Source organism: Condylostylus longicornis, unplaced genomic scaffold (assembly GCF_029603195.1).
Source record: "Condylostylus longicornis isolate FDR11 unplaced genomic scaffold, ASM2960319v2 ptg000018l, whole genome shotgun sequence".
Taxonomy (NCBI): domain Eukaryota; kingdom Metazoa; phylum Arthropoda; class Insecta; order Diptera; family Dolichopodidae; genus Condylostylus; species Condylostylus longicornis.
Window position 1 is genome coordinate 2,248,468 of NW_026577987.1, and position 137,621 is coordinate 2,386,088.

Genomic DNA, 137,621 nt, shown 5'->3' on the forward strand with positions numbered 1-137,621 from the left:
CTACAGTACATTTTTAAAAAATTGTGTCCAATAGTGTAACTTGATGAAATTTTAAAAAAGATCCAAAAATATTCAAAAAAAAAATGGAAAACTAAAATGAATTGATCCATAAATTACAAAGATCAAACACTCCGTGACTTCAATAATGCGCTTACGACGTAAACTTTACGAAGTACCACGTTCCAAAAAGTTTAGTAAAAGCTCTTAACATTGTGCGCTTCTCCAAAATGAGTTCTATACAAAGTAGATACATAAAATAAAAGTAAATCAGGTATCGAAAAAATTGAGCACGCTTTTCCTATACATTCACATAAATGTTGCCAGAAATAACCAATTAAATAAACTAGTATATATTTTCAGCAATAAAATGCTAGTCATTAAGACTTTTTCTAAAATGCAGCATAAAAATGCAATGTTTTTAATGACTTGATAAGGTTTGTTAAAAATTAACATTTGCACAGAGCTTTTAATTGAACTTTTCAAACAAACACCAAAATACTTATGTATTAATATTGTAAAAGTTGTTTTCTAAAATGCTTTAAGCACTTTTTTTTTACAATGAAAAGGTATTGAAAGCTGTGAGAAGGTAGTACAATCGTGTTAATACCATATACTTAAACTCATTGTTGAAGTCACGGTTTTTTTCGAGTTTATAATTTTAAAAACCGTTTTCAATTTAATAACAACTTAAAATCTGTTTACACTAATTTTTAACAAAAATAGCATAATTATAATTAATATTCTAAAGGAAAATAAAATTTATTTTTATTTTCGTATATAACATATATGTATTTATAACATAACACTTTTATAACGTTAACATATATGACAGAAATACATATATGATAAGTGCACGTAGATAACGATCAGATAACGAAAATAAGTGATATTTTTTTTCAAAAATTGAAATTTCATGAAATTCGAAAGATTAGAACTATACGTTTCAAGATATATACATCAAATTATCGAAAAATACACCGTTTTAAAACTATAGACAAAATAAAATTTGGCATACTCGCAAAAACGATCCGCATCAAATTATTGTAGGAAAAAACAATCAATTTCAATAGGTAGAATATGAAAAAAAATGCTTCACCATGTTTAGTTTCGTTTATTTTATTATAACGGGACTATATTTAGTTAATAAATTAAAGCAAAAGTTATAAGATATCCCACATAGGAATATTTAAAAAATGCATAACAGGATACATTTAAAAAATGGCGAAAATATATAGTAGATATAAAATACAAAAAGAAATCTCCATTTTTCGCAAGACCAATTTCGGAAACTCACATAAGTACAGCAGAACCCTGGAAATACGAGAACAATGTATAGTTGATGGCATGAATTTTATGTAGGACTGGTTAGATAATAACATTGGTTGTGAACTTCTCTCATGTGTTTTGATCTGTTTTGAAAAACGATTTAAATTTAGTCGTTCAATTTTTAAAAAAATTGAACAACACGGTTATCTTTACAGATCTCATAAAACTCTTTTTCATAATACATACATATATAAATACATACTCAAAAAGTAAAGATGTTGAGAGATAAAATAAACTGTTACATTTTTTAAAATTTTAAGAAAGAAGCATCTAACATGTATGTATGCATCTATGTAGTAGTGTTGCAATTAAAGAGTTCTCAATAATGACTAAAAATTAAAACTGGTTTGTTTCGTTATATATAGCACACATATGTGATTCCGTTATTACAATCATATAATTTGCTATGATATATCTGAAACTTATTGTGAAAATTACTTAACTTTCTTCGAATTCGATCGGTAGCATGAATCACAAAAATCAAAGTATTTACCATAATTAAAGAATCTGTGAGCTAAAGGTTTTGAAAAAACACTGAATTGTAAAAATAAATTAAAAAATTTTTAATAAAAAATTTAATTGTATATCAAAGGTCTGATTGCAAGAAAAAAAAATTAATAAATTCTTTGTTTAGTAGTTGTTACAATTATACTTTTAAAATTTAAAAGTTTTGTATATAAATTGTCTAAATATTTGAAACCCTTTTTTTAAGCTAACCCTTTCTTTCTTAACTTAAATATGTTATCAAAAAAAAAATATAATAATAAAACAAAGCATATATTTTTAAGTAAATACATATAAAAATATTTATATCAAAAGTCCAAAATATAATGAAATTATATTAAATATTTAACATATATAGAAAATATTATATTATATAATGAAATAATATTATATATGATGCGAAAAAAATATTATAATGAAATATTAATATGAAATTAGTTTGATTTTCATAAACCTTATATATGTATGTATAATGTAGGCTACTTAAATATTTATAAACCATTACTTTTGTTGTATGAACAATCAAAAAACCTTCAATAAAATAAATATTAGAATTATATAATAACAATAATAATATCTAATATAATTTAATTGATCCTCTTTTGGTAGACACTTTATGAATTAAGAATATTTTCAACTACGAAATTTAATAACAAAAAAACTAATTCAGCTTTAAATTAAAATATAAAAACGTAAGTATGTACATGATTATGGTAAAATACACAGTGTTTAGGTTATTAATTTTAATATTAAGAAAATATAATTAAATATATTTTTTTTAATTCAGATTTTAAAAAATATACTAAAAAACAACTATAATTTATATTTTAAATAAGCAACTTGTAGATGATTAAAAGAAGTAGTAATTGCTATTTTGTTAAAAAAGAGAATCACAAAATCAAAAGAAAAAAAACATAACAATAAAGAAAGCCTACCGTTATAATGAAAAAATATAGTATTTTTAATAAATTTATTTAATAAAATTTATAAAACAGATATAATTTATAATTTTTCTTAAATCTTATAACAATATTAATCACATTATATCTTGAGGAGTTCAGAAGCAGAGTGACGTAGCCCGATATGGGTTATTTTTAAATAAATAAAATTAAAATAAAACATTTTAAATATATTATTTATTTTATTACATTAATGAAGAATATACATATACAATTTAACTTAAATAGATTGCTGCTAAATATTTTTATTCAAACGAATATTTCTTCTATTATTTAATAAAGATAGGTTATTTAATTATTAAGCTAACAATTAAATAACTTCTAATATATATATACCCGTAACTTAAAAATGATTGATAGTAACAACAAAAAGTTTCATTGATTTAGCAAAATCATTTCAATTTCAACGCATTAGTTTTGCCTTCAATAAGTAAACCACTTGCCGGGGTTTACTTATTGAAGGCAAAAAAGAATTTTTACGCGCCATCTAATGTGAAAATAGAATGAGGTCGATTTTTCGCGAAGAAATGTCAAAATGCATATATATATAGAATACACATACATATTTAAATGGGACTGCCAATTTTATTTATACAATCGACACCACTAAAATAGCCTAAAAACCCTAAATTGCCGCTAGCGTTTTTCTTTGTGTGTGGCATTTTATGTAAAATACAGAACGATTGATTTTATCGTTCGTCTATTGTTTTGGGTTTCGCTACAGAAACCGTCAGCTATTATACTTTTTGACAAATTTAATTTTAGTTTAAACCGTGAACATACCCTGATGTAATATAATATACGGTATCATTACACAATGCAGTGTTTAACAGGTCATGAGCTAAATTTTTTAATCATATTCGTACCGTATCATGGCATTTTGCAAGTGGAGACAGTATGACTGCTGTTTTTGTCACAGTATTTCTTCCAGCTACGGTAAAAAAATATATAAATGATATCTTAAATAAAATTATATTTTATTTAAAAATGAATCCTCAAATAATTTCACTTTATTACTTGAAATATAAAGAAAAGTGTTCATTTTAGCTTATTTAATTAGCTCAAAAAATTTTTTAAGATTAAGATTTTTTGTAAAAAAATCCTATACCATCAAAAGAATCCTACATGTAAATAATCCAGGATAACCCATTTTGCTGTAGCGCTAATTTATAATTTTTAAAAAATTTTAAGAAAAAAATAATTTACATAAATATTTAAATTACAACTTAATTCAAAAAATAAATGATTGATGAAAGAAATGCAGTTTGTTCATCAATTTTCAATAAAATGTTGAAGTACGTACCTACTTCTCTCAGACAAATTAATTTTACTTCAAAATTTCAGTACGATATTAATACACAATTCAGCTATGACTTTTAATTGTAGAATTATTTAGTAATAGGCTATTATGAAAATTTCGAACTCATGGATATTGTACATTTTTGACTAAACATCTATTCAAAAATATTTCCAAAACAAAAAATTTAACAACTTTCTGACAGGCTTAAAATTTTTTTTTTTCGAAATCATAAGGACGTATAAAATACCTCCATATTTTTAACCTCTGCAGCTGATAAAATAAGTTTTTTAAATTGAAATTAACATTAAAAAAAAGAAAACCACTTGTGCTTATTAATAATTTAATAGTATATAGTAAAAATAAACGAATTTTTCAAATAAAAAATTGGATTAATTTTAAAATTAGGAAATAAGCAATACTCTGAATTAATAAAAAATGTATGAAAAAAAATAATACTCTTCATAAATTAATCAAAAATTAATCAAAAAAATAAAATAACAATTAATTAAGTATATGAAAGAAAATCTCGTTCAATTATTTAAAATTAAAACTTTTAAGGATTTAATTAATAATTATAAATTATAAAAATTGTAATTAAAATAATGTAGAAATAAAAAAATTAATGCATACATACATATATGTATATAGATTAATTAAAGTGATAAAAATTTGTGTAAATATATACATACATATATATCGATAATAAACTATTGTAAAAAAATTGAAAAGAATTTATTATAAAAATTATAAAATAAATTAAAAAAATAAAAATAACATAAAGAACAATTGTTAAATATGTTTCAATAATATTATATAATTATTATATATACAAAATTTGTGTATGTACGTACACATAAAATTATAGATGTATACCTACATATGTACATACATATATCCAACAAAATTTGTTTATGAAAAACCGAAAATAAAAATCTATTATATACAGAAATAAATTGTAATTTTGAATTGATTTTATAAAAAAAATCTATTTCAGTTCGTTAATTTAAATCTCTATAATCTATACCATTTAACATATCAAATTATGGTAGCGATATGAAGGTACATCTGGAAAAATTATAAGAAAATAACCAAGAAAAAATTTGAATGGTTTCAGTCAAAAAATTTAAATTATTATAACCTCATGTATAAATTTTACATTTATAAATTTTACAATTTTCTCAAGTTGAATTGACTACTTCCAGAAATTTTCTTTGCAAAATTAAGAAAAAAAATGTTAACTAGTGAAAAAACTCATAAATATACGTACAAATTTACTTTTATACAAATAGCTTTTTTGTATATTTACAATTTTTTTTAGCTTTAAAATTTATACAGTTCACTTACATTTAGTGTTACTTTTTTTTAGTATTACATTTTTATACATTCAGTATTACCATTTATGTAGCTTCAAATGGTTTTTTTTTATGCTTCATTTTATTCTTTATTTTTGTAACAATATTATTATCATGTAAAGCCATGAAATGCACATTTTTTTTTCAATTTTGATTTGAAAAAAGTGTTTATTAGTTTCAAGCTGTCCGTTCGTCCGTCAGTGGACACTTTTTTTGTTTAAAACTTGTACACCTTGATACTTGAAGATAGAAAGCTGAAATTTAATACGTACATAGATCTTTACTAGAAACTCATTTCTGTAGAACAAAACTTTTACCTATCTCTCCCCCTCTAGAAATTACTCAAAAACCTAAAAATGGCCTTTTTTAAATATTTGTTGCAATGAAACCATAAGCATTTTTGAAATTTTGCAAACGCAGAAAGGCAGTGGCTTGCTTTCCCCTAGCGCGGCATACTATAGTTAAACTTTAAGAAAACAAAATGGCCGTTCAAATTTACCGTTATCTAAAGTCCTTTTTTTCGAAATTTTTGATGTCGTTTTTCTTCTAGACCACAGCCTGTAGAAGCTTGAAATTTAAGGGGCTTTTGGACATTATTAAATAGTTCATTTCGTTAGAAGAATTTTTTATCTCCACCCCCTCTCCTCTCCTCTTAAAATTTGCAAAATTTGAAATTTTGGCACCTTACCATGACGCCTAAAACGCCTAACCTAATCTAACAAACAAAACCTAATGTAACCTAAAATTCAACTAATTTATTTCTGCTTTTTTTTAAGGAATTTATAACGAAGAAAAAAACATAAAATATCTAATCTCCCCACCAACTAATTAAAAATAATTTTTCAAAAAACATTGTATCGAAATTTGTAATATTTCTATTGTACTTTAAAATAGCATTTTCTATACTATTAGAGTCATATAATATTCGCTATGATTTATAACTCACCTGTTTACGTGATAGGTTATTGATTGTCCCTCGTTATTTTGGATATAATAATTTTCGTCTAAATTAATGATTCCCAAAGTGATCTATATAGAGGCCTAGGGTTCTTGAAGACCTGCTAGGAGTCTACGAAGGTAAAAAAAAGTGGGGGGTCTATCAAATGAAACTGGGGATCTACGAAGTGAAGATGGGGGCTCTATTTAATGAAAAATTCCCTTTTAGAAAGACAATATGCTATTTCGTCTATAAACTTAAAATTCAAATTAAACGAAAAACAATTTTTGTCGAAAAATTCAAATCAAACGGAAATATAGATTTCATTTGTTCTACTTTTTTCATTTCGTTTTTCAATCATTTAAATCAGAGGTCCCCAAACTTTTTTCTCTTGTAGACCCCTTGTCGTATTTTTCAATTTTTGATAGACCCCGTGCTACTTTCTTTGATAGATGTAAATTTCCAACAGTAGCAGGGTACACCTTTGATGTGAGAAAGTTAAATATAAAACTAATTTAATTAAATTCATATTTTTTTATAGACCCATAGCAGATCCTCATGGACCTCCGTAAGTCTATATAGACCACTTTGGGAATCACTGATTCAAATGTAATAATTAAATTATTTAAATTTAATAAATAGAGTAATTACACTAAGTAAATTTAATAAAAAAATGTAAATTTAAGTACATAAGTTTTATATTTAACTTTCTCACATCTTAGGTTCACCTTGCTACTTTTAGAAATGTAAGTATATGAAAGTAGTAATTGGTCTATCAAAAATTGAAAAACTCGACAAGGGGTCTACGAGAGAAAAAAAATTTGAGAACCTCTGGTCTAGATATATTAATACTTCTGGTGTTATCCTACCCTTTTTTATTGAAAAGCGTGTTGAAAATATTGTATATTTGGGTAATATATACGACAGATTTGCAAATTATCCTCTATGTTTCTTGTTTTTGTAGAGTGTTTTTTAATTACTTTTATAATAAAAAGGTCAATTCGTTATATTTTTAATGTTTCGTATATAAATTTCGTTCTATAATAGCGTTTATAATCAGTTTTTGAATCGCGAATTTTATCAAGACAAAACGTTATAATATTATCTTTCTAATTTTCTTATATTTTCCACATTTTTATTATCTTTTCTTATATTTTACCAAATTTGTAATAATGATTTATAAGCTATTATTTTTACTTTTGAGCTTGTTTTCTTATTATAAAACATATTGCAAATGCACCTTTCACTTTTTTCACCTGTTTTTGAATGTGATATGTGAAACTTAATCTATTCGTTATATGTACACCTAAATATCGGATTGTGTTTTTGTGTTGAATTACAGTATAATTTTCAGTATAAATTTCTCCAGTATCTTTTAATATATCTTTCAATTCAATTCTCCAGCCCCAGTCTGAACAGGATTGTTTCGCTCCTTGTCTCATTTATGGTTTGATTCCAATCAAAAAGAAACTCTTCGACGTTATTGTATAAATTATGCAAGTTTGTTTGTGCATCAGTACATTTCTCAGCACCTGTGTAGATTACTATGTCGTCTTCGAAATCTATTTTTATACCCTGCACTTCGTGACTTTGGTATGGAGTTTGTAACTACTTGAAGGAGTCATCTGCGGTATGGACATATATATATATTCTTGCTCAGCGCAAAATTCTGCGTCGATTTAGACATGTCCGTCTGTCCGTCCGTCCGTCTGTCTGTCCGTCCGTCCGTCCGTCTGTCCGTCCGTCTGTCTGTCCGTCGTTCCGTCAGATCGCACGATAACTCAAAAACGAATAATGCAATCGACACCAAACTTTCACAAGTTTTTTCTTTTGTGCCAAGGACGAGCCCTATTGTTATTGGACTAATTCGGGCAATGGGTTCGGGTAGCTGCCATACAACTCAAAGAGTTTATTTTAAATATTTCAAAAACTAATAAAGCTATAAATATAAAATTTTGTATACATGTGACCAATTATACTCTACACATGCTCTAAAAATTATAATGGGATAGCTGCACCGGTTCGGGTGGCTACGATACAACTCCAATAGCAAATTTTTTATATTCGAAAAAATAATAAAGTCAGATTCATGAAACATGGCAGTCATGTGTCCAATTATAGGTCAAATATATTTCTGAAGTTTTAGAGGAATTACTTGACAGGTTCGGGTACCTGCCATACAACTCCCGAAGCTAATTTTAAATATGTGGAAAAATAATATAGTCAGATACATGAAACTTGGCAGTTGTGTGTCGAGTTATAGGCCAGATATATTTCTGAAGTTTTGGTGGAATTGCTTGACAGGTTCGAGTAGCTCCCATACAAATCTAAAAGTTAAAATATTTGGAAAAATAAAGTCAGATTCATGAAACTTGGCAGTTGTGTGTCCAGTTATAAATCAGACATATCCTTGAAATTTCTATAGAATGGTTTCACAGGTTTGAGTAATTGCTATGCAACAACGAAAGGTGCAGGGTATAATTCAATCGGTTTATACCGACTGAAACGTTTTTACTTGTTGTGTTTACGTTTATTTCAAATTCTTTATGTCAGAATATATCCGAAATAAAGACATTAAATAAAATAGGAGCTGGTACTGTACCTTGATGTAAACAGAGGTAACGTCAATTCTTTTTTTGAAGTCGCTTGTTATTACTAATTTCTTTAAACTAAAGTGACTAGCTGATAAACTATGAGTATTATTATTTCCAGAATTTTATACTTTGCCATTTTATAAATTAAACCATCTATACATGATGTATTAAAAACAGTTTTAAGATCAACCAAACATGCTCCTACACATTTTGCATTTAGATTCCAGCAAATATCTGTTGTAATTTTGTTTATTGTATGTGTTGTACTGCGTTTTGTTTTAAATCCAAATAATTATCTGGTATTATATTTTCATTTTCTAAAATTAAATTAGTTATTTAGTTTAAATAACTCTTTTCAAAACTTTACTGATATTTGGCGGCGTACTTGTAGGTCTGTAACTTTGGAAATCATATGCATCTTTTCTTGGATTCTTAATTTCCACAATTTTGGATATTTTCCATTTTTATATTAAATAACTATGTATATTGTTCATCATATTATTAAATAGTATACAATACTTTGTTACTATTTCTTTTGAGAATTTTTTTAAAATAAAATTTGAAGCTTCATCTATGCCGTAAGATTTTTTATTATTTATATTTTTCAAATTTTTTTTTTATTTCATTATAAGTGGTAAATATTTTATTATCTAGCTCATCACTATCACCCTTTCTGTTATTGTTAAATTCTACGTATTTGCTATTTGAATTGATTTTAGTTTATAGTTTTTGTCTGGTTTTCTTTTCGGTTATTTTTACTTAACGATAAAGACCTATATTTCTATTATCTCTAGTTCCATTATATACTTTTTAATATCATTTTTGTATTGTCTTTATTTTATCTTCATTATTAGTTACAATAAAATTTCCGCTTTCCTGGCACAAAGAGTTTTTATCAATCCGCGCTTTTTTTAATAGTTTTTCTTGATCTTGTGTGACTCTCAAGTTGTTTATATTTTGAAAATTGTCTTTTTTCCTTAATATAGTCTTATCGATAGTCATTTTTATACTACTTATTTCTAGCATTAACAATACTAAGTAATATGTCAGTTTATTTATTCTGTTCGCATTCCTTTTTGAAGTTTTTGCTTAGGTGATAAATTTTTTATATTTATCGCACTCCCTGTAGGATGCTGGCTGTCCATCTTTTTTGCATAATACACATTTTAATTTATGTTTAGTATTTTCGGTTTCAATTTAATTTGCTGATCTTTTTGGGATATCGCATTTCTGAGGTCCGTGGTTTGCTCCGCATTTTACACATCTAATTTTAAAATTACAATTTACTGCTGCATGCCCAAATTGTTGGCACTTTGTACATTGAGACAATTTAGATTTCTTTAGTAATGTTTCCCAGTTAATTATTCTGTTTTCTATGTGTTTTACTTACTTTATATCATTTATTTTAGCACCTGGTGAAATTTGTTGAAATTACAAATAATGATGTATTATATTGATTTATTGATTTTCTTTGAATGTTTTAACAAAGCGTTTAACACTTTAAAACTTAATTTCGGGTATATTCATTCCGTTGAAAGTTTTTTAAAATTTTGGATATCTTCTGCATCTAATCCTCTTATTATTAATGTTTTATTTTTCATTTTTGCAAGTGTAAATATGAAATAATCTTTTTTGAGTTCTATTAGCTCCGTTTTAATTTTATTATATTGTTCTAATTTTTCAGTGTAAATAACAAATTTATTTTTATTAATTTTTTACCGACCGCATTGTGTATACAATAGGTAGGTTTTATGATGACAATAAATTTTGCATATCGAGTTTTCGGTGGGAATGCACTTCTCCATGGTAGGGAAGTGTAAATTAACTATTTTTAGCAACCTGTCGGTCTGTCGGTCTGTGTGTACACGCGTGTATCTCAAGTTTGGCTAAACCGATTTTGATGAAATTTTATATGTAAGTTTATTTCGACTATGGCGCGGATTGATCAAACTTTTGGAATATATCAGGCCTCGGGAACTGCGCTTTTTAGTGAGTCTGTTTTACATTTTTGATCATTATAAAGAAAATGTTCAGCAGACTTACTTGACATTTCATATACAAGCTTCGCTCAACCATCCGCAAAACCTTCTAACTTTTGAAGGAAATCAGGTGTCAGCAACTGGACGTTATATTTGGACGCTCGGGCCAAATATACATCATTTTGCGTATATAACGAAAAATAATCAACCGATTTCATTGAAATTTAAAACTTGAATTCTTCGTATTAAAGCAATGAGCGTATAAATTTTTTGGAAAGATCAGGGCTGATCTGAGAGCCGATTTTAGATTTTTTATCACATCTACGGAATGGATTTCAAGAAATTTGATATTTGATCGATCTGGTTGTAATAGAAACTATCTGGTGAGCATTTTAGGGGATTCAGGTAGCACAAAGCGAAACTCTATGAAGAGCCAAATTTACATTTCTCTAGATAACTATAAGCTTACTAATGCCCTAAAAGTTGGAAAGAAGTATTTAACAGGCATTTTTAAAATATTCTATAACACTTTCACTTAACTGGACAATACACATTCCGGTCAGTTATATGCTATGATCACATCAGATTCAGATGTCGATCGTAACTCTAGCTTCAAATGGTGCTTCTTACTTCATCTATCTTTTCTTGTCATTTTGCCACGACTAGTGTTCCACACAGATCAGATTTAGCTCCGGTCCTTTCCGTTGTTTCTGTCGATGATTCACTATTTTCGATTGCTTTGTAAACTTAGTGGTGACATTGCCTTTCGGCAATTCCAATTGCCTATCCCTTTAGTATGACATTTACTTTGCTCTTTGGTGTGGGAAAATGCTTTCAAGCTTAATTTTATTCCAGTTGTAACTTGCTCATAAGTAGTTTATTTCAAATTTAGTGTTCACAGTACATCCTGAAGATTGTTTAGATTTCATAATTTTTTTATTGTTTACACACGTGGTTACGCACCTACATTTTTTTTGAAAATATAACTAAGTTAGAAAATATGTTAGGTGAGAAACAAAGAAGTAGAAAAAGATTTACAAGTAATAAAAAAATTAAAACTTGGTTACTAAAATTGAAATAAGCCTACACAAATTACATTAGTATTTTACTTGCAAAACTAAGCATTTTATTATATTTTATCCTTTTTTTATATCCTTTTTTATGTATTTTTTCATGAGTGGAAAATGAATGAGTTCCGTTTGGTGGTACTGGATCATTTGGATCTGTATTGTGGCTGAAGTAATTTTTCTGCATCAGGTAATGGCCAACAGGTTGATCGCGGTACAGGTCTGTGAAGGTGTGCCTTTTAATAATAACAAAGTTATATAATAGGACATATAAAGAATGATAACAGATCGCCGGACATTTTAGACGTTCTTCTTGGAGTACGAACTATGGCAGGTTTGCACTAATTTCTAGCATGGTTCGCATTGCAAACATGAACGCAAATTTATTTGACCTTCTAAAAATTCTAGCTGCAACCTCGAAAAAGGTATTTCACTTCTGTATAAAATCTTCTGTATAATAAAAAAAATCATTACAAACTTTGAATATATTTGTCGCAGATAAAATTTCTATATATTTTTAATTATTTTTTATGTAAAGTTCGTCAAAATAGTAAAAATGACATTTTTTTATAATTAAATAATTATTTTATTGTATCCAAATCTCGTATACTATAATTGTATACATAAGTGTAAATAATTTATAAAAAATATTTACACTTACAAATTATTTTATATACATAAATGCATACCTAATTCTTTTGGTATCAAAAGTCCACATATCTTTAAATATACATAAATATATTATGGACTTTTAAGAAATGCATCTGATTTTAATTTAGAGATTTTCATAAAACGCAATACTGTAAAAACATAATTTGGTGAATGGGCAATATATTTTTAGCTATCCTATAAAATCAAAACAATTCATATAATGTAACTGCACGACTCATACGAATTTCGCTATACATATTATGAAAAAAGGCCATGTTAACGGACAAATAGGGTTAAGAACATTTGCTAAGCGTCCGGTAGCCTTTGTTCAATGGACGCTTATGGCGTGCAGGGCCATCTCACGTAGAATGCGGACATGCTTTCGGTCTAATATGAGGTTGATGTTTACCATGACGATCGTGTCGCTCCTTGGGGCAGAATATTGACATTTAAAATGACAAGAAGGGAAGTGGAACGTTTGTAAAAACTTGTATGCGTCTACATTACTGCTGCTATGAGAAACCAGCCATGCATGTGTTTTTTGATAAGATGTAACCAATAAAATTAAAAAAATAAAAGAAAATGTGAAAAACATAATGGTGTCTCTACCGCTGTTTATGTTAACATCCTCAAATGACGAGGAGATGAAAAAAAATTTGTGAAATCGATCACATAAACAGGATGAAAGTTAGGATAGAAGCACTTCGAAAGGATAGGACCATTCCGCAGTGTAAAAGGTGTCAAGATAAAAAGAGCGAAGAGAAAAAGTCGAGTACCAAAAGACCTGGTAAATGATGGCACGAGGTAATTTTAAAATAGCAACATGGAATTGCAATGGTATTGCAAATAAAAAAGACATGCTTGAAATTTTTCTACATACACAGAATATAGACATATGCCTCGTAACTCAAGCACATTATGACCTTAAGAAGAAAGATTCGATTTCCACCCTGGAAATATAGCGAACGGCGGAACGGCGATAATAATAAAAACTTTAACGCCAAGCACACTGATTGGGTTCAAGCCATACTTCAACTAGAGGAAGAGAACTTAGGACTGTAATTCGCGACACGGCGTGCCTTTTTCACTCTACTGCGAAGCCAACGTATTGGCCAACCGATGTTAATAAGTGTCCAAATTTAATAGATTTCTTCATGACAAAACGGATTGCGAAAAATTTCATTAAGGAAAATATAGTTATGAAAAGACCGAAACCTGTGCTGACAAAAGGAACTACAGATTGGTCAAGATTTCGCTTAGAAATTGAACGACAAATAGATCTAAGGAAAAGAATATGAACGACCCAGCAAATAGATGAGGAGGCCGAAAACTTTACTAAAATTATTCAAAATGCGGCTTGAAGTAGTTCGAAAATTAATGCTATTAGAAGGAGAGGCATTAACGATGCCCCGCATATACTAGCAAAAGGAAGACGAAGCAGGCGGGCGAGAAAGAGGTGGCAGCAAACGCGTGATCCTACTGATAAAACCAATTATGTTCTAAATTTGACGTCGTGTGAGAAAACCAATACTATACTTACTGCGGAGGGCAACAAAGAAAATGAAGCAACCTATCAAACATCTCGCTCCTATTAAAAACAAAGATGGAACGTGGGCAAAAACTGACAAGAACAAGGCAAATGCGTTTGCGAATCATTTGGCCGATATATTTTGCCCGCATGACAGCCAGGGCGTGTATGAAAATGAGAAATCTGCTGAATAGAGTGACTATTCCAATTGTCAAGGAAAGAGATGTTATAGAAGAAATCTTAAACCTAAAAAGGCCCCAGGATTTGAAATAATAACGGTCGATATTTTGAAAAAATTACCCAAAAGGAGTATAACGATGCTTACGCGCCTAATAAATGCGTGTATAAAGTTTAATTACGTGCCTGAAATTTGGAAAATTGCAGAGATAATCATGCTGCACAAACCTGGCAAACCTATAGATAGGGTGACTTCTTATGGACCAATCTCATTGTTGCCGATGATTTCAAAACTGCTAGAGAAACTTTTATTGAGAAGACTTCAGCCTATAATTGAAAGTAAAAGGTTAATCCCGAATTATCAATTTGGTTTTCGCCGGAACCACTCAACCATAGATCAGATTCATAGAATAACTGACCTAAAAGAAAATTCACTGGAAGAAAAAGCAATATGTTCTATCATATTTTTGGAGGCCTCCGAAAAAACTTAGGCGATTACTCGGTAAAAAAAAAAAATTGATTATAATCCAAGCTATTTTGTCAATATTACAAAAATGCTATTTATGACCTTAAACTATAGCTAATATAGAAAATTTTGTTTTATTTCCAACAGTGTTTTTTTACAATGAGAAAAAAATAAAAGTAATTAAAGCAACATTAATCAAAAATAATTATAATCCTATTCACACAAACTTTTCTATTTCATGTTCTTAATAGTACTCTTAAAAGTTCGAATTAGAAAATGGAATTAGTAAGTATTTCAGTATTTTTAATAAAAAAATAAAGTTGGATCAAACCAATGGTTTGTATTGTAACCCCTTTTCCTTCAACAAGCGAAAATGCTTTTTTTAAAAACAATCTATGTGTACCTACTGCACTATTAAAATTATTTTCATACATATATGAAACTATTTATAGGATTGCATATATTTAGGATGAACAATTTATGCTGTCTTTGAAATAAAGCAAAAATTAACTCAAAGAGGGGTTAACATAATGCTCGATTTTAAAGGTAAATTTTCTGAGTTAAGAAAAATAATTATATTTTTTAATGGCGTGGAATTTACCGTTAGCTTTTTGCGTTTATAGGAATTTAGAAAAGCTTGCGGTTTCACAAATATAAGGTGCCAAATATTCAAAGTTTACAAATTTAGGGTGTGACAACTTGAGAGTGGGTGGAGATGGAAAAAAGAGCTGATAAATTTTCAGACTCCTGTAACGTATGGTGTAAAAGAAAAACGGGCTCAAAAATTTGGTAAAAACAGGTTTTAGATAACTGTAAATTTTAACGGCCATTTTGTTTTTTTTTAAGTTTAACTATAGTATGCCGCGATGGAAGAAGCCAGTCACTATTTTCTGCTTTAGCAAAATTAGAAAAATGCATATGGTTTCTTAAGATTTTAGGGGGCTATAACTTGTAGAGGGAGGGAGATAGGTAAAAATTTTCTTCCACTTCTATCTTCAAGGGTGTAGAAGTTTTGCAAACAGACACACGATAGACGGACGCACGGACAGAGTGAAACTATTAAACACTTTTTTCAAAAATTTCTTGAAAATCGAAGTAATTCAGCCAGTAATTTCTGAACGATCTATATTTTCAGTGTACGTAGCGTGAATGCTACTACAAGCTAGAACTATTCTAGAACTGAATAAACGAAAACCCAAACATAGTTTTTTTTGTAGTTGAATGTGATTAAATACAAATAAATTCGTATACAGGGTGTTTCACATAAGTGTTTTTCAACGGACAACGATTATATCTGCATCAACACCCCCTCCCCCACTCCCAACATACATATGTGTAAAATTTTCTTTCATAAATTATTTTCGAAAATTCAGATATGCACTTAAAATTCTAACTTAAATCTTAAAAATCTTTTTTTCATCATCATAACAACTTACATTTTTCTGTGGGATTTTTTCAAACCTAAAGTAATGTCTTTACATCTAACAAGTCCCAACAATACTCAAGTTTTTTTGCGAAATATTACGAATTTTTGGTTTCGCTCCTGTTTTTTTATTTAAATGCCACTGATCGTGTCATATTTCTTATTATTTTTTTCTTTTTTTTTACGTAAAAAAGAGTTTCATATTTTAAAAAATCTCGGGATATTTATATACGTTTTTTAAAAAGCTTCCCATTTAAATTCTATTGCACGAAAAAGAAAGAAAGATAAGAGGTAAGAAAAAATGATAAAAAATTTCAAATTCATATTTCAGTATGGTTTCAAATGTTAATGAGGAAATACGTATGATTTTTTATGCACATTTTATATTTCGCAATAAGGTAAGTTGAGTAGTGTCGGCTAAGAAAAATGTTCAACATTTCAACAATTTGAATTATCTCATTTCGGTTATTTGTACGTTACTTATAAAATTGTTTCAAATAATTTCAGTTAGTTTTTAAGTTATTAAAAATAAATATGCATGTACCTACTTCCAATCAATTTTTGTTTTAAATAATTATTTCAAAACTATTTCAAACATGTTATATTGAGTGCTTTAAAAATTTTCTTGTGCTCTTCTTTCATATTTTATTAGCAGGTAAACAAGAGCAATCTATTTATAATGGCCCTGCCTGTGTATGAATCTTAATAGTAAACGCAAACAGATAGAAGTTGACGGATATCAGTATTTATTCGGAAAATTTGTATTTCGGAAAATTTGTATTTAAAAAATTTAAAGAATATTGTATTTTAGATATTATTTTCTAATTCCCTCTTCAACTTTTTTCTTTACTATGTATTCATATCAATATTTAATAATTATCTTTCATTAATTATATTTTCAACTTGACACCACAGTTACTTCTCATATCTTGAGTTAACTTACCCTATGAAAAAAAAACTGTTCACTTAAAAATAATGAAATGCTTTCAGTAACATACATATAAGACGTTGAAGGCAAAGGTTGTGCTTGTTGTTTTTCCGCTGTTTTATATGTATTTGAAGAATTTTAAAATAATTATGAATGAAAATATTAATATTTTCTTGATTTTTCAAATAGATTTCCGAAATTTTACCTGCTTTATAATAAGTGTGAATTTATTTTAATATTTCTTCTCAAAAAATAGCCACTTCGGTTTAAAAAAAACCCATATGAAATAAGGTCGTGCTTTTAAGTTTCTTTCTTAGCATTAGGACCTGTTAGATATAAAAAAATTACTTAAAGTATCTAAAAAAAGTAGAATGCATACTATGTTTATTGAAATGATTCTTTTTTAATTGGGATTTATCGAACTTGCTACTTTTGGTAGGATCTTTTCATCTAGAAATGGTATCTTAAAGGCCAATATCTTTTCTTAAAGGTTAAGGGTATATGTTACTTTCAAATAGATGAATACATGTATGTTAAAAAATATATGTTAAAAAATCTACAAAACATCCCACTATGTATTAAGTATAATTAAATATTAGAATATTATAATTAGTACAAAATAGTAGAATAAAATATGATAAAAATATTTTACTGTTGATCTCCCTTTCTAAGTTGAAAAGTTGAATAGATTTATCTGTAAAGCGAAATTAAGGAAAATAACTAATTTTTTGTCAATTTTTTATTTATTTTCATTATTTTTTTCCCTATTTTATTATTCTTAAAAATAATAATTAAAAATATTTTTCCTTATTTTTTAAATAACCTTTTCGTGTTTCTTTTTGTTTATTGTATGTATTTATTTTTTTTAAGTTCAATTTTTCTTTTTGCCAGTCGAAGCGTAAATTTATATGTAATCGTTTTTTATATTATTATAATATTGTTTTATCTATAAATTGATCCTTATACAAATTTTGTTTCTGTTTCATTTCAATTATTTTCTAATTGTTAAGAATTTAGTTTTAAATTTAATTAGTTGCAATAATTGTATTCAAAAGTTACTATTATTTCTTTTTTGAAGTGTAATTTATAATTAAAAGGGTGATTTTCACCGTATTCGTCAATTAAAAAAACTAGAATTATGTACATATGTATGGTATATACGTGTCAACAATATTTGCATGTAGCAGGCTAATAAAGAAGTCCACAGACGTAAAATTATGTAAAAAAACTAGTACAATAATAGCCTTATAAAAATTATGCAAAATTAAGCGAATTTCCGATTTGTTTTTAATTACAACTATGTGCACGCAAAATTTACAATAAGTACCCGATAGCAAAAAAATAAATTTAAGAATTGATGATAAATGCGCCAAGATTTATTAGATAAATGATAAATACAATATCAATAAACCAATACATAATTTATTTTATAAAAAAAAGTAAACTAATAAAAAACAATAGTGCAAAAATTTTTAGATTTTACATAAACACCCATTTATTTTTTTTAATTAAATCTTGCAACTATATTAGTGAGCTTCTCTTTATCGACACCAAAAAATTTAGTATTATAATTTATTTTGGAAAAATTAAATGACTATAAATTAATTAAAATTTGCCTTCCACTAAAATAAATTTAAAAAGCTTATATCCTCACAAATGTGCTCTAACTCAACATTACGCGAAAATTATAATCAATTACTTTTATTATTTTAGATAACAATCTAAAATAAGATTTCAACTGTAGAAACCTTCCTACGAATTTGCTAAAGAAATTTAGTGTTAATCGATTGATTAAAATGCCTCACTCGAAGTAGTTGTTAAAATTATTTTAATTTTCAAGCTATTTTACAATAATTATTTCTCAGAAACTTCTTAAAATTATTAGAAATCATTAGTCAATAATATGCGCACAAAGAAAACCAAAAAATTAAATATTATATGAAATAGAGAAATGTACTCTCAATTATCACTATTAAATATGGCGTATGATTTTTGTTTTTATTCATAGTTCCTCAATAATTTCAAATATGAAATCTTGTTTTAGTCATCCATGAAGCTAACAGATATAAAAAAACTAATGCCATATATATCTATCAAGCCATCAAGCTCAGAGAACAAATCAAAAATAAATTCCAAATTTATATGGAGTTTAAATGGAAGGGGTGTCGGAATTTATTTGTGTGAAGGAAATTAATCAATATTTTAAGCTCTACTGATTCTACATACTTTTTTAAATTTAAAATTTAAATTTAAAAAAAATTGGTTGGTAAGTTCCATCTGAAAAACGCCTTTAAAAACAAAAAAAATGCAATTTTTGGCGCAGACAACCTTTCTTGTCTTAAAAATGGAAAGGTACTGAATTACAGAGTAAAATTCTTGAATAAAATGAATTTAAAAAGAAATTGAAAAAAGAACAAAAAAAATAAATATAATAACCTAGATGACTTTTAAAACTATACTTAATAAAGTGAGAGTTAAAGAATTGCTTTTTTAGTTTTTTTCGATTTCGGAAAATAGTTTCAGCTTGATGGCCTTATAGATATATATATATATATATATATAAAATATATGATATATATATATATATATATAAAATATATGATATATATATATATATATATATAAAATATATGATATATATATATATATATATATAAAAGGTAAAATATGTATATACACTCCCACATTGACAAGAAGACATAACTAATGTTATTTTATACGTTAAATCTTATTATTCTACTGCAATAGAGTACATACATACATATGTTTCTATGATTAACAAGAAAAAAAAATGTACAAAATTTTAGCAAAATACTTAATTTTTACTTCAATTTTCGATATATGTACATATAAATGTAGATTTAAAATTTGAGCGAAAATTAAAGCAAATATGTAGTTATTGTTTTTATTTTACATTTTAGTTGTCAATTTTAAGGTACTACATAATTTTATATCCTTAAAGTTAAATGACATTACTATTTTTATATTTTCAAATTTTTGTTCGTTTTGGTTTTAAATCTTTAATTATTTTAATGAAAGTAAAACATAAACAGGCGGAATAGAAATATTTCTAATTTGCGTTTTTTTATAGGCTTTTTAACATGATTCATGTTTTTATTTCATTATTAAAATGGCCGCTGTTACACCTTACTCAATTTGACAAAGCCAACATAAAATATGTATGTACATATTGTTTTAAATAAACATTAATCTTATAACTTTATTATCAATTCAATTATTTTACTCTGTAGCTATTTCAGTTAAAAAATCTAAAAAAAAGGAAACAAATCGTGCTAAAGGGAAGTTAAGCATCATTTTTGAACCAAAATGCAAGTGACAGTTCTAAATATCTAATGAATTGTTAAATTGTGTTAAAATTTTTTTAAATTCAAATTCAAATGAAAAATTCCATTCCTCAAGCAAAAATAAAAAATTTTTCAAATTTTACAAATACATATTACGATTATTCTACAACCTTTTAAATTCAAAACTTTTTTTTATCTCATGATTACAAGATTTTTGAAAAAAAAAATATTTTTTGTGAATTAAAAAAAAAGATTAAAATTTATCTGTACGATTTATTCTGACACTACTGCCTTAACGAAAAGAAATACACAAACCCTATACATACATAAATACTTCAAGTATACAAGTAAAACATTATTCAACTATTGATATTTAAACAAAATATTTTTAATAGTTTTAAAATTTAAAACACTAATTTACAATCGAAACCAAATGAATATTAGAACAAAAAATCAAATATATATTACATTTTTGGTATACAATTTTTTATAATTTTCTCTCAATAATTATTATTATCGAGAATGTTTTTGGCAAAATTTTGATCCCAAAAAAAAAAATTAAAGAAAATCAGTAACGAAGGTACTCAATACTTCTGTTGCTTCTCTAATACATATGTATATGTATGTCTATTCAGTATAAAAACATTTATTCATAATACAAAATAATATATAACATGTAATGTAAAGCAGTTAGTTTATTATAGAAAATAATTTTATCTTTTACATTACGATTTTTATATATGTAGTTTTTATACAATAAAAAATATCAAAGATAAATCATAAAAAAAAAAAAAAACAGAATACATGTTAGCAAGTGAGATACATACATAGGTACATAAGTGTTGTTTCAAAAACAAAATTTAAAATTTGAATTATAAAATTAAGAAAAAGGATTAACACGTTATGTATGTAAATCCTTTTCTTACCTAAACTTAATTGTTGAGATACTCAATAAGGTGCAGACAACATTATAATCATTGGTCTACATCATTTAAAACGATGTTACAACAAATCTTAGTTCTTCTTAATTAACTCATTGCGTCGTATGTACGCAATGGAATTAGTAGGTTTAAATTTTAAAATAACAAAGCCATTATTTGTTTTCAGAAAACTTATAGCAAAAACTAAATCCATTTTTTCAGTTTTCAGAAAACTTATACCAAAAACTGGTTTATAACAAATTTTTTTTTAATTTTACTTTTAAAGTAGCATTCAAGCATTTAAACTCAAATTGAGAACTAAACCGTAATCTAATTTATTTTAGTGTTATATAAAAATCTCTATGATATAAATGCCATTAACATAAAATGTGAAATGTACTTTAGTTCAAAGAAATAAATTTAGAAATTGAACATAGGACTTCGAAAATATTCTTTTAAGTTTTTTAGAAACTGAAGAAAATTAGGATATGACATGCATTCCACGGTCTAACGTAATTAAATGTTATTAAAATAAACCTGTATCGAAAATCAAGTTAAATAATTTACTTATTTTGTTTTAATAAAAATCTATTCGGTACTTATATAATTTTAATATACATAACTCTCGAAGATGTTCTCCAATAAAATAATGTTGAAAAATATGTATAAAAATAATATGTGTTTTCTATGAGTTTGCAATTTTTTATTGCCGATATTGTTGAAAGCGCTTTGATTTTAAATTCATTGTCTAAATTAAGTTTGTAACTATTTATAATTTTAAAAAAGACAAAAGCTTCTTATGAAAGAATTAAATGTTCAACATAAATAGTAAAGTATGTATATTATTTTTTCATTTATATTTAATATACCTGTATTGTTATTCATATTATTTTGTATAGATCTAGAAAAGTACAATAAACACTTGCTTATTAAAAAATTAAATAGTGGTGTTAAATAGTTTTTGATATTTATATCAACTTGCAAGTTTAATTTTTATTGATGTTGTAATTCAATTGAGTAAGATTTTCGAACTTCTAAATTAACAAAGAACTAGTACTAAAAAAAAATCATTTCTTTTTTTAATCTAAAAAAAGTACAAATTAATAATTTTGTGGATAAAATTATAAAAGTTTATTCAATTTCACTAGACTCTGAGATCAAATCCTCATCATATTCACCTTGTTCTGAAGACTGATCTATTGTCCGTGTTGACAAAGCTTGTTGAGAATTTTCTTCCATATAGGAACAGTCTTCCGCAATTAGATCAACATCTCGACCGCAACCATAAGCTGAAAATTAGTTTTATGAAAAAAAAAGGTTTCAATTTTCTTTTGATTGATTTATTATGTTATTTCTATTTACCTTCGATATATTGTTCAAATTTTTTCGGTACCATGCTTTTAGCTTTTTCAACATCTTCATATGTGCACTCACCCTTATCGAGACCTAAAAGCAATAAATTTTTGAAATAATCTGAGCGGCTAAAAAAAAAGGTCATAAATAAAGTGTTATATTAAGTACCTAACCCTAAGCCCATATGCTTCAGCACTTCTACATCATCGTGAATTTCAAATTTATCGTTAAACTCAAAATGATATTCAGATCTTAAATGAAAATTAAAATGAAATCAAAGCTTTCATTTATATGATAACTTACTTATCATGTGAAATACTACAATTTATTTTAGTATTTTTGTGCGTATTTACAATAATAAATGGCAACTGAATTGATGAATTTGAAGCCGGTATGAAGCCTTGTCTTTCAGCCTCTTTGTTTCTTTCAACTAAACTTTGAAATTGCACTTTTTGCAGTAAGAGTTCCCTAAGCTGTTGATGTTTTCTTTCTATTCGTTCTCTACGTTTTTGATTTTCCTTTTCCAAATTTCTGCATTGTTGGACAGAATTTGTAGGCAAACCAATCCAGCGTATTTCTTTTTTATCCTTTGAAATAATGTTCATAGCCATTAAAACATTCAAGGCATCATATACACGTCGTCTTATATTCTTCTGATCACAATTGACTGCATCATAAGTCACTTGATTTTGGACTTCTTCATTGACTAATTCATCGGCCACTTCATTGTATGTTGTTGTACCTTTTGCGCGAACTTTTTCACAAACTTTATTTGAAAAATGCCTTAGGCCTCTTCCAACTTTATCAGGTTTACGGCGTCTTGAAACTGAACTTTGTACTGTACTACTTTTCAAATTAAAATGAATTAAAACATGTAACTTTATGTAATAAAAGACTTACGGTTTTGATTTACTGGTTTGTGTATGACTACTATTATTTGCTACATATTTATTCACTTTCGCCTCATTTGATTTCATTGCCTAAAATAAAAATACATTTTAGTAAAATTGGCAGTATTTTTTATTAAAACTTGAATTTGAAAATTTGTTTTTGGAAAAACAGTTCTTTGAATTTCTTTTCTTCCAACTTACCATACTTGCACTAGTTTGCTTAATAGTACGTCCTGAGCTTGTTGTCTGTGGCACAACCGAATATCCTGAATCTGAAAAAACACAATTACATTTAGTTTTTTGTATTAAATTTTCTTGGTAATGTTGGAAAGTAGCTTTTACTCACTTGTTGCTTGTTGAAAGTTATAATTTTGTACTCTTACATAATTTGATTCACCTAATAAATCCTAAGGTACACCGAAATAAAAAAAACCGAAATCAACATAAAAAACAAAGTTTTAAGCAATATATGTACCGTATGTTCATTGTAAACTCCTGAATCGGAATACTGGCTATACATATCTGTGGAACCTATTGAATTTTGTTCTTGTTTTATATTTGTATGATGTATGACTTTGATAAGTTTTCCTTAAAATAAAAAATATTTCAAATTCTTTATTTTTGAAATAAAATTGTGTTTGTGTAATAAAATTTTTTAACATGCCTACATATATACGTATATACATATACATAGTGTTAACAATATAATAAATTGTAATTATTAATCATTTATTAGCAATTAAAATGATGTTGCTAATTAAAACTTAGTTTGTATCTATTTTTTAGATGCCCTATTATTTGTTTTCAGCTATCTCTACACTAAATTCAACTTTTTTTATTTTAAAATACTATGGAAATCAAACAATTTATTTACCAACTTTAAAATATCACCTAAACCAATCTAAATTATTTTTTACTTTAACGACTTTGAAAAACAGATTTTTAAGGTGACGTCATGGGATAGACTACTTTATCGTGTCTAACAGGTGATTATGGTATATTGTAAACAAGCAAAACATTTATTTCTTATGCAAACAAAAATTTTTTTCTCAGTTTTTTTCATCATTTGCACTGTAAGTCACTTAAATATATTCAAAAATAAATGTGCAAGCTGCAACTCTAAAATTTCTGAAATTTTTTTGCACACATATTTAAAAATCTTATTGTTTGAACTTGGTAATAAAAAAGGAGAAGTATCCAAAAGGCCAATGGAAAAATAGATAAAATGTCATGTAAAGTACCCCATCTGAAACCTATTTTAAATAAATTTGTTCATTTTTCAAGATTTTTAATTTTCCTTAAAATATTACCTACTTGTAAAAATAAAAAATGAAGTATGCAATATGAAAATATGTTCACCTGAAAATGACATTGGAGTAAAAAGAGAGAAACACCATCAGATCCTACATTTGCCGCTCAAACTAAATCTTTATATTTATCTACACTTTAATCGGATAAATATTTTTAAATAAATTTAGTTAAAATATTTATAATCAAAAGTTTGATACATCTTATTACTTCCACTTATAAATTGAATTGAATTGAATTGAAATATTTATGTACATACGCCAAAAAGTAGTTTTAAATTTCAATTGATAATTGTTTATTCTTTACTGCTCATTAATATAAAATTATCAATAATTTAAATTTTTTATGAAATATTCTCATCAAAAAATTGAAATAAATCATTAATTTTGTGAATTTTTTTGTGAAAGATTTCCTTAAAGTATAAATTTTACACTTTATACATAGAGCTAATTTATAAATTTCCCTAACATTTTCTTTATTAACATTTCTTGCTGCTTAAATTTTTTATGTTTGAAGTTTTAATGTTAAAGTTTCAAAAATTCATTTTTCTACAAATTAAAGGGAGTCATGAAAAACATGTTTATAAACTCCCCTTAAGGTAATAGAATCCTACTTCAGAAAAACTATTACATTGACTCAAAGAAAAGAAAAACGTTTTTTAAAAACAAACTTTCATAAAATATGATTTCTCGTAACATGTTTTCCTATTAAAAAATGTAATTTAAAAGTTTGTTTCTGTACATTTAAAGAATAATTTAAAAAAATTAAATTAATGAGAAAAAAAATAAAACTGAATGAAATACATATAATAGTTATTTACCCAATTAAACACAATAAGTAAATAACTGCTGTTCTTTTTATTCAGCAAGGATAGGAAATCGCTTATTAATACATACATATTTATGATACAATAATTTGCTTCTAAAAATTTGTTAGTTATTATAACTAACCCATGTAAAATCAAAAAAAAAATGAGCTCTATTCTATTGTTTTTGTTCAAATAGATCCCTGCATGTAAGATAAAATCTCACATATCATGGATTTACATATTTTCAATAAAAATGCAAGCGAGGAACTCTTACTCTTAGGGAACCGCGTTGAGGTGTAAAGCCCCACAGTAATTACATATTTAATTATATTTTAGGTTTTTATTAAAAGTTTTATAAAGATTTTTAATAAAATAAATTGATCAACTATTTTAATGAAAATATCAGTTACATAGGTATGTAAACAACGACAACACACGAGTCTTTTGATAAAATTCAGAACATTCATAAAAACAATATTGATATAGAAGACTACGACAAATATGGTTAGTACTACTTAATAGCAATAATTAAAAATTTGAAAATTTAAAATTTAAATAATTTTTTAAATTTAAAATTTGATTATTTAAATAAAACTTTAAAATTTGCAATACTAGAAACTTAATAATTTCCAAATTAAAATACTTAAAATTTCGGAAGAAATTCTAAAAAAAATCATTGGACAATGCTAAGGAGTTACACATCCTTTTTCAATCAAGGATTTAGGTATAAGAGCTATGTCACAAAAATATTTTTACCATTTTTTTTTAGTCCTTAAACATAATGAGAAAGGATTTATAATCGAGGAAAAATTATATTAAAAAAAATTATGGCACAATACTGACGGTAATAAACACAGTTATTCTTCCCTAAAAATATTATAAATGAATAAATGAAAAAACGTCAGTGTAAGATTTTCTGAAGCTGTGTACTCACTTGGCAAATTCAATTTTCTTTGAAAATTTCTATGTTGATATTTTAGTGAACGTGATCAATGGTATGTTTTATGAAACTTTATAATTTTATGCAAATGTGGGAATATTAAGAATATCTCTGACACATTATTTGTTAATATTGTAATCAATTTGACAATTTGTAGAAGTTTTTGTGTCTATATAAACAACTGATTAATGTGTACACATATGCATGCAGGTAAATATTAATATAGGTATGAATAAATTTTTGAAAATTATTAGGAACCTTTATTTTAATACTAATATTTTTACAGTGAGTAGGTATGTAAGTAATGGTATTTCGTTAAAAAGCACTTATAATATAAAGAAGTAAACCTTTACCTTATATTAGTGCAATTATTTTAATATAGCATAACATTGCCAATATTGTAGAGTATGCACACGTAGGTAGGTACACATTTGGAAATCAATCAAGTACGAATTGCCCAAAAAAATGCATAATTCTTAAGTAAACAAATATTTAAGTAAAAATTGTATCGATATTACTCTAACTAAATTTTTTTAATGATCATAATTATAAATTTAAATTTAATAAAAATATTTCTGGTATCAATATTATCACTTATCAGTGAAGATGTTCATTATAACAAGTATAGGTAAATACTAAGAGTAATCTGGAAAAAAAAAAAACAGCTCTTGCGAAATCTTGCAAGCAATTCAGTATGAACATATAGTTCATTTATTTTTGCGTCCTTGGCATGAGGTCTTCATTGTACGATTGAAATACACATATGCAATAAAAAAAAAAAAACAAAAAATCCTCAAAATGTTTTCAGAGGCCAACGCTGCTCTCTTAAGTATTACTATCGGTGCTTTTAAAACGCAATTAAAATTGTTTTTCTTTTACACACATACTTAATTTTTTATGAAGCTGTATATATGTGTGTACATATTTTAATTAATATATTTAATTAAAATTAATATATTCTTACCATGCTCATTTCGAACTAAATAATCAATTTCTGTTCCTGAATGCGCCATTTCTTCATTCACCTACTACCACCAGTTTTTTTCACGATTTTAAAGACGAAACTCGACCCAATTTGTCCATATATCTTTACATCAATTTCCAATACAAGAAATTTAAAACAGTACAATTAAATTATAAACAATACTTAATATATTATTTTTTAAAAGTTTTGTTTATCTTTCAAAATGAAAAAAATTAAAATTATAAAATTATTTTCAATTTAATATTTGGCCGTCTTTTTGAGGTACGCGCGATCCCAAAATGTAAAATGGCGATTTTTTTCCAATTTAGTTATTGAAATAACCACATTTCTTTTGTCTAAATACCTTTAGAAAAACTCCTTAAAATTTCATATTAATTATTCAAAATAATATATAAGGTAATAAATTTACACTATATTATAATTTTATAATTATAATGTTATTTCTATTATATTTTTTTTTAAATCAAATCAATGGAATTTCTGTTCATTTACTATTGAATTATAAGAAAACTTTTAGTTCTTGTGTTGTCGCGATTTGACAGCTGATATGGCGCCAGAATCGAGTTTTTGCGTTGCGGTCAAATGTCAAAGTATAGTCAATCATATAAAGAGGGAGCTGAAATAACAGGAAACAGTAATATATGAAACACTTTTAAATAACGGTATAATTTACTTTTGAAACAAGAAACTAAAATTTCATTTATAAAAAATTTATATCTAGTTGTTTTTATTAGATTATGTTGGTATTAAATTGCAAAAAACAGCCCCTTCCAATTTGACTAAAAAATTGCATCTGAAGTCGCTAACATTATTTATTATTTTTTATTTATTTTTTTTTTATCATAGTTAGTTGGCACAGGGTTTTATATGTCGGAAAATGTAATAAATCTTACAAAACTGTTTATTTTGTACTATAATTATACATATGAACAGTTAAAAATACATTAATTATACATATGAACAGTTATTTTGTACTATAATCGTGAATATGAATAGTTAAAAAAATTATAGGAACTCATAAATATCCTCAAAAACTAAAACTAAAAACAAATATTTAGCCTTGTTCAGAAATAGAATTAGGTTTAATATCTTAAGTATTATAAAAAAACGTTTAGTAAACTAATTTAATTTTCTTGATTTTTGACAATGCAAGTTGAGCAATTCTTTTATATGCAATTGCAGCTACAAGAAAGAGAGAAAATTAAAGAAATAGATAATATTTCGTCTGTTTAAAAAATGATAATACATGTAAGTATGTACATATATTTATGTGGATAAATTTATTTATAATATTTGTAGGTATTTAATTTTCCATGATTAATATTTATATTTATATCTAAGAACAAAGATTACAAAAGTTATTAATTTTAAGACAAGGTTACAAAAGATTATTAATTTAAAAATAAAAATATTTTTCTTTAAAAACTTTGAACTCCTATGAGATTTTAAGAAATGATCTACCTTTTTGATAATCAATAAAATTTACCGAAACTATTTCACTCTATCTTACCAATTTTTAATTGTTTACACATGTCAATTGACTGTTTGAAAAAAACTTTGTAACTTTTATAACTATGTACATACGTAGTTTAATAATTTCATGTTCATTTTTTTAATTAAATTTTTTGTATGCAGATTACTTATATATTTATTTTTATTTTTTAGTAAATTTAATCTTAATTTTATACACAGTACGGCTTGAATGTAATAACAGTAGTTTCAGCATAATACATATTTCAAATTTTTTCAGTGCATAATTTCACAAAACTCATAATAACTCAACCATACATAATATAATAACTCACAAAGATTCATCGATATTTTCTAAATTCTGTTAGCGTTTTAGATGTATTCTATCTGGTTTAATTTCAAAATGAACACCAAAGAAACTTTCTAATAGGTATTAAAATTCTATCACAAATTGATATAATAACATGTTACTCGTATTCTTGAATAACATGCTTTGGACAAGGTATAAAAATATTAATTTCAATTTTCATGAAAATTTTATTTGACATCGCAAATTTATTTTTTTCTATTTGAGAATTTAAATTACATAAGACCTTTTGCGGTTCGCGGCGCCCGCGTATCAGGAACTGGCGTATTCATCTTTGTCAAAATTCACTTTTTTGGCGAAATGCCTGATCTTAAAATTCACGTCGCTAAGACAAAACTAAAAATAACTCATTATTCAAATATCTGTCTTGTGCATGTACAATGCGCTGTTAACATTTCTGCGACACTGCAACGGCGAAATGTAGAGAAAATGCCACAAGATAGCTTACGTAGATAGCGACATTATTTTAATCGAAAACAATCTAAAAACTGTTTTTACTTATATTGTTAGCGACAGTAACTTAACCAAGAACATAAATATAAAATGTTTGTTTTTGTTTTTAATTTTGCTTTTGAATTTATAACATAGTGACCGTTTTCCTTGCCATTTTTATTTCAAAATTAAAAATGACGTTTCTTATTCAATTACCAGCACATGTTGCAGCGACAAATATTCAATTTACTGAAAATCTGCGACTGTCGATGTCGAATGTAGCCGTTGCCGTATACGCCCATTAAAATAAGAGCTCTTCTTTTACGAAACAAAAATTAAAATATAATTCAGTAAAATTTTAATTTCTATGTATTTTTAAAAGTAAGATTCGAGAAAAGTTTTTAAATAATTTAATTAAATTTTGACAACATTAAAGTATGTGTCAAAGTTCATGCAACATTAAAAATTAAATACATAACAATTTTTGGTGAAAAAAAAACAAAACTTATTATTTCTTAATAAGTTAACTGAGTTAAAAGTTAATTCTGTCTCCATACTACTTTTTTCTACCTTTTGCAAAAAATATATTTTTGACCAATTTTTAATTTGGTTCATATTTTTACAGGGTGGAATTTTTAAAACTACGTCAATAGGGAAAGAAACAATAAAATTTGTGTGACAATTACCAAAAACTTAAGAAAAGTGTTAATACCTGAAGTTTGGAATTTGTGATTTATACGTATTTTCTTAATGCTTTTGCAAATGACATTTCCAATAAGAAGCTATGAATAAAAAATTTAAGGTTGCATAGTTGTTTATAAGTAAGTATAGACTTATATTTTATAAGACTTAGGAATATTTTATATAGACTTTATAACATTAAAATGGTTGACGAAGACTACAGTAAATCAAACTGGAACAGGTGTCATTTTATCATAGTGGACGTAACAAATTCCAACATTTTTCCCATTCACATTTCATTTTGGTGTAGATTTATTTTACAAGAGCAATATTGAACGAGCAATATTGGTCTTATATGAATTGCTCACATTTCGTTTTGTGGTAAATTTATTCCACAGAAGCAATATTGAATTTATACGTACTCGATACAAAAGTAATTTGCGAAAGACATTAGATGCATGTACATAAATTTCAAAAGTGTACTAAGGAATTTACATATAACGGTTTATTATTATAAATCAGTTTCTTGCACTAGTGCTGCCTTCTCTTAATTTTTTTTTGTTTACATACAGCTGATACCCATACTGTCATTTTAAAAATAAACAAAAAATCAGCTGATTAACATTACCCGTTCACCACAAGATAGCGCACCATTTGCTGAATAATACTGTCAAAATTAATACACAACAATAAAAAGAAAAACAAACTATAAAAACAGCAAACGAGCCAATTTTTTTCTTGTATTTTGTTGTCTGCTTTCAAAACAAATCTAAATCAAAATTGAATTGTGAAACTTTGTGTTAATTTCAAAATTTAAGCAACTTTCTACTGTATGTGTATTGTTATGCAGGACTTTTTAAATAAATCTTTAAAATGGTTTTCTACTTCAATTAAAAATTTTATATAGAAAGAAACATCAAAGTACTTAAAATATCGATTTTCAGCAAAAAAAGGCTCATCGATTTGGTATCAATACTTAATGTTATAAGTAGTTCAGTCTTGAAATGAATGAAAGAACTTTTGCGTCTTTTTTACCAGATAATATTCTTGAGAATATATTTTCATATCTAGATTTAGCAGATTTGGGTAATTGTTCACTGGTCTGTAAAAGGTGGTATAATTTTTTAAATGATGAAAATAATGATGTTTGGCGAATGCACTGCTTAAAAAAATTATCAGAAGACGCTTTTAAATCCGATTTGTTATCATCGGTGCCAACATACAAAGCAAAACTTAGGGCATTTTATTATGCGTGGAATCCTATTGATTGTTCTCGCAATGTTTTTATTAGACCAAATGGTTTTACATTACATAGAAATCCAGTTGCCCAAAGTACAGATGCTGCAAGGGGAAAAATGGGATTCACGCAGGGCAGACATGCTTGGGAAGTAATTTGGGAAGGTCCATTAGGTACGGTAGCTGTAATTGGCATATCGACACGAGAAGCTTCATTACAATGCCATGGATATGTTGCTTTATTAGGATCCGATGATCAAAGTTGGGGTTGGAATTTAGTTGATAATCACTTATTGCATAATGGAGATGCACAAGGCAACTATCCGTTACTAAACAATGCGCCCAAATATCAAGTAATTCTTTCTACTCACTTGTAAAGTTTTAATAATGTATATTATTATTTTTAGGTGGGTGAAAGAATAAGAGTAGTATTAGACTGTGATGACAACACGTTGTCATTTGAAAAGAATTCAGAATTTTTAGGCGTTGCATTTAGAGGTAAAAATTTTCATAAATATTTTAAAATCAAAGTTTTTAAATTTTATTTTAGGTTTACCACCTAAAACATTTTATCCAACTGTGTCGGCAGTCTATGGTAATACAGAAGTATCAATGATATATCTAGGTCCTCCACTGGATGGTTAATTTTTAATTTAATACAAATTCAACGCATATTAATCGTTATTAAATCTAGTCATAAAATAAAGTTTTATAACAGTAAAATGTAAGATTTCTATAAACTTGATTTAAAATATCTAAAATCAATTTTTAGGAGAATAGATATATTATTTAATAATTATATTAAGTAAAATTAAGTAATTTAAGTAATTAGATAACAAAAGTTCTATATTCATATATACATACATTTGAAACTGTATTCTGTGCAATACTATTTGTTTTATTGCAAATTTTATTCATTACTATTTTAGTTTAAAAGGATTATTTTTTAAATTATTTTCTTCAAAATGATAAAAATAGTGTTCTATACTTTAATTAAAAAACTAGTCAAAATTATAACTTATTTATAATATTACTGAGATGGTGAAATTATTTACAGAAATAATGAAATAATTATTTATGATGTTAAACTTTAAAGAAGCTAGCACGGAACCTTTTAACATAAATATATAGCATTCTTATATAAGTTATATTCCAGTACCTCTACTTAACCAATAAATTAATATTAGTAATAAGCATAGGAACCTGTAGTAGAAATTTTTTTTTTTTTTGTATTATTTTTTTTTTGTACAATTTTTGTTTTGTATGCAATTTGTTAAATACCTACTTTTGTTGTTATATGAATTTTCCTTTTGTTAAAGTATACTTACGTAAGTGTAATTCATGGCTTAGCTTAAATTTTTCTATTTTAGTTTCATTCAAATACATATAATTTAAAAAAATTTGTCTGAAATTTTAAATAAATAAATAGAAATCAATTTTCATTCACATTGAATTTTAATTTTTATTAAATTTTAGTTTTCGGAATTTTAAAATGCTAATACCAAATTAGCTCACTTTTTCATAAATAAACTCAAAACGACTTATTAAAATATTATTTAATTAAAACAAATTTTCAAAAAAAATATGAGCTTACTTATTTTCAGTTCCTTTTAAAAATTTATTTTTCAAAATATTACCTACTTTAAGTATGTATAAATTTTTTTAAAATCTTACATATCGTTCCTTTCATATTTAATTTAAACAAAAGAAAATTTGTGTGAAGTTGTTGAGAAAAGTTCAATAAATATTTTCATCACTAAATAAAACTACATAAAATATTAAAATGTTGAATATCAATAAACTCTTACTAAATATGTATATGAATAATGTAACTTCAGCAAATGAAATCATTATTAATAAATTAAATTTGTATTTCATGTACTTACATACTACTGCATGAATCTATGCACTTGTAACAAAAGATGGAAAAAATGAGTAAAGAAATATGTAATTATGTTTTTAATAATATTTTTCACTGTTATAATTTTTCAAATACAAAAAAATTATTTTAAATACGTATTCTTATTGATCATATTTTAGAATTCTTTAATTCTTTTTATCTTTAAAATCTTATTTTTATGGCTACATACATGATATGTACTTAAATATGTATATACATACTTAAGTACATATGTGGGTGATTAATTTTAGTTTAATATAAACGGAAAAGTTATTTACATATTTTGTTTGATTTGACCTCACCAATAAATAAAGAGTCGCTACAGTTCGTCTAGATGCAGCACAACAAAAATGTACAATTTGCGTTGAAATGCCTCTCAGGGCACTAATGTGCACATTCCAAGAGTAACGACCTCTTTTAAAAATAATCATATTAAAATATAATATGTAACAAAATTTATAATACGGGAGCAATATTATGAATATCTCACTTTGCTATATTATTAATTCATCAACAAATTTGATTTTTATAAAGTTAGAGTCATTATTTTCTCTTTTTTCGGTCAATACCAAACAATCAAATAAAGAGTAAATTCGACTTATCAAAGCTAGGCTTTAATCCTTAAACGAATAAATTAAAATGCACAAACATGCAAATAAAATTTTTTGACATTGCTTATTGCACATTAAGGAGTTACCTTTTGCAAAACAAAAAGGGAATGTATCCTCGACCTATTGCTCATTTGCAAATTTCAGATAGTTTTTCATCCAGCACTCGAAAGAATCCCAAACAAAATACAAATTAATATTCCCAATTATATGACACATATTCATTAAGTTATGTAAAATATTTATTCATTTTTTTTATCAATTACATACATATGTACGCACATACACATTTGTGTTTTTATTCACTAACAAGTTTTAATAATTGAAAATAATTATAAACAAAATTTTTGAACTGCTCTTTTTATTGTGGATTATTTGATCCAACACCTGAATTATTGCTATTGTTACCTTGTTCTACTTCTTCATCTTCATCGAATATGTCTTCAAAATCATTATAAAAATCTGCATGAACATGTTTCTCATTTGCTGCTAAATCTAATAGTCCTGATGAACCACCAGCCTAAAAAGTTTCTAATACAATCACAATTTATTAAATTTACTATAAATTTACCTCGTCCAAATCCATAAAACCTGCTCCCTCGGGGAACATTTCATCTACGACTTGCGGTTTCATGTCGATTCCTAATTGGTTATCCGTTTTGATATACTTTGATGAAAAAATTGTTACAAATAAAATGTTTCTTCTACTGTTAAATTTGATCCTGTTAATTTTTGTGGTCTAAATCTAACAATCAAAATTGTCAAATCTGACAATCAGTTGTTCCAGCTGATAAAATTTTTTCCTTTGCCAAATGAACTTTTCTACTTGTAGGTTGCCAAGTGCAAACACGTAATAAGTGAAATTCGTTAAAAATCTTTCCGTCAATTAGTTTAGCTGTATGACGCGTTTTTAATGGTGAAATTAAGAATATATAAAGAGGAATTAAGAGCTTTCATATGGAAAAGAACATGGTAAAATTTTCCAGCACACTATAAAAACAAAATGGCAAGGAATTTTTTTTCTCAAAAATAACATTTCTATTCAAGTTTGTCATAAATTAGTTTCAAGAGTTTCAATATTTTTATAAAATTTTTCGATTTTAAGGTAAATTTTTTATGGGTTATACAAGAATGAGTAATTATAAAAAATTAAAAAATGAGATCAGTTTTCATAGCTAAATTTTGTTTTTCATATAAATAATTTATATTTTATGGGAGATCATATGAGCAAAAAGCAGCCGGAGATTATACTTCTAATTTATAGAAACCAATAAAGATATTGGTGTGGGAGCTTTTTGCTCCTTTGATCTTGACATAACAAAAATATCATCATAAACAAAGCCGATATACGAAAATTTTAGGGACTTTAACCTAAATTTATACTTTTAACTTTAACAAAATTTCATTTTAGCTAATTCTTTGACATATGAATATGTAATTTCGAAAACTTCGAAATCGAGTGAAAAGCAGTGCACCAAAACTGAAATCGAGTGAAATGCAGTGCACTAAACCTGAAATCAAATAAATTTTGTTTTCCGATTATTTTATATTTTCATGTTTTACAATCTGGTAGAAAATGTCATTTGTGAATATGTACATATTATATGGAATTTTCGAAAAGAAAATTTGATGTTATGCACATATTAATTAAATAGGAAGCCGAATAGGTTTTTTAGATTTAAAGTTTAAAAATTTATTAAAATCTAAATACAAGTTGAAAGAGTCGAGATCATTCGATCTTTTACAATGAAATATTAAATTGTTTTTAAAAAACAGAATATTAATATTAACAATCGCTTAAGTACTCAGTATTGATTGTTTTGCTATTAAAATTCCAGAGTTACAGATATATATGTATGTATTTACCTAACATATAACAAAGCTAAAAATGTGAATTTAACTCATGTTTTTTTCCACATTACTTGGTTACTTTCTTGGTTATTTTTGTGGTAATTTTTCTGCAAAATTTTTTTGCATAATTTCCATAAAAAATAATTAACAGATTTGATAAAGTAATCATTTTTAATAATTTAAAACTTTCAGGGTAGCGCATTAGCATTTAGAACCGTCGCAAATAAAATGAGATATCAAAAAATTTTAGTTGAGTAATTTGAAGTTAATTTTTAATCCTCGTTTCGTAATTCCTCAATAAAAATTAGAACAAACATATGCACATATATTTATAAGCGTTTTGCTCTGTTGAATTAAAAAATATAAAACTAATAGAAACGGTTTAAAATAAGTACAATTTATACAATAATTAATATGGTAAGGTAACCATTTATATTTTCAATATATTAATTTCTGAACGTTTCCATTTATGGATTTTATGTTGATTATTTAATCAAGCAGCTATTACTTTGGACTTCATGTTTATAGGGTAAAAGTAGTTATTTCGTTCTTCTTGCGTTTGGAGGAATCCAAGCAATTCACTCGAAAAAAAAATTGATAAATTTACTAAATTAGTGTAAAATAAATTTACAAAATATTATAGAAATTAAATTGAAGATAATGTTTTATAAAACCTAAAAGTGAACTTTATTTATTTTGGAAAAAAGACTATGTTTTTTTCAACTTTATATAAGTTTTATTCTAATACGAAGTGACGTAAAAGGAATAAAATGTGAAATAAAAAACTAAACAAGTCAACTTGTTCCAATATTAAAACATTGTGTAAAACATTTTTATAATAAAATTCTAATATTGGAAAAGTCTGTCATATTTTACGATTAAAGTGCAATGTGTATTTAAAGCAATTTAACATCTTAAACATCAGTTAATTAAAAAGGGAAAGGGTAGTAAATTTAGAAAGAAAAAGAGTTCGCACAAAGCTTGAGAAATAAGTAAATTAAAAAAATTGAAAATAATTAACATCACTATTTTAGCATACAGTTCAACACATTTACAGGCAATCAAACATGGCGGAATATTTTACGTGGTGTAGAACAAATTCAGTTTTTTTCTATAACAAAACACGGCTTTATGTGACATAATGACGTTTACTTACACATAGAAAACAAGTTAAAGAAAAAAAATTAAAAGTAAAAAAAAAAGTAACTATATAAACAAACTATTCATCTTTTAAAAGTGTTTGTGGAAACAAGAGTGCGAAAGTAAAGTTCTCTAAAAATAAAAGAGGAATTTTCAAACTAAAATGACAAAGGATTTTACACTCTAATAAATGGTAATACAACAAAAACAAAAGGTCCAAGTAGTGTGTTAGTGTTGTCAGCTTAAAGGTTTTTATTCCAAAATTACTAAAGGCTGCGTAATTATTAAATATTCATAGTAATGTTTGGTGGATTGCGTGTTCAAACATTTTCCCGGATTTTTTTTTGTTCTGGTTATTTTAAACATTTTAAAATCTTTACGGTTGATAACTTCTACATACAATTTTATTCCTTATTACATATGTTGATTGTGGAATTCCCCGGTGTAGGATAACGTACTTCGAATTTATAATTTCGAAAGCTTAAAACAATTTATTTCTAAACTAAATCACATAAGAAACAAGCTACTAATGAAAATTAAAAAATTTCAGAAAATAATATATTCTTGTTTTTGTTATATCAAAAGAAAATACATACTTACATATAATTTTTGACTCTAAACTGAATCGTTAAAAACTTAGTTACTTCATTTTCTACTTAGATTTCTCAACATTAACTAGGTTAATTAAAACACTATATTTTATTTTGTACTCAATATATAAAAAAATTAATTCATTCTTTTTTTATCAATTGTTTTATTGAATTTTTCGAAAGATTAAAATTAAATACCGTTTTGATTTCTCTTTCGATTTTGTCAATCAGGTGACAAGCTATTGGTAATGTCGGTTTTATTTTATTTTCCCTCAATAATGTGCTTTCAGTTATACATTAAAATTATTTAATAATAATGAGTAAAATTCAAAATTATTAATTTCTATCTGCTTTTAAATATTATTTGAAAACAATTTTTTTTGCGTTAGAAGCTAATATTTACTGTATGAATCTAATTTTTTCTACAATTCATTTTCTATTTACAATAATTTTTTTTGTTTTTTGCATAACAATATTTCTGAAAAAATTATGCTTATTTAAAAAATTATAGCCTTTCACGAAGTTTAAAATAGAAAAGGACCTCATTATAAAATGGCGTTACAGTAGATTATGTTAGAAAAACATATATGGAAAACAAAATAACTATCATCGTATACAAACACGATTTTTATAAGCAATTGTAGTATCCTATCTAATTACCAAATAATTTTCTTTAATATTTGTTTGATTTTTTAATATCAAACAATTTGAGTTTTATGTTTTAATGATTTGTTATGTCAATAAAAAGAAAAAAATAACATATGATTAAACTATAACCTGGCAATGCTTAAGGAATTTTTTTAACCAGAAAAAAAATCACCCACACACATGAAAACATATTTATTTACATGCAAATGCAAATGTATTGCAAGATAGTTGAAAGAAAGAATTGAAAAATTGTGTTGTAGGATTGTAGAAATTCTATGATTTTTCATTGCATGTGTTTGTGTTGTGATTTTGAATAGATTTGAACATACACATATACGTGTGTATTTCTGTATAAAAATACATACATGAATACTTATAGTTAGTTTTCTTTTCTTTTTTTTTTGAATAAATTACTTCTTTCAGCTTGAATAAAGTAAATTATAAAATTTTAAAAGTTAATTTTCTTATACAGAAATCAAATAAGAATTTTTGAAAAAACTCTTGCTACAAATGATATAAAAAAAATATACATAAAGTTCTATAAGTATAATATAATGAAACTAAATTAGTAAATTTTCTTAATTCTTAAAAAACAAAATGAGTGAAAACACTACTATGAAAGATTTAAATATGTAATTACTTGTAAAAAATAGTGTAATAAAGCTCTTTTTGAAATATTTTTAAATAAAATGAGAAAGAAAATCAAATGCACTAATGGGCAGAAAATTTAAAAGAAAAAAAAGTGAAAATATTTGTTTGAAAGGTTTAATAATTTTTTTTCATATATTTTCCTCTTCCCGTTTTTTTGGATTTATAAAAGGAAAAAAATTCTTGTGTAATTCATAAAAATATTTATGAAATTTTTAAAGTCAAAATAAAATGTGATAAAATAAAGTTTAGATGAAATAAATAAAAAAATCAACAAATTAGTGAAAAATTTATAAATTACATATAAAACTGAGTGATTCAATTGCCCGCGCCCGATATATCAAAATTTTTAGTTAAATTTTTGTTTTTTTTTATGTTATTTTAAAACGTCCTTTTTTATACAATTTTGCACTATAAATCATCTAGTTGAATTTGAAACATTTATTAAAGTACCTACATAAAGTGAATGTATCCATTAAAAATTTATCTCCTACCTACCTACCTACCTAGGTACCTATCTAAGAAAAAAAAAAAACGGGGAACAAAAAACAAAAAAAACTAGAGGTTTTCTCAGATACACAATTAAAAGCGCAAAGGAAATGTACGAAAAGAAACTACAAGGAAAAAATTATATAAATTTTATAATTATTTTCTAAAATTGAAAAAGAAGGGAAAACAAAACTTGCATATTTGCTAAATAAAAAAAAACGCTGAAAAAACAAAACGAAAAAAATTATTACATATTTGTTTTAAAAACCAAAATGGGCAAGAGAATTCATCTGAATAAAATTTCATGAATTCTCATTTGTTGCGTAAGTATATCTGTGTTTTTAAAAAAAAAATAGGAATATGTAAATACAGTTTATCTATTTATTGGCTATTTTATACAAGTTAATTTTATTATTTAATAATTAATTTTAAAAATGTATAAAGAAGAATGATAGATGTTTACGAGATTAGTATATCAGTAGATACACATCCATATATACATACATACATACGTAGGTAACATATACTTGTTCAAATTGCGATTAGGTAGGTAGGTAAGTACTTATCTATCTACTTAGCTACTTTTTTCTATAATGCATGGTGTATTGAAAATGTTTACACCTACTTATTTACTACTTAACTATTGGAAATGTATAAAATATTTTTGATATTTACAAAAAATTAAATGATATTTTATAAAATCTACTTAGAAAACAGATATTCCCTAAAATAATTTACATGCTTAGATGTTATATAGATGTACTATATTTATTTGCATATAAAAATACCTTTGAATGAACCGAAATGCATACTCATAGGTATCTTACTCACATATAATTTCTTATATGTCAAATAAATCAGTTTCTAATATGTTTGTAAAAAGAAGAACCAATAGTACTTACTTACTTAATATGAAATAAGAGCAGTACTGAATAGAAAGATACCTATATTATAAAGACTAAAGGTATAATAAATAAGTTGTTAAGGTTGTTAATTCAAAACGAACCACAAATAAAATAAAATGTTAGTTTTAAATAGTCTTAAAAAATAGTAAATTTTAATTATAATTATTAATTAATTTCTTATACGTATTTTTGTAAAGATATCTGAAATTAATAAAGTTTTTATTGAAAAAAAGTATATTTGCTCTGCAAACTAAATAATTTTGCTTTTCATAATTCTAATTAATAAAATATAGATTAAATAATTTCAAAATTTTAGTTATTTCAAATTAGAACGATGTCAAATTCGTTATATAACTGGTGGGCGATCTACGAAATAGTCAATTAAAACAGAAGAAAACGCTTGACTTTTTGTTAAACTAAGTTTTTTTTTTATTGGGAGACCTTTTATTTTCAATTTAAAAATTGATAAAATATTTATGATTTTGGAATTATTATAAGGATTACTTACTTATTTTGCTGTATTTTTTATTGAATATTGTTATAAGTATGTTTGTATTTGTCATATTTTCTAAAAAAATTTTTAAAAATACTTGACTATAAATTTTGAAATACTTAACTATATTAAAACGGCAGTACAAATCAATTGAATCAATTGAATATCATAAGTCTAGATTGGTTGTATTATTTGATTACTTAAAAACTTTACTGTATTAGCCAAGGCTCACTTTCAAAAAGTTATTAGAATTTCGTGCATGCTTTCTTCGTCTGAATGAGATATTTCCTTGTTGTCCTTTTTTAAATTAACGTCTTATCGAAAGCATGTTTCTGTGGCTCTTTGTGAGATTTTAATACTGATCGCATGAGTATTAAAACTATGTGAGGTTTTAATACTGATGTAGTGCATGAAGACTTGCGGCTTAGGCGGAAAAATACATCTAATTTCAATGTTAGTTTAACTTCAGAATAGTAAAGAAATAAATGAATTATTTTAAATTGAGAAATTACAATTGTTTCAAAATTCTACGAAAATATCAAAAAGATTTAGCAGAGATTAGGGCTTGTGAATATGAAATGCATAAGGTTATTGAATTAATTATTATTGTTAAAAAAAGTAAACAAGCGAGAAATGAGCTATTTTAGCGAAGCTATAAGTGAAGTTTATATGGTTTATACATAGTAGAAATTACCAGAAATTACCAGAAAATCTCAGTAAAAATTGGCCTTATCAGCACGGATATCAAAATAATCCAAAGCCAATGGGTTTCAAATTATTCCAACTACAATCTAATTTAAAATTCAATAAAGAGAGACCTGTTCTAATAAGAATGTCGAAACAACATTTCTGAAAACAATTTCATCAATAAAATATATATCTGCAATCACGCTGCGAGAGCGTAAAATCTCCAAGTGTATCAAAACAAAATAAGGTATGTCCATAAGGTAACAACTGAACAAGATCTTATTAACTTAACTACGAAATCCAAAACTCAGACATCTGCTTAGAGTACACTCGATTGTAGATAAATCTATAGTACGTTAAGGCATGCAAATCTGGCAAGTATACTGCAACATAGTCTTAACTCTGTCTACGTGAAAAGCTTAAAACCTGAAACTTATCAACGTTCAACTTTAAACCATTATTATCAAAACAAAAGCTAAAACAACCCGAAATGATCACTCTCTGAAAAAACTGTTCCACTATGTTTAGTGTTATGTGAAAAGCTATTATTTTTAGAGCTGTTTCATCGTTTGTAGATATGATGAAAAGATCCCAATGGCAGGGAAAATGCAAGCAGACACGAACGAATTAAGACAATTGATATTCCCTATCTTCCAAATATGTTCCTAAACTCTAGATTCCAAAATAAATTGCAGTTATTCAATTCATGATGAAATTCGATTCAATTTAAATGTAATTATTCGCAGTTAGTGAATATAACGTGTACTTAATCCGCTTGATGATTAGACAGTACAAATTGGCAATACAAGTAGAAAAAAATAAGCAAATTTTTTAGTCAACTTAAAAGTGGTGCACATCTTAGCTGTAGGATTATATGTTTTATTAAAATATAATTTAATTTCAAGGTGTTTTATTAAAAAATGCAGTTTATCAAAATCATGGTTATTAAAACAATACAATTATTTTTACAATTCAAGTCAAGACCTTATAAGTGTTTATATATATGTATATGTAGCTCAAAGTTCATATAATAAAAACGATATAAAGAAATAACATTATCTTATGAATGTAAATCCATTAGTATATTAAATTTTTCATAAGTTTAGGAAAATATTAAATTGATAATTTACGAAAAATTTACGGTATTTTATACGAGTATCATAAAGATTGAATTGTATTGTTTTAGCTGTAGGCACAATGAATTATTTTTATATAGGAAGACGAATTTGTAATGCTCTTGCTTTTATAGGAGTTCGACGTATCTTATGTGTAAGGCTCTTTCAAAACTATTTGTTTGAGACTTCTATCTTTTTTGAAATGGAAGTTATAAGCAAAAAAATTTAAATATGTTAAAATTTCGAAAAATTTTCTAAAAATCCCTGTAGCTCAGAAAGTGTTCCGATTTATATTCCGAACAAAAATTTTACTCATTTTCGACCCTATACTCTGTGGTATATGGTTCCTAGCTTGTCGGTGAATCGTCCTGTATATTTGTGTACAAAATTGGATTCTTTTGTCTTGATTAAGGCAAAAGTTTTGAAAATGGATAGTTAGATAGACGTTATTAGATTAAATTATAGGCATTTTTTCACAAATTTTTTGAAAAGTTTGAATTTCAATTTAAAAATGAATTTAAAAAATCAAAGCTCGAGCTAGTAGAAATTTCCAAATCAGCACTACCATAATTCGTAAATTAGATTTTGAGAATTAAAAGAGTGGGAAAACCTAATTTAGTCTTATTTGGTAAGGTAAGAGTAAAAATCGTGTTTTTAGTTTTCAAGTGTGTTGAATACTTACCATTTTCGACATGTTTTGTTAAACCTCCAGGCTTCTTTAAAATTATTTTACATAAACCAGAAAAAAATTATTTTGCAAAATATAAGTTTTTATCGCATAACAATTTTTTTCCCGAAATAACAGTGTTAACGAGTTATTATGTGAAGTAATTGATGTTCTCAATCTACAAATAAATTGTTGCAGATGTTAAATCTGTTAAGTAACATGCAACCACTTCATTCCTCATGAACACAATGCTGAAATTTCAAAATAGCAAAAATTTTTATACAACTGCAAAAATATATTGCGTATGTAAATTATATTGCGTGCGTACATTATTGTGTTTATGAAAATTTCTAATAAACTAAAGATTTGAAAATTGAAGCAGATGCATATTTTTACTACACGCGGATCTGTACAGAACACGCATCGGTTTTAAGCATTTACTGCATGCAGATCAGAAATTGAGACAAATTGACTCACGGCGACTGGAACCTTTCTTACTAGTGACATTGTACGGCTATAAAAATATTCACCAAATTAGCTCACGTGCAATTTTTTCAAGCCCCTGAGAAAGGTCTGTGATTCTAATGTATAAAAAATATTCTCATTCATACTACAGTGGAGTCCGCTTATAGTCACACAAAAAATTTCATAAAAATGTGTGACTATAAGCATCATATACCTATAAGCGTCAGTAGAAAAAAAAAATTTATAAATAAAACTCAAAACTTTATTTTTTTTTTAAATTTAATTTTAAATTAAGTACTTATATGATTATGTATGTACATAAATAAAAAACCCATTTGCTTTACGCAAAGAAAAACAAAAACAAAAAATTCATATACATACTTACATATGTAGTACGTATGTTAAAACAAAACAATATTCAAAAAATTCTTTAAGGAATCAAATCTAACGTCTACATGTATGTAATGACAAATTTTTGTTGTGGAAATAATGTACCGATGTATGTACATACGCAAAAGTGACAGAAAAAAATATTTAAGTTACAACATTTGCCGCTACAAATTCGACAACAAATATTGTAATTAAACTATTTGTCGTAAAGTAGGTAGTAAAACTACTTACCGTTTTAAAAAAAAGCGTTCAGAGTATGTGACTATAAGCGACGTCAAATATATGAATTAAGCAATATGGTTTACAAAAAATACGATCCAATAACCGTATGTGACTATAAACGTTTGTGACTATAAACAAATGAAAATACATGAAAATATAATAAAAAAGATGTTGACAACGAAATTGTTGACTGTAACCGAATTATGACTATAAACAGTAGTGACTATAAGCAGATTTCACTGTAATTTTAAATAATTTCCTTTATCACCCTAACACCCAGTGCAAACATTTTACAATTTTGAAATAAGATAAAGTAAACTTAAAATAAACGGGTATTCAATTTTTGCAAAAACCAAAATTAACTTTTTTTCACAAATAAATTACTACACATGACTTTATGTGTTTATTGTGTTCTCAAATTAAGACATTTTTGGTTTTATTTAAATATAATTTACATAAAATGCTATTAAGATCAAGCCTAAATTTATAAATTATATTTCTACACTTCTTTGTCGTGTCTGCTTATGCATTATTACTGTTATAAAAGGTTAGTTCTTTGAATTTTTTGAATTTAGAATTTATAAACTAAAAATTCAAAATAAATTTTTTTATTTATTTATTTATTTAGTATGAATCTATAAAAATTTCGAAATAGTTTTTATTCATAAATTATCTGTGAATTTTAAGTTAGATTGCATGAAGAAGAAAGTAGATTGGATATGTACTTAAAATAAGTTTTTTTTGCAAATTTTTAATTTTTTTTCACACTTCAATGCATAAAACTTTTTGTTGATTCCGTATACGTTTTCAAATATTTTTGTTTTAAATAATGATTACTGAAATAACTAAAACGCGAAAAACAACAAAAATATTAAATTCCATTTTTGCTATAAACTTCAAAATAAATGAAGTAACTAGCAATTTGTACATGAATCAAAAAGTTCATAATGTCTTCAAGTTAAAAAATCAGATGATCAGCACATAACAGACCGCAATGTAGAAAAGTGTTAATTTGGCTGTTAGTAGTGTTTCATTTTGTGCCGTCCGAATTATACGAAAAGTTCGTCGGTAACTTCTAGTAACAACCAGAGCTTAAATATTAAATTTTAAGAAATTCTATCAATTTGTTTCGTTCATATGGCAAAAAATGTAAAATCGAGCCCTGATCATTCCAAAAAATTTATAGATTCATTGTTTTAACATCTCGAATTTAAATATAATATTTAAATGAAATTGGTTGATTATTTTTCGTTATATACATATAAATAAACTTACATATAAAATTTCACGAAATCGGTTCCGCCGAACTTGCGATACACGAGTGCACACACACCGACAGACTGACAGACCGACAAAAAATAGTTTATTTACACTTCTCTACCATGGAGAGTGCGTACCATAATGCGATCGGTAAAAATAATAGTAATTTCATGTGTAAATAACTGAATTCAGATTGATAAAAAATTATCAGAATTTTTCTTTTTTAAAATAAGTATGAAATTAAAGTAAAATTCAAAAAGTTTATGTCTCTTATGTTGTTAAATTATCGCGTTAATCAGCTTTACTATTAAGAATGATTGATTTAAGGCTAAAATGTTCCGGGCGGGGCTCTGTTACCTCTCACGACTCCTAGTTGACGGAACACAGATTTGCCAGAGGCCTAGAAATAGTAGCCATGTAACTGTATCGCGAATCACAATGAAAAGATCCTATGGATCAAGTTAGAAAGATCTGTGATCCTCCGCTGCCAATAAAAAAAACAATCCAGTTTTGGTAATTAATAAGTAAAATTGTTGTTATTGATAATATTTAACCAAAGCAGTGGGTCTAGATATCAGTTGACATTTTTAAAAAACGTTATTTTGATAAAAAAAAACTGAATTTTATTAAAATCCAATGCATTTTGAAAAAAAATTCCTGTTGTTTTATTTCAAATAAAATTATTGAAGTGGATAAGATAGGTTCTCTGATAATCACTGAAATTTTAATAAAAACCAAACCGTTCTCAACAACCTTTTCTGTTCGGGACCAAGCTTCTAGTCAGCAAGATCACTATTTATAAAACCGTCAAACTTACTATGGTGGTTATTCATGAGAAAGCTATGATTTTGTGCTTTCTACAACAGCGTATAGATATGGAGGTATACATAAAATTCCAGCAAGTACAAAAAACGTTCGAACCTGTTAAACTGTGAATATTGCACAGAGCTATACAATGGTATATAGCAGTGGACAAAGAAACGACATACACAGTCTGTTACAAATTAATTCATAGTACATTAGCCCTTATAGTATATTTAAAGAACGAAGGAAATTAATTTACTGAATTACTTAAATCAATTTAATTGATTTTGTTTCGAATCAAATAAGCTTCAGTAATAGAATTTTTTGTCAGAGCTGTATGGGCTTAATAAATAAATTCGAATGAATCCACGAAAAACAATTTTGAATTAACAATAAAATTTTAGAAAATAATGTGTTTTTTATAATTTTTTTTTAATTTAGGGCCTTTTTATTTTTAATTAAGATTAAGAGTCAAGTGTACCGCAATAAAAACTTGGTCAAGTGGGAATCGATTTGGAATGTCGGGATACGCTATTAGTGGGAATTTCACTTGTTTTGTAGTTTATTATCTTTCTGATATATTCTATTTTAATTATTATTTTATTGATTTTGCGTCAAGCAACTTTATTATACAAAAAGTGACATTGTTTATGACAAGGTTTATGAAATTGTATCCCAATACTTTTGCCTTCTAGTTCACTGCAAAACAAGGATATTTTAACAAGATTTAAAGACGTAAAGGAAAGTTATTTTAATAACCTTTCAATTTTTAAATTTAAAAAAAAAATAAGAAATTTCTTGAGGCAGTGACAAAATTTAAACTAGAGGAAATTTCTGAGACATTTCTTTATTATAGATTGAATTTCCATTTGTTTGTGGGCTCCACTTTATTACAGCCAGTAATTCCCGGACGATCTATATTTTCAGTGTATGCAGCGTGAATTTTTGAATGAACAAGTTAGAACACTACAAGCTATTCTAGAACTGAATAGACGAAAACCCCTAATGTTTGATGATATTCACCTCACTACAACGTACAACAAGTGGTTCATACTTTTTCGATATATATCACTTTGACAAGGTTTTATGATGAACTGAACTCTGATGAAGATCTTGGATATAAATTTTGAACATCACAAAAAAAATACCTTAATTTAAAAAAAGAAAATTTTCCAAAATGCATTTTTTTGAATGGTTGCAGCATCTGAACTAAAAGTTCTATAAAGTTGGTTGTGTGCTGATTAACATCCTCACTGCCAAGTCAGTCAAAAAGGCCTAACACATTACTGTAAACCACGGCCACAAAAAAAAACTTATTAAAGGGGTTTACACTACCGTGAGGATTTTTTGTAGTTGCCAACATCGTTTTTGCATTTTTCCAAAGTTGACGTATAATGACCATCTCCATATAAGACAGGAATGGCTGCCGAGGCAATTTTTGAATAGCTCTTTGTCAGGTTGAAATGTCTGCTAAAATAATTTTGCCGTTTATTTTTATCAAACATTTTTGACTTACAAAAATCTATTCAAAAAAGTTTTTAATATAATCTATTGCATCGCCTTTCTAGCGCATGCCTAAAAATATTGTTAAGTATATCTAACGCATCCAAAATTATATTTTACTTTTTGTAAGTGCGATTTATAGCCATTATAGTATAATAATAATATACGCAATTTATAGTCGGCACACTTTTTGCCGAAATTAAAAAATTTTTAAATGGGATTTTGGAGGTTAAATATTCATTTTTAGGGCCCCTCATCCCCAACGTTGCAGGTTTGCTCTGTATGTGAAAACTGCGGTTGTATCTGTTGACACATAATAAATGTATGTTGAGAAATTTATCGGTTGTAAGACATGTCGCGGCCTTGCCGTTGTACATTAGATATAAGGTAAGTGTTTCTAATAGTGGCATATTTCGCAACAAATTCAACTTTTAGATATTTTATTAATACGTAAGATATTTTATATGTGGGACACAATAAGTGATCGTGTTCTCGATTTTTTGAATAATTTAAATAATTGGGAATAATGTTTTTTAAAAAATTATTTAATCAAAATATTTTTTAATTCATGATTTTTCGATTAAAGATGAAAAGAAAAAATGTTCTTAATATTGAATTATCCGCAAATCTTTGTGTCCATTACTGACAATTTGTGTTCCTAATACTGGCAATGTAATTTCATATGCTGTAATCCATATTCTATATTTGAATAAAGGTTTAAATTGGAATAAAATTTCAATAAAAATGGAATAATAATTTAGATTTCTACGGATATTCCATCTTATTTAAAAAAATATTAAAAATGAATCAAATTATAATTCAAACAAAAATAAAAAGCATATTTTATATTGAATTAAAGAGAGAAATAGGTGAAATTGAATTTAATTTGAATTTTATTATTACTGTAATATGTAATTTTACTAGTCGACTTAATATGCAACAATGAATAAATAAAAATTTTTAAGAGATATTTATGAAAATTCTAAATTACATAATTTTTTATATAGTATTATAAGTAATATTTGCTACAAATGTATTCTTATAAATAATACCTAAAATATGATGTACCATATCACAAGAAATTATAAGAGATCATATCAATTGCTTTAATTCTGCCTATTCTAAAGCTGTTTTAACAAAGACTATTTATGTATTAGCTACGTAACGAGAGCAACCCATTCTTAATTTTTGGAACAACATTTTGGCATATCAAAAAGGACTACTTTTTTCTTACTTAAAGGGAACCATTTCCGTTGTGATATCTGTTATGACGTTTTTTAGAAAGCGAATTTTACTGTTTTATTGACAGTATTGTATACAATATTGGCACACAATTTATTAGACGAATATCACTATTAAAAAGGTAAAAAGCTCGGGGTCAGATATAGGTTTTCACAAATATAATCGATTTTCTTTCGACAGAAATAGTTTAAACAATTTTAAAGTAAAAAGAAAGTATTTTAATTAATTAAAATTAATATCAAAATCAAAACTTTATACTCCCATTATTTCTTATATAATATTGACCCTCTTTAGATTCTATTACTGACCCCAGTTTTTAAAACTAAAATACTCCGAACCTGTAATGAATTTTTAGTGTCAGAATTCGGACATTAGAAAGAAAATTCAAATTCGATTTTAATTAAATAAATACGAAAATAAAAATTTAAATATTTTAAATATGACGACATTTATAAAAGTACGGATTTTTGACGTATTACTGACATATATGTCAGTACATATATGTCAGTAATAGAAGCAGGGTCGAATTTTAGATGTTTCTAATACTGACAGAAATGTTCTAAAATTCTTATAGACCAATTCTATTGGCTAAATATATAACTTAAATTAAGCAAAAAATATAAGAAATTCTCCAATGCAACCCACTTTTGCTATGCCTATGAAAAGAAAACTCATTTATGCCCAATATTTTGCAGTTATTTCAAAACTAAATAAAAGGAAATATTGCGATAGTTTGAATTAATCTAGAAATAAAAAAATATATATAACATGTTGTATAGAGAAAATCTCTTAATAATTAAAAAAACCTCGCATATATCAGTATTACCGCCACTGTCAGTATTAGCGACACTTACCTTGTAGTCTATTAGTAGAAACTGCTGTAATGAAAAAAATGTTGGAAAAATATAAGTACTTATTGAAAATTAATGTACCATTGCTAAAATACAAAATTTACGTTGTTGAGTTTCACATTTTCTCTCTACCATACTTACTTACGGTAGACAAAAAGAGAAACTACACAATCACATGATTCACGACGCTGCAATTTATTTCAAATAAAAAAAAGGGTTTCAAGAATAAATTGTTGTAAATCTGCATTTAAAACAAAGTATATCAATTCTGTAATACTTATTTAGAGTCCGCTTATATCTTCTTGACTTAACATAAATAAAATAAACGAGAAATATTTAAAATCCGAACCGATTGTTACATTATAATTGCATTCTTATAAGACATTCTTTCCCTATATAAAGTTTTAAAAAATTATAAAGTTTTTTAGTTTCTTTTATTTTTTATTTTGGATTTAATGTAGGTTGCCTGATTTTTGAATTCTAGAATATTCAGTTTCATTTTATTATCTGATATTATTATTTTATCTCTTTAACTTCTATTTATTTTAATATTTCCATCATATAATTTAATTTCATTTTACCTATTACACAAGTTTTTTAATTGAAAATTCAAAGTGTCAATACATTAATACACATTGTCACAACCTACACATAATAAAGCATCACCCACAAATAAGGTTAACTTTTTTTTTTTTTGTTTTTTTTTTTTCCTTCTTCACTCCTAGAAGGAGCATAGGGGTAGTGCATGATTTCTCATGCACTAGTTTCATAGCGTCATAGAGTTTAACTAGGTAGGTGACTAGCCTGCCGGTAACTTACATCTTTTGAAAATTTTTGCATGTCATCAGGATTCAGGAGTAAAAACATACTGAAAATACAGCCTTGCATCACACCCAGTGCTACTTCGATAGCCAGATAAGCCACTCCTAACTTTTGTTCAATTCTATTGGTTAAATAACTTATCCCTAAAAGTCTAAAAGCAAGACAAATTCTTATTACTAAATTATTGTAGCTAGCACAATTAGATAAAACAGTTCAGATGCATCTATCAACATTTGTAAATTCGTCTGATAATAACTTTTTTACATACTTATATTGTTTTATAGAATTCGTCATTATCTGTGGATGTATTTATATAAGGTAAGTGTCCCTATTACTGACATACTTCGCAACAAATTCAACTTTGGCGTGAGATATTTTATATGTGGGATACAATAAATGATCGTGTTTCCGATTTTTTGAATAATTTGGATAATTGAGAATAATGTTTTTTATAAAATTATTTAATCAAAATATTTTTTAATTCATAATTTTTCGATTAAAAATGAAAAGCAAAAATGTTCCTAATATTGACATAACCGCAAATGTTTGTGTCTATTACTGACAGTTTGTGTTCCTAATACTGACAATGTAATTTCATATGCTGTAATTTATATTCTATATATGAATAATGGTTAAAATGGTTAAAATGATAATATTAAATAAAAATGGAATAATAATTTAGATTTCTACGGATATTTCATCTTATTTCAAAAAAAATTAAAAATAAATAAAAATATAATTCAAACAAAAATAAAAAACATATTTTTTATTGAATTAAAGGTAAAAATATGTGAAATTCAGCTGATTTGAATTTTTTATTACTGTAGAATGTACTTTTGCTAGTAGTCTTAATATGCAACAATGAATAAATAAAATTTTTAAAAGATATTTATGAAAATCTAATTCGAAATTACATAATGTTTTATAAAGTATTATAAGTAATATTTGCTACAAATGTATTCTTATAAATAATACCTAAAATATGATGTACCATATCACACGAAATTATAAGAAATCAGATCAATATATTCTAAAGCTGCTAATAAGCCTATTCTAAAGCTGCTTTTTGCTTTAACAAAGACTATTTATGTATTAAGTACGTAACGAAAGCAACCCATTCTCAATTTTTAGAACAACATTTTGGGTTATTAAAAAGGACTACTTTTCTTATTTAAAGAGAACCATTTCCGTTCTGATATTTGTTATGACGTTAACGTTTACAGTAATTTTAAAGCATTTTTTTAGAAACCGAATTGTACTGTTTTATTGACAGTATTGTATACAATATTGATACACAATTTATTAGACGAATATCACTATTAAAAAGGTAAAAAGGTCGTAGTCAGATATAGGTTTTCACAAATGTAATCGATTTTCATTTGACTGAAATAGTTTAAATAATTTTAAAGTATAAAGAAATTATTTTAATTAATTAAAATGAATATCAAAATTAAAACTTTATACTGACATAATTTTGTACATAATATTAACCCTCTTTAGATCGTATTACTGACACCAGTTTTTAAAGGTAAAATACTCCGAACCTATAGTAAATTCTTAGCGTCAGAATTCGCACATTAGAAAGAAAATTCAAATTCGATTTTGATTAAATAAATACGAAAATAAAAATTTAAATATTTTAAAAATGACGTAATTTATAAAAATACGGATTTTTGACGTATTACTGACACATATGTCAGTAATAGAAGCATGGTCGAATTTTAGATGTTTCTAATACTGACAGAAATTATTTGTTAAAATTCTTATTTATTTAATGTTTTTACTCCGAATTACTTATAAAATAAGATAAAAAATAATCAAAATATTTAATTTAATATAAATACATATATTTTTAACCCTCAAATAAGTCAAAAAACAATAAAAACAAAATCGGAAAAATTAAGCAAAAAGTATAAGAAATTCTCCAATTCAACCCACCATTGCTATGTCTATGGAAACAAAACTGATTTATGTTCAATATTTTGGAGTTATTTCAAAACTAAATAAAAGGAAGTATTGCGATAATTTGAATTAATCTAGAAATAAAAATATATATATGTTGTATAGAGAAAATCTCTTAATAATTATAAAAAACCTCATATATGTCAGTATTACCGCCACTGTCAGTATTAGTTACACTTACCTTAAATGCATACATACGAATATGTATATTATTCTGTTACACTTTATTTGACAATATTTCTGCTGATCTAGAACTGCTAGATACTTGAAGCAAAAAAAAATTGATAGGGTTGTGTTGATGGAGTGCCATCTGAAGTAAACTATAAATCGAATGGTCGGTCGAATTGATCCTGATTGTATTCGAAAACTGTCATAAATAATAATGTAATACACCATTGACATTTTAGCGTGTTTGGGCAATGTTTCGTCGAGCACTTTTTTGGGAGTTAAATTTGCGGAATTTTAGTTCCACAAAGAGGTTCTAAGAGGGCTGTGGCTTCCATGTGAAAGATATAGCGAAGATTTCAGTACATTTGAAAGAACCTATAGTAACTTTCACAAAATTGTTATCTGGAACATAATTCAAACATGGCGATATAGGATGAACAACTTTTACTTGAATACATTTTTAGAAGTTCAGTTTGGCGAGTTTCAGATTGCGAAACCCTTTTTTGAAAAGAAACTGAGGTCGATAGAACTTGTCGCACGGTATGACTTTTGTGGTAAATTTTAGTGTGAAGGTAAATTTTAGTGCATTTGGTTTGATGGCCATATTGAATTAATAAATAATTTGATATACCTTCGAAAAATTTGGCGAGCTTCTAAATTGTTGTTTATGAACACTTTTTTCCCCAGAAAGTGGAGTCTAAAGTTAAGATTGACAGCTATCAGTTTTGCACTGTATGATTTCGGAGCACATCTATTACAGGTAAAGTTGGCAAATTAGCAAATTTTGAAACAAATTTTGCATTTAAGGGTTCGAAAACATTTGACACAAAAAACTTAAAAATTGGAAAAAGGCCCCTAATAAATACAAAAAAAAAATCAGATTGTACATAAATTCAAGATCCTTATTTTATTATGCAAAAACGAATTTAACATAAAAGTAAAACGTATTTGTAAGTGTGCATGTGTATATATATTTTCCGGTCAAATATGTAAAAACATTTGAAAATTTTTTAATTAATCGAAATAATTTTATTATTATTATACATATAATTTTGTATAAATTTAGGAAAAAATAAATATAATTTATTAAAAGCGCGGCAATAATTCTTGAAAAATTTACATGGATGTACTAATGTAAAGATTGATGAGGAAGATTACAAATGTTACAAAAGTTTTTCGTAGTTTTAAGAAATTTTGTGTGTCATGAAAATAGTAAGTAGAAAACAAAAATTTCTTTAACAAAAAGGGCCGTATATTACTGTAGTATTTTGTGTTTAACAGAAGTTCGATAGAACTAATTCCCTCGAAGAAATAGGGAACTGGAAATCGACTTTTTCTAAAATTTTGAAGGGGTTTTCGGAAGTAGAAGAAGTTAGTCTTATAAAAAATAATTCTAAATAAAATCCAACTTGTAGTGAAAAAATGATTTGCATCACATTATTATTTTCCCGTTGAGAACCAAAAATACAAAATTGGTTCCACGGTTGGCAAAATAAAAGTTTCACCCTGTTAAATAAATAAAATTGTTAGTACTTAAATTAAAATAATAATTTAGATTTTTTTGTATAAAAATATTTTTTAGACATTATATGATATAATGTATGTATATAAAAATGCTAATTTGGTTTCTCGATTTCTTTAAAAAGCTGAATGAAGTTTTGTTCAAACGTAAATTAACAATTAAATTTAAAAAAACTTTGTTAATTAATTCTTTAGAAAGGATTAAGATTTGAAATCGGCCCTTAATGACAATGAGTTTCCCAAACTTTCATATTCTCAGAAATATTTACCGGTTCATTATTTTACCAACGATAATTAAAATGCTAAATGAGCAAGTCAGCTAATTTGAGATAAATAGATTTAAAGACAGACTCTCTTTAAAAATAGTTTATTTACACTTTCCTAGCATAGAGCCTTATTATCGCATTCAATGAGATCGGTAAAAATGTGTTACAACTATCTTTTTAAAGCAAACAAAACATTTGTTTTCTATCATCTTAATGGTTTTCAAGAAGCTGGAACATTACTTAAGACCCTTTAATGACATGGTTTGAAAAATACCTTATATGTTAGTAACTATAAAAAGTGTATAGACTAAGGGTAATTTAACGGTATATTGTTAGATTTCTGTTTTAAAATAAATACGTGTTTCTACAACAAATTGAATGTGTGTATTTATTTTTTTATATTACTAGGATATTCGACATGGATAATAACAAAATTTTGTTCACAAGTTTCTCATTTGATTTCTTTAAATCTTGCTTAAAGTACAGAACATGACAAGTTAAAATAAGTGGCAAATTAAGTTAAATTGTTGTTATAGAATTTGTTTTGCAAAGATCCACTGCATATGCAAATGTTGTTAAAAATTATTTATCTTAAAATACAGCAAAATTTTGACTATTTTTAGTAATTTGAATAAAATACTTAATGAAAACATAATTTGTCCAATATTCTCTTAATTTAGGCTTTGTTTCATACAATCATTTTGACGACAGTAGAACCCCTTCCATTTGCTAGCTCATAGGGAACATTATGATAACATTGAGCCTTATTCTGGTTGTCGCGTCACTTACATGACATTTGTCGTTGCTGCTGTCACATCATTTGAAATGTGGTATTCTGGTTGTCGAGTGACATGAGTGCGAGAAATAATCGAAAATGAAAAGTTTCAAGTGAAATTGATACATTTTAAAAAGAAATTTCGGCGAGTCAAGGTCAAACTAAAAAAAATTTTCAGTGTCTATATTTATATTTTTAAATAATAAAAATGTCATTTGCATTATGGTTTACGAACTCATCTCATTCCGGTAGTGATGAAATTAAAAAAAAAAAACAACAATTAAGGATCGAAAAATTTAAGATTAGCGTCAGCTCTAATCCATGGGATTTGCCAAATTTTTTCTAGTTGCAAACATTTTATTTGATTCACAGATTTATAAATTGCTACAGACTTCCAAAGGAGGTCTTTGTATATTTGCTGAATATATTCGAGGGAAAAACGAGTAACCGTAAAAGGCGTTCTCTGTCATGAAATTTGCAATTCTTCAAATTTATAAATACTTTCACGCTAAAAACGAAAATTAAATTACATATTTTATGACTTAATTTATGTATAAAATTAATTTTTTTTATGATTTTGTTAAATTGTTTTGTTTTAACTTGCATTTTTGGTGTATCCTTCTTGCTTATCAGTTGTTAAAGACTTTTCGACAAAAAACGTCGTTTCAGTACGACATATCTCGCATCAGAACGACAACTGGAATATGGCTGAAACACATTTCCCGCTATTCCTCGACGATTGTCACTGCGATCGCCGCTTAGAATATCAAATTCAAGTCGTAACGACAATTGTCGCTCTACTTCGACAACTAGAACAAGGCTAATTATAATATGTATTTATTTAAGTAATTATCTTAGAGTCATTAATTTTCTAATTAAACTTATTTTTATTTTTATGATTTCTCAAGGTTACGCTAAAAGGAAAACAAATTTTAAAACCTTAGAAGATATAAACTTTAATAAAAATAAAAAGGAAATAGGATAATAGGACTCCTTAATAAAGAATATGAAGTTTACTTAATACAAATATACATGTATTAGTAGTTATAGGAAATTCAAGAGACTAAGACGAAAAAAAAAAATGTATATATGGGTGAAAATTTAAAAGTTAGCACATTTGCGTCACAAAAAAGTAAGCTTAAATAAATACTTTTTTAGAAAATAAATCAAATTTTAATTAATAAAATAAAAATTTTAAAATCTTTAATTTTAAATAAAAAAAATTTTTAGATTGCAAAAGTAAGTATTTTTGGAAAATTTTGGAAAATTGTCGGAGCGCGTTTTCTGTTTTCATATAAATGAAACTTGTCACAGACCACATTTTTAATTTTCAATTTAAATTTTCATGAACTTCCTCCACAGAAGGGTATATTTTAAATTACATTGCAAAATTATTTCATTATTTTTAAATAAAAATCAAAAATTAGTTTTTAAGTTTTGATTTATTTTAATGTAATTTTAACAGAAAAAAAGTGTGTAACAAGAATTGTTCAACTGCGTTACTTCAACTATGTTACATCATAAAATTTTTTAAAATTAATCATTTTTTTAAATATTTTGGCATCATTATCTGTTTTAAAGAATACGCAATAAGTCTGTTCGGGCTTGTGATGAATGTTGTTCCAAACACATCGCTGGAGATAGTTTGAATTTTTTTTGCCGTGAATGTAAAACGCTTTTTTCAACTGTGTTACGTGGTTTTTGTTTAAATATTTTTTTTTAAAAATTCAAAAAAGTGGCATATTATTAAGCAAACCAAGTAAACTAACCAACTGTATACTTTAAAATGCAAAAATATGTTGTAGTTTTATGTTAATATACTTTTTATTTTAAAATATTCTACTGCGTTACTGTTCAACTGTGTTACTAAATTTAAGTAACACTACTGAAGACATGGTAAGAAAGTTGATTTTTAAGGCAGTTTACTCTAAGTTGGTGAATAAATTCTTAATAATTTTACATACAAATAGGCGATAACATATTTTATTGATTATTATACAAAATGCCACTATCTATTTATATTTTAAATATGTATATTGTTAAAAATGCAAATGAAAAACTTAACCGAATATATACAACTTCAACGAGAGGAAAAAAGTTAATATCTTAGCATATTAAACAACAGCATGAAATTTACTGTTTTTGTTTTAATTTTTTTTATTAATATACTGAAGACTGAATCAAATTTTTCAACAGTGTTACTATATTTTCCACTGCGTTACTGTTTTGTCACAAAAAAAATCAAAAAAAAATATTGTTTTAAACTTTTTTCTTCAAATTTAAGCTCTTAATTTTTTTGTTATGGACATTTTTAGAATAAAAAATTAATTTCTAAAGCAGTTATGTAAAAATTCCTGCAAGAAAAAAACTATTAAATAGTTTTATTTTAAAAATAAAAACTTTAAATTTAAAATTAGTAACACAGGTGAAATAACTTATTATTTATTTTTTTATAAAAATGATTTTTCAATATTACAGAATAAATTTATTTATAACTTTAATTACAAATGAGAGTAAAATATGAAAATAATAATTTCCACTGAAGAGATCGAAAAATTTAAGATATTTTTATCGGTAACGTAGTTGAACTAAATTCAAACCTGAGCTTACTTTTTTGGTTATAATTTCTAAAATATTTACAAAACCTCCGGACCACTTGAGGAGATTGTACATTATATATTAGGCAACTATAAAAAAATTATTTTAATAAAAAATTCTAAAAAAATAATTTGGAAAAAAAAAAATTCATTTGTGCAAACTTTTAAATTTTGACCCATATATTGATTGAATAACAGGCAACACGATATAGTCGACCTAAAAGTGATATAACGTATCTGATTTTACGCATTGTTCAGGAGATAGAAAAAACTTCTTTATTTCGGATTTAATTAATTTAAAAGGTTTTCGATAACAATAATAGTATTAAGCATAATTAAAATAAAAAATAATAAAAAACTAATTCTAATATATTTTATGTTAGATACGTATTATCACAGCCATTTGTTTTATATAATTTACCAGTTATGCTAAGTCACTATTTATGGAAGTAGAGGAGTATTAAGTTGCAATATTAAAAAATAGTCAGTTGAAAATAATATTTGTTTTTATTAATTACACTTTTGTTATTTCATTTTCGTTCCCCGAAGAAAAATTAAAAAATTCATATATTAACACAAGTTTCTGACAATAAATAAAAAATAGCTTTCTTATAGGTAACGAAGTAACTTCTTCGTCGAAATTAAGTTTAATTTCTATTTTACCACAAGGTGTGTATTTCATTGCTCTGATATGGTAGTACATAATAAAATACACACTTTTACAGTAGGGTCCCCTACTTTTCGTCTAGGACGAATCGATGGGTATACCAAATTCTCTTCATAGTTTTTGATGAAATCAAACTTAATCCTTTTTACTGCATACGGAAATGGATTAGTCCTTGCAAACAGAGTTTGTTCGCAGTAATTATTCGGTATGCATGTTTGAATGGACTGAATCTGTCTTCATTTGCGTATGTCCTTTTTCTAAAAAATTTTAGAATTATTAGAATTTTAAAATAATTTTTTTTTCAACAAATAACATTTTTATTTTGATAACCACATCCATCACTCCCTATTATAGTAGGCCTGTCGTCTTGGAAATTCGTTTCGAGGTAATCGATAATAAATGAAGCAAAAGTAGAGGCATTTAGGCCTGCATCATTTTCTGTAAACCAATAACATTTTGTGTGAAATCAAAAAGTCGTGACAGCAAAGTTTGGTTTTATAATAAAAGGCGGCCACTTAACATGGGACAGACTTTCACGGCTTGTAGATCTTGAGTTAAAACCAAAAACTCACGCTTTTCTGCACGCAATTTATTTTTAGCTTTTTCTTCACGAGCTTTTGATTAATGTGATATGTGTAACGTTTATCTGACAAATTGCCTTCTTTGTAGTTGCTGCATTCATCGCAATGATTTTTTTTTGACAACTGAAAGCCAATATTTCTTTCTTTTACAATATTTGAAAATGTGCAACTTGAAAGAGGTTTGTATTCAGAATTTGAGTCGCACCATTTTTTATATTCTTCATAGATGCATGTTATATTTTTATATCCTATGTATGTTATTTTTAAACGTAAGCTCAACATAAAGCGTACTAGAGCTTTTTCTACAATAATGTGAAGGAAGTTTTGGCAAACTATCCAAAAACTTTACAAAATCATTTTTCTGCACCCCATTTTTTGAAAATTTAATGCTCTTTCTATTTTGTCATCACAAGAAAATTTATCCCATACTTGTTTTTATTCAACCATTACTGAATAATTTTTTCTTCTAGTTCAAAAGTATTAAGTAAAAATTTTTTACAGACTTGAAGGTTCTCTCATTCATCATAAGGTATGAAATATCCCTTCGAAAATTTCCTGCGAAAAGTTAAGATTGTAACTCTCTTAACTGTTTTTACAAGGGAAATCACTTATATTTGTTTCTGATCCCAAGACATGTTTCGGCAAGAATTATTGAATAGCTGTAATCGGTGATTTTGTCGGGTCTATTTTTCTTTCTTCTCTGTTTTTTATATTTTTCTTTTTTGAATACTAAAACCACTGCACGCTTTTCCATATTCACGTTTATTTTTTTTTTTATTTTTGATGTCATTTGAGTTATTTTTGATGACGATTTCTTAGCTTACTCACATTATTATCACAACTATTTTCTTTATTTTCTAAGACTTCAGTTTGTGTTTAGTTAAATAATTAAGCTTCACTTGATTGTTTAGGTTCAGTAGCATGTCTTTCCAGAATTTCTTCTAAAATTATAGGACCCGCATCTGATATTTCTTCATTTAAAGTACAAGTCTGCAGAATTATTATGTCATCAATATTCGCAACCGTAGGTTCTGCAACTTCAATATTAGCAACAACAACAGGAGGTGCAGTTTTCGGTTTTAAAGATTTTTTAATCATATTCACCATAAGCTGGCCACGGGAATGCATTATGATTTTTCTGGATGATAAAGAATCCGCTTTTACTAAAATTTTTCACCTTAAATGTCTGTCTTTTAATTAAAAAACTTACCAAAAGTTATTTGAACTCGTAATTTTTATTGTGTAAAGCAATTCAGCAGACTTATTTTTTGGTAGTGAATTAAAGTATCTGCAACCATACGAAAATTTTAATAACAAAAAGCAAATAGGTATGTGAGCTACTTTAACGTATCCACAACGTAATTTTTTATTGTAATCTTTAGATAAACTAACTTTTCCAAACCGAAATAATTAGAAAAACAAAATTATTAAAAACAAAAATAACTTAGACCTAATTTATAAAATTCCAACATTGACAATATTTTTTAAAGTGACACTTAAATTACTGCACGCTAATATTCTAATTGTGTGAAGATGCGTTATTTCACTAAAAATTTTTGTTTTAGAGCAGATACAGTATTTCATTTTTGCGCCTTTTCTCATAATATTTTATATCAGCTCACAAAACTGAATGAGATAATGTAGCTGTGCATTTTTTCAATAAATATTTTGCCATAAAAAAAATTGTCAAAATGTAGATATGTTAAATCACTTTAAGGTCGACGATATACATACTTCTTTATTTTAATGTATGACGTACATACTCATTTTTTTTTAAATACATAAAAAGTTTTGCAATTTAGAAACTCGTTCCTGTTATTTTACAATTTGGTTCATCTGAGGTTTATATACCTTTTTTCTTTTTCCTTATTCTTTTAATCAACAATTTACTAATCCTCTCTCTCCCAGTTTTATTAACAGATTCAAAAAGAATATTCTTCTACATTTTGATTCCCTGTTTGATGCCTACTTATTTTTCAAAAAGCAATTCAATTTGCGATAAATACTTTTGTTTTCAATACTTTTGTTTTATGATAAATACTTTTGTTTTATGATTTCTTTAAATTTATTATTTTCAATTGAAAATTTTGAAAATAAGATGTATTTTGAAAATATAATTGTATAAATTGGGTTTCTTTTGAAAAAGAGGTTTTTTGGAAGATTTTTTCCCAGGAAGTATTTGTCAATTTTCGGTATGGTCTTTAACACTGACATACTTTGCAACAAATTCAACTTTGACGTGCGATATTTTATGTGTAGGGCACAAAAAGCGATCGCATTCCCCCTTTTTTAAATAATTTAGATTAGACTAAATTAGAATGATTTAGATTTAGACAAACTTTTTTATAAAATTATTTAATCAAAACATATTTTAATTCATGATTTTTCGATTAAAGATGGAAGGAAAAAATGTTCTTAATATTGACCTATGCGCAAATGTTTGTATCTATTACTGACAGTTTGTGTTCCTAATACTGACAATGTAATTTCAAATGTTGGAGTCTATATTCTATATATGAATAATGGCCCAAAATTTTTTAAATAAAATTCAATAAAAATTTAATAATAATAATAATTTAGATTTATACGGATATTTCATCTTGCTTAAAAAAAAAATTAACAATTTATCAAATTGTAAAATAAAAAACATATTTTATATTGAATTTTTTTTTATTTCTCTGTTTTTATTGCAACTAAGTTTTTTAAAAACCTATCCAGCAATTTTTACTTCACGTTTTGAGGGTGTGAACCGGGGTGTCCAATGACAGGGGTTCAACCATGTTAAATTCTCATCTTATATCAATAAAGATATATCCGTAGGCCTTCTTCTTTTGAGACGTCGTTCTACATTATTTTCTAGGATGTTGCGGATTTGTATATTCTCATGTTGGTGGATTCTTATATCATGTTTGATCGAGTAATTTTTTATTTCTTCTTCAACTGTGGTTATATTTAAATCTCTGTGTAATGTGCTGTTTTTCACATACCAAGGCGCATTCGTTATTGTTCGAAGGATTTTATTTTGAACAGTTTGAATAATTTGATAGTTGCTTTTTTTGGTGCAGCCCCAAAGCTGAATGCCGTACGTCCAAATTGGTTTAATCATCTGTTTGTAGATTAACAATTTGTTGTATAAATTAACTTCCGAACTTCTTCCAAGTATCCAATTGAGCTTTCTTATTTTAATATTTAATTCTTCCTTTTTCTTTTTGATATGGGCTTTCCAGTGTAGCTTCGCGTCCAGAGTCATGCCCAAGTATTTCGCCTCGTTTGCAACTTTAACTGGTTGGTGATTTATTAACAAATTAATATTGTTTATTTGCCTGTTTGTGAAGTTTACATGAATAGATTTATTTTCGTTAATCTTGATTCTCCACTTTTTCATCCAAATTACTACCCTGTCAAGAGTAAATTGAACTTTTGCCGAGCTTTCATGGACGGTTTTACCTACTGCCAAGATGGCTGTATCGTCTGCAAATGTTGCTGTGGTGGTATCAGCAAATTGTGGGATGTCCATTGTGAATAACAGGTACAGGACTGGGCCGAGGACACTTCCTTGAGGTACACCTGCATGTATTTCTTTCAGCTCAGAATATTCTTCGTTTTGTTTAATCCTAAAAGTTCTTCGATGGAGATATGACTCTAGTAAGGTGCATATCGATTTTGGTAGCACTTTATTTAGTTTGAAGAGTAAACCCCTGTGCCAAACCTTATCAAAGGCCTGGGCAACATCTAGAAACACAGCAGAACAAATTTCCTTTCTTTCTAAGGCATTTTCAATAACATTGGTGATCCTATGCACCTGATCGATTGTTGAATGATTGCTTCTGAATCCAAATTGGTGGTCTGGAATAATATGGGCTTCATTTATAATTGGTAAAATGCGAGCCAATAGTAGCCTTTCAAGAACTTTGGAGATTATGGGAAGAAGCGAGATCGGTCTGTATGATTTGATATCATGAGCAGGTTTACCAGGTTTAAGCACCATTATAACTTCAGCTACTTTTAAGATATCAGGAAAATATCTCAATCTTAGCGCCGCATTAAATAAGTATAACATTTTCTTTATCGCAATAATAGGTAGCTCTTTCAAAATAACGGCCGAAATAAGGTCAAACCCAGGCGCCTTTCTATTGTTTAAGTTTTTTATTTCTTCCATTAGTTCTGCCATCGTTATTTTCCTGATGTCCAGGTTATAATAATTTACCAGGATACGAGCATTTTCATCTGCTGTTTGTCGGGGAAGCGGTTTAAATATATTTTCTAGGTAGTCTGCAAAATAAATAGCTTTGTCTTTATCTGAAATAACCCAACTAGAGTCCTCTTTCCTTAGAGGGGGAATTTGAAGCTTTGGATTCTTTATTCTTTTTGTCAATTTCCATAGCGAGTAGTCTGAATCTTTGTTAGCCGATAGATTACTAAGTTTATTTTTCATTGTTTCGTTTTTTCTGTCTCTTAATAATTTTTTAACTTTATTAGTCAGCTGGTTTAAATTCAGTTTATCCGAAGGTGCCCGAGAGTGTTGCCATATTCTTCGAGCCCTTCGCTTCTGCCTGATCAATTTTCTAATTTCAATGGGATATAAAAAAGTGTCATCATTATTATCCTTGCTAGGTGTGTTGTTCCAGACCGCATTTTGCACATGTGTTATGAATTTGCATGCTTCATTTTCAATCTCTTGAGTTGATTTTAAAGATGTTTGGAGATTTATAACATTACTTAAATTCTCACGGACATTGCTCCAGTTCGTCGATTTATTATAAAGGTAAGGTCTTTGAATCTTGGTAATAACTGTGTCACTTACTGTTAATATAACTGGTGAGTGATCCGAGCTGAGATCAAAGCTTTCACTGACATGAGCATAATTATCCGATAGTCCTTTAGTAATAAAAAAGTCAATAAGATCTGGAAGACGATTCGGATCTGCTGGCCAATAAGTAGGTTTACTACTTGATAGGAAGTTGCACTTTAATTGAGTTGCAGCCTCGTATAATGCTCTGCCTTTGGGGGTGATGATTCTGGAGCCCCAGAAGGTATTTTTGGCATTAAAATCACCTCCAATTATGAAGTAGCTCCCAAGACACTTTAGCATATCTTCATAATCCAGGACTTTTAGGCTATGTTTGGGTGGACAGTAGATGGCCGACACTTTAATTCTTTTGTTGTTTATGTTGGTTATTACTGATGCAATTTGCATAGATTGCTTCTCAATGTTAGGTGAAGGATCATGTTTAATACTATTTTTTATAAGTATACTTGCTCCCCCCTTAGCCCTGTTTTCAGGATGTACCGCATTGTATGGAGTATATCCCCTAATGTGAATATAGCTTTCTTTGGTGAAATGAGTTTCGGATATCAATCCTACGTCAATTTTTTCTTTATGCAGGAAGTACTCTAGTTCTTGGGTGTGATTCAAAATTCCATCTGCATTCCATGTCATAATTCTTAATTCATTCGTCATTTTTTGTTTACTCTTTGGTTAAGTTTATTTTCTATCACTTCGATTCTATCACAGATTAATTTTTCATTCGATTTTAATTCGTCAAGTCTAGTGAGGATTAGCTTTAGTGTATTGTCTATGGAACTTATATTAAATTTCTTACTATCACAATCATTATTACTAAATTTAGCTGCTTGCGCATATGTCAATTTGTTTCTTATTGCACTATTCTTTGGTGTTTCAACGCTATTAGTAGGTTTTAGACTACTAACAGTGCCACTATTTGGAGGTCGCCCAGTGACTTCATATTTACCAATGTTTCTTTGGTTGAGGGAAGGAGATTGAATTACCATTCTTTGTGATTTTATAGCAACGTTTCTTTTCTTTTGCAGCTCTTTAGCTATTACACAGCCTCTGTAGCTAGCTGGATGATTACCCTTGCAATTGACACACACAGCAGGAACATCTCTCGAGATTGTACAATTCGCGGTAAGATGAGTTCCTCCACATTTAACACATCTTGGCGTCTTTCTGCAAAAACTTTTGGTGTGGTTAAATCCTTGACACCTTTTACACTGAGGTATTTCTTTTCCAGTTCTTTTGATTGGCTCGATCTTCACTACTAAATTTAGGATACCTCTAATTTTGTATATATCTTCTATTTTTTCGCACTTATCAAAAGTAAGCATAAACAGCGGAAGTTTTCGTTTTTGGACTACTTGCTGACCCTTATCATCGATAGATCTCTCTGTTTTAAGTATATTTACAGCGTCTAAGATATTATAGCCCTGATTTTTAATGTCGGTTATAATATCCACTTTCTCACAAGACCAATGTAGACCTCTTGCCATAACTTTGATTGGTCTATCTTGTTTATTCTCATATGTAAACCATTCAATTTTTTCGCTGTTTAATTTCTTAGCTATGGTACGATAGTCATCGCTGTTTTCTGTATTGAGTTTCCATACGTTATTATTTAAAGAAGTAATTTTATAATTTTTCGTAATTTCACCAATCAGAACTTGAATTTTTTTATAATTTTCTATACCAACTACATTTATTGGTGGAGGTCTTCTTACGCTAATCTCTTGCGCATCATTTTGTTTTGGTTTTTGTTCAACTGCAGTGATTTTAGCAGTATTAGGGATATCTGTCGCTACTTCAATAGATTTATTTTCAACAGAAGTGATTTCAGGGGAAGATTTCGCTTTTCTTTTCTTAACTTGCCTTTTAGTTTTCATTGTAATTTTTCCCGAATCAGTTTCGAAACCTGTAAGCACGCTGCTATCAGAATCAGTTAAATTATATTTATCTGCTACAGCCGCTTTAATATTACCAACTGTATGTCCTATATTTTTACTGTTTTCATCCAGTTGAGATTTTAAAGACATATTTTCTGTTTTTAATATGTTAATTTCATCCTGCATTTTACGAGTGACTGACTCAATTTCTATTAGTTTTTTCTTCAGGAGCTCATTTTCTGCCATAATCTGGTTGCTATGCTCAGTAGTTTTGTCAGGTGATCTGACAATCTTTTTGCTTCTCTGAAAAGGATTAGAGTTGATTTGACGACCTTTGTCGTTTATGTCCACAGTAGCATTATCCAGCACCATAGCCTGTGACTTCACCATAGGTGCAGAGCGGTCGCATTCTGACGATCCGTGGGAGCCCACTCGCACACTCTCACCACGTACCGGTTCTGGGCATCCGAAACCCTGTTCCGTAAGTTTATTGTTATTCTTGATTTGATCCATTTTTATTTTTCCTGTTTTCGCATTAGTTATATTGGCTACATTCTAGGATGTATTGACCAGCCGCCACCTCGAGGAGGTTATAACTAACACTTGGGACTACGTAAGCTAGAATCGCTATCCCTAGAAAGCTTTAGCTCTCTTACGCAATCCCCCGGCGGCTTTATATTGAATTAAAGAGAAAAACATGTAGAATTGACTTGAATTTGTTTTAAATGTATATCTTGTTAATTTGCAAAAAATATAGTAGGATTTTATTATTATTACAATATTAGACAACAAAAATTAACAAGAAATTTTAATTCTTGAAAAAAAAGCAATTACATACATAAATTCTTTGCATTATTTTGCTCTGATCTCTATTTCATATATAACATTAGAATACATATATATACATACATAATCACAATGGCTTTTATGTATCAACATAATATTTACCATACATATGTATGTATTTATATTCAAACAAAAAAATTCGTAGAAATAAAGTAGTCTAAAAAATTATAATTTTTATAAATTTTTATAAAAATTGTAATTTTTAGACTATTTTTTTCTTTTTGCATTTTAAAAAATTTCCGTAAATTGATTTTTTTTCCGTAAAAAGAGACTTTGGTTTAATTATTGAATTCTGTAAAATTGAAACTCTGTATAACGAACTTCCGTTAAGCAACGGATGAGTATATTGTGAATATAGATACTATAAATATTGTGAAATTTATTAATGGTGACAGAAAATTTCTTTGATATGCATATATATTTCTATTACCTATTTTTCAGCCGATGCAACACTTTTAGTAGCTATGGAATGTGATGTCACACCCGGTTCATCGATAGCATCAGCATCGGAGAAACATGCCACAGAAATTTCAAGTCAACAAAAACTGACACCACATAAGCAACATAACACCTTAATGACTACTGTAAAAACTTTAGCATCCGTTGCAGGCTCATCGGATAGCACAAATAATAAATTATCTAGTTCAGGTTCGGATAAATTAATAATAACAACATCAACTACAACATCAGCATCAATTGCGGTTCAGCAGAATAGTGTGCTTTCTTCCCAGAGATTACATACTGCCGTGCAACGCTTACCATCTACAACATCATTTCATCACCATCACCATCACAGAATACATCACCATCCGCCGGTTAGTGCACAGTCGTCATCGCATCCGCAAATACAAATTATTCATCAAATTAATAATCAGACCAATGTAAAACCGTTTCAAATACAACAGCAACAGCAGATCCAGCAGCAACGTTCTATATTTCCAAATGTAAATAGCCCCCTGCAACAAAAAATTCAATTAACAACGACTCCTATTTTTATTCCCAAGCAAATACCTCCTAAAGTATCAAAAATAAAAATTCAACAGCAAATGCAACACCAAAAAATTATAGCAAGTACAACACCTTCAGCAGCAGCAATAGAAGAGCCTTCGATAATAACAGCCACTACGGCAAATTCAACCACAAACGCAAATTTATCGATAAATTCTAAATCAACTTTGAACGTTAAGACTAGAAAAGCTTCGACTCCTCCACCAATATTACAATCAAAAATATCACAAAATCGGCAATCACAAATATTGCAACCGAAAATTCAAATTCAACAAGTACGAGCAACCTTGGAATCCTTGACTACGGAACACGCCATTGTTGAAGAGTCTGACCCTTTGGCAATTGATAATACAACTGTCTTACCAGATGAAAATAGCTCAACATCTTCAACAACAATTGGTCAACAGGATGGTAATAGGCGTACACATTCACATAGTTTGCGGCGTAATCCAAGGATAATTTTTAAACCGATTCCGGAAAAGTCGCTTGTAACAGCAGGTAAATTATGAGATTTTTATTTTCAAACAGAATTTAAAAATAATTTTATGATTTTTAACATTTCAAGTCACCACAGTCACAACAACTACAACTAAACCTGAGAAAGGAGTACGATCAAGTTTAAGAAATTCGACGATAGCTTCATCGGCCAATTCTGTGTCATTTGCTACCAGTTTAGTTGCAACAAGCCAAGGAGCAATCGGAACTGGAAGCACACAAACCATTTCTTCTGCTAGCACAATGCGGGAAGTAATTGCCGCTGCAATACCGGGATACAATATGAAGTCTCGACCAAGGCGTTCTAATAAAAATAAATTGTCAACAGCTGCACAAATTGAACAAACAAAAGATGGTCGAATAGATTTGGAAACGCCTGATTCGATTTTATGTGGAACTAACCTAAGAGCTTTATTAAACAAACATACCTTTTCTTTGTTGCCGCCATTGTATCAGTATAATTTAGTTCAACTGCTGCCAGCCTGTGACAGGCCATCTAATCTAGAACCATTAAAATTAAAAAACTTAGATAATCCTATGGACACTACAATACCAGCAATTCATTTGAATGCTTCAGCCTTAAATAACGAATTCTTCGCTAGAGCTTGTTTAGAATGGCGTGAGCGTTTGACAGAAGGGGAATTTACTCCTGAAAATCAGGTGAAATTAAAAAGTGAAGCTGAACGTGAAAAATTGAGACTAGATCCATGGAAATTGAAACATTTCGAGCCTATATGGGGTGATAAAAGATTAAAGTCGTCGCAAGTTAATACTTCAGTATCAAATACTCCAACAGCAACATGTACGACTTCAACAACCACTGTCGTGCAATCAGTATATGCAGAAACATCACCTCCATTAGCAAATGTTACATCTTCGCAACCTGACGTAAATTCAGCAAGTGAAAATAATATCGCCACAATAACAAGTTTGATATATAGTAGCGGTACCAATAGTAGTAGTAGTACCAATAGTAATTATAACGATAATATAAGTAGTAACTCAAATAATATTTCACAACCTGCAACAAATAAATCGCTAAAAATTTCTGTGGTAAATAGTAGTAAATCTAATAACAGTAGTTTAACAATTTTAGATATGCCCACAACATCGTCATATAAAAAAGTTCAATTAGTAGTAGCAAATAATGAAAGTTGTAAAAATACAGATACTAGTGGCAATCACCATTTACCTGAGAAAACCACGATAATGCCGCAGGGAACAAAAACTCCGACAAGCATTACATCAACAACAGAAAACACGACTGAAATAAAAGCGAATGACAGAAAAAGTGCGAATATATTTTCCAATTCAGCATCTGATTCTTTGAAAAATTCCTGTTCAAACACTAACGATGGTATTAATAGTAGTAACAGTAGTATTAATGAAAAAAATAATGGTAAACAATTATTAAGTAATGAAACTCCAATATTAAGACCAGCTCTTAAGACGACAATCAAACTAAATAAATCAATAACGTCAATTTCTTCGACAAATTGCGGTTCAACTATAGCTAGTGTAATTAGTTCGACAGTACAACAGCAGCAACCAAAACAGTGTATTAATAACAGTAGTAACACCGTACCATCCCCATCTTCATCAACTTCATCAGCATCATCGACTGCATCAACTTCTTCAGCTGCCTCATCTGCATCATCTTCACCCACATCTACTAATTCACCATATTCCGACACAGCTGTTAGTGGCAAATCAATAGATTCAACAGACTCGCATAACATTAACAGCAATAGCAGTTCTACTACTTCAATTGTCACACATAATAGTTCAAATAAGACCGTATCTACAAATTCTATATTAACGAGCAAACACGAAAATATTTCAGTCAAATCGGTCATTCACACAAGTTCCGCATTACAAGTAAGCTCTTCACAAAACATTTTAAAAGGTTCTGAAGTTTGTTCACCATTGGAACTATCTAACAATAATGTCCTACAGGAAGATAGACGGCAAAACATTAAATTAGAGCACGATAACGAAACAAGTAATAGTAATGATTATTTAAGTGAATGCAGTAGTAGTAATGATAATAATAATAAAAAGAATTACTGTGTAGAAATGTGTAACTCCAGTTTCAATGACAACTTGAACGAATCTCATTTACCGAACCAAATCGTTGACAAAAATTGTAAACAAGCTACTACGCTAGCTCCTGAGAAATGTGATAAAGCTTTAATCGAAATTAATCAAAGGAAATCTTTTACTAATCCTTTATTAAAAACCAATTCATCGAAAATTTTGCTTAAAAATGGTGATATAGTTTCATGTAGTATTTCTGAAAATGAAAATTTAGAACGGCGACAAAAAGAAAATCTGATAGGTCCTGTTAAAGTTGAAGAAGTAGATTTACCTACAGAAGGCAATTTTCAACATTATCACCAAAGTCATTTTGAAATTGAAAACTTAAAATCTAGAACTCTCAAAAGATCTTCTTCCAGCCCACAATTTGGACGAAGTGAAAATAAAATTTTAAAATTAGAAGAAAGCAAAGTAGAAAATAAGGAATTTATGTTAGAATCTCACTCTAAAATTAAATTATCCATTGTTAAAAATGAAGTAAAATTTTCATCATCGGAGCCATTTTCAACAGATCTGGTGGAAGATAAAAATAATAAGAGTACAACTTACTCTGATCAATTCCAAGAGCATGAGCTTTCTATGAATGAGGTAAAGGAAGGTTTACTTTTAGATCAAGTTGAACAACGCCAGTTACAACAATTAAATGAAGAAAATGTTATGCAGTTTCAAGAACAAAATTCTGATTTTACAAATATAATGGACAGCTGTGACATTGGGGGTGCCACCACTGCTAGTATAAGCACTGTTGCTACATCGGGTAATCTTCAAGACGATAGTTGTTCTAACAATGACATTTTAAGCGAAAAGACTTGTAACAGTTTAGAAATTAATAACAAATTAGAACTCAGTAATGACTTATATGATAACAGCAACCAACATGGCATTAATGGTAAGTATTTAATGATTTGCAACGTGAAGGATCATTTTCTAAATTATTATTTGTAGTGGGGTTAGCTTCAGAAGAGTGTATTGAACATGATGTTGATAGTAATGAAGGGCGACCTGAAACAGATGCAGACGTTTTAAATGAAAACGATGTTGGATCAAGCGACTATCAGTTATCTGAAAGTGCTAATACGGAAAATGGATTTAATTATGAATCAAATGCAAATCCCGTTCCGATGGTATCTATTCAACAAGCAAAGCGACCACTACCGTCAACAGATATTTGTCAAAGCTCAAATTTTAATTTTCAACATGGAACTTTCACATTTCAAAATCAAACCATAAACGAAATGGATGCTGAGCAAAGTCATCTCCAAAAAAAAATACAAATCGAAGAAGCTAAAATTGGGAGTTATCATCACCATTTGGATCAAGATCTTTATAACAGCACGATAGATGAAGAAGAAAATCATTTACAGGTGAAAGAAAATCAGGATCATCAAGATATATTAGATGATTTAATTGTTTCTGAGGATTTAGCCAACAGTAACTGCACCTTAGATCGTAATAGTGCTATAGGAACTTTATTAACTTGTTCTGAAGATACAAATAGTAGCACATCAGCCTTAATAGATTGTAGTGCAGCAATAATTGGCAATGGTAGTGGAGCCAGTAGTGGTGGAAGTAATAGTAATAATATAACTAACTCGCCTAGTGATGTTGATACGATAAATGAAATAGAACCTAGCTTGCAACCAATATGTATTGACGACGATCATATTGTGCAAAAAATTGCTGATGGCGAAAATTATTTAATTGAAAATGATCACATTATTTCAGGCAATTGCGGTAAGATCTTAATGACTTATGAAAGTTGTTATACTAATTGGTAAAATTATTTCTAGTTATTCCATCCACTAGTAGTTCAGTAATTCTAACTGAAATTCAAGCTGGGAAAAATGAAGTTCAAACAAGTATACCAATTTCCAGTTCCTCGTCTTCAATTATAACATCATCGTCGCCTGTGATTGTGCTACAATCCCAAACGGAAAATTATCTATCAACTCAGGAACACCACCCTCAATTGCTTGAAGTGCGTGAACAACAACAACAACAACATTCGCAACAGCTGCAACAGTCACGACAACAACCTTCTCAACAACCAACTAAACAAAATCTTCTATCTAGCGAAGAAATTTATAAACACTTGAAACATGACTGGAATTTTGGGATTAAAGTTGAGTCAAATCAAAGCGTCATGATGGACTCAACTTCATCCTCGGATTTCAATATTAGTGACACTGGGATTATCCAAAAAAGTATTACTGTTAATAATAATGACAATCAAAACGTCTTACATGATTCAGAGCAACAGTTGCAACACGTAGAAGAATCTCATCAGTTCCAGCGAATAGAACAGCCTCTTCAACAGCGATTGCAGCTTCATCAAAAACAACAACCAAATATAAATAAAGATAATCTTCAGATAAAAAGTATCGAGATTTCTGATGGCGCAATTTCTGCTTCTAGTAATAATATAAAACTTAATTTAGATAAAGAAAATGTTGAGTATCAATATCAACAGCAAGATCAAAATCAACAACTCGTGAATGACCAACAAAACGAACAACCTTTAATTGGTGGCAATAATTCACAGGTACGAAAATAAACCTAACAAATGATTACTTTGCACATAATAAATTTCTGAACATTTTCAACGGAAATTTTTAATAATTGTTCTAACCTCCTATACTTATTCAAACGTAGCTTCTGTTCAATTACCTGAGATTCTTTCTCTTGTTTTTTTTACTGTAACCTATTTTTTAAATGACTTAAAGTAGAAATTTGTGAAGATTACATTACAAATATGTATTTTATACAGACCTCTTAGTACATTATAGGAGTTTATGCTTTTAGCACGTAACATACACATATACTAGTGCATAAAATATACTCGTATACATGTATATATTTTACATATTTATATATATATATAATATACTTATATATACTTATATATATTTATATAAATGGATGGAGGATATATTTCTGAAGAGCTCTTAATAATATTTTAGGTAAAATAACAAAGGTATCTATTAATATTTGAAATATTTAATATTAATTAAAGTTACTAATTGAAGAATAAAAGTCAACATAGATTAAGGGATTTTTTTCATTCAATTGAATTAACAGCTTTACCAATAATTTGTAAAACAATCAGATTTATTCGGTATTTTATATTTTTTTTTAGATTAAAACAGAAATGGATATTCCAATGACAGTTGCAGAAATGGAAGTCTCTAGTACTGTCGCTAGTAATAATTCAGTCAATTCAAATGATAGTTTTAGTAATCAATCGATTAGTGATGTTTTAAATAACGCAACCCAAACTCAAAATTTACCACAACAAAGCACTACAAAACTTATTATAACAACAACAGGAACTTCACAAAATCAAAATATTCCTGCTGGTACTATAATAACAACTTCGGCTGATGGCAGTTTTATTATACAGACTTCATCACAGAATACAAGTAGTATGCAGCAGCAACAACAAAATCAATTGCAGCAACAGATACAACATCACATGCAACAAAATTTGCTGCGTCAACAAAATATGCTGGGATTACAAAATGCAGGTGTTAGTCAGCAACTACAGCAACAACAGCCCGTACAAACAAACCAACAAACTCCTCAACAAATAGTATTGAAAAATATTAATCCAGGTGCTGTAACACATTTTTCTACAACATCAGCCCAACAACCGCAACAACTCCAGCTCAAAATTCAATCACCGCAAGCAATTTTTCAACAGACGCAACATCAGCAGCCGCATCAAAAACCTTCTCAGCAAATACATTTGCAGTCAGTAACACAGTCTCAATTGCCAACAACTAATATACAATTGTCTTCGCCTCAACAGTACCAAGTTCAACAAGTCCATCAACAAAATATAGCTGGAAAACTTATTGCGACCAATCAAAAACTACAATTTTCCCGTGCTGGAAATGCAGCAACAAATTTTCTCGCTGTAAATAATTCTGTTCCTTCTTCAGGTACTGTAACAGTTCCTTCTCAAACTATCAAAGTTATTCCTAATTCAGGAGGAATTTCATCAGCAATAACCCCGCAACGATCTAAATTACTCACAACGCAACAACAGCAACATCAACAAATTACTCAAGTCCATTCACAGCCAAGCAACAAAGGCAGACGTTCATCAAATAAACTTCCGCCAGGTGCGGTGAACCTCGAAAGGAGCTATCAGATTTGTCAAGCTGTTATACAAAATAGTCCTAACCGACACCAGTTAACGGCTCAGCTAAGACGACCACCCCCTTCCCTATTGACATCATCAAATAATAGTGCAAATATCACAGGTTCAATTGCTTCTAATAATACTATTACTATTCAGAAGAAAACCGACGAGCAAGTTATAACTCCAGGACGAACTGTGTATAAGGTATAAACATTTAAAATCGTTATATTTGAAACATATTTTATGTTTATATAAAATCAATTATGTAGGTTATCGGGCCAAGACTTGGATTTCCTAGAAAAAAATTTGTTCCAAGGCAAGCTTCGCCAACTTTAATTCGTCACGTTTATACTACAGCTGGTACTGGTATACCAAATGGCGCAAATCAAAATATACAGTTGCAGCAACCTGGAGCTCAGCAAACAATTATACAAGGGACAGACCAATTACAACATGGTAGTGGACATTATGTGCTCATTCACAGAGCCAATGTTGGCGCTGCCGATAATCAAGCACCTCGAGCTTCTAGTGCTCCACCAGCTCAAAATCAAGTAGTAAAAGTGAAATATTTTAAGAGATATTTGTTTCATTGTATCGAATTTTTAGCAAATTCATGGCGTTAATGGTGTACCTATAAGTGGTCGAGGAAGACCAGCCTCTGTCGATGTTGATACAGCAAATACTGTTCAAGAAATACAGAATGTTGGAGGTCAGAATGCGGGAGCTCAAAGCGTTACAAGAAGAATAGTCAATAGCCAAGGTACATGCTTAATTTATTTTGAAATCGAAATAAAACACTTTATTTTCTTTTCTTTTATTTATTTAGGAGGGATGTATAGTGATATTAGTTTAGATCAAAATAATTCTCAAACTGCAACGTATATAGTTAACACTTCGTCTGTTAATAGTAATCCAATAATTGTTTCTAATAACAACAATAACAATTCATTAAATGCATCAGTTGCTGTAACATCAGTAGCATCAGTAGCATCAGCAACAGTATTGTCAAATACAGTGGTAACAGCAGCATTAAATAATACGAATAGCAATAATAACTTAATTAATAATAATAGTAGTTGTCACAATAGTAGCAATAACGGCGATAATACTACGTCACAGAATAATTATTCATGTTCTTGTTCGTTAAATGCTATGGTTATATGTCAACAATGCGGTGCGTTTTGTCATGACGATTGCATTAGTACTTCAAAATTATGTGTATCCTGCGTGATTAGGTGAAATTTCTTAATATTTCATTATATTATTTATTGAGAAATATAAGACAGAAATAGAAAGAAAAAATAAATATTGAAAAATAGTTTTTCACGAAATATCGCCGTTTTATTTAAGTAGAATATAGAAAATTTACAAAATTAAACGCAAATTGTACCGCAAATACAAATTCAGCATCATATAAACATAAAGAAAATAAACTACATTACCATGTTGAAAAATACATGTATATATATTTATATATATATATTTACATATATAACCGCATTTAAATGTAAATTAAGCAAAAAATCAATAGTAACTAGAAATCTTTCAAGATTTTTAAGTATATTAGACTTTCCAATAAGGCTTTTTTTTCTAATAAAATTTCTTTAAATTAAAAAGCTACAGAAAAACTCATACACTTGAACATAAATTAATTTACTAATGAATTTATCCTATAAATATAATACCAAGAAATGAAATAAGGAATTCTCATTTTGTTTATGAATGACTTTAGGTTGCATTCTAAGAGTGAAAAAAGTATGAAACCAGAACAAGTTAATGTTCTTAAGAAAAACATTGAATTATAAAAAACAAAAACAATTTTTATAAAAGAAAGAAAATATTTGTAAATTTCGCAACTAAAGTTTGAACTTGATACTAATACTTACCACCCCAAAAACTTTTCATTGGGTATAGATATCTGAATTATTAAAGATTTATCAATTTTTTTTGTAATTGTAATTATTTCCAGTAAATTTTTAAATTATTATTAGATAAAAATTTTGATTAGAAATTTTCAGAATATGTAAATATTGAGTGGTGCCTAATTCAAGATATTTGTACAGAAATTATTCATATTCTACATTAAATTTGATTCATAAATATATAAAATATATATATATGTATATATATATATATATATATATATATATATGTATATATATATATATATATATATATACATATATATATACATATATATATGTATAGATATAGATATAAAATACAAAATAAAATTTTAATTTAGTTATCTTATAATTTATTGAGCACTCATTTTTGTAATCGTTCGGTTCTGCTAGTGCAAATTTTGGGGGTAGCAAGTGATAATATCATAATAATCTTTTTACGTCATTGAAAGACTTGATATATTTAAAGGAAAATATTTTAAACTAAAAAAAAAGGCATTAAAATTAAATAATCATTAAAAGTAAATAAATAATAATATTAATAAAAGCAGTAATAATAAAAATAAAAACATTAAATTATTCGAAAAAAAGTACACTTACCCATATAAAAAACACGATGTAACTATAAACTTTAATTTAAGAAAACATGTTGTGAAAATTTAAGTAGATTATAAGTTTACTAATTAATGACAGATTAATTACTAATTAATGATAGAATATTTTTCTATTTTGTTATGTGAAAAAACAATTTTTTTATTTCAATAATATTTATTTTAATAAAAAATAAAATTCTTTTTTGAATTAAATCGGATTAATAAGGCAAATCGGATTGATGTACATATTTTATGCATATTCGTGTATATGTACTCATTAATATATTATTTTAATACACATTAATATATTATAATTAGTAGCTACACATTAATATATATATTTATATAAATTTATAATAATGTATATTATATTTAATATTATATTCATACTATAAACAATGAAGAACAGATTATATAATTAGATATTTTTTGCGGATTATTTGCAAAATGTGTATAAAAAAATTTCTTTTTAAAAGAAAGAATTCTATTTTATTTTTGAGAAAAACTTTTAGAATTTATGCCCTTGAATTTATTGTTATCATTATCAGGAGCACAAACGATAAAATCCAAAGTTTGGTATCAAAACACCAAAAGAGGTTTAATAAATAAATTTGTTTTAACAATGTGAATGTAGTACATACATACCTACAGATGTTTGCACATTTTATGATTTAAAATAGAAATACATATGTAATGTGATAAGACAAAAACCCTTACTCGTTCGCATTTTTTTTATATGATTATAAATAATAATATATGTACGAATTATTGTCAAAATTTAAAAATTTTTTCCCCCTAAATTAATATGTAGTTAAAAGTTATATGAAAAATCTTATTAATTGTAATATACACGCTCATTCACTTTTTTTTAAATTTAAAATAAATATAATACAATAATTTCTTTTTCATTACTTAAACCAAGTTAACTCTTTAATTTATTGACAATTTAACACATGTAAAAATGTGGAATACATCGTTTCTGTTTATGTCCAATTGTATGACTACTTATCAATTCTGTGACTTGTCGATTGCTTATTTCTAAAGTCAATTTTAGCTTTTTTCAGAATTTTTTGAAATAATATTCGTAGTTTAAAAAAAAAAACTATAAAAAGGGGAGTTGATTCACCTGTTTAAATTCCTTACCGGTTTGATAGAATAATAATTCACGTCTTTTTTTGTTGGTAGTCGCAATGCACTAATAAAAAATAATTATTTTCTTCCAATTTTTGAAAAAGATACATATTTTGTTTTTAAGCCAAATTAAATGAAAATATTTTCTTGTACATTTTAATTTTGGTCTTCGAAAATGTTCGCTTTTTTTAATAAAAAAAACTAAGCTTGAAGAATCTGGAAAGAATCTTATGAAAACATTCGAACACGCCTGCTACATACATTTAACTATCATGATTGATGATGCATATTATTATGTACATAGTGTATGTAAAAAAATATGTGCCGTGCAAAAAATTACTACCTGGTGCTAGCATGTATACATTATGTTATTTAGTACGTGCCTGTCCTGTATTATAAGTGTATTATTTCAGTAATATTGTATTATAACATAAACAGCTTGTGTTTATTACTGATTGCTGAATTGTGGGAAAATGACTGCCAATTAGATGCGGCGAATGATTTTTTCTTCATGAGGAAAATGATATGTTTTTAGGCAAATTGTATATAACTTATTTAGTTGAAATTTAATTCTGAGTTTTTTGAAAATGCGGATTCTTATGTACTTATTACGACATATGTTTATTAGGAATGGATGCACGTGTATGAGAAAATATAAATATCATATATACAAGTATATATATTTACAATAAGAAATGTATTAATAGAAAGTTAGTATTAAGCACTGTTTTCGAAATTTTTTCCACATGATGGTGTGGTGGTTACTGAGATGAGGTTTAATGAGACCTTTACGGTATTTTGTATTTGATTTTTGAGTTTGTTGTGTTCAGTGAATTTTGGCTCGGTTTGCTTAGGACGTACAGACATCCGTTGACTATGCGAGATTTGGCAAATCAACAATGTTCAGATACCATTCGAGTAGGTTATTCTTAACTCCTTTACTTCAGAATCTTATCAATAATAACAGGGCCTTACTATGTAATTTCATTTTCGTGGAACTATTTTCATATTTGCAAAAATGAAAATGTAGTACAATACAAATTGGTTGGTACTACCTCACCATTTTTCGGAATATGACAGTCGTTTCACGAGAATCGAATTACATTGTAAGTCCCAGTTCAGTGTATTTTAAAATTATGCAACAATCTTAACCTGAGTTGTATAGAAATACACCAACATTTCAAAATGCGCTTAATACATACACTTTAGAAGGTATCACATTAAAAAAATTTAATCAAAGCTTTGTTCAAAAATGTTTAGTACACATATTGGATATTGGAAATAAATGGGGTAGCGAGGAAATCGAGTATCCTTTTTTATACATATTTTATAAACCCATTGTAAAATTTTCTGCAATAAAGAATTAATTTATTTTGTTTTTTTCTGAAATTTGGTATAAAAAATGCTATGCTATGAAATAAACATGAACATAAATTTTATTCAAAAAACAACTTGACTCAAATATGCATAATCTTTAAATTTTTTCAATAACTTTAGGTTTTTTTATGATAGTAAAAGCTCTGACAGGATAATAGAAACTTATTGATAACATGCAACTTTTTGTAATGCATTTTTGAAGACACCCACAGTATTAATGCAATTTTGACGTTAAGGAACGCATATTTCAAAAACTCAAATACATATATTCCTCTATTATTACTAGAATATTCTACTATATATGTAGTAGTTTTACCTGTTTTTATTATGATAATTTAATTTAAATAAAGATATACATTAATCGATATGCATATGTAATATATTTGTAAATAAAATTATCAGTATAAAAGAATTATTTTATAGCTTTAAAAGTAATTTGCGTTTGTTTTTTTTATATAAAGTATATGTATATGTATTTGATACAAATGGACTTTGTGAATATTTCATTGCATATAAATGATCATGATGTTGCATATGAAATAAAGTAATAAAAAATTGTTCCTTTATGAAAAAAATTATATGCATGCCTAACAGCGAATATTTCTTAGGAACATAATTATTTATATTAAATGTATTATTTGATTATATACGCATATATATATATATATATATATATATATATATATATTATACATAGATATATCAGCATAAATATAAAAATATATATATTTAATGTTTTTTTTATACATATAATCACATTCTTAACTTGAAAATTTTAGTATAAATTATTTGAAATTAAATTAAACCTTAATTTTTTTTAATTGTAAATAATATATTATTATGCTTTCTCTTTTATATTATTCCTTTCAGATAATTAAATATGTGTTAATTGTTTATGATAATTGTATTTCAGTAGAATTTAAATTTTAATAATGAAACAAAAATGAAATAATGATAATAAAATATTTAAAATGAATTGCGTATTAATTTTTACATTACTTTCAATAAACCGTGCAAAATATCTCCTAAGAGTATAAATGCAAAATTACAATATAAGTAAAACTGAGTTGCTACACAAGTAATCAGATCTTCTATTAAAATAAGCTCCATATTGCGGTTCAACGCAATTTTTAATCTTAATTTACAAAAAATGACTAATTATTTAAAAAAATGTTCTGTTCTTCCTAATTTGGTTGGGTAGTAAGTAAAATTAACAAATTAATGTTAATATACATATACATACATATGTGTGTACATTATTTTGAAAGTATTACAATTTGTTGAAATTTTTGTTTATTTGATATAGTAGATCGATTGAAATTTGATCAAGGTAATTTGTTATTTTGTTGCTTTGCTCTTGTTTGGTGCAGAATCAAGAAAAGTTCTCTTAGCACTTTTAAAGTTTTTGCTTTTGATCATCGTGATAAATGGACTGTGACAAATAAGTTTTGATAAAAATAAACTGTCAGTGTCTCCAAGGTTGGAAAACGGAAGTGAACTATTTGCAGCGAGACATCTAGTTTTCAGCTGAACAGATTTTCATAAACAATATTATAGCTGGTCATTTCACGACTTTTACGAGTGTGACATTCGGAAAATAGTAGGAGATTTTGAGATATTACGTAAATATAATACGTAATGTATGTATGATATATTCATATCGTGATTCTTTGTATTATTATTAATATAATTATGTTCATACTATGTATTTTTCCAGTGCATTTTTCTTAACTTCAGAATTCTTATGAAAAATCCATTATTTAAAGCGATTTTTAAGTGTTTTGCTTATATATGTACATAGTTATTCTTTTAATTTATAAATTAATTTTTATCCCGCAAGTTTATCATAAGAATTTATCGTCAATATTTAATGGTTAATCAATAGTGGTAACAGCTTTAGAGTCACATTATACTAATTCATAAAATAATTTCATCATACTTCCTTAGAATTTAAAGCGATTTTATTGTAACATTACAACGGGGACGATTTTTAGTTTACTAAAACTACAATCATCGCCCTCCAAATTATTGTGGGGCTTCTTTTTACTTGATTTAATTTCGTCTTAATACATTTTTGTTTTAAGGAGTTCCAAAATTACTAATTAGACTTAAGGGTAATTATTAATTAGACTTATTGTTATTCAGCTTTTAGGTGTTTAATAAGGAAGTATTTCTGTATTTTTCATAAAATCTTTCTTTTTCAAAGACTCTTTAATAGTTTTACAAAAAACAAATCAATAAAATCAAGTGAAAATTACATGTATTCTGGAAGGGGACGAAGAAATAAAAAATAAAATAGGTAAATCAGAGCGAGGAGTTGTGAAAGGAATATAAATAACTGCTAACAACAATTAATACAATATAAATACAGTCATTTGACACAATATTATAATTAACTAATAACAAAAAATATAAATAATCATACGCAGAATATAATCTGAGATCAAGTCTCACCTCAAGATCACAAACAGGGCTCACTCTCCAAACCCATTCCAAAAAGACACTCATTGTTCTTCTTTCAAGAAAAACTTAAGACCGGCATTTTTCGACGTTTAGTTTTTAGCTATTATTTCGGCACCACAAGCCAAAACTGTACAAATTCTTCTGCAACGTTATGCAATCTCCTTCGATCTCGCGTCATCAGCAAAACTATAAGTTGCGGAAGCTATACTAGAGTAACAAGCATCCGGTGTCGGCATAATAAAGATTACAAAACCCAAATAGCCCTCTGCAGAATGTTAGACAAAACGCTGCAGCACAGTAGACAACAGACAGCGGAATGGAACGAGCCTTGATAAATAATAATAGTTAGAATAATTTTTGCAGAATAACTGAAGATGAACAGTTTAGAAAGCCTTGCTAACATCAATAAAAACAACATGAAACGATGCAAACAATGTTTCCATGATGTTTGAAGAAAATGGATTCATAATTTGCTAACCCAAAAGCAACTAGTAATTTCAATAGAAATCAAGCTAATATTAAAGAAATAAGTTTTACACAATAATTTAAACAAATTTTAAGGACGGTAGTAAACTTTTAGTTAACATGTAGATACATAAATACATATGTACCTGTAATAAAAATATGCAGAAACCACATAAGAAAAATACATATATACATATGTATTTGGTTTTTAGTAGAGGCTTACTTTATGCAATCCGAATTCTTTAAAAAGTATGCCAGTTACTTCCGGTAGAAAACAGAATTCAAATTTCAAGAAATTCCGTCAGTCATTTCCTTAGATGTGACAAAATATGTAAAATCGACTCCTAATGAAACCGTGACTTCAATAATGCGCTTATGACGTAAACTTTACAAAGGATCTAAAAAGGTGATTAAAAGCTCTCGACATAGTACACTTTTCCTATATGTGTTCTATACGTAGTGGATACTTAAAATAAAAGTAATTTGGGTATCGAAAAAATCGAGCATGCATTTCTTATACATGTCATATAAATGTTGCCAGAAATAACCAATTAAATAAACTATTATATATTTTCAGCAATAAAGTACTAGTTATTAAGTTTTTTTCTTAAAATGCAGCATAAAATTCTCTGATATTAATAATGTAAAAATTGTATTACAAAATGTATCAAAAGCTTTAACAGTTTTTTTGCAATGTATGTAAAGGTATTGAAAGCTCTGAGGCGATGTATCATTACAGATCTACTTGAACAAACTAGTTTATCTTTTCAGACTTTTGATATTTTAGATTTTTGTATGTGATTTTTTTTAAATTTAAAATATTTTTGCAGCATTTAAAAAAAATCCTTTAGAATCCTAAGCACTCTACGATTTTAAACATGTTGTTTAAAACGATGGCCTCCTCTGTACTGGTACTTTCGCGAAAATAGCAAAAGTGGTACTACAGAACGCTACTTCCGCATACTTTTCATTGACTTGCCATCGTGTTTACGAACCTTATTGCGAAAGTCGAAGTTTTTGAAAAAATAAAACTAAACAATGTAAATGTTACTTTTATTTTGCTTTATTTAATTAAACAAAAAACCTTCAGTTTCAAATTTACTTTCCTGTTTTATTTTTATGTGACTTAACTTTTTATCTTTAGCCTTAAATGAAATGGTTTGCTAAGCAAGAGCAATATTTAAATCGTAACCTGCTTAAAAGTCTTTTGCTTTCCTTAAATATTTTGCTTCCCTCTTTAATATACATAAACGTTATTTAAATGTTAATTAAATTGACTCTTTAATACACATAACTTAAATGTATGACTATTTTAAAATAATTCTAATGTTTTCTTTGAAAAAACTGTCAGAAATGTCAAAAAGTAGCCCATATGATTTCTTTGAAAAGGTAGATGGATTCGCATTAGATAAAGCTTATAAGTGTATAAATGAAATTTCAAGTTAATTTGTTGAGTTTCCTTAAAACTAGTCAAAAAGACCCGTAGTAAAGATCCTGTTCCCAAAGTTGATCTATTCGTGACATGACCAAAATAATATAAATATAAATCTAACTTTTTATTTTAGAATTGGTGTAATGTGACTCTTAAGTTATTGCCACTATTGATTTACCATTATAATAATAATGATGGTAAATTCTTGTGATACACTTGTAGAATAAAAAAATTAATATTTAATAATTTAAAAGAATATAACCAGAAATAAGTAAGGGATACTGAATTGAGATACTTTTGAATTGAGATATTTTGATAAGATGTTGTACGTACACCGAAATCAAATTTTTCAGAAACTGAAATTTGAAAAGGGACTTGGGCAGAAAATAACATAAAAACAATAAAAACAAAACGTAAAAAAAAATTAAAAAGAAAATTGAAATTTTAATATTTTGAAGATCTTAGAAATTATTTAAATATTTTAAAAAAGATGTTGATGAATTTGATGCTAATGATGTACATAGATATTTTTGTCTTTCATTTATTTCCATTTAATGTTCTTTAGGACTCTTCTAAAATTTTGAAAAGTAGCGCTTATAGTTTCCTCTGTCCGGGTGCCTGTTTGCAAAACTTCTTCAACCTTGAGGAAAGGAACCTGAAATTGCATAAAATATAAATGGATCTTTACTAGAAATTTACTTTCGTAGAAGAATAGTTTTAGCTATCTCCCTCTTTACTCTAAAGTTATAACCTCCCAATGAGTCAGTTTAAAAAAGCTATAAACATTCAAATGCAAAAAAGTTGTGGCTGGTACTTTTTACAGCGACAAAACATAACTGAATATTAAAAAGAAATGTCTACTAAAAGTAACCGCTAGCCAAAGCCCGATTCTTTCCAATTTTGTGATATCGGTTTTCATCTATAAAAAGGTTGTAAAAAAGTCTGAAACTTTTTTAGCTTTTAGATAAATATAGAAAATTTTTGTCAACTTTCTGTCGTCTCCTCATCTCTCCAAATTTATAAAAGTCTCATTTTTGGCATCGTTTATTTCCGAAACTTTTCAAATTTCTATGAATAATGTCTTTATATCTATCAAGTCCCAATGCTAAGAGAGAAACTTGAAAGCACGACCTTATTTTATATGGGTTTTTTTAAATCGAAGTGGCTATTTTTTGAAAAGAAATATTAAAATAAATTCACACATGAACAGCTTTTTTTCTCATAGGGTAATTAACCATAAAAGATGCAATCAACCCTTCAATTCGAGCATGATGTTAACGCCTCTAGTTTTTTTTAGAGCACTATTTTCACTTGTTACTTGATTTTTATAATTATTTAAAGTTTGAAACAACTTTATTAATTTTGTTAACTACTAAGAAATATTTTCGATTTGTAAATAATTTATTTTGTTTATAAAAACTAAATATCTATGTGTGAGTGTCTACACATACTATGACGAAATGAGTCACGAATGCTTAGTCCGTTTTTGTTCAATAAGGTAATGGAATAATTTGCTAAAATATTGAGTTTTTTCCAAAAATATTGTTCAAATATAACCGATATATTGCACATAATTTACTCATAGGTTCATAGCAATGGTTGAAAATCAACATTTTATACAAGAAATATTGAAAAATATAACATCTTTCAACATTCCAAAACTCACGACCTTTTTCTAAAATAAAGCCATTTTCATACAAAAACTTATCAAAAATTTCTTTTGCACAAAGTATATATTATATTATTAAGTAGTTCGACTCAATCCATTTCGTTAGTTTTGGTCAAAGTATATCTATTAATAAGTAGTCCGCTGCATTTTGCTTCCAAATTCTTAAAATATTCCATTTTTATTTAGAAATAGATGGTAATAAGTTGTGTAGGCAAGAAAGAAACAAAATATTGTAAACAAACGAGTGTATAAAAAACATTGAACTGAAATAAAATTAAGTTAGGTAAAAATTTTGTTATTTTTATTTTGATAACAAAAATTTTTTTTTTCATATTTTACTTTTCATTTCATAAAAGTTAGGTAAAAACATTCGAATGTATGAAAGTAATAGTTATAAATTTAAAATTTCATACTTTGTTATACGGTACATACCTATTAAAGGTAGATTCAGAATATGATGTAGTAATATGGATCTAAACGCTTCCACAAATACTTGAATAGATGTACAAAAAAACGCTCTCAATGATCTTTCAATTACTGACTTATCAAAGTTATGCCGTTTTTGTTACATCGTATTTTTATTTTGAAGTTTCTTCGATTTATGTTTGAATGGAGTTTAGTCGTTCAATATTTTCAAACGTATCAATGTAAAATCAATTTATAATTTTAGTTTTTCTAAAAAATTGGTTTAAGACTGATATTTGAAACGATCTCATATGAGGTTTATGTGTTATAACGGTTGCATATATGCAGTTATAAGATTGGAATTGTTTCATCATTATTTGACTATAAATAATATTGTTTTCAGTGACAAAAAAAATCTAATAGAAAAAAAAAAGCACTATTTTACAATTATAAATTTAAATAGTGAAATATAGTGAATTTTTTTTTGTTACTATATTTCACTATTATTTTCATTATACGTAATAACTACAAGCAAACAAATTGTATGTAATTATTGAATAAAATAACACAAAAAGCTATATCAATACTTTTACGGTATCATTATCTCCATTTCCTAAATTAGATAAGACTAGATTACTGAAAAGAGACATGGGCAAAAGAATTCTTCCCCTCCGACCACCGCAGCTAACTATGGTTTATTGTAGCCCTCCCATATCCCACTTAAACTACCGTGGTTCCAAGCAAATACTTGAAGATATCCCTCAGTAAGTTGGACGAGAACTCCTAAATACTGAGAAAACCTTGCCTATCACCATCTGTACATCCCACAGCAGGACAGTCACTCAAAATCCGTATCCCGCAGAATCTACACAAAAACGAGTCCGGTTTTTCAGTTTGTGCAAGTGATGGATAAAGCCCAGTGAAGAAACCAGTAATAGCACGAAGACGATTTTGATCCACCTGGCTCTGGGAAGAACTTCCTTAAGTAAGATGGGAGGATCTTCATTTCTTACTTCATTAATTTCAAAATCCTACCATAATTCGTCTTCTGCACCTTCAAATTCTTCATCTTCCGATTCAATGGGCAAAAGGATTTTCAGAATCTTTATTTCATTTAAAAATACCGCTTTCCTGCTACTTTTCGATTAGAATTCATTTCAAGTCTGAGGAAAAAAAATTTCACATAAGTAAAGTAAGAAACAATGTGTCCTTTATCCAACATAATCTTCATATGACGTCGCACATTAATTGAAACAAAAAACTTGTGACATTATAAAAATTAATTTTTTTTTTGTATTGTACCTGAAATTTAAGCTTTTTATTATAACAAAAAATTCTTCTTTCGTTTAATAATAAAATTTTGACGCTAAAAAATTAAAACAAATTCAACACTTTTATAAAATCTCTAAATTGGCACATGTTATAAGAACTGACATGAAATTTTTGCAATAATTTTTATAATAACCAGAGCACTTAATAGAAAATAGAAAAAAATAAACAGAAAACTTAATACTTTAATATTAGAATCATTCCTGTTCAAAATTTTTAATTTTGAGACCCATAAATGTCATTCAAAAAATTTTTTTTGGAGTCTCATATGAGTTTTATGTGTTCGAGAGGGTTAAACAAGATTTTATGGACATAATGATAAAGTTTATCATGTTTTGAAATTTTGGGTAAGAGTGCTTCGTAACCCATCGCACAAGTTCTATTAGGCATCATAGCACCCGCGGTATACTAAAAATGGCTCTGCATGATAAATATATAAAGAAGCCACAAAGTTTAATTATATACTTAGATATGTATATTAATCAATTATAAGGTATATTTTGAAATATCAAAAAAACTATAATCAATCACTTATATATACAATAACTAAATAGAATACATATGCACAAATGTATGTATGTATGTATATATGATTCGCAAAAAAATTCATACTTCACTATTTTATTTTTACACACACATACACTCTTTTATACCTATTACATTAAAAATAAAGAAGTTCTAAAAAGGAAAGACAAAAATATTAAAAAAGTAATGTGTTTCACCGCAACCAGGTTTCTGAAATTTATTTTGACCATATTTTGAAAAGATTGTTAAGAGATCTAAATTTATTTAGTCAACTTAGTTCTTTAACTACTGCATAATGCTATTTTTATTTACACCGTTATTTACAGCGTCAAACAACATATACCTGCTACAGATTTAGCGGAACAATAGTTTTCTCAATATTTTCAAAAGTTCTATAATTTTAACTATAAAATACTAAAATAAAATTATAGTATTTTATAGAATACATACTATAATTTTATTCAAAATTATAATTTTTTTTTTACAAAACCACGTAAAGCTTTCGCGTAATTAAAAATTTTAAAGTAATTTAGGTATTAGGAATTTTATTTTAGGTTAGATAATTTTGCATAATGTAAGTTTTGTATTTAATATAATTTTACGTAAATACAGTATATTTTTAAATTTTATTATATAAAATTGACTAATTATTAAATAAAAACCCAAAACAGTTTTTTTTAATAAAAATAGGGCATCATTTTTTTTAATTGGAAGTATGTACATATATATGTATGTATGAGAGAAAATAAGAATAATGCATTTTTCGCATGTTTTAACACACATTTAACACGTTTTACCAGAAAATGAGAATTATGCATTTTTCGCATATTCAACACGTTTAACACGTCAATTAAGTAAAACAAGCCCCTGATGATTATACTATACAGCATAGTTCTGAAGTTATAAGCATTATGTACACAATTGTTTTTTAAAAGTCTGTACTTCGATAAAGACTACATACATATGTCTGCACCCCTGCCCTCCCCCATACAAACTTTCAATTGTACTTCGGAAAATATTTTCCTCTTATGGACCTGTTAGAGTATCCGTGACTTCAATAATGCGCTCACGCCGTAAATTTTACAAAGTATCAAGTTCCAAAAAGTTTAGTAAAAGCTCTTGACATTGTACACTTTTCTTAAATGCGTTTTATACGTAGTGGAGTAAAGACGTAAATAAAAGTAAATCGGGTATCGAAAAAATCGAGCACGCTTTCCTTATACCTTGTTATATAAATTTTGGAGAAATAACCGATAAAATAAACTAGCATATATTTTCAGCAATAAAGTTCTAGTTATCAATTTTTTTTTCCGAAAATTCTGCATAAAAATCCAATTTTTGTAATGATGCGGTAACGTTTTATAAAAATCAACATTTGAACAGAACTTTAAATTGAAATTTTCAAATAAACGTCAAAGTTGTATTGATATGGTAAAAATTGTATTCCAAAATGTACGAAAAGCTTCAGTAATTTTTTTACAATGTAAAGGTATTGAAAGTTCTGAGACGGTGCTACAACCGTATTAATACCGTACTTAAATCATTATTGATTATTTTTTAAAGCATTATTGAAGTCACGGTTATGTTTGGCATTAGTATAATTTATTTTAAATTTTTAAATAAAGTATGAAATAAAGTATGAATTTTAAAAATAAACATATGCAAAACATATGTAAATGGGTTTAAATGCAATTAAACCCATTTAGCTTCGTAAAGTATATAACGTATTATAATGTATGTGTTGCTTTAGTTCAGGAAACTATTTTACTCGTTTACTTCGTTTCTATAGATAAATTGCTCAAATTTATCTATGTTTTATATGTACGACTTAACCCTGTATGTGAGAATTTTTGTTTTTGATTTCGGTCCCAAATAATTTTTTAAAAGTGCACATGTATTCATCTGCAATTATTCTTTTTGCATCTATTATTTTTAATTAAAAAATTTCGATTTTTATATTTTGTTTTTTTTATTAAGAATAAAATAGTCGGGAACGTTATAATACATATACTGGATTCAAGTTAAGTATTTTTAATTTACCTCTGTTACAGGAAATCAAAGTTATAAAAGAAAGGTCATTAAATTTATAACGAAATTAAATCTTAAAATATTAAAATTTTTTAAAAGCTCATAATTTGATAGTTCGTGAATTTCTTATTAAAATTTTCTTTTATTGATCGCGTTGTTAATGATTATTTTTAAATTAAAAAAATTATCTTCCTATATTCAAGAAATTCAAATTATATAAAGATACATGCATTTATGTATAAGTGTACCTTTCTATTGAAAATATTCAAATGTATATAGTGATTTCACAGCTTTTTTATTACCGTATCCTTAACTTTTTCGTTAAACAGTACATGAATATAATAAAAAATGCAAAATTTAAAAGTTTATAGCTGAATAAAGATCTGAACAAATATATTATATAAAAATTTATACGGTTCTTTAAAAAATTTTAAAATTGAATTCTTTGAATATCATAAACTTTAGTTTTAGCTGGAAAATTAAGTAATAAAAATTGTAAAAATAATAAATGAAGTAATAAGTATGTGATTTTGAAAACAGCTGTTGCTTTTTCAATAAATGGTTTTTTAAATAATAACAAATAAAAACTTGACAAAAGTCAGAAAAAGGAAATGGCAAAGTGAAGTACGTACATTATAATATAATGTGTTAATTTTTATATATATTGTGATATTTTTGTCTCTTATGGAATTTAATTCTGTTTTGAAAATCTAAACCTAACAATATAATTATGTATGAACTGTATATGCATATAATATGAATATATATAAATACATTTTTAAAGGTACGCCTTTATGCAAATATATATATGTACTCATATACGTGTCTGTTATATTATTCATTATTTTATTTTGAATTATATGTTAAATAAGCAATTAAAAATCAAGATAAAATTGAAACATTGATAATATGAATTAAAATAAATTTTAAATATAAAAGTTATTGAGGTGCAGATGTATTTCCCATATATATATTAGTTGAATCTACGGGTGACTGTGACGGAAATTGGGTTTGCTGTTGTTGTTGCCCATAAGATCTAGTTATATTAATTGGACAATCGTTTTTTTCTATTTCATGTTCATAAAATTCTTCTCCGGTAATTGTATTTTTTTCGGCCACAATGTCTTTTTGTTCGGGATGATTTCTTTTTAAATCACGATTATCTTCAATTTGTATTTCATCTATAGCAACTATTTTTTCGGATGGTCTAATTAATGAATGTGGCGACGGTGGTGGGGGTGGTATAAAACATTCTAATATTTGCTGATATATTGTTTGCACTTCTGCCATAGCACCCACTCCAGTGTCACCGCACACTAATTCTTTCGATATACTCGGTATTTCAATATACCCCCACTTTTTTAATTTTCCAATTTGCTCCGCTGTTACCGGATGATCATACATTTTAGTGTTCATTGCCGGACAGAATAATAATGGTTTAGTTGGTTCCCATGCACGTGCTGTGCACATCAATAAATTGTCACATATTCCCTGTAAGTATGAATGCAATAAAACAGAAAATATAAGAAAACCCTGGAAAACCTAAATTTTGTGTTATTACTACTTAAAATGAATTTTTACCGTGGCAAATTTTGCCAAAGAGTTGGCATCCATTGGTGCAATAACAAAAACATCTGCCCATTTACCCAAATCAATATGCAAAACTGGATCACCCCGTTTGCTCCACATTTTCCATTCGTCTTCATCATTGAAAATTTGTACTCCTAACGGGATGTCCTTTGAATCGAAAAAATGCTTAGCTCGTTCTGTTACTACTATTTTAATCTATAAACAAGAAAAAACAAAAAAAAATAGATATATTTAAAAAAAAAAATCTTTTCTCAATTACCACAAACTTGATGGGGCATTCACAATCTAGAAGCATTTTTATAAGTAATGGTAATTTAACGGTAGCAACACTACCCGTACATCCAATAATTATGTTTTTGTTAAGTTTCGTTGAATTATTCATTTTAAAATGTAAAATTACAAATTGTTTTTATATTTAAACTTTTACACACCAAATTAATTGTAAATTCCGTTTGTGACTGTAATGTTTTGTTCAGTTTTTCGGTTTCTTTGTTTTTTGAAATTTTTATTCTTAGTTATGCCACATATGTATATTTACAAATATGGGTATTATGTGTTTTGTTTTTTTTTAAACTATATTAATTTATGTGATATATTTTGTAATATATATATATATATATATATATATAGACAATATGTTTTTATGTATATATTGAAATTTTTCCAGTAATTTTTTAATGTACTTATTTTGTGTATTTTAAAATATTTAGTTTATTTTTATTGATTTTCAAATTTATTAACTTTACAAAAACAATAAATCAATACTTAATTTTGCAAATTTAATTTGAACTTTCATTTTTCAATGCAAAACCAAGTTTAGACCATTCTTCTGAAATAAAAAAAATAATTTAATGATTTTATTGAATCAACAATTACTCCTTTTAAAGAAATATAAACTAATGTTTTTAAGAAATTTTTTTTTTCAAAATACCTACAAATACATTTAAAATCTAAAGCAGAAATAAATATGTTAATACAAGTATCAAAGTTTATTTTACCTACCTACATATTTTATTATATTTCATTATACTCACATTAAAAATTTTTTTTATTTCGTAATTTCTTATAGTAATATATTAAAGTACATTAAAATATTTAGAAATGGTCATAAAATTTTTTTACAACGTACGTGTGAAGATAAATTAAGTAATTTGAAATCCATACATATAACGTAATTAGAAATTTGGAAAAATTGATCATGTAAACGTTCCAGTAAATCCTAAAAATACATATTGTTAACATTTTTTTATTATTGCTACTTGTAAAACCAATAAATTATTTTAAGCAATTAAATACCGATAATTGATTAAATTTTTTCCACAAGCAAGTAATGTAATTGGAACTATTTGCTTTGTCGCATCTGTTCTTCCAAAAAAATAAATTTAAATAAAAATTAAAACTAAATTTATTCAAAATTTTAATTTTTTGCTGCACAGGTCCCTATCTTACTAGTTGAGAAACGAATTTCTCTTCTCTTTTTTTTTCAATTTAACCTTGTCAGGAAATTACATTGGGTGATATTTAATAAAAAGTCAAAAAAAAAAAAAACAAAAATAATAATGCATACTTCTACGAATATGCACTTATGCATACAAAAATGCAAAGCAGCTACATACTTATGTAATAGTACATATATATAAAATATATAGATTTATAAATTCGATATTTTAAAGTAAATTATATATGTATATATGAATGTAGGTATCTACTGTATTTACTAGCAATTCAACCAAATGTAAGGGATATATAAGAAAAAAAAAAGAAAAAAGGAACTTCAATGTCATCTTTGTATTTTTTTTCCGGACGAAAAGTTATTGATTTAATCTGGAAAATAAATATTAAGAAGATAGGAAAATACATACGTATATAATCATCAATTTGATTTTTTTTTATTTTAAGCTGTCACATACTTGTGTAACTAAATTTATTACTATATTTCTTGTACTCAACTACCTTTTTATTTCACTTATTGTTAGCAATCTCATTAGATTTTTATTCTATTAACTGCTTAATGTTAAAAAACGTACTTTGAACCGCTTAATTTTAATATTCAAAGAAAAAAAATTAATTTATTAAATTTCGGCCATGTCCTATAATTGAACAATACAGGAATTTATGTTTCACACGTCAATAGCTATGTGGGAGTTAAAAAAAAATAAAAAGTAAGAAAAAAGATTTTAAGTTAAGTATGTTGCATTTGTGCTAAAAAAAAGTAGTTCCCTTTCAAATTAAAAAAAACACTCACAATTTAGAAAGAAAAAAAACAATAAAATACGGTTATTCAACATTATTTAATTTTAGAGAGAGCTCACCTTTTGCCATTAATTCGTTTTCCATACGGCAATTTAAATAGTCTTTTGCTTCGAGTCGGCACTCAGAATTTTTATCGCTATTTTTTCGCAAACAACTCATATATTTTAACATATATTTTTTGCAAATATTTTCATGATCAAGCGGAAAGGACCCTTAAATATTTTAAAAATTACTTAGTCGTCTTTTCTTAGATATTTACATTTTTTATGAGAATATATATTAGATTAAGATTATAGAAATTATTAGCCGCGAATTATCATGAAAATATCCACGTTAATTAAAGACTATATTTTAATAGCAAAATTTTCACACCCAAGAAAAATCTAATTTGTGATTGCAAATGTGTATTAGATAAACCAAAATGCAATTTGGTCACTCAAGATGTTGTAAACCTTTTCTATATAAAGACGTCTATAATTGCAACTTTTAAAAAATAGCCTTTAACTTTACGTGTGGTGGGTTTAATATGAATGATTCATATAGCTTTACACGTAAAATATAAATGTATAGATATAGTAAGATGAACAAATTTTTTTCAGTTCTTACCTTTTTCTGGTGGTGTAGGAATAAATTTTTTTTGACTGAATGTATGTGATGCCATAACCTACAAGCACAAAAATGTTGAACATTAAAAATTTATTAACTGTTTAATTTCAAAGCCTTCATTTTATTGGAAAGCTAAAACTATTTTTGTATGAATAAAAATATGTAATTAAAAATAGGATATGATTTTAAAGCAAATTATTGAAAAAGAAAAGTTATCACAGCGAACTGGCAGAATAAAACGCCCGGTAGCTGACAGCATTAAAACTGTTGACAGCTGACAATGACAATTTCAAAATAGGAAGCGCCTTCTCGAAATATAATTTTCTTTGAGTTACATATTTGAACATCGTAATTTTGACGATTTTGTCGTCCATCTAGCGGCAATTTAGTGCAATTAGAACTGTCTGTAAATATTTTTTTTACATTTTTTTTTTTATTCACTAATACACCAACATAGAATTTAAAAAACCAATTTTGAATTGATATTTTCAATTCGATTCGATTGCAGTACACTGGGTATGTCAACTGCGAAGTAAGTTTAAATGTTGCTGTATTGAAAAATATTTTATCTTTAAATTCAACACAGAATTTAATTTTATATTTCTTATTGTAAATCTTAAGTGACATATCATTTCATTAGCATTTAAAATTATCAATTGGCTATAAAATTTGCAAACGAATTAATATCCTACGTGTTAAAGTCCAATAGAATATTTAAGTAAAATAAATAGTTAAATTTAAGTAAAATAACAAATTTTTTTATATTTTTATGTTTAAATATCACTGAAATCGAAAGTTTCGTTAATATAAAAATTGTAGAAAAAATTATATTTATAAGAATTTCGGAGAAAATATTTGCTTACATTTCGGAGGAGGATTTTCAGAAATCGGAATGTTGCAGTTTTCATTTTGAATTGCAACGTCAATTGCAATTTCTTCGCTTTCAATCGATATAAAAAAGATTTGAATTTTTTTTTTTCTACACACAGAACCAATTGCATTTGAGTAGCCTACACTTCGTTCGCGTGCGGGATAAGCATAATGCACGAAAAATGTACAATTGGCATTGGAAAAATACCTCTCACGGCCAGTGTTCCCACTCGGTAAAAACAAAATGTATCCAATTTCGAGAAAAAAATGTATCTAAAATGTACCCAACCTCTTAAAATGGTCTAAACTTAAATACTAAGTTGTCTTATTCTGTACAAATTAACCCATAATTGAAATTAATTTGCTTTATTCCACAACATAAGTTTTATTTTTTTTTTGTAAATTTTAGTGACGAAAGCGCATACAACTTTTATTACATTTTACATGTAAAAGTTAAGGAAAGAAAAAACATACGTTTATGCTCTGCAGTTGTTGGACTATGTTGTAAAGACAATTCACCATGAAAACGGACAAATTTTAAAAAATATGGACGGCCAATGCATTTTCTATAACACCTAGCTTACACTAAAATATTTCTGGTACGTTCTTGTATAAATGTTAGATTTTAATACAGGAATAGGCAGTTAATAAAGTATCTTTTTTACTTTCTTCTAAAAAAATCGGAAACCTGCTTAGAAAAGCCAGAAAATAACATTTTTTGAAACTAAATCAACAATCAGGATTAAATACCAGCATTTAAACTGTTTTGTAATATTTATTTAGTGTTTGAAAAAAAAATGTATCCATATTTTAGCAAAAATTTTCAAATGTTGCCAATTTTGACATTTTAGCAAATTTGAGTATCTTTGTATCCAAGCTCAAATTTAAAGCAAAAATGTATCCAAATGGATACAATTGTATCCAAGTGGGAACGCTGCTCACGGCACTAATTTGCACATTCTAAGAGTAACAATGAGCCTTATTCTAGTTGTCGCGTCACTTACGTGACATTTGTCGTTGTCGCTGTCACGTCACTTGAAATGTGGTATTCTAGTTGTCGAGTGACGTGACTGCGAGAAATAAACGAAAATGAAACGTTTCAAGTGAAATTGATACATTTTAAAAAGAAATTTTGGCGAGTAAAGTTCAAACTAAAAAAAAAAATTCGGTGTATATATTTATATTTTTAATCCGAGGGAAATAAAAAATGTCGTCATTTGCATTATGGTTTATGGATTCATCAGACTCCGAGAGTAATGAAATTGAAAAAAAAACAACAATTAAGGATCAAAAGATTTAAGATTAGGGACAACTCTATTGGATTTGCCAAATGGAGTGTTATTTACATTTACATTTACATTATAACCGGATGGGTTATCATAGCTTAAACGTTATGTTGATATGTATAACATTGCTTGTTAAATATTTGTAAATATTTTAATATAATGTGACTTAAAGGTTTGAAAATAAAAATTAAATTATATATTATATGGTTTAATTTATGTATTAAATTACAAAATTTATTATTTTTTATATTTTTATTATATTTTTATTAAATTGTTTTGTTTAAACTTACATTTTTGGTGTATCCATCTCGCTTGTCACTTGTAAAATACATTTCGACAAAAAACGTCGTTTTACTACGACATTTGTCGCTCTACAACGACAACTGGAATATACCTGAAACACATTTTCCCGCTATTCCACGACACGTGTCACTGTAATCGCCATTTAGAATATCAAATTCAAGTCGTGACGACAATTGTCGCTCTACTTCGACAACTAGAATAAGGCTCAATCTCTTTCAAAAATAAGGCCATTTTCATACAAAAAATAAAGCAGCACTCATGACATATCAAATATATGTACATTCACATCATAATATGAAAGAAAATACTGTGTGCACACATTTGATATTTACTCTTTAATTCTTTATCATAGTATGCCATTTTTTTCTTATGTTTAGTTTGGTTTACTTATTTTTTTTTAAATAAATATATTAAGGACTTATTTTGTTAAAAAGTATATCTATAAACAAGTAGTTCGACTCTCCGTTTACATCACACTAATGCAATCACTCACCATTTTTTGTATACAAAAAATTCCCTTAGTTCAAATAGTTAAGCAGTATACCTTCTTATTTTCATTTTTATACACATAAGAATTTTTGGGAGGGGGAAAGAATACGCAATGTCTATCTGTTTTTTTAATAATGTATTTTTAAAAGCGAGAATTATTTATTTTTTCGTATATACAGTATAGGAAAAAATATTAAGAATTTTAAAAGCTGGAGTTTTATTTCTGGAACTTATTCCAGTACAAGGTGGCGAATATGGTGTACCCACATTATAAAAGCGAAGCGATTTAAAAACAACATTTGACTATTAAAATAAAAAAAATTATAATTTACATATTATATGTATATTGTATTTAAAAAAAAATTTGTAATTAGTAATTGTCATCACATTTATTGTAATATAAACAAAAATTTTGTTTATTTTTATTTCATGTTGAAGAAGCTACGAATAAATTGCAAGTCTCATTGAACGAAGTGTCTACTTGGACGAAAAAGTGGAGGTTCAAACTCAACGAAGCTAAATCAGTACACGTTAACTAAACCAACAGAAGAGGCGATCCAATAGGTGTCTTACTTAATGTGGTAACAATTGCATACGCCAACGAAGCCAAATACCTAGGTATGACACTGGATGCTAAATTAAAGTGGAAAGAGCATGTTAAAAAAAAGAAAAATGAGCTGAACATCAAATTGATAAACATGTATTGGCTTCTTGGAAGACATTCTGAGCTTAATACACAGAACAAACTATTACTCTACAATCAGGTTCTTAAGCCTGTTTGGACTTACGGTATACAGCTTTTGGGCTGTACCAAAGAATCCAATTTGAAAATTATCCAAACTTTCCAAAACAAGGTCCTCCGAATCATTGTAAATGCACCATGGTACGGAAGTAATGATACTCTACATCGAGATCCAAACGTGCCGACAGTCAACGATGAAATAAAGAAATATGCAATCAATCATCAATCAAGATTACTCCAGCATGATAACCCAGAGATGCTGCAACTTTTAGATGTTGATCAAGTACATAGACGACTAAAAAGGGTCAGACCGCTTGAACTCATCGGCTAGACAAATATAATGTACAGTGGATGACAAACTCATCAGTGGATGATACACCCATAACCCCCATATTAAGCCAGAAAATTTGCTAGATAGGAATTTTTTTCTTAGTTGCAATATCGTTTAAATTTTTATTTCAATTTTGTATTAAAAATTTAAAACAAATATTTCTTATGAATATTTATTATAAATCACTTAATTTTTATGCCGCGTCTACATTACGACTTGACGTGAAATCAGCTCGAAATCAAACTGTGTTTTTACTATGTTAGTTTAAAAGCCCAAAAAACGACGTTTAGCTATTAAATTTGAAATCATTAACATTTCAATTCAAGTAAGCGTCTTGAATGAAGCCGGCTTCAGGTTAAGTAACGTTTATATAGATAATAATAAGCTTTAAGCAGCCATATAAACGAAGTAAATATATATTACTACATCATATTGTGTATCTACCTTGAATAGGTAAGTGCTGTATAACAAGGTATGAAATTTTAAATTTACAACTATTACTTTCATACATTCGAATGTTTTTACCTAACTTTTATGAAATGAAAAAAAATTTTTGTTGTTATCCAAATAAAAATAACAAAATTTGTACCTAATTTAATTTAATTTTATTTCAGTTCAATGTTTTTGATACACTCGCTTACAATATTTTTCTTTCTTGCCTACAAAACTCTTTTTCCATCTATTTCTAAATTAAAATGGAATATTTTCAGAATTTGGAAGCAAAATGCAAACGAAAACTAACGGAATGGAACGAGTCGAATTACTTATTAGTAGATATATTTTGTTAATAACTAGCACTTTATTGCTGAAAATATATGCTTGTTTATTTAATTAGTTTTTTTTGGCAATATTTATATGACATGTATAAGAAAAGCGTGCTCGATATTTTCCCTATCCGATTTACTTTTATTTTACATACCCACTAGAATGTCAAGATTTTTTACTACACTTTTTGGAATGTGATACTTTGTAAAGTGAGCGCATTATTGAAATTACAGTTCTGTGTACAATTTGTAATATGATATGCATACTCAAAATGTTGGGAGAATTGAGAATAAAATTTTTTTGTTTTCTTTTTTTATGTTATTCTTTCAAAGATAAAGAATATAAGCGAAAATACTCGATGGTTGCGCCATCGGATTTGGCTTGTATAATATAATATAGATTTTTTTGCTTTTTTCTTTCAATTTCTTATTCAAAAACTTTACTTTGTAATTCAGTCAGTACTAGTGTTGGAGAACTATCGATATTTTTTTTTTGGATATATCGTCGCAAAACTATTGTGATGTATCGATAGTTTCGTAACGCAACTTGCTGTATAGTTTGACGCAACCGGTGATCTCCATTTAAATTTGTAAAGAAACATATAAAAGTGGTATATAAAAGATAGTGTGATTATAACCAAACATGGAATGAATAAAACAATTATATAAATAATATTATTTGAAAAATATCAACTATAATTAGACTTATCAGCGGCTTACACAGACATTGTTATGTGCATAATATTAACTTTAAATATTTTTATTATTTAATAAATATTTTTCTTTTGTAGTTTCTTCATTCTTTATTTTACCGATAAAAAATTCTTTGTTGTTTTAAAATTTTTGAATTTATCTTATTCTTAAGCAAAAAAAAATTTTGACGTTTGCGAATAAACTGGGAAGGTTTGAAGAATATTTTAGAATATTAATAAAATTATTGTATGCATTGAAACTTTTTGCCAATAACTAGGTAATGTAAACGCTCAGTTAAATTTGGTATTCAAACGGCATGTTGTGTGTTAAACTTTAACATAGCTTTATCCTCTTGTTCATTTCAAAGAAGGAATACTGAGAATATAATGAAACTCAATGCCAGCTTCATTTTACTTCAAGTCTTCACGAAATATTTGGGAAAAAAATCATAGAAATAAAAAGAAAAAATTTTCATTTTTCACTGATGTCTCCCCTTTGTCTCATTTTTAAACCAGTAACTTTTGACATGACATACATATAATTGTAAAAAATTGTTGAATAGAATTGAAAGAGAAATGATCAAAATATGGTCGAGTTTATTATAACTTCAGCCACAAGTACGGTTCCAGCTTATAACTTCAGCCGCAATGAGATTTTTAATTTATAGGTTTTAATTTTAAACTCCATGCAGAAGTTTTCTAGTTTGAAGGTTTGCGAAAGTTTCCACGATTCGCTGCAAAACTTTCTATCCGATTGTTTATTTTTACAATATCTGGCTTTTTTTTTATTATTTTTCTGTATTGAAATGTGTTGTTAATAGGGTTTTTTATTAGCCCTTATTTTTATTGCGGTGTTTGTTTTCTTCTTCATTTTGTATTCTCTTTGGATAGAAAAGGAGGAAAAGGTACCTGTAAAGCATAGTTGCTTTATTTCGGTGCATATCCATCTTTTATTTAGTTTTCTATCGATCTTTATCATGTTTTTTTAGGTATGATCGCTCCTCTTTTACCTTGCAAATTCCACTCAAAGACTTTCTGTGAAAAGCATAGTTGTATTTACCAGGTGATGGAGATATGAAACTTTATCTATATATGTATGTACATATGTATGTAGCTCTTCTTTATTAACAATGTTTCACTGCCATATAGGAGTACGGGTTTGGAATTGGCGCTGAATACTCTAATGTTAGCACCCATTGCATTATACAGAGTATGCTCTAACTTGTGTTTTTATCGTGAAAACTTTACGAAAATTCAATTGCAAATATTATTACTCATTTAAATTGTTGCTTATTAACGACAAAGCAACAATTAACTTACCAATAGATGAATATTTTAAACATTATGGGTTCTAATTTTCTTTATCACATTCTGTGGGAAATTAGAATTGAAATTGGTTAAAGTGAAATTAAAAGTAAAGTTTTAAAACTGCAATTTAAAGTATTAAAACTGCAGAAAAAATTTAAAAATTAAAACAAAATCTTTGAAATTTTAGCAAAAATTTTAGTTTCAGTGCAAAAGAGTATAAATTATTGGCATTTAAAGTGCTAACTTGTTAGTATTGCTAAAAGATGACAAATTACAGGGTTTTGGTACAATATTTTTGTATTGTTATACATATTCACAATATAATATGTATGTTTATTGTTAATTTAATAATTTATAAGTATTTTTATATTGATATTTGTTGCGGCTATATGTATATTGCATTTAAAATATAATTATTTTAATACTATTTTTATACTAATATTAAGTAATATGCAGGGTGAGTTAGATACAAATCATTGGGTGAGTGATACAAAATTCTGTGCCCAGAAAATGAGTCTCCAGAGAGCTCTTTGCTCTTCATTCGTCGCGTAAATCCCATCCGACCTTTTTAGCGAAGTCAAAGCAGCCAGCGCCCTATGCAGTCTCGCGGCCACTACCGTGTCCGCTATGCCTATCACACTATCTTTTATATACCGCTGGTGTGTTCGCGCTAAGGTCAAGTTGCTCGTCATGAATTCTGAAAGTAGAATATAACTAATATTTTTTCCTACTAGAGTGCAGGTTCTAGGTAGATTCTGCTCACGATCATAAATTACCTGTGAAACTCTAATAGACAAACCCCTGATTTGTGCTCTGTGTACCCAGGGCTTTTGGATGATTACCAGCCCCAGTTGTTGCTGGGTGAACATTCTTGCCATTACTGCCGAAGGCGTTTAGGCGTGTTGAGGGTTCACCTGGGCTAGCTGGTTCTCTCCTATGAGTTCCAGGTCTTCAGCCATCCGCTCAACCGATCATGACGGGGGTCTTCTTTCCTCATCCTCCGCGTCCTACCTTTGAAAGGTTCTCCTCCATCTATTCTTCTCCCACGCTGAGTGGGGCAGGAACGTAAGATTCACACTCTCCTTGGGTAGCCTCTTGGGTCCTTTTGAGCAGCAACTTGCAAGGTCGGGAGTGTATTCCCTTGAGTCTGGAGAATTTTCAGCGTCTTTTCCACTTCTGGTCGGTGCTTCTGGGCAAGTACTCCAAGTAACAATTTTTATCTCATAAGACTCTTGTAGAACTATATTAAGAATTCTTTAGGAATATTACTCTTATAATTTCAGTCTTGTAGAACACTAAAAGACCCTAGTGAGATTTTTATAAGAACAAAAGAGCGCAATTACTAGAGTTAAGCTCCTATTAAAAGAGTTTTTAAAGCATATAACTCTCACAAGCCATTTATAATAGTGTTGCTAGAAAGAGAAAGCAATACATTGTAGAATAAATATATCGGTCTTACTTCGAACTTAATAAAAAATATATCTACTCCGCTTTTAATAATTATTTTTTTAACAAAAATGAAACAAAATATACATACATAAGTTTACGTATATGATATGTAATCAATAAATGTTTGTATTCAAAAATTTGATATTATAAAATTATAAATATGGCAAATTAAAATAATTTTTTCGTCATGATTATAAATCAAAAAGTTGCTGGCATTAAAATTTTATTGATAAAAATTGATATTGTACTTCGAAAAAAAGCAACGCCAACTAAAAATAATTAAAATTTAAAAAATTTTTATACATATTTTTAACTCTATAATATCTTATTTCTTTTTTTTTACAAAAAAATTTTAAAATTTAAGAATTGTTAAGCAAAATAAATATACTAATATGCATAAATTTCAACTAAAACTTTATTATATTCAAATAAAACTATAATTTTGCATTTTATTAACTTTAATTTAATAATTTCTGTACAATAAATATTTTTCGGACTTCTTTCTAAAAAAACGAATTCTCAGTCTCATTAGGGTTAGATAAGGAAAAATGACCGTGCCTAACAGCTAGACTTATAAAGGAATTCTTTTAAGAACAAAATTCTATAAGAGTTGATATCTTATAAAAAATGCTTTATGGGAATTAAAATTTTTTATGGCTTGCTGAAAGTAGTTTTGTTATGAGAGTAACAGAATTTTAAGTGGTAAGTCTTCATTATAAGAACCTTACGAGAGTTGCATAAAAACAAAAAAAAGAAAAATAAATTATAAGAGTATTGGAGTGTGGTATGAGAGTTTTGGTCAATTTTTTAGGGTATTACTCTTGCAAATTGTTACTTGGGACAGGGTGTTAGTGTCTGGTATAGGGATGTCGGCTCCCCTCTGTGCCACCAACATCGGCCCCTTCCACGCCTTTAATACAGAAGTGTCGATGAGTACGGAACAGTCGATGGGTAGCATACCCGGCCTGAAGTGTATACCTTCAAAGTGAATGATGACATTCCATACATTGGCCAAATCGTCAACAATCAAATCTTCAAGGTGGGTGAGATCCATCTGGCTCAGCATCAACACTTGGGTAACACAGCAACCCGCACGGTTTTAGAAATGCCGGCGTAGCTGCTTCCCGGTTCAGTTTAAGTGGCGATGCTTGCTCTCGGTTCTCTCTTCATGGCCGATCTTCTCCTTTTCGCCTCCTCTTCTTGCGGGGTCTGTGATTCGCGCCCCCTGTTCTAGCGAGATTCTTTTTGTGTTATCACCCACCGTTGTCTTTCCCTGTTCTGCCAATTTTCGGGCCTCTTTGGGTGATTTCCCCTGTTCCAGGAATCGCAGATACCATCTTGCACCAGCGCCCGTCTTTTTCTTCTAGATCCCAGGTTGGGAAAGTCTAAAATATCAGCTTTTGGACACTAATAAATATTTCATTTCAATAGAAGTAAACTTTTTCTTAAACTTTTTCCCACCACTCTCAAGTTATCGCACTAAAAATTTTTAAAATTTGAAATTTTGGCACATTATATTCACGAAACTGCAAACTTTTTCAAATTTCTATAAACGGAGAAAGCTAATAGAAAATTTCATGCCATTAAAAAATATAATTTGTTTTTCTTAACTCACACAATTAAAAATTTTTTTGTTTTCTTAACTCCCACAATTAAACTTGAAAATCGAACATTATGTTAACCCATCCTTCAATTTATTTTTGTTTCAATACAAAGACTGCATAAATGATTCATCCTAAATATATGCAATCTCTGAAATAGTTTCGTATATGAATAAAAATAATTTTAATAGAGTAGTATTTTCACTTGTTGAAATAATTTTAAAGTAGTATTTTCACTTGTTGAAGAGAAAAATGTTACACAAACCATTGATTTGACACAATTTTATTTTTTTGAAATCTCGATAGTAACGATTTTTTTTTACTAGTGAACTAAATTATTTGCGAAACATAATCAGCTATCAGCTACGCTGTAGACTTTTGAAAGATCACTAATTCCTTTCTTAGAGATTATGGATCTCCAATGGCAGCATTATTTTTCCGAGTGTGAAAATCAGTATTTTATTTCAACTGTTAAATATTTGTTTATACTCTGTAGTTGCTATTTCAGTTAATAATATTTAGCTTTGAATATAGTTGTTAGCTGTTTGTTTAGTTTTGAATATGTTTTTTAAGTTCTTGGTATGTCCTTTTTAGTGAAATATTTTCTTATGGCTTAGCTATTTTCCTAAACTAATATTTGGAATTCACTTTTGTTTGAAACTACGACAATCTGCTTTTTGAATGTTTTCGATCTAGGCCCCACATAATATAATCAATATTAAAAAGTTATGAAATTAAAATACATTAATTTGATTTCAATTTATAATTAGTGAGTTTTTAGGTTTAAGTTTGAATTTTTTTTACAAAAAAAATAATCAAATAAATATTCTAAAATATTTTTCAATTTTTACTTTAAAAAAAATTTTATGTTTTGTTTACCCAGCATTTACACATACAAGTTACTTGCAAGCAAGTTTGTATAATATTAATTGTCAATTATTTTTTCGAAATGTCAAATTACTTGCTATTATGACGTAGGCGTTTAGCAAGTTAAATTTTGAAAATGTCTTTGAGAAGAAAACAACTAGCAATATATATAATTGTTTATAAATTTTAGAAACCATAAGTTTGCTAAGTTTAATTTTTTCAAAACAAAATTCAAAAATTTTAAATTAAAAAAAAAAAAAATCAAAACAACAAATTTTTTTTGTGAATTTCTCAATATGTCAAATTACTTGCTCAAATTACTGGCAGCAAAATTTTCTTGCAAGTTGAACTGCAAGTAAACAAGCAAGTAGAAATATTTCAATGTGTTAGTAAAATTTTTGTATGTATTGCAACTTTCTTGCAAGTAACTTGTACGTGTAAATACTGGGTTACATATTAGACATATGTATCTTGTTGTGGAGGCCAGATAAAAAAACCAAAATAAAAACGATCCTGTTACGAGTTTGAAAAAGCTTGGAATAAAGAACTAGACAACTAGAAAGAATTTGGCCTCATAGTTTTTTCAAGATGCCCCTTCCTTTAATATTTCTAATTCGTTGGGTTCCAATGTCTTTTCAAGATGCACCTTCTTTTAATATTTCCAATTAATTAATACATACATGCATACATATGTATAAATTTTATTTACTCGTGCATAGTATAAATACTGTTTCAAATTTGCCAATATTTAACAAGTTAGATAAAAGTTCTTATTTTGTAAAATGTAGAGAGAAGGTAAGCCAGTTGCAGCAATACAAACACTAAATCAAAAATTTTGTTTCGTTATATGTTATGTTTGCATAATCGGAATATTAAATTATTAATTTACATATGATAAGTTTAGTAATCAATTTGTAATTAGGTTGCTTATGTTTTTGTCATATAAATATTTTTTAAATCAATCATATTTTATTTAATGTAATGACAGTTTATTTTACATACAAGGTCCCTCAAGGCGAATCCTAATACTGAGAAATTTTTCAACACACGATTTTTAACATGATCAGATGGGATTGGTTTTTTCAAGGATTAAACCGGTAAAATAAGAGTCATAGTTATGTACACATACATTTCCTTTGGGCTCTAATTTTTCTTTTATTATAGAATAATTTTCTTTTTGCATTTTCAATTTCCATTTTAATTTTATATTAATCAAATAACTTTTAAAAATTGTATCAGATATTATGTACTTTATTATACATTACTTCCTTATAAATTTATCGCACAGTTTTTAACAGTTGGCAATTTTTTTTTTAATGATTGGTCGACTTTTTTATTCGAGGGCAAGTTTTAAAAAAAATTCTTCAAAATTATCAACACATAGTTTTATATAGGTTTTTTACATATTTAAAGCCGCTTTACACATGTTTGAACATGAGCTTGCACATCCTTTCACGCATTGATCAAGTGTTTGAACTGGACATTGAGCATTAGGACCAGGTGGACCAAGTGGACCCGGCGATCCAGTAGATCCAGTGCTTCCTTTGTCACCTGGGTCGCCAGGAGCTCCAACTGGTCCTGGTGTACCGTTTGGTCCTGCAACGCCTTTTTTACCTTTAGATCCGGGATCTCCAGTTCCGCCTTGTTCACCTTTTGCTCCTTTGTCACCAGAGTCGCCAACAGTACCTTGTGGTCCTTTGGGTCCATCATCTCCAGGACAACCAGGTTTTCCAATGTCCCCAGGTTCCCCATTTGGTCCAACATCACCCGTTTCGCCCTTAGGTCCGGGTGGTCCTTGAGCTCCTGGTTGTCCTTTTTGTCCTTTGTCTCCTTGGGTACCGTCAGGTCCTTGTGGACCTTGTAGACCTGGTACTCCATTAACACCTGGATCTCCTGCAGGTCCTTGTTGGCCTTTTTGTCCTTGATTGCCTGGAGCACCACATGGGCCTGCTTCTCCTTTACTACCAGGATTACCCTGGGCTCCTGGAGCTCCATCTGGTCCAGGACCGCCTGGGGATCCCGTATTTCCTTTGCAACCACAATCGCCATCTTGACCATTTGGACCTGGGTCTCCTGGATCTCCCGTGTCTCCTCTTAATCCAGGAGCACCGACTGGGCCCGGATCTCCTTTTCTGCCAGGAACACCAGCGACGCCATTTTCTCCGGGATCTCCAACTGGACCTGGATCGCCCTTGTCGCCATCATCACCTGGTGTTCCATCAATACCAGGTACAGCATAACACGTTCCAGGGAAACCTGGACATCCTTTTGGGCCTGGTAAACATGGACAACAAGGTAAATCCGTACAAGTTGCGGTATCAGGTATAGCCGATGCCTATAAATAAAAAAAATTGTTAAAGTACATAAAGAGAGTTGATAAAAAATTAATTTTTTTAAAAAAACATTCACAAATAAATTAAGCAACCTGGCTAATTATCGCGAATAGACAAAATGAAGCCCAAATAATTTTCATAGCTTTAATTTTTGCGATAAATTACAAAAAACTGAAAATTAATTTCGTCCTCCAATGTCGAACTGAAATTGATAATAATTTTAAATTGTATTCAGCTTTTATACCTTAAAGAGCAAACCTTTAGGTTTATAAACTATGTAAATTGACCGCTGGAGCAGTATTAACAAATACAACTGCATTAAATATCTCCATTCAACGAATTTTGGAACATTTTTTTTATTTTTGCTGGAATAACATTGACAACTCGTGTTTGGTATCTTTTTGTATAAGTATATTGTGTAAATATGTACATATGTATATATGTAAATAGAATAAATGATTATCTGGTTGTGAACATACTAGTAGTTCTTTTTTATTGTTTTATTTAAATAAAAAAAACGTTTAAGACATTTTGTTGAATTTTTTCTTGCAGTTTTTAATTAACAGTTTGTCCGGTAAAATTTTTGTTTTTTTTATGCAGCAGTAAAATTAAATTTGGTTCTGAATTTTATAAGATTTTTACAAATTTTGATCTTTTTAATTGTGTTGTTATTTTGCATATTCTGGAGAAGAAAATTCCGTAGATTAAATCATAAATGAACTTTTTTTTATAAAAACTCCAGGAACTGAATGAAATGGTAACGTAACAAATGCCATTACGTGATTTATGTATGTAGTTTTTTGCCAGATATTGTCGCTGTTTCTTAGATGAAAAATTTGCACCGATATTTTTTTCTAGAGTAAGATATATTCCACCTTAAACCTAGTTAATAATTTAAATACTTACTTACTCATTCATATTTATTCATATATATATGTATATATATATATATGAGTATATATATATTTATTCATGTACATATGTATATGAATTCATATTTTTATTTATTTCACATTTCGTTTTGCATTTGTACAAAAATGCCAGTCAACTTTTTTCGAAAGACAATACTAAATATTTGCTTAAACCAATCATTTATTACAGTCATCTCAAATTTTTTATTTCATTGTTCAAAATTTGCACAAACTTTTTAGCTATGACAGTATTTTTTTCATACAGCTACGTTAAAACCGTAATTATATTTGATGCGGTTCTGATTTATATTTGATACGATATTTATGTTCGAATACCTGTTCTAAATGATAAAAAAATTTCTTATGCGATCTGTTCCAATTTTGACAACAAAAAAGTTTGAATTTAAAATATTTTCTGATTTTGATAGATAAATACTAAAAAAATTTGTTTATTGTATTGCGTAATTTCAATTTGCTCCAATATGAGTATTTTTTCAAATGCAATTTTTTTAATAATTCATTTTGTAGTCCGTCCCAAAAGTAATTTGATAAAAAAATTTCCACATCAAAATATTTTGGTACCAATAATTGCAGGTACTTCGTAATTTTCCCTGAACTTCTTCTATGTTATAGAAATTTCAAAAATATTTTTTAAAGTCTGTGGCAAAAATAATCGTAAAAAACATAAAATGATGCTTCGGAAAAATTATTTTAACAGAATAATGTAAGATCAAAAACTGTATTGTATATTTGATATTACAATGTAATTCTCTAATAAGTGAAATATGAAGTAAACAGCTACAATATTTTATTTTTAGCACGACTTTTCGGACCCTCGGGTATAAAAGAAGATTAGGTGTTAACGAAAGCTAAACAAAATCAAATAAAATTCGAAAGAAATGTTACAGAAGAATGCCCCTCCCGCCTGTAACTTCCATGACATCTATTAAAAAGTATGTAATTTATAGTTTTACTGCCACAGTATTTAGTGGTGCTCCATTTCATTTTCAGAGAATTGGCATAACCACAGCACCATAAACATACAGTGGATTCTACAGCAGAGCGATATGTTCTAACGAACGCAATACCTCATGTTTTCTTCATAAATATTTAAAATTTTTTTTCCCTTTGATTATATTTGATCCTAATGATAATTATAACTTTTATTATTCTTTTTTTTTTGTAAATTTTGTTTGATTGGATATTAAATTCTATTAATTTGCACGATCATAAATATTTGTAATGAGAATAAATAAAATAATTGTATAATAAAAAAATTATGTATATGTATATAATTTTTGAATAATAAAATATTACTGAATAATTTTATAAAATTACAAAGTAATTTGTTTCAATGTATTTCCATGTTCTTGCGACGCTTAGTAATTCTAAATGCTATCAGCTTGTTTTTCCAAAATTGCTATTGACATCTACATACACATGTACATACGTATTTCTATGTCATTCTGGTTGGGTTTCAGTCATACTTATGAAGATATTTTGATGATTTATAAGCATTCCTTTAAATTAGGAAGTTTCTTTTCGGTATTTTGATTTTTAACTATTTCTAAATATTTAAAATATTGATTTTTGAGTTTAATAAACAACTTCTTCTTTTTTATTTTTTTTGCATGCAAAACTTTTGCAAAAATGAGTGTGAATTTTATGGCGAACGTTCATTAAATACTTTATATTGATAAAGAGGGACTAATAACGAAAAGATATGTTTTAATACACTTATCTAAAACTTATCTTGTGGTTATTAAAATGATGTCTCCAGTAAAATTTTCTATTGTTAAGAATTGTTCTTTCCTAATCTGTAATTACTGTTGCTATAATAAAAACATCCTGAGGCCATCTCTTAATATGTAAATAATATGTTGAGTTAAATTAGATATTTTTAAAAGCGATTTATATAAAATAAATATGTAAATGAAATATCCATATGCATATGAAACTTTTTTACAAAAATTATAAATAAATTGAAATGAAAAGAAAATAGCTGATGTGGTCAGCACATAACCGACCGCAATTTATGTTGTCTAGATTAGTAAAAGTATTCCAGAAGATTATGAAAATTCGTTTTAAACACTTACAATTTTAAGGATACTAATAAGCTTTTAGTTGACATACCTACAAAATGTGAATTTGGCTTTTAGTAGAGTTTCGTTTTGTGCCGTCCGAATTATACAAAAAGTTCGTCAGTAACTTCTGGTAACCACCAGAACTCAAATAATAAATTTCAAAAAATTCCATCAATTTGTTCCGTGGATATGATAAAAAATGTAAGATCGGCGCCCAGGTGAGTTTTCAAGCCCTGATATTTCCAAAAACTTTATACATTCATTGTTTTGACACCTTGAATTTAAATATTAAATTTTAATGAAATCTTTATATACGCAAAAATATTTGGCCCGCAGTCAATGTCCAGTTGCTGCTTCCAAAAATTAGGAGGTTTAACCTGTTGAGTATTTTCTTCAAAATGATCAAAATGTAAAATAGGCCCGTTAAACTACGCATCTTTGCTATGGGGAAGTGCGTTCCCACCGAAAAATTGACGTCCAAAATTTGATGACAACACACAACCTACCTTATTGTATAGACAATGCTATCGGTATAAATATAGTGGCTCATGTTTTCAAAGAAATATTTGCCAGATTGAAATTTTCATTGTGTATTACTTACAACTGAACTGCTTGTTAAAAGATTTGTGTATTATCGGATTTTTTTTATTTTGTGAAGCAAAATGAAAGCTATTTTCTTTATTTTTCAGTGCAAAATCAAAACTTTTAAAAACAGTTTTAATCACTTTTTTTTAAATTGTTTACTCAGAATTTCAATGAAAGGTTCTGTTCTATTTGGTACCAGAATCATTTTGGTATCAAACTTGTTAAGAAAATCTCAGTAATAATTTGTCTATAAAATGAGAAAATTTAGTTATTTTGAAAACAAGGGCCTACGTTATAGTGAGAGAAAAACGATGAGAATCCGCTTATATTTCATAACTGAAAAAGAAATAGACGGATTGGGAAAAGGAATGAGCCAAGATAAGAATATTAAACATTTTAGCTCATTAAACTGGGCTCCAACTTTCTAGATTATCAGAAATTTCTGTATTGTTTTATTATTTCAGTGATTGTCATAGTTATTGTGTTAAATATGTCGTCATATTTGTTTTTATATTGGTTCTATTAAATCATTATTCAAAAGTACAACGGAACATATTAATTAAGAAATATATATTTCCTATAACACCATGTTATTGCTTACTCTATTTGTGATATTTCCCGCTTCACCTTTCAAAGAATAAAAACAAACATTTTACATTAAGACTACTTAAAGATTAAATAATTTTAGAAGGAAGATGAATGTAAAGCACATTACTTTTTGATCCACTGCATCATTCTGCCGTTAAAATATCATCTCGTATTAAAGGTCTGTACATACACATCTCCAACACTGTTATTTATCAAAAGAGTAAAATATGAGTACATGCCAGCTTTAGGGTTGTATACAAAGGTTGTAAAGATGGTTAGGGCATTGCAGTTTAACTGTGCGATCAGAAGATCAAAAATGTTGGTTTTTATCGATTGCAAGTTTTTTATGAGATGTTTTTAAAATTTCGTATATGCATTTAATAAGTATATGTATGCAAATATACTTATTTAATATATAAAATATAATACATATAATCCTGTATATATATATATATATATGTATATATTATTAATACAGGATGATTCGGTAATCAATGTCATAACATACATATACCATTGTTTAGGACATGAAAAATGAGAAAATTTTTTTTCAGAACTAGGTGTCAAATCTTAACGGTCACCGAGACCGTTTAAAATTAATAAAAATAAAATATGGTAATAATTTTTTGACTTTATACATTTTGACAATGTCTTTAAAATCTCGAATTACAAATGGTTTTTTTGCTGTACCTCGAACACCACAAAAATGGTATGATTAATGGCTTAAATTCAATTTAAGTTAAAAAAGCTGGGCAAAGTTCTGTAAATAAAAATTTTTAAATTTCTAAAAATTTCACATGAAATTATCGGGATACAAAAATAAAAAAAAATTAGAATTTTTCTAAAATTCAAAAGCTTGTGTTACGGAAAGTACATATAATACTTAAATAATTGCAAGTTCTTTCAAAAACTATCTTTTTGAAATTTCTCTCATTAAGTTAAGTAAAAGCCAAATTCACATTTTGCTAGGTATTTCTCTCGGAAGTAAGTTAAGTATAAAAAAGAAAGGTGGGACAAGCAGAAATTTCGTGAAGATTCTTTAATCCACATTTTCTCGGAGATTTGGCACATAATGTGCTTACATCATGCAATATCATTAAGTTTGGGAAATTAAAACGGTCAAAAAGATTAAAGTAAACTGCATTTGGAATCAATATTACATCGATTTCTTTCAAACCTTATGCTATTGCCTTATGAAATAAGAAAATATTTTCAACTATGTATGTATTTACGTGTTTTCTTTCAAGGACTTATTTGAAATGAATTTGAGATAAATAAGAAATAAACCAAAATTTAGTTTTTAATCACTAACCACATTTTTATTGATTTCAGTTAATAGGATTTCATCAATGTTAAAAAATCGGCATTTATATACTTTATAAAAATATTATTCGAGTTTATAGATTTTCTTTTTAAATTTTTTCAATATTTCAATGCATATTTAGTATAAATGTGTCTTTTCACTTGGCCATTATTATTATTTATTTTATCAATAATAAAAAGTATATTTTTTATTAAATATTACAATTAGCATTGCATCTAGCAGAACATTGAGCCAAGCACTTAGATTTTGTTGGTTTGCATATATCTGGGCATACTCCATTTGGTCCAGGCTGTCCTTTCTGTCCGGTTTGACCTTTGTCACCTGGTGCACCAGGTGCTCCTGGGGTACCAACAGCTCCTTTTTGACCGGTTTTTCCTTTATCTCCAGGTTCGCCTTTTGCGCCTTTAAGACCTTGACTTCCTTTATCACCGTTATCTCCAACAGAACCTTTGGCACCAGTTGGACCTTGATCACCAGGTGCTCCTGGATTACCTTTTGGACCATTTGGACCCGGTAATCCGGTGACTCCCTTTGCACCACAACTTCCAACATCTCCAGGGTTTCCAGGTAGTCCAATAATACCTGGGTCTCCGTTGTCACCTACTTCACCCTTTGGTCCACGATTTCCTTTTGGTCCATCAGCACCAGGATCTCCATTTGCACCTGGTGGTCCTACAGGTCCTATATCTCCTTTGTCGCCTACTGGACCAACAGGTCCTTGACATCCCTTATCACCTTTATCGCCGTCTGGTCCATTTGATCCTTTAGGACCGATTCCGCCAGGATTTCCGGGACTTCCAGCATCTCCAGGTGCTCCTTTACAGCCTTGTTTACCGGGAGGACCTGGTGGTCCATTTGGACCCGGAGCTCCATTTGTTCCCGGAAGTCCTGGACTACCGTCACATCCTACGCCACCTTTAGCGCCAGGAATGCCTGGTAGACCTGGGCTTCCAGGGAGGCCGGGATCGCCGATTGCTCCAGGATTTCCAGCCGTTCCACATTCACCTTTTGGAGCTGGCGGACAGGAACTCGGATCTGGTGGGGGACCTGGATCCCCTTTTGGCCCTGGAGGGCATGGACAGCACATGCATGGCGTCTGACCGTATGCAATGCCAGTCATCTGTACAAAATTTTAAAATTAGTATTTTTGTAAAATTACAAGAATTTTATTTAATTTATATGTAAAACAAATACACCTCAATAAAGCATATGAAAGAGATTAAAGCTATAAATGCCTTCATGATGAACTTTCAAGAATGTAAAGCAACGTTACGAATGTCCAACTGAAAGTGATAATTATTTTCATTGTAACTATCGCTTTTATACTAAAAATTTTTTTACCAATAATATGAGAACCGTATAATTCAGAATTTTGTTGACATCTCGTGCTTTGTTTTTAATCAATGAAGTATGGATGACTTTTAATGCACAAATACACGTAAACAATTTTAATATTCTGCCTTTATTGTAAATAATTACACATAAATAAGTATATAATGTTTTTTAAAATTGAAAAGAAAAAATGGAGTTAATTTTTTGATCAGTAAAAAAACGTGCAGTTAAGATCCCTTTTGACCTCTGTAAGAAAAACAGCTTTTAAAGTATTGTATTCAGCATTATAAGATTGCCAGAATTTTAGAATACATATGTTTGTTCGAAATTGTTTTTTTTTAGAAAATCAGATGCCTTTAGTTAACCTTTCAACATCAGTAAAGTACTCTTGTTAATTGGTTGGAAAGTCATGCATATTGAAGTTTGAAGTAAAATCGGAACAGTGTCAAGTTAAAAAAACAGCTCAGTAGTAAAATTAAGATCAAAACAGCTCTGCACAGGGTGTACAATTACATGAAAGATATAGAAAAGATTTTAAAAAATTTGGAAAGTAAATTTTTCTGAGAAATTACTTTTGTATCCGACAAGGCCCTGTGAATATGAAACATGTCGTTGAAAACAAAACGGTTAACTGCACAAATTTTATTTGGACACATGCTCGACTGTCGCACCAATTAGACTTCACAGTATAAAAGACAGTTCCTATAAAAATTAAGTTGACCTCGTTTTCAACCATGGTACACACTTCATAATTTGCTAAAATATCTGTTAAACCCGGATATACTGGGTTACTGGGTTTTTTGAAAAAAATGAATAATTGTTATTTATACGGTATTATGGTATTGATTTACGGTATTACATATTATTTTTTCATTAATTTAAAAAAATTTTCTTTCTTATCTTTAATCTGGCAAAACATCCTATATATTTACATATATCTCACGTTCTGAATAATATAAACATTTATATTTCTCAAAAATCAATTTTTAAGGGTTTTGCTATATAAAGATTCAATTTTTGCTTTAATTTCACATAAATAAAAATTAAACTTAAAATAAACTTAATATTCGTTTGAATTTTTGAAGTAATTTTTCGTTCATGAACTTCTAGTTCTGAAAACCGAACTGTTCTTTTTGTTTGTTCTCAAAAAAAGTCTTCATTTTACAAATTAAATGTTAATTTCTGTAGTTTTAAAATGTGAATTTTATAAAATAAATAATTATATCTCCGGAACCATGTAGCGATTTTCTACGAATATGTATCTCATTTTAAAAATAAAAACTTTCAAGTTTTTTTTTTGAGGTTCTTTTCGTCCCTTAAGGATCTACAAAAATGAAAGTGAAAGAACAAAAGTTTCTTGTATTATTATTGGCTATGAACCACCTCTTCTCTGCAAAGCTGGGCAAAAGTATTCTCTAATACAAATACAAAAGCTGAAATAACTACAATCAGCATACACATTCACAAATTGTAGTTATTTTTAAAATTCAGATGTAAAATGTTGTAATGCATTGATTTCTGTACTTTATTTAAATTAATTAGTTGCTTAAGAATAACAATTGCGTGATGCAGCATAGTAAAATTAAGCGCTAAAGGAAAGTAAAAGAAATAGTAAAGGAAAGCGTCCAACTCTAATCTCCAGACTCAACGTTTGGAGAACTGGGGAATAAGAATACTACTTGAATAAATATGCCATAATTAAAAATATGTTAAAAACTTTGCAGTGGTTGAGTATTAAGCAGCCTTTAAAACTTTATGTTTTATTGTTTGTTTATAATGAAGCACAATATGCTTTAACAATATATATATATATACCGTAGATTGATATAATTTATCGAGGCTGTTCAACATTATTTGGTGAGAAGCATTATCCATTTTCGCTTGAACTTCTTTCGTGATAAAAATGATAAAAGATCGATAATGTTAAATGGGCTTAAGATTTTCAATGATTTTTCATTATAATTGAAGACTGAAATAAATGAGACTTTATTTAAAAAAATAATGATTTAATATTGAATTGCAAGCAGAATTTTTAAATTGATCAATGTGGTTAATTAAAATTTTTCATTTTATTTATAATAGGTAAATTTACTTTAATTTTCTATTTGTGATGTTTACGAGTACATACTGTTACAAAATACAAATTCTTAATTTTTCTATTTTCAACACCTTAATTTAGTTTATATTATTTAGTTTTTTATAGTTTATATTGATAAATCTTGCAATTATTAACCTTTGGATTTTTTTAAATTTTTTGAAATGTATCATATACATTATAATTGCTAATAAATAGCTTTTTTGGCTAAATAATTGAAATAAAAAAAAAATTCTTTTTGTTCTTCCAAACGGCTATTTGGTCGAGACAGATTCTTAATTTGTGCTTTCACGCTACATGTATGTGTATAAGCGTATTTGCACGCTAAATTTATATAGAATAAAAAATTTTTAAACGATGGCCTGATCAGAAATATGCCAAATTTACAGTCTATATGCATTGGGTAGAATTGTTTGAAAAACGTTTCTTTAAAGAATGTGTGATGTATGTTGATGCACGTTGCTAGATTTATATTATACACATATATGTATATATGTTTAGGTATATGTATACATAGACACATGTTTTAATGTATTTTTATATTGAAGGATGGGTCTATGTATAAAGTTATCAGACCTTGAAAAGAAGAAAATGGAATCAATGACATAATGTAACATAATAAATATTAACAATTTACACAGTTGAATTTTGCATAAAAATGAAATTTCTATTTGTACAAGAATGGTTTTGTGTACATGTACATATATATGCATACGTATATAGATATGTACATATAGTATTGAAACTGCAATTGTTATATAGTATTGAATTGTTCTATAGAAGGGATTGCAATATCTTTGAACAATATGTTTCCTTAATGCCAATACGATTTCAAATTTTATATATTTTTGTTTATACATCCACAATATATTGAGAAAAAATACAGAAAACCAAATTTGTAAAATATAGTTATTTAAGGTATGTGCCCGCCACACTTACAATAAGACAATATTCAAAACAGAAGTTTAATTGTACAGACAGGCTAACATATACAGGGCGCCTACAATATTTTACTTATTTACTTAATTTTCTTAAGTGCCATATTAAGAGGATTCTTATTCCAATTTTTTTAGCGCTTATGTTGAAAAATGGCACTTGAACGTTTAAATAAAAATGGGAAAAAGAGTTATAGCCTACGCTTCATTCTAAAATGCGCTTTTTTATTTCTATTATGAAAAATGTATTCGATCAAATCTAAGGTTTTTAAAATAACAAGTTTTCTTTAACAATTTAAATTTGGAGCTTTTATTTACTTGGTGTTATAAGTGTTAAAATTGAAAACAATCCCTTGACATAAGGATTAGTTTAAAATGCCAATTCAGTATTCGAACACTGTTTCTTGTGATAAAAGAAAAAATTCATGGTCTGTTTTCTTTTACCAAATCTACAAAATGCTGTGAAAATTTGTTTTGAAATTTGGTTTTAGAGGAATTTTTTCACTAGGCACCATCTGCTTTTGAATACAAACATTTTTTCGAGCAAATTAGTATGCGCATTTCTTATTTTATTAGATGGTTTTGTACTAAAAAATAACTGGAGTGCTTTTTATAACTATTACAAAATGATCCCCTTCTGTGCAATGTGAAGATTGTTTATTTAAAATACCTTACGGTGCACCAGAACATTTAAAAATTAAATTAATTTATGAATGCTTAATTAAAGTACCATGTTTAGAAAATTTTACTATTAGCTAAAATACCAAAATTTGCAATGTTTTATTGGATTTTTTTTTGTTATACATGCGTACACATTATAATTTTTCTGCACAAATTCAGTAGATTTCTATCGCAGTTCACATTAAACAAATAGATTTTTTTAAAAATTATCACTATGCAGCATTGGTTGGTATTTATCGGAGTGCGGATCTTCGTTTGTAAGAAAAAAAATTGTTCTACAAGACCACAACCAATTAAAGAAGTCTAAAAGTTAAAACTTTTCAGTTTCTGTTATATCTGAACTCAATGTACTATATAATTATATGAAGTTATGTTTGTTGAGTAGCGTATTATTCCACGTTTTATACAAAATTTAACAGTTATAGTTATACATATATGCTTTTTATACAAAGTTATAATATGTCGTAATAAAATTTTAATAAAGTCTAACAAAAAAATTTGGCTTTCACAAAAATTTACAAATTTGGTTTTAGGACCCCTACCTTCCAAACCGATCAACCGAATTGTGGAAATTTTTTTTTCCTTGGAAACGACCATATACATATAGTATATATATTTGTCAATGCACCACTATAAAAAATATGTGTATATTACTATTTTCTCTTAAGATAACCAGTCTTTCTCTGTCAAAGGATCCAGTTATTGAGCCCTGTTCCTATATAACATTACAACACAATATCTAAAATAGGCCATTTATTTGTAAGGTATCAAATAATGCAAAAGTACTTGATGTAAGTAGTTAAAGGAACTTAATCACTAGAAAAAATCAATCAGATGACCTTTTAATAAAACCGGCATCATTTGCCAGACATTTAAATACAAAACGATCTCAAATACCATTTTGATCTTTCAATTTCAATAAAGTTAAAGTTTCGGATGAATCATGAGTCGACAATTGTTTATAAAAAAAAATATCTAAATGTTAAGGTTTTTATTCAAATAACTTTCATTTCACATTACTTTGTATAAAATAAAATAAAAATAATTCTTCTCCATAGTATTTTTCCTTTCAATTATTCAACAGGGAAAGTTTTTATTTCATCTTTGTTTTTACATACATAGTAAGTTAACTTCGAGTTTTTAATTGTTAAAATTAATTTTTAGATCTTGGGATATTTCCTTTATGAGTTTTTTAATTCTTTCGTATAAGATTAGTTGAAAAGACCACATTTAGCTTGGCAAGCACTAGCGCACGCACTCTTACATTGAGCAGGACTTGGACTACACACTGTGCAGACACCTGGGGCTCCCGGATCTCCTGGTTCACCTCGGTTACCTGGATCTCCATTTGGTCCTCTGCAACCCTTAACTCCTTTAACTCCAGGAGCTCCTACATCACCTGGAGCACCAGGATCACCAGGATCTCCACTTACACCTTTGTCGCCATATGATCCTACACAGCCTTGGTCACCAGGCTGCCCTTTATTTCCCTGAGCTCCTGGCTGTCCTGGATCTCCAGGATCACCACATGCGCCTTTTGGTCCTTGTGAACCCTTTTCGCCAACACAACCCTTCGCCCCTTTTGGCCCTTGTGGACCTATTGGACCAACTTGACCCTTTGCACCCGCATCGCCATTATCACCAACGTCACCAGGACCGCCTGGTTGTCCCACACCTCCATCACTACCAGCTGGACCTTGTGGTCCTTCATCTCCCTGTGGACCATTTGGACCAGGGTTGCCTTGGTCGCCCACGTCGCCGTTAAGTCCTGGATTACCTGGGGTTCCTGGATCTCCATTAGGACCGGGATTTCCTTCTGCACCAGGTAGTCCTTGATCACCTTTGTCGCCAGCTATTCCTTTAGCTCCCATTGGACCGCAGTATCCTTTAAAACCTTTCTTCCCTGTTGCACCTGGTGGTCCTGGTATTCCTGGATCTCCTGTGAGCCCTGGTAAACCGTTGGGGCCTGCTGGACCGCAAGGACCTTCTTGGCCAGGAGGACCTTTCTGGCCTTTAGGCCCAGGATGACCTGGGTCACCTGTAATTGTGCTATCTGGTCCTGGATCTCCCGGCTCTCCTGGTGGGCCATAACATGCTGGAGTTGTTGCATATGTCTACATAAATAAAATATTAAAAACAAGTGATGGAAGAAGCATGGTTCAATGTAAAAAATATAGTTTATAAAAGGCTTTTAGTAAATTATGACTGTCTTTTACCTCAGCAACCAAGATAATACCAAAAACTAAGCAAGACAGAAATTTCATTGTGTTGCTATTTCGATTTTAGTAAAACTACTGAAGTAATTTCGCTCTTCAACAGCAAACCGAAATTGATGATAGTAATGAATTTGTGTCGGTTTTTATATCCCGAAAATTTTTCTAAAATTCAAAAATATTTTCTTAAATGTGTGGAAAATAAAAAGTTTCTTAACCCATTTATATTCAGAGAAATTATTGATCAAAGTATTGACAACTCGTGCTTAGTGAAGAAATTTTGTTTAAAGGTATCTGTACAAATATTTAAGGGATAATAAATTTATTAACCATTTATTTACCATATATTAAACATTTAAATTTGCTAATGTATTGTATTACATACAAGCATTCTACACCAGTAATTTTATATACGCAATACCGCTTCGTCATTAATCATTTTTTGTGCAATGTTAAATTAAACGATCAGTAAAAATTTATATATTTGCAGTAAATTTTCAATTAAAAATATCTTTCTGGGATGTTGTTATTTTAAATTATTTTTATTAGTGCTTAAAATTTTAACAAAACTTATAAATGATTTTTCTAGCTTAAATCAAATCTGTAGCCAGACGCTTGGCTTAGTCGCCATGTCCAGGAAAGAAACTTACATTTATTTTACTAACCCTAATTACAGTTATAATAAATTGTTCAGTAAATCTATAAGTAAAATGTTGAATTGATTTACCGCTCTTAAATTCTTTGATTGAATTATTGAGTTTTGTTATACTTTTTAGCCAGAAAAATGCAGTAATTTTGATTTGTTCTTAGCTTGTCCAATTATCTTAATACAGTAGCAAATGTCTTTTTGGAAGACCTAATCACACTAACATATGTGTACATACAAAGTGTCTGCGACTCAATGGTTTTTGTCAAGTAGTTTGGAATGCAATTACACAAAAAATACCAAGAAAAATTTCGGTTTCTGGGCTTTTCCTTCCACTTCTTCAAAAAAAATAAAATGCTTACTGCTTCACTCTGCAAATTTTACAAACAAATATATTTTTAATAGAAACTTATTTGTTTGGAATTATTTGAAAAGTTTCACCCATTTTGCACTCTAAAAATTATAGCCCCTCAAAGTTCTAAAAATGAAAATTTTGACTACTTGCATTATTTGACTTGAGTGCATTATTTCGTTCCCTGGCTATTCCGCACAATTAATGGCCTTTGTAAAGTTTCAATATTTGGGGCACTATATGTGTATTTTGGTATATTAATGAAAGTTGTCGAAATATTCAGCTAGTACATTGTTTTTTAACAGAAATATTTTCAGTTGTTCAAAGGAAAAGTGCTACCTTATCATGGTTTGATCTAAATTTATTTAATATTACATTTTTTTAAAAAATTAATTATAATATATGTTTGTTGTGGAATCTTAGGCCAATCCATCGTTGTGGGTTATACCATTTGATGCTGAAAAGTAAGAGGTAGAAAATATGGAGGGGAAATAACAAGTGTCAAATGTAATATGTTTCCAAATGACAGAACCAACTTAAGGTATTGCCTTTTCTTGCTATGACTATAGCTTGCTACAAACAAAAGATAATATGGTAATCTTCGCTGGTTAGTGCAAAAGTTCATGTGTCGATGTATTGATGTATCAAAGCAAAACTTTGCACTGAAAAGTTTTAAAAATTAAATTTAAAAAAAAAAGGAATATTTTGTTTCAAAAAATAATCCAATTTTTTTGTTGTGTCATTTATCAAGCTTGTGAATAAAAAAAAGTAAAATTCTGAAATATTTCCGAATTTAATTTCAAAATAAAAACTATGTATTTGATTATGAATTTTTTTTAATTTCACATATTATTTTTTATCGTTAATAATTTATGACTATTTTTTTATCGTTCACTACAGTTGGAGAAAATTATTTTTTTCCATTTATTTGCACTAACACATCAATGAGTGAGAAACCTTGATATATGTATGTATATGTATATATGATACATAAATTTTTGAGCGATTAAAAGAAATGTTCGATGTAAAAATGTAAATTGAAATTATTTTAGAAATTTATTTATTTTTTGTTAACAAATTAACATTAAATAAAAAACATACAACAAAAAAAATTGAATAATATTTTTTTAAATTTAATTTTTAGAATTTGCTCGAGAAAAAAATAGTATACTCTAAGTTCTCAAAAAGCACATATTGTGCATTAGAAAGAGATATTTTTTAGCACTTTTCCAAAGTGTTTGCTATTTTTATTTCGTCCGTCTGTCCGTCCTTGGACCCGTTACAAAACTTCTACACCCTTGAAGAAAGAAAGCTGAAATTTTATACGCAAATACATCTTCAGCAAAAATTTATTATAGAATATATGGTATTATAGAATAAACGTTTAATAGATTGAAAATAATCGTCGTTGTTAAAATGATTTAACGAGGCAATGTTCTGTGAATTTTGAAACTTTCAGCCATAAAGGTTCTTTTTTCACATCCGCGTATGCTAAAATTCCATCCAATATTGTTACAAATAAAAAGTATCAAAAAATTAAGGTTAAAGACTTGATTACTCAATAGACCTTCTAGGTCCAGACTGGTAGTACAAGAAATGTTTTTCGCTCAATTGAAAAAGATATGAATTCTCTCTTTTAGATTTTCCTAGATTAGTTTACCGACAAAAGAAATTTTTCCGCTGAAAAATTTAATATTTTTAAAATGACATTTTTTTCTTATCATAAGCAGTATTTGAATTTTTGTGATAAATAAAGTGTTTTTAATTTTAATACAAAATATTTACTTTTATTTTAGCTTTCAATATGAAGCAATGATCTTATTTCAGGTTCAAATTTCTAAAATATTATAATATCCTAGTTGTCACACTCCAAATTTAGACTTTTGCATTTTACTAAAATAACTAGTCGTGTGTGCTGCAAGTATTATGTCTGTTGTTTTGGAATGACAATATTGCAAGCACTGCAAGTATTATGTCTGTTGTTTTGGAATTATGTTCCATTCTACTCGTACGTGTGAGGTATTTTAAGTTAACTTTTTTCTTCAAAAACACACCCGTAATGTAAATTTTAGTAATATACATAAAATACATATTGATATTCAACAAGTGAACACACTAATTTTAAAAACAATCTAGCTATTAGAATTATTGTCATTCATCTATCTTAAGGATGATCAGTGTTAGCAATCTTTGAAATAAAACAAGGGTTTAATATAATGCTGGAATTACCTGAGTTAAGAAAAATAATTATATTTTTGATTATAATTAAATAAATAATTAGTTCCTTTTAAATCTAATATTTTTTGAGTAATTTAGTTTCCAATCTTGCTTTGGGTTATGTCGCTTAAAATCGTAAACTACCATTGACAAAAAGTACTTTAAGCGATCAATTACTGTACACGCATACAGTATTGCTAGTATTGATTATCTTTCAAGTACTTTTTACCGACCGTATTGTGTATACAATGGTTAGATCGTGTGATGGCAACAAATTTTGCATATCGAGTTTTCGGTGGGACTTCGTATTCAAATTTTGCATATCGGTGCGCACTTCTTCATGGTAGGGAAGTGTAAATAAACTATTTTTAGCAATCTGTCGGTCTGTGTGTGCACGCGTGTATCTCAATTTCAGCTGAACCGATTTTGATGAAATTTCATATGTAAGTTTATTTCGACTATGGCACAGATTGATCAACTTTTGGGATATATCAGGCCTCGGAAACTGTGGTTTTTTAGCGGGTCTGTTTTAAATTTTTGGTCATTATGAAAAAAATATTCAGCAGATTTACTTGAAATTTGATATATAAGCTTCGCTCGACCGTTCGCGAAGCCTTCTGACTTTTGGAAGAAATCAGGCGTTAGGAACCGGAGGTTTATTAAAACAATGAATCTATAAATTTTTTGGAGAGATCAGGACTCGGAAACTGATCGGGGGCCCGATTTTACATTTTTTACCACATCTACGGAACGAATCGATGGAATTTCTTTAAATTTAATATTTGAGCTCTGGTTATTACCAGAAGTTACTGGCGAACTTTTCGTGTAATTCGGACGGCACAAAATGAAACTCTCCTAAAAGCCAAATTCACATTTTTCTAGGTATGTTATCTAAAAGCTTATTAGTGTCCTTAAAATTGTAAAGAAGTGTTTAAAACGCATTTTCATAATCTTCTGGAATATTCTTACTAATCTACACAATATACAAGTTACGTGCTGATCATATCAGGTTTTTTGATTTTGTGTATAAGTAAAAAGAAAATATTTGCGGTAGTTTTGTGAAATTACTTGTTCGTTAACAACTCACATGCGTTTTTCAAATTATGTATCTGCTTTATAACTAACTTGCATATTCATGTAGCTTCGAACATAATAATATCTGTTTACTGAATTTGATACAGATGCAGTGCTATACTGATTGAATTTTTGTGAAATTGCAATGTTATTATAAATCATTGCAATATTGTCTTAATTATTTATAATATACCGCTACCGCGACCAATAATTTTATTGTAAAGCACCACTATAATATGTATGTATGTATGTACGTAAAATTCCTATCATGATATTAATTTACTTATATAGAAGCTCTCTCATATAATGCAAGTGGATCCTTTTCTTATTTGTACTTTTTTGTGAAAAATAGCCGGTGCCTACCCTGTTTTTTAAGGAGTACGAGTAATGGTTGAGCTGGCTTAAAAAAATTCACACTTTTTATTTGGAATTTTTTCTGCCGTTTTAAGAGCATAGATAAACCTTGAGAAGGGCTCTAAAGCAAATGTTCCTAATATGGACATTGTAATTAAAACTTTAGTAGAGGAAAGGTTCTAAGAACTTATACTAATTTTATGAGGGAAAATTTTTGAAATCTGCTCGAGCTGTTAAAGAATAAATGGGAAAAATTCAACCACTGAAGTCTTAAATGTAAAGGCAATTATATATAAAATAAGCAAAAATACAATATAAATATATTTGTTGAACTCTGAAAATATTTTTCATATTTTCTCTAACTCTATAATATACTTATGTAATAATATTATTTTAAGAATGTATCTTAGGGCACGCTCACTGAGAAGAAGTAGAAAGCGAAAAGCAAATTGAAATATTTTTTAATAATAAAATAATTTAATGCAAATTTAACATATGTTACAAATATTGTACATATGTTAGTATATTTGCAATTTTATTTCCCAAATAAACAAAATTGCAAATTTAGATAAGTGCGTAATAAAATTTGAAAACCAGGTATATCGCACATTGAAAATGTTAAACAGATACAAGTATCCTTTGATTTACGCCCCCTCGATATACAACATTTCGATTTACGCTCTTTTAATTTTTAATACATTTAAATTTAAATTCTAAAGTCGTTCCCCTCGTTTTAAACTTTTTTTTTCCGAAGTAAATTTCTACCAAAAAAAATTTTTTCATTTTGGCAATTAAATTTTTTGTCTGACCCTGAAAATCGATTTTTTCAATCCCATCCATTTTTTTTTATGTACCTAGGTAATTGTCCTTGTTTTATTTTTTTACAAGTGACCGCTGTTTTTAAAATTCAAAATTCTAATATGCCTCAAGATATTGCTACAAAACTTTTCGGTCATGATTTTTAAAAGCAATAAATAAAAACTAACTAGGTAAATGTGTACATTAACAAAAATTAGAATTTAACAAAATATTATTTCTTGCAAATATAAAAACACATATTATCTCATTTATATTTGAATATTTTACATTTACCTCGAATAACGTAATTTTTTCTTCTTGATGATTTTCATCTCGTGATAAATTAATATAACTCTAGACATAAACATGGCAGCAATATCATTAAGAAAATAATTAGGAGCAAGTATCCCAAATGTGTGTCCTGCCGAGCCGCAGAGTTCCCCTTAAGAGTAGAAAAAGTTGCTGAATTGAGAAGGGTCCTGTAATTTCTTTCAGTGAGGTTTGAATTTACCCACTATAGAAACTCAACATAAAATCCCAAAGGCTTTAACTGTAAAATGGTTACGTTATGAGACAAAATGTCAAAATTCTTACTAAATTCAATATGTAAATTAATAAACTAAGATATCGTAGTTCAAGGTAAACATATGAAAAACTGGAATATTCATATGTATTCAAATTAGCCCAAAAATAAAACAATCATGTCATAAAGCAGACATTCACTTGTAATTCCGATCATTGTAGTTCATGTTTATTTTGTTATTATTTATAACATGTCCATAAAAGAGACAAAAATCAATTTATTGAATCTTAACTGCCAAATTGTGTAGCTGATCAAAATCAATGTAAAAATTGTTAAAACTTTATGTTACAAAAACTTATAAATATGAAATAATTGATAAATTACATGAAAAAAAATTAAGTCGTAATAGAAACTTCTAACATAGTCAGCGAATTGAACAAATTTTTTTGTAAATAGTATCAAAGATATTAGCGATAATTAGTATTAGTGATAAAATTCCATTTGTTGAATAGCAAAATTTAATTCAATAAAGAAACAGCAGATTAGAATTTGAAGATAAATAAAGAAGATCTATACTTAATAATGGGAAACAAAGGTTGGTATGGGTCTTAGTCAGTCCACATTCCAAACTTGTTATACTGGAAAAGCTGGGAGATGCCCTCTGCGGTAATCATAAGCTCTACCAGCAAATCCGACTCTCACCTGCCAGTAACATAGTTATCTGCATGGTGTCTCCTGGTAACACACTTCGGTATGGCTGACGAGAGTGGATGAATCTAGAAGCGTTTGACCTAGAATAGACGGATCCCTGGTTTGCGTCTAGTTTCTGAAGGAGGGCAGTTTCTAAATCCTGGCAGGAGGTATAAAATGCAGATTCATCGAAATGCAATGGAGAAAACAAAAAGATTAAGTACCTCAGGTGGCAATCCAATTACATTGGAGAATCCATCCTCTTCGGAGATCAGCTCTACGGATTCTGGGGAGAGCCATTTATTGCATCTAATGGACCCGTTCAGGAGGAACGCAAAGATTCGACGTTCCCCTGCATCAACTGTAGAACAGACAAGAAAGGAAGAAAATTCAACTGTGGAAGCTATACCATCATACATACCGAGTTCACTAAACACAAAACATTCGAGTATAACCAAAGTTCAAGGCAAAGGAAATGCAGATAAAAGTGCTGACATACATAAAAGTATATCAGAATTAGAGTCTCTCTGCTTGGCCTTAAAAAGCAATTTTAACCCACCCCCTACAATCATAAGTCATGTGGTTGATTTCAATCAAATGGAAGATTCTTAAAAAATAAAAATGTGAACTAAAAAGTCAGGATGATGAACAATAAGCAATTAAAGCGAAGATGGATTACAGAAATATTACAAGGATCCTGAATGAATCAGGTCGAATGGCATACATATGAAAATAAGCAAATCAGACCAATCAAAGTTATGGCAAGAAATTTTCATCCTACATGCAAACCGGCAGGTATAAAAGATGACTTACGATCTAAGAATTATAAAATTCTAGACGTAGTAAACGAAGTTAACAAAATAAAAGAAAACGGTAAGAATGTCATTGTTCCTTTACCATATAAGGACGCTCTGCAAAGGGAAAGCTAAAGCTTACCAGTTACTGCCAAAATATTTTGCAAACAATAATGCAAAACATGATTATGATAATGGGTAAAATTACCGATAGACTGATAAAAATACAAAAATAAATAAAATGGAAAGATGATACCACAAAGCGATTTTAAGCAAATAAAAAAAAAGTATTTGAAGTCTTTTTGCACACTCAAAGTATTAATATGCGCCTAGTTTATGAAGTGCATATGACATAAAGAACTAATCTTCAGATTCGTGGGTATACATTTTATAGTACACCGCGCCCCAGCAATATTTGAAAAGGAGGGGTTGCGATCATAATTAAGGAAAGTGTTACACATTGTGATCTGCACCAGATGCAGTCAGAAGAGATGCAAATGAGGGCAGTTGATCACTTCAACCAGAAAACTTCGACCAGAGGTTCAGGAATACTACATTTAAATAGTATTTAAATTCGATATAAACCGGATTCGATTTTCAGATACATCCAGAATTTGACGACATGCGAAGAAACTAACTTCTCCCTGTGGAAGGTTGCAAAGAAAATAAAGCGGCCTGTCAAGCATCTTGCCCCTATTAAAAATAAAAATTGTACTTGAGCAGAGAGTGACAAAGATAAGACAAATGCGTTTGCTGATAATTAAGCTGACATATTTAAGAAAGTGGCAGAAAGAGTTATGTTACACAAGCCTAGCAAACCATTAAATGAAGCAGCTTCTTACAGACCAACCTCGTTGTTGCCGATAATTTTAAAATTATTCGAAAAATTATTGCTAAAGATTTAACTTAATGGAAATTTCTTCATGCAACTGCAGAACAGATGGATGACGTAATCAAAGGAACGAGTTAAAAGCAGAAAAATTAATTAAAAAATTTTTCTCCTCGAACTGGACTCGAGCCAGTGACCTACCGCTTTCTAGGCGGACGCTATACCAACTGTACAAGTGTAATGTCTATTACACTAATTATATTATGAATTTGTCTAATATAACATCATAGTTGTGAAAATTTGCAGACGTTACTGCAATAATTTCGATAGGAAACATTGTAAATGAGTCAACTAATAAATTACAGAGAGCCAGTAATGAAATCCTGAGATGAACTAAAAAATGGAACATAAAACTTAACGAGGTGAAATCGAACCGCGAAGACTTCACCAATAGGAAAATTGATAATTCTCTTTCAGTCTCTTTTTTTTTTATTTACTAAACTTTGTTAACATATAATTCATACATATACTGCAATATAAATCTTAATTAAAACAAGTTTTTCAGAAAATCTTATTTATTTCGGTCTATTTAATTTTTTTTATTTATAAAACATATCTCATTTTTAAATACATACATACGTACAAATGTACATATCATAAACATAATAGTAAATAATTTTCTTGTAAAAAAATGATTTCTAAAAACAAAAACATCACTTGTCTTTTTGATTTTCTTCATGTGAAGACGTAAAATCTAATGATGAACTTTTTTTTACTTTAGTTTCTATTTCATCTTTATCTTCTAAAATATTAGGCTTAACGTGATATCTTTTTTGAGTTAATTTTTCAACAATGTTTCGAAACCATAAAGAATCCTTTAGTAAAATTATTGCAACAATCAGTATTAAAATAGTAATATAAAATCCAGCAAATGTTATGCAACATAATCCGCATAAGTCAAAATGCATTTTATTGCAATTTTTTTTTTATCTAAAATTTTTCAAAATTTATTACTCAAAAACGAGTAAATTTCCGAAAATTAAAAGAAAAATAATAAGTTAAAATTTATTGTTTTTCGAAATAATTAAATTGCAATTAAAATTCAGACATGAACTAAAATGTACATGCAAGTTGAAATGCCGATAGGTCCGAAGGCACTCGTTTATCTCAATTTACCATAAACAAAAAATAAATAAATTATTTGCGTACAAATATTAAATTTTTATTGATTAAACTGATTAAATAAAATTGTGAATTCAGTGGATGATATGAGCTTCAAGAGAATACAAACTTAAGACGATAATGTTAAAACAATATTGATTTCAAATTAAATATTTAATTTAAAAATTATTCTCTGTTGATTCGAACTTCGGTTTTTGTAAATGCTGCCATGCTGTGTTTTACACGTGCATTTTATTCTATGTGTACACTTACATTAAATATTTTTTTAATATTTTTTACACAGGTGAACGCTTAATAAAGTGCTATATATATTTGTCATTCCTAGTTTTAATTTATCCGACAGATTTATATTCAAAATACGAATAAATTGTTCTATTTAACCAGCAAAGACAGCCGCATTTTTCAATAGTAAATAATTTTGATGTAAACGGTTATAAAGATATAAATTAGCAAGTATATGCACTTTTAAAACGGGACATAGTATATAAACAAAACTTATTCAAAAAGTCTGTTTTATGAACAGTATCAAGTCAACATAATATTGACCCTTTACCTCTACATTTCATTTTGCAAATTCTATAAGCGGATAAATTTTATCATCAGATATAGAAGGTTTAGAGATATAGAATAATAATTAAGAGCCAAAATTTTTAGTTCCTCTCCTCGTAGTATACGCGATCTAAGGAATTCGAAGCTGGATTTGGTTTCATAAGGTAATAAAAATTGTCAATACAAAAATTTGAAAGTTCAAAGTATGAAATAAAATAATTTTTTAGTCGGTATGTGTATAAACGTATATATTATGTAAGTTTGTAAGTAGATTATTCATAAATACCTAGAAAAAGCAATAAAGTATGCTAGAAAAAATTGTTAACTACTGGTACTGATCTACTTTCATCATATTTAAATTTAACTGCATTTTTTGCTTTGTTGTATTCAAACCGAACTTCGTATGGAAATTTGTGTTTTGCAAGTTTAAAAGCGTTAATTTTTATATGAAATTTCAATCTAAATACAACGAAGCAGTGAATTCAATTTTATCTGGCGATATAAGAAAAAAATATAAGCAAGCATACACGTTATGTATATTCATGCTCTTGTATGTACATAATGTATACGATATTTCAATCTTCTTGAAATATTCACTCTCAGTGATCAATACTGAAAAATGCTTTTGTTTAATTTGAAAATTAGATGGAATTTCACAGTTTCCGATTCAAAAATACGTCATATTTTTCTTCAATGTGGTGTGGAAAGTGTAGTAATTATTTAATCACAATATTCATATGTGCATAATGTATATACAAAATAATATTATATGAGCATTTCTATTACTATTTGTATGAAAATATATCCTAACATAATTAAACGGACACAGAGTGCTGTCAAACATACCATGTTTTCATTGTATTTGTAGTATTTTTGAGACTCTTGTTCCATGAAATTTTGACTTCTTCTCGTACACTAATTGTAAAATGTTTAAAATAATTTGCCTTATACGTTTAAATTTAGGTTGGCGCGGTTATCCTAAGATACACTTGGGCTATGTAGGCCATTTTTAATTCCGTTGGTTCTCCATATCCCCACTCTTACATGAACTCGCCGAGTTCTTTATAACCCCGTTCAAATCCCTGGCTATTACATTCGCCAGGTGTGTAGCTCTCGAAAAGGTTTGCAACAAAAGGAACCTCTGCCTTCTCCGTGCCAAAAATCAGCGTATGCGCTTAGAAAATTAGCCACCATCTCCTCTTTCTCTTCGTCACAGCAGTTCCTGCGGTGACATTTAACGGAGCGGCCCCTTTTCTTGATATGATCTCTAATTAGACTGTACCCGGGTCTAACTTCTGTGACAGTTTCGATCTCACGCCGAAGGAGAAATAGTTTGGTCGCCCGGCATGTTGTTTCATTTTCCCAACAGCTGTTGGTTTGTTCCATAGCCGCATTGCGTAGCTACAGTTTGCACGTCCTCAGAGGCATCCGTTCCGAAATCAGGTTGATTCCGAACGATTGGGCTATCTTGTTAAGTAATGTTCTGAAATATCGAACTGTTCTTGAAGTAAACTTCTCCGCTCCCACATGATGACTCGCTGCATGACTGTCCGTGAAAATGCTGATCCACAAACATGTTATAACATTGCGAGACAGCTATCCTAAAACCTCATTTATTGCAAACACCTTCGCCTGAAAGACACTACAGTGGTCTGGAAGACGAACGGAGAACTCCACTTCAAGCTCAACATAGATACTGTTGTAGTTCCTTGGTGCCACGAATTTATGAAATAATATTTCTACGCGTGTACATTTTTTTTTAATGCAGTTGTCGCTTCGAGAAAAAAGGATCTTTAAAGTAAAATCTTTTTGAAGGCTATGACTTATATACATTCATATTGACCAACATCATAAGTTTAAAAAAATTCGAATCTTAAGAATTTTCAGAATTTTTTATATTAAAAGCTCAGCGAAAAATTTTTCAAGCTTCCAAATTTTTTTTTTCGAATTCTTTATTCGTTTTTTATACTTGGATTATAAAGTAATTGAAGTATTTATAATGTTAATTAAAGTATTTAAAAAACTTTCATTGGAAATTGCGCAAAAACCTTTACATCATAGAAAAGGTGGGCTTTTAAGACTTATTTTTATTAATATTTATAATATATTTTTGATTCAATGTTAAATGCCAAAAAATGTTAAGTTTACTTATTAGTTGAATTAATATATTGCATCTAAATACAGTATACACATAACTATGTATGTATATGCAAATTGATAGCAGTACCCAAGATTTTTCAAACAAATTTTTTTCCATTTTTATGAAGCTGTCGTTGTAGGACTAAAATATTTTAAGTTTTTTTTATTATATTAAAATGAAATTATTAACATAAAACGAGAAAAAATAGAGTTGACTCTAAAAATAGAGTTGTGTAGCGCGTACTCGAATCAGTACCACGATCATATTGAATTTAAATAGGGTTTTGGCATTTATTATAATAAATCATTTGTGAAAATTTGGTGAACTTAGCTCAATTAGTTTTTGAGTTTTCATTGGAACGGACGGACCAATGGAAAGACAAAGCTAATTGACCCAGAATTCGATGCTGATCAAAAACATATACAGACCATTATTTCTTAGCGTTACAAACGGTAAGGCAAATTTAAATGTATACGAAAATGTGTACTACTAAACATGTGTTTAACATATTACTATATTTTGCACGCTGCTATATATGAAAATATTTTGCATTTTAATATTAAGAATTACTTGATTGCTAAAAAATGTCCAATTCAGGGTTCCCATTGAGAAATTTCAAAAGGTTTAAAAAAGTGCAATTTCCCAAAAAATAGTGCAAAATTTTACTTTTGTAATAACTTTGTGAAATTAAGTCTAGCTAAATAAAATATTAATATTTTTGTTATTTTAATTGTTTGCAAGAAAATATAATGCAATTATTTTCAACAAATCTTTTATTTTCAAAAATTTATTCAAAGACTAGCACCCACTTTCTGTAAGACGTATGACGAGACAAGGTAGGATATTCTTCAAAAGTTTTGTTGTTTTCAGTATAGAATGGAAAATTTTTTTATATATAATTTAATATTTTTTTCTTTATTTTTTTTTGAAAATTTAATTTATTTAATGTATTTCAAAAATCTGACTTTGCTCTGAAAACTTACAAACTTTTGAAGAACTTTCTATCCCGTCTCGTTTTACGTCTAACAGAAAGTGGGTATAAAATTATGACAATTAATTAAGTTATTAAAATTGTTAAAAACTCATAAGACATAAACATAATAAAAATCGTGTAAACAATGCTGTATTAAAGCGAAATATAACTCGTCGCTTATGTTGATATATTTTTCTTAAAACTTATTTGTAAGAATTGCAAAAATCAGTTTTCTAATATTTGTTACGTACGTTAAATATAAAAACAAAATGTGCACAAAATCTTAAAAAGTGCAAAATTTTTCAACAAAGGGGTCAAAATGGAACACTAGTTCAATTAATTAAAAAAAAATGTATGATCTTTTTGTTTGTGGTAACACGGTTTCAGATTCCCTATATCATAATTTGAAATTCAATTACCGCAGCCCTGTACAATAAATATTCGTAAACCGTATTGTAAAAAGAAAAAGGTGTATGAAATATAATTTGTGCGCACGAATAAACATCTTATTAGCCTGAGTCTTGATCTACAACGCTTGCAGAAGAAATAACATATAAAAGAAAGGAAATTAAAAAAAAAAGAACATGCAGAAAAAGAAAACGAAGAAAAATACATATACTCTTCATGGATCTAGTAATACATGGATAGCTGGCAAATAATAATTTTTGAAGCCAATATAAAATATATTGCTTTCTTGATTTTATTTTTCGCATTAAAAGCATTAAAAGTGTTCCCAGAAGCGGTTTGAAAATATGGTTAGGTTAATCAATTAATTTAGAAATTTACGTAAGTTTAATTTTTTCAATAAAAAATTTATAATTTTTCAAGACCATTATATACATACATATTTTTATTTTAGACAGATAGAATTATTTCTGCAAAATTAAAACAAATGTTTGCTTCATATTGCTGTGTATTATTGCTTATGTCTATTACATTAAATTATTGATTGGAAAACAAAATAGTTTTCATTAAATGTAAGCGAATTTTTTTTCTTAAATGTAATGTTAAGCTTAATTTTAAAACTTTAAAATTGAATGATAGAGATATGGCAACTAAGTCACTGTGTATGATGATATGATGATATATAAAAAATACACTCATTGAATTTTTAAATTTCACCATTACTTTTACATCACTGTACAGTCGCCTTGAAAATACCATACATCACAAAATGCTTAAAATATGATTTAAACGAGTGCTTTAAAAGACTTAAACATAAAACTGATTTAAACGAATTGTTGTAGCAGTTATTTCCAATTTAGCGATCAAAACAAACGAGTATTAGTAACCATTAAGAAATTATTTTGACGTCTACCTACATTTTTTTTTCCTTATTCACTCCTAGAAGGAGCATAGGGCTAGTGCATGATTATCATGCCACAGTTTCATAGCGTCATACAGTTAACTAGGTAGATGACTAGCCTGCCGCAGTTTTATTTATATTACAATTATTTGAGGTTATTAATATTTACTGTTTATTTTTCTTAGTTTTTTTTTAATATCGAATATTATGAAAATTTGAAAATTACTTGTATAATATTTGTAAGTATTGTATATTAAGTTACAATAATATTGAATATAATTTTTAAAGTGGCCTGACCGGGGTTTGAACCCGAGACCCTTCGGTGCCATAACCACTGCACCAATGGTCAGATCGTCTACCTACATAAGTACGTTATTATAGCATCTTATAAGCTGTGGAGATTAATTTCATAAAACGTACAAGAACTCAATTGTATGGTTTTGTGTTAATTTTTTGTTGTTGTTAAATATTTTAAAATATTTGTATACTTATTCTATTAACAGGCAAAGATTTAAAAGGGAGATTAAATATTATGTTTAACAATAGAAAATTTTCAAGGATGTTTAAAGTACAATATTTGAACTGCTAAAAATGTGAAACAGTATTTTAAAAAAATCTTTTGTTATTTTATCTTCACAATTCCAAAAATGTATAGACATCTCTTGCTAGTAAAATTAATATCGTTAATATTTTCAAAAAATTGTTTTACTGGTAAAGCCAACTTCATTATAATACATAAAATAAAATTTAATTTCTTCAGAAAATTTTTCTTCGTAATATTCACAAAAAAAAATCAAAATTTAAATATTTCTCACTTTAACAACGAAAGCGAAAATTTAAATAACAACTTATAGGTTCAATTGAAGACACTATGGTAATACTAAAATTTGCTTAAACGTAAAATTTGACATTGTCAATTTGACATAAAGCGTCATATGGCAATGTACATTATCTTGACTTCATTTTTTTTTATTAAGTAAATGAGTGTTAGCCATCTGTTCTATTAGATGCATGGACACATGTGGTATAAGAAAATATTGGGAATAATTTTTTTACAACTTTGTTTTGTTTGGCAAATTTGATAGTGCCGACTTGTACTGAATTCAACTTTTCCTCTGTTACTATTATATTCCTAAAAGTTTCAAATCAATTTACAAAATTGAATTTATTAAGCCAAAATATAAAAGAATTATTAAATTTTTCGTATAATAACAATATATAGAGTGTACATTTTTTCTAATTTATATCCTATTTATTTGAATTTATTTGGTATATGCAAATTCAAAAATGATTTAAATTTTCATGTGCCGCGATTTCTTGCTTTGCTTTCAAAATGTAAGTAAGTAGTGATATCTTGTGTTACTTATTATACACATGCATTATATGGGTTCATTTTTGAGCTGAGCAATTTTTAGTCGAACTATTTTTTCTCTTGTATGTCTAAAAAAAGCTGATCGTTTTTTTTTTTATTATAAAGCAATCATTACTTTTTTGACAAGAATTTTTTGTAATTGTAATAGTTCAGGATACGTAAATTTGACCTTTTAAAAAACCTCCGCACTAAAGTTGAAGTTGATTCAACTTTTTCAGAGAGAGAAAAAAAGCTGTACTAAAAATAAAGAGAATGTCAAAATTTCAAATATTCATATAAAGTACGTTAGCTCGTCCAGTGAATCCAGGAATGAACAAGTGAATCCAGCTTCATGAAATTAATGCCAGTTATGAATTTGTATTTAAAGTAAATCGAAATAATTTTTTTGTTTTTGTAATTTATGTAACACACAAAATTTTATGCTGACTGAAAATACCAGTATTTATAAAAGCAAAATGATGTCAAATATATGATTTCAAATTAAAATTGTGCTTTAAAAATTTCACCAATTGTTTTCTTAATATCCCTTAAATTTTTAAAAGGCTCAAAAGAATAAGCTAAAAAAAAGTATTTTAATTTTTGATTACAATTTAAATAAAAACAAAATTTTTTAATTAATTATGAGTTAAGGATATTTGTATTTATTAGTTGATTTTTACTGCATATTTAAATAGCAAATAAATCTTATGTATACAAATACATATGTGTGCATGCATGTGCATAAAAAAACGAGCCTTAAAAAATGTTTGTATAAATTTTTCTATTGGGTGCTAAGAGGATCAGTTTCGCACAAAACAATTTCTGTGAAAATTTGCATTAAAAAATCCTCTGCATAAAACTAATTTAAAGAAAATAAAGATAGATGAAAAAATCTTTGTGTGAACACAGCACAACAAATGTTGTTTTTTTGTTAAGTTGACATGTTAATTAATTAGAATGACGTTTATGCCAAGTAAAACCTGTGGGATGGCCAGATTGAAATAAATATATAAATCAATACAATGTACAATTTTATTAGAAGGCTGACGGAAATACCGATTTGGACTCTAAGAGAGAGTGACTGAACCCAACTGACGAATTTACACGTATTCTTATAGAAGCCCTTTTTTAACATGATAAATCTTCCACGAAATCAACTTTTTTTTTCATTTTTAGCCAGAAAAAATTAAAATTCAATCAAAATTATAATTAAAATTTCGAGTTGAAATTTTCGATATGTTCTTCAGAACACTCTAAATTTCATTTTAATATAAAAATTGATAAGTTTTCAAATGT

At 27.8% G+C, this 137,621-nt stretch overlaps 7 protein-coding genes across 12 annotated transcripts; 2 read left to right on the forward strand and 5 right to left on the reverse strand.

The window, feature by feature from the left end:
• Window positions 1–21,905: 21,905 nt before the first annotated feature.
• Window positions 21,906–28,225, reverse strand: LOC129606271 (transcription factor Dp). Of its 3 annotated transcripts, none has more exons than XM_055516500.1 (10): window positions 28,044–28,225; window positions 27,680–27,802; window positions 24,135–24,247; window positions 24,006–24,066; window positions 23,861–23,931; window positions 23,670–23,749; window positions 23,073–23,615; window positions 22,938–23,020; window positions 22,779–22,862; window positions 21,906–22,705 (listed from the first exon to the last, which is right to left on the reverse strand). In XM_055516500.1, exons 2-10 carry the CDS (start codon window positions 27,726–27,728, stop codon window positions 22,548–22,550), a joined length of 1,242 nt encoding a protein of 413 aa, XP_055372475.1. In that variant the 5' UTR covers window positions 27,729–27,802; window positions 28,044–28,225; the 3' UTR covers window positions 21,906–22,547. The 3 variants fall into 3 exon arrangements, with proteins under 3 accessions (XP_055372475.1, XP_055372477.1, XP_055372476.1); XM_055516502.1 differs by having other exon boundaries at window positions 21,906–22,500; window positions 22,595–22,705; window positions 27,680–28,225; XM_055516501.1 differs by having other exon boundaries at window positions 23,073–23,612; window positions 27,680–28,225.
• A 3,131-nt stretch (window positions 28,226–31,356) lies between these two features.
• LOC129606385 (F-box/SPRY domain-containing protein 1) lies at window positions 31,357–33,231 on the forward strand. The gene is made up of 3 exons (XM_055516692.1): window positions 31,357–32,239; window positions 32,294–32,384; window positions 32,437–33,231. The coding sequence occupies exons 1-3, from the start codon at window positions 31,655–31,657 to the stop codon at window positions 32,529–32,531; spliced, it is 771 nt and encodes a 256-aa protein (XP_055372667.1). The 5' UTR covers window positions 31,357–31,654; the 3' UTR covers window positions 32,532–33,231.
• Window positions 33,232–34,618: 1,387 nt separating this feature from the next.
• Window positions 34,619–35,116, reverse strand: LOC129606411 (COP9 signalosome complex subunit 9). Its single transcript, XM_055516734.1, has 2 exons — window positions 34,966–35,116; window positions 34,619–34,914 (listed from the first exon to the last, which is right to left on the reverse strand). The coding sequence occupies exons 1-2, from the start codon at window positions 35,026–35,028 to the stop codon at window positions 34,756–34,758; spliced, it is 222 nt and encodes a 73-aa protein (XP_055372709.1). The 5' UTR covers window positions 35,029–35,116; the 3' UTR covers window positions 34,619–34,755.
• Window positions 35,117–36,880: 1,764 nt separating this feature from the next.
• On the forward strand, window positions 36,881–77,086 carry LOC129606456 (polycomb protein Asx). 4 transcript variants are annotated; one of them, XM_055516794.1, is made up of 10 exons: window positions 36,881–37,578; window positions 39,047–40,083; window positions 67,692–68,756; window positions 68,824–71,739; window positions 71,796–72,584; window positions 72,641–73,392; window positions 73,987–75,198; window positions 75,264–75,545; window positions 75,601–75,754; window positions 75,821–77,086. In XM_055516794.1, exons 2-10 carry the CDS (start codon window positions 40,065–40,067, stop codon window positions 76,231–76,233), a joined length of 7,602 nt encoding a protein of 2,533 aa, XP_055372769.1. In that variant the 5' UTR covers window positions 36,881–37,578; window positions 39,047–40,064; the 3' UTR covers window positions 76,234–77,086. The 4 variants fall into 4 exon arrangements, with proteins under 4 accessions (XP_055372769.1, XP_055372770.1, XP_055372768.1 ...); XM_055516795.1 differs by having other exon boundaries at window positions 39,079–40,083; XM_055516793.1 differs by having other exon boundaries at window positions 39,096–40,083.
• Window positions 77,087–91,134: 14,048 nt separating this feature from the next.
• Window positions 91,135–92,374, reverse strand: LOC129606195 (phosphopantothenoylcysteine decarboxylase). Its single transcript, XM_055516353.1, has 3 exons — window positions 92,165–92,374; window positions 91,897–92,100; window positions 91,135–91,806 (listed from the first exon to the last, which is right to left on the reverse strand). The coding sequence occupies exons 1-3, from the start codon at window positions 92,285–92,287 to the stop codon at window positions 91,255–91,257; spliced, it is 879 nt and encodes a 292-aa protein (XP_055372328.1). The 5' UTR covers window positions 92,288–92,374; the 3' UTR covers window positions 91,135–91,254.
• Window positions 92,375–92,512: 138 nt separating this feature from the next.
• LOC129606196 (cytochrome c oxidase assembly protein COX19) lies at window positions 92,513–94,906 on the reverse strand. Its single transcript, XM_055516355.1, has 3 exons — window positions 94,765–94,906; window positions 94,218–94,370; window positions 92,513–92,734 (listed from the first exon to the last, which is right to left on the reverse strand). The coding sequence occupies exons 1-3, from the start codon at window positions 94,817–94,819 to the stop codon at window positions 92,685–92,687; spliced, it is 258 nt and encodes an 85-aa protein (XP_055372330.1). The 5' UTR covers window positions 94,820–94,906; the 3' UTR covers window positions 92,513–92,684.
• Window positions 94,907–106,865: 11,959 nt separating this feature from the next.
• Window positions 106,866–120,598, reverse strand: LOC129606447 (collagen alpha-1(I) chain-like). Its single transcript, XM_055516782.1, has 6 exons — window positions 120,551–120,598; window positions 119,593–120,448; window positions 116,439–116,512; window positions 113,493–114,411; window positions 113,280–113,341; window positions 106,866–107,801 (listed from the first exon to the last, which is right to left on the reverse strand). Exons 1-6 carry the CDS (start codon window positions 120,596–120,598, stop codon window positions 106,866–106,868), a joined length of 2,895 nt encoding a protein of 964 aa, XP_055372757.1.
• Between the last annotated feature and the right edge of the window lie 17,023 nt (window positions 120,599–137,621).

Coding starts and splice junctions, on each gene's coding strand:
- LOC129606271 (XM_055516500.1), bottom strand. CDS start 27,728: ATGGCGCATTCAGGAACAGAAATTGATTATTTAGTTCGAAATGAGCAT. Junction 24,248..27,679: donor TTTAGTTCGAAATGAGCATG/GTAAGAATATAT, acceptor TTTTATTTTAAG/GAAAACTTATCAAAGTCATA. Junction 23,021..23,072: donor TGTAGTATTTCACATGATAA/GTAAGTTATCAT, acceptor TTTTCATTTAAG/ATCTGAATATCATTTTGAGT.
- LOC129606385 (XM_055516692.1), top strand. CDS start 31,655: ATGAATGAAAGAACTTTTGCGTCTTTTTTACCAGATAATATTCTTGAG. Junction 32,240..32,293: donor ACAATGCGCCCAAATATCAA/GTAATTCTTTCT, acceptor TATTATTTTTAG/GTGGGTGAAAGAATAAGAGT. Junction 32,385..32,436: donor TTTAGGCGTTGCATTTAGAG/GTAAAAATTTTC, acceptor ATTTTATTTTAG/GTTTACCACCTAAAACATTT.
- LOC129606411 (XM_055516734.1), bottom strand. CDS start 35,028: ATGAAACCGCAAGTCGTAGATGAAATGTTCCCCGAGGGAGCAGGTTTT. Junction 34,915..34,965: donor GTTTTATGGATTTGGACGAG/GTAAATTTATAG, acceptor GAAACTTTTTAG/GCTGGTGGTTCATCAGGACT.
- LOC129606456 (XM_055516794.1), top strand. Junction 71,740..71,795: donor CAACCAACATGGCATTAATG/GTAAGTATTTAA, acceptor TATTATTTGTAG/TGGGGTTAGCTTCAGAAGAG. Junction 75,199..75,263: donor CAGGACGAACTGTGTATAAG/GTATAAACATTT, acceptor TCAATTATGTAG/GTTATCGGGCCAAGACTTGG.
- LOC129606195 (XM_055516353.1), bottom strand. CDS start 92,287: ATGAATAATTCAACGAAACTTAACAAAAACATAATTATTGGATGTACG. Junction 92,101..92,164: donor AATGCCCCATCAAGTTTGTG/GTAATTGAGAAA, acceptor TCTTGTTTATAG/ATTAAAATAGTAGTAACAGA. Junction 91,807..91,896: donor CTTTGGCAAAATTTGCCACG/GTAAAAATTCAT, acceptor TCATACTTACAG/GGAATATGTGACAATTTATT.
- LOC129606196 (XM_055516355.1), bottom strand. CDS start 94,819: ATGGCATCACATACATTCAGTCAAAAAAAATTTATTCCTACACCACCA. Junction 94,371..94,764: donor TCCTACACCACCAGAAAAAG/GTAAGAACTGAA, acceptor AAAATATTTAAG/GGTCCTTTCCGCTTGATCAT. Junction 92,735..94,217: donor AAACGAATTAATGGCAAAAG/GTGAGCTCTCTC, acceptor TTTTTATTTCAG/AAGAATGGTCTAAACTTGGT.
- LOC129606447 (XM_055516782.1), bottom strand. CDS start 120,598: ATGAAATTTCTGTCTTGCTTAGTTTTTGGTATTATCTTGGTTGCTGAG. Junction 116,513..119,592: donor AAGTCCTGCTCAATGTAAGA/GTGCGTGCGCTA, acceptor TTATCACGAAAG/AAGTTCAAGCGAAAATGGAT. Junction 114,412..116,438: donor ATAAATTATATCAATCTACG/GTATATATATAT, acceptor AATTTTGTACAG/ATGACTGGCATTGCATACGG.